Source organism: Vitis riparia, chromosome 7, assembly GCF_004353265.1.
Source record: "Vitis riparia cultivar Riparia Gloire de Montpellier isolate 1030 chromosome 7, EGFV_Vit.rip_1.0, whole genome shotgun sequence".
Taxonomy (NCBI): Eukaryota; Viridiplantae; Streptophyta; class Magnoliopsida; order Vitales; family Vitaceae; genus Vitis; species Vitis riparia.
In genome coordinates, this window is record NC_048437.1 from 26,571,581 (window position 1) to 26,712,869 (window position 141,289).

General features: G+C 32.7%; 16 protein-coding genes, 1 long non-coding RNA gene and 1 pseudogene across 27 annotated transcripts; 9 read left to right on the top strand and 9 right to left on the bottom strand.

Moving 5' to 3' along the window:
* Positions 1-503: 503 nt before the first annotated feature.
* Positions 504-7,981, bottom strand: LOC117917508 (BRCT domain-containing protein At4g02110). 2 transcript variants are annotated; one of them, XM_034833803.1, is made up of 10 exons: positions 7,676-7,981; positions 7,434-7,523; positions 7,141-7,242; positions 6,493-6,594; positions 6,214-6,298; positions 5,515-5,584; positions 5,330-5,374; positions 1,898-4,276; positions 1,438-1,654; positions 504-1,245 (listed from the first exon to the last, which is right to left on the bottom strand). In XM_034833803.1, exons 1-10 carry the CDS (start codon positions 7,760-7,762, stop codon positions 676-678), a joined length of 3,747 nt encoding a protein of 1,248 aa, XP_034689694.1. In that variant the 5' UTR covers positions 7,763-7,981; the 3' UTR covers positions 504-675. The 2 variants fall into 2 exon arrangements, with proteins under 2 accessions (XP_034689694.1, XP_034689695.1); XM_034833804.1 differs by lacking the exons at positions 7,434-7,523; positions 7,676-7,981 and having other exon boundaries at positions 7,145-7,205.
* A 9,087-nt stretch (positions 7,982-17,068) lies between these two features.
* On the top strand, positions 17,069-18,736 carry LOC117917324 (transmembrane protein 205). The gene is made up of 3 exons (XM_034833560.1): positions 17,069-17,375; positions 17,539-17,758; positions 18,283-18,736. The coding sequence occupies exons 1-3, from the start codon at positions 17,170-17,172 to the stop codon at positions 18,496-18,498; spliced, it is 642 nt and encodes a 213-aa protein (XP_034689451.1). The 5' UTR covers positions 17,069-17,169; the 3' UTR covers positions 18,499-18,736.
* A 5,991-nt stretch (positions 18,737-24,727) lies between these two features.
* Positions 24,728-28,409, bottom strand: LOC117919072 (phospholipase A1 PLIP2, chloroplastic). The gene is made up of 5 exons (XM_034836115.1): positions 27,600-28,409; positions 26,440-26,949; positions 26,250-26,309; positions 25,703-26,119; positions 24,728-25,610 (listed from the first exon to the last, which is right to left on the bottom strand). The coding sequence occupies exons 1-5, from the start codon at positions 28,182-28,184 to the stop codon at positions 25,029-25,031; spliced, it is 2,154 nt and encodes a 717-aa protein (XP_034692006.1). The 5' UTR covers positions 28,185-28,409; the 3' UTR covers positions 24,728-25,028.
* Positions 28,410-35,242: 6,833 nt separating this feature from the next.
* LOC117918440 (transcription initiation factor TFIID subunit 13) lies at positions 35,243-38,773 on the top strand. Of its 3 annotated transcripts, none has more exons than XM_034835106.1 (6): positions 35,243-35,284; positions 36,341-36,468; positions 36,557-36,594; positions 38,077-38,136; positions 38,243-38,317; positions 38,445-38,773. In XM_034835106.1, exons 2-6 carry the CDS (start codon positions 36,366-36,368, stop codon positions 38,553-38,555), a joined length of 387 nt encoding a protein of 128 aa, XP_034690997.1. In that variant the 5' UTR covers positions 35,243-35,284; positions 36,341-36,365; the 3' UTR covers positions 38,556-38,773. The 3 variants fall into 3 exon arrangements, with proteins under 3 accessions (XP_034690997.1, XP_034690996.1, XP_034690995.1); XM_034835105.1 differs by having other exon boundaries at positions 35,268-35,284; positions 36,324-36,468; XM_034835104.1 differs by lacking the exon at positions 35,243-35,284 and having other exon boundaries at positions 36,246-36,468.
* A 312-nt stretch (positions 38,774-39,085) lies between these two features.
* LOC117918439 (dnaJ protein ERDJ3B) lies at positions 39,086-46,140 on the bottom strand. Its single transcript, XM_034835102.1, has 10 exons — positions 45,862-46,140; positions 45,626-45,774; positions 45,390-45,519; positions 43,157-43,268; positions 42,242-42,358; positions 41,980-42,066; positions 40,792-40,851; positions 40,633-40,710; positions 39,621-39,692; positions 39,086-39,542 (listed from the first exon to the last, which is right to left on the bottom strand). Exons 1-10 carry the CDS (start codon positions 45,933-45,935, stop codon positions 39,384-39,386), a joined length of 1,038 nt encoding a protein of 345 aa, XP_034690993.1. The 5' UTR covers positions 45,936-46,140; the 3' UTR covers positions 39,086-39,383.
* An 18,707-nt stretch (positions 46,141-64,847) lies between these two features.
* Positions 64,848-67,466, top strand: LOC117917599 (transcription factor MYB4). Its single transcript, XM_034833925.1, has 3 exons — positions 64,848-65,123; positions 65,883-66,012; positions 66,462-67,466. The coding sequence occupies exons 1-3, from the start codon at positions 64,991-64,993 to the stop codon at positions 67,285-67,287; spliced, it is 1,089 nt and encodes a 362-aa protein (XP_034689816.1). The 5' UTR covers positions 64,848-64,990; the 3' UTR covers positions 67,288-67,466.
* A 10,470-nt stretch (positions 67,467-77,936) lies between these two features.
* Positions 77,937-81,562, top strand: LOC117917687. Of its 3 annotated transcripts, none has more exons than XM_034834044.1 (7): positions 77,937-78,029; positions 78,117-78,195; positions 79,313-79,403; positions 79,554-79,647; positions 79,794-79,876; positions 79,995-80,254; positions 80,992-81,562. In XM_034834044.1, the coding sequence occupies exons 1-7, from the start codon at positions 77,942-77,944 to the stop codon at positions 81,275-81,277; spliced, it is 981 nt and encodes a 326-aa protein (XP_034689935.1). In that variant the 5' UTR covers positions 77,937-77,941; the 3' UTR covers positions 81,278-81,562. The 3 variants fall into 3 exon arrangements, with proteins under 3 accessions (XP_034689935.1, XP_034689936.1, XP_034689937.1); XM_034834045.1 differs by having other exon boundaries at positions 79,557-79,647; XM_034834046.1 differs by having other exon boundaries at positions 79,560-79,647.
* Positions 81,563-82,265: 703 nt separating this feature from the next.
* Positions 82,266-84,757, bottom strand: LOC117917374. Its single transcript, XM_034833623.1, has 3 exons — positions 84,342-84,757; positions 83,893-83,990; positions 82,266-83,353 (listed from the first exon to the last, which is right to left on the bottom strand). Exons 1-3 carry the CDS (start codon positions 84,465-84,467, stop codon positions 82,804-82,806), a joined length of 774 nt encoding a protein of 257 aa, XP_034689514.1. The 5' UTR covers positions 84,468-84,757; the 3' UTR covers positions 82,266-82,803.
* Positions 84,758-94,675: 9,918 nt separating this feature from the next.
* On the bottom strand, positions 94,676-96,274 carry LOC117917312. The gene has a single exon (XM_034833541.1). It carries the CDS (start codon positions 96,142-96,144, stop codon positions 94,933-94,935), a length of 1,212 nt encoding a protein of 403 aa, XP_034689432.1. The 5' UTR covers positions 96,145-96,274; the 3' UTR covers positions 94,676-94,932.
* A 2,882-nt stretch (positions 96,275-99,156) lies between these two features.
* Positions 99,157-105,260, top strand: LOC117918906 (phosphoribosylformylglycinamidine cyclo-ligase, chloroplastic-like). Of its 2 annotated transcripts, none has more exons than XM_034835879.1 (9): positions 99,157-99,252; positions 101,061-101,440; positions 102,820-102,914; positions 103,026-103,127; positions 103,239-103,298; positions 103,997-104,169; positions 104,294-104,396; positions 104,498-104,656; positions 104,872-105,260. In XM_034835879.1, the coding sequence occupies exons 2-9, from the start codon at positions 101,083-101,085 to the stop codon at positions 105,040-105,042; spliced, it is 1,221 nt and encodes a 406-aa protein (XP_034691770.1). In that variant the 5' UTR covers positions 99,157-99,252; positions 101,061-101,082; the 3' UTR covers positions 105,043-105,260. The 2 variants fall into 2 exon arrangements, with proteins under 2 accessions (XP_034691770.1, XP_034691771.1); XM_034835880.1 differs by lacking the exon at positions 99,157-99,252 and adding an exon at positions 99,388-99,590.
* Positions 105,261-105,357: 97 nt separating this feature from the next.
* LOC117918905 lies at positions 105,358-107,094 on the bottom strand. Its single transcript, XM_034835878.1, has 2 exons — positions 106,822-107,094; positions 105,358-106,645 (listed from the first exon to the last, which is right to left on the bottom strand). The coding sequence occupies exons 1-2, from the start codon at positions 107,025-107,027 to the stop codon at positions 105,463-105,465; spliced, it is 1,389 nt and encodes a 462-aa protein (XP_034691769.1). The 5' UTR covers positions 107,028-107,094; the 3' UTR covers positions 105,358-105,462.
* Positions 107,095-107,928: 834 nt separating this feature from the next.
* Positions 107,929-116,877, top strand: LOC117918677 (CTP synthase). Of its 2 annotated transcripts, XM_034835494.1 has the most exons (22): positions 107,934-108,261; positions 108,942-109,021; positions 109,998-110,084; positions 110,176-110,226; positions 110,323-110,440; positions 110,522-110,578; positions 111,015-111,079; positions 111,260-111,343; positions 111,969-112,019; positions 112,116-112,178; positions 112,293-112,336; positions 112,733-112,802; positions 112,886-112,948; positions 113,497-113,586; positions 113,682-113,720; positions 114,474-114,623; positions 114,748-114,825; positions 114,897-114,982; positions 115,396-115,444; positions 115,548-115,628; positions 115,860-115,953; positions 116,389-116,877. In XM_034835494.1, the coding sequence occupies exons 1-22, from the start codon at positions 108,144-108,146 to the stop codon at positions 116,451-116,453; spliced, it is 1,683 nt and encodes a 560-aa protein (XP_034691385.1). In that variant the 5' UTR covers positions 107,934-108,143; the 3' UTR covers positions 116,454-116,877. The 2 variants fall into 2 exon arrangements, 1 of the variants encoding a protein (XP_034691385.1); XR_004651918.1 differs by lacking the exons at positions 115,860-115,953; positions 116,389-116,877 and having other exon boundaries at positions 107,929-108,261; positions 115,237-115,444; positions 115,548-115,597.
* A 202-nt stretch (positions 116,878-117,079) lies between these two features.
* On the bottom strand, positions 117,080-117,846 carry LOC117918678. Its single transcript, XM_034835495.1, has one exon. It carries the CDS (start codon positions 117,748-117,750, stop codon positions 117,226-117,228), a length of 525 nt encoding a protein of 174 aa, XP_034691386.1. The 5' UTR covers positions 117,751-117,846; the 3' UTR covers positions 117,080-117,225.
* A 5,113-nt stretch (positions 117,847-122,959) lies between these two features.
* On the top strand, positions 122,960-124,112 carry LOC117918977. Its single transcript, XM_034835977.1, has one exon. The coding sequence runs from the start codon at positions 123,055-123,057 to the stop codon at positions 123,553-123,555; it is 501 nt and encodes a 166-aa protein (XP_034691868.1). The 5' UTR covers positions 122,960-123,054; the 3' UTR covers positions 123,556-124,112.
* Positions 124,113-124,719: 607 nt separating this feature from the next.
* LOC117918213 lies at positions 124,720-125,043 on the bottom strand. Its single transcript, XM_034834720.1, has one exon. It carries the CDS (start codon positions 125,041-125,043, stop codon positions 124,720-124,722), a length of 324 nt encoding a protein of 107 aa, XP_034690611.1.
* Positions 125,044-132,862: 7,819 nt separating this feature from the next.
* LOC117918634 (protein FAR1-RELATED SEQUENCE 11-like) lies at positions 132,863-137,620 on the top strand. Of its 3 annotated transcripts, none has more exons than XM_034835423.1 (5): positions 132,864-133,326; positions 133,515-133,654; positions 134,420-135,427; positions 136,027-136,470; positions 136,553-137,620. In XM_034835423.1, exons 3-5 carry the CDS (start codon positions 134,459-134,461, stop codon positions 137,414-137,416), a joined length of 2,277 nt encoding a protein of 758 aa, XP_034691314.1. In that variant the 5' UTR covers positions 132,864-133,326; positions 133,515-133,654; positions 134,420-134,458; the 3' UTR covers positions 137,417-137,620. The 3 variants fall into 3 exon arrangements, with proteins under 3 accessions (XP_034691316.1, XP_034691314.1, XP_034691315.1); XM_034835424.1 differs by having other exon boundaries at positions 133,530-133,654; XM_034835425.1 differs by lacking the exon at positions 133,515-133,654 and having other exon boundaries at positions 132,863-133,326.
* Positions 137,621-138,458: 838 nt separating this feature from the next.
* LOC117918635 lies at positions 138,459-139,402 on the top strand. 2 transcript variants are annotated; one of them, XR_004651902.1, is made up of 3 exons: positions 138,459-138,578; positions 138,778-138,956; positions 139,093-139,402. It is a non-coding gene; the product is annotated as an uncharacterized LOC117918635 (long non-coding RNA). The 2 variants fall into 2 exon arrangements; XR_004651901.1 differs by having other exon boundaries at positions 138,459-138,956.
* A 1,405-nt stretch (positions 139,403-140,807) lies between these two features.
* LOC117917815 overlaps positions 140,808-141,289 on the bottom strand; it is a 3,664-nt pseudogene continuing 3,182 nt past the window's right edge.

Sequence of the window (141,289 nt, forward strand, 5' to 3'; positions counted from 1 at the left end):
TTATATGATATGGAATATCATATTTTTACTAAAAACATTGACGGTGTATTCTATACAGGGATCAAGGCAAGGACATATTCGGGCCTAGGAAATAGGAAGTAGCTCCCTCCATGTCACTACATCAAGCAATCTCCATCATTGCTGGTGAAACTTGATTTTCAGCCCTGTGCGTCATCACCTTTCTAGTTTCTACTACTGCACAAGCGCGAGTGCCTTTCAATGTGCATGTTACAGTATGAACTGCATTTCAATCAGAGCATACAAATTTACAGTTCGGGGAGTAAAGCTAGAATAACTTATTGGGTACGTTGGCTTCCTGATCGTCAGCTTAGAACTAGACTCAAAACACTAGTGAATATCTGGTTTAACTTCAGCCAAGGTTCTAAGCCCATTAGGAATAGTGTCTCGTGTATCCTGACTGTAGAAAAACTGGAAAATGAACTCTGGGATGTAGAAATGATGTGTACCAAAGCTTAGTACACCCTCAAAGCTCAGCCACAGAAGATCCAAACATGTTCCATGGTTTGAAATACCACTGTTCCATTCCAATAGGGAGTTATTACACTAGTATCAAATCCAGTTCATGGTAAAACTGCTCATGTTCTGTTATAACTAGTAATTTACAAAATGAAGATACAAGGAAAAAGATAAGGATGATTACAAGGCGGCAAAAAATCACTTCCTCAAAGAGTTGCCTTTTTTGGTTCTCTTAGGTGGGTTGATTCTATTTATGCTTCCACGACATTTTGGACAGAACCAATCCTCCTCTGGAACCTCTGTCAGTGGAGGATCACAGCAATCAATGTGGGTACCAACCCCACACCCAATAGAACCGCTTTCATTACCACAAATCAGCATCACTTCTCCTCTTTCATGAGATCCACAAACTTCACAATTTAGATCATTAATGTCTTGATTATCTGGTGGTGTGAGATTAGCCAGATCCTCCACAATCTCTTCTGACCGGTTTATCAGGTTAGCAAATGATTTTTCTGCCCAAGCATGAGTATTGTATTGCACATGTCTCTCAAGAGAGTATCCAGGTTTGCACACATATTCGACCAAATAATCAGGAACGACACAGGGTATCTCATGTCTCAGGAACTCCTGCACCCACAAATCAACACGTGGCATTCCAGGGCTGACAATGGCAAAATCAACTCCTGATTTTAGGAATCGAGTGTAAGGTGGAGAAGTAGCTAATATGGTCCCATCTCCTGCCTTCACAACACGCTTCAGAGTGTCCTGGTTGATGACAACAGAAACCAGGTAAATATATTGGACTCTAGAACAGTACAAGGGGTTAAGGCTTGCTGCACCGAGTTTTATAGCAGTTCTATGTAACAAAACAAGGAACTAAATTAAAGATTATTCTTATGCTTACAGAATTGAGCATATGGATAAACTTTTGGACTAACAAAAAGAAAAGGTAGATACCAAAGGGGGTGCAATGCATTCTCCATAAATTATAATGCGCATTCCATAGAAGGCACCATGACCTGTCCGCTCCCTTAAGAGGCGCCACTTCCTAGGAGCCTCTAAATTGATTGCACCATCTTCACTAAGGCCATTTTTGTGCCATTCGTAAGGCTCCTCCGCCAGGAATTTTCCTGCCTGACTGCTAGCAGTTAAATAATCTGTCTTAAGGATCCACCTGTATTCAAGATAGAACCAATCAACTGTCATTTAGGAATGAAGAGTCTAGAATAGGCAAATACACCAAAGTCATTCCAACATCCAGACTTCTAAGAACACGAGAAGTTTTACATATAGTACATGCCAACTCAGCTAGAGAATACACCCTAATGCAATTTTGAAGAAGAATTTAGCTGCAAACTGAGTAGGCATTGGTATGAAAATCTATGAAGAAATGACAGTGATGCTGATGGTAATATACCTCCCAGCAGCTGCAGCAGCAAAGAACTTCTCTGTCCTGCGGATTGGATCTGGAACAATGAAGTGTGTTGCCTGGTATGACCAGTGATGAGAGTCTCTGCAAGATCTTCCTTTTAAACGTTTAATAACTTGCTGAAACTCCTTTCTTTGTAGTTTATGGCCACTCAGAATAAACCATGCAGGCTCAGTTTTCAATATGTTGGAAGCCTTTCCTACTGGCGTCAAGTCAGCATCAATCTTAGCAAAATTCTTAGTAGTCGTTACTGGTGCCCTATTCAACGCAATAGCTGATTTCCCAGTTTGCTGTTTTCTCTGACTTGTATTTTTATCTCCATCACCTATTGGCTTGTTCTCCTTTTCGATTTCAATGGAGTTTTTCAACTTCATCACAGGTTTAGTATTGGCACTAGTTTTACCAGCAGAATCTGGCACTCTGTTCTCCTTCTCTGCCTTCTTAACATTCTTTTCAGTTTGAGCCTCTCCCCCATCCACATCTTTCTCAGATTCCATAGTCTCCAAAACGGCAGGAACAGTTTTTCTCTTGGTTCTACCTAAAGTAGATTTGTTCCCTTTAGCCATTTTCTCTTTTGCCCCATCTGATTTGATAGTTGATTCACCTGGATTGCCACAAACAGCCTTTTCAGTCTCAGGTTCATTTTTGTCTTCATGTGATCCCATTCCATCATCCTGCGGGTTCAAGATGTTTGCCTTGGTATTATTTGTCCTGTGCTGCACCTGTTCTGATCTTTCTTTCATCACTTTACCTGCTTTATTTGTCAGCTCAACCACCTCAGACTTCTCATTAACTGCTCTCACAAACTCATTTTCATCATCTGGAGCCTCAGTTTCATCCTCCACGGATTCATTCTTATTCTCAACTTTATCTGCAGATGTCAGAACATTTTCTGTCACCAATTGTCTGGCTGCTTCTACATTAACAGTTTGAGATACCAGCTCAACTCTACTGGCACTCGAAAACTTAGGACCACTTGTTGTCTCAATTGCAGCAGCATCTTCAGCAACAGTTTTATTGGAAAAAATGGAACCCTTCTGATTAACAGTCTTATTAGCACTTAACCTAGGTCTGGAACCCAAGCTCTTCTTGGCAAGCATCTTTGTTCTAACTGGTTTTGAATGTGAGTTATCATTGTCCCCTTTGATTAATCCTAAGCCAGGACTATGGGATTTCTCAATGTTGGTGCTTTTGCTACTTGGAGATGAAACCTTACCACCTTGCTCCTGATTCTGTGGCTCCTTTGTTTCTCCGATCACTTGTGGTGTTCCATGAATATTAGTAGAGTCTCCAGTCTCAGGTTTAGTGGCCAAGTTGGGCTTCCCCAATCTCCCAAAAGATGTTTGGGCTACCTTCTCCCCAACATTTCTATCTTGCCCACTCTCCGATGTCACAGTTTTGGAGATAAGCATATCTAGAGTCAATGATTTTGTTGAAGAGTGAGGAGCTGAGTTCCCTCCAGAATTCAGAACAGCAGTAGGGCTGCCATTATTGGTGAACAGAGAACAATTATTTATCTGAATGGGACCATTTATCAAAGATGAAGACTCCAATCCTGGAGTCCTATTACCTGCCAATGGACTCCCTGAGATGCCCAATTCTGAATCTTGCCTCCTCTTTTGTGATTTAGAGATAGCACAAGAAACATCAGTCTTTCTCTTCTGGGGCAAAACTTCACTTAGGATTTCCTCATGAGGTTGCTTAGTTCCTTTTGAAGGAGTTTTAACAGAGTCAGAATCAGCACCATTCTTGGCTTCTTCAACTCTAGAGGGAGAGATATTAAAACTGCCATTGACTTTGAGTGTAACTATATCTAATTTTGGAGAGCCAGTTGCATTGCTTGAGTTTTCTCCCAAGCATGTTGGAAGTGAATTTCTCCTTGGGGTTTTCCTTGAATAACTTAAAAGATTTAATTTTTCTTCAGAATGAGGAGACTTTTTAGCACTCATAGAAGGAAGTGCCAAGCCATTCCTCAAGTTCGCAGAAACTGGAGTTCTATCACAATTTTCAGATAGCTCACCACAGGCAGTATCCTTAGTAGCTCCAATTTCCTGACAAGCAATCCCCTCAGGATGCTTGATATTAACCTTATTCATGCTTGAGGCTTGATTGGATCTTGCATCTCTTCCAGTAGCTGATAACATACCATCAACATTGATAACATTTAACAGACCCTTAGGTCTAGTTGAATCTTGTGGTGTTTTTGGCACTTCCCCTGCCGATATGGGCAATTCATGGACCTTTGGTGTTCCAATCTGTAATTTATAAGGACTTTTATTCATGATTCTCCCATCAGATTGCTTCATTGGTGCGCCTTCTTCTTCAGAATCTTTAGCTTCAGCCTCCAACATTTCCAACTCATAGCCACTGTCAACAGAGAATAGATTTGTAGAGTCTCATACTCAATTAACTCATATAAGCTTGCAGTCTAAAAATAATATTATCATAACCATCCATAGATTCAAAAGAACAGAATAGTAAGAAATAGCATTCTTTTCTATTAATCCAGTAGTGAACCATGTCAATCACAGAATTTGAACTTTCTCAGAAACAGGTAAAATCCAATTTTTCTCCCCAAAAAAGAAAAATGGAAATAGCTTTGGTACACCATTCACGCCCATATAAAAAACTTTCTGAAAAAGCTGGATACAGCATTTGAAATGCCTGCAACAAGAAGATTTTGGGTTTCCACATTTTATTTCTAGCAAACTTCAAATGTGTAAAGCAGTCATTTTACTCACAGTGCTGACAATAGCAATAAAAAGAATGATGAAGTCAATTGAGAGCATGCTGCATCCAAAACAATCTCACTGATAGCAATTAGACCATGAATGTTGATTACCATTTATTTTATTTCATCTGCAAACAATGTTGTATTCCCTATATGAGGATTAACTCATGTAACATGTAGCATCATTTGTTTTTGTCCCTACCCAAACCAAGAAGCAATGTGGTAATTGGCAATATCTATATAGCACAAAATCTATCAAATTCATTGATTTAGACTCTTTCCAAATAACCTAGTTTTTTTCATTGGGCATTAGGCAAAATATTTTGTGACCATATCTTATTTTTCCACTGTAACTAACAGGGTTTAGGTCATTATCTGCAGAGAGAAAAATGGTTATGGAAAGTGGTACCAAGTAAATATCTGTCATTCTCATTTTGCATTCACCATCATTCTTCCCTCTCCTTCCTATAAACAGCAATCGCTTCCCAACCTCAAAATATACTACTTTCATGCCTTGTATAAACTCTTGCCTTAGAAACCTTGGTACCTAATTTTCCATTGAAGTGCTAGGTGGGTATCAAACTTACATTCTTCACCACTTCTCATCACAGACAGAAAAATTGTATGTGTGGAGGTGCACCTGCCTTAGCAAAAGCACAAAACAAAAGAAACAATTTCAAATAGCTCACCTCATGGCATAGTTATCTTCAGGAAGAATTTTCCAGGCCTTTAAACTGCAAACGAAACAAATCTCATTATTTAAAGTTGAATTGGTAAATGAAGAATGCAATCTATGATATTGACTTACTCTAAAAATATCTTACTGCATTAATATAGAGTAAAGCATATGTAAGGGAACAAAACTAAGACATACCAATCCTCCAACCAGCGATGATTGACAAGTTTTATTGTCTTCATTTTTTTGGCAAGTTCATACTTTTCCCCTGCATAAAAAAGGAAAGTTGAATCAAAATTTCATGCTGCTCATGTAGTCTTTATAAACAACATATGATCTAAAGTGTTGGACAAGCATGTATGACAGATTGACAACATTTCAGGTTGAGAATTAGCTTATACTTGGCCTTAAATGCTAAATGAAAGTCACCAAAACAATCTATTGACAAATGTTTTCCTCTTCTTTTTCTTTCTAAAATTCTGATTCAAGATACTGTGTGAATGAACCTACCATGGACTCTAATGAGCTATTTCAGAAATTTTTCATTTTTTAAAAATTTCAAAGAATCAAAACCCAAATAAGTGTAAAATGGCAATTCTTCCATTAACTGCAAGGAAAAGTATGCCTTGAAAATGTAGGGGGGGATTTGGCAAGAGTTTGAAGAAACATATGGTTCAAGTTCAAACAGATCATAATTTATCAGGTAAAACTTTAATTTGCCTTAATTTAGATTATCAAATGAAACATTCACCAGATAATATACAGACCAAACAAGGGAACAACCTAAAAACCAACCAAGAAACAAAGCATAACAGAAACAAAAGAAGGCAGATGTAAAGAAACACCATCTGCAGTTTGTTTTATATGCCTTTCATTCATGAGGACAAGGAACCACACCTTCGAATTTGTAGCATACAAGATGAGTAACTTTGCTTGCTACCAATGGCTTAGAAAACTGTGCACCCATCAGGCCAACCATTGTCTGAGAAGAAAACAGATCCAAATTGTCATACAACATACTTTAGTAAAACAAAACCCATTACAGGAGAACAGACACACAGGAAATCTCTCTCTCACTCATGAGGCAACTATTCCAGGGTCATTCTTGGCAATCATAAATGCAAGGACATAGAACGAATGGCAAGTAAATGATAAAATAAAGCAGGAGATGCATACCATAACATCATCTCTGTCTTGCCCATGGTATCCAGTCAAGCAAGCAACTAGAGATTCAGCACCCGGAATTCCATTCAAACCTTTTAGAGGTCTGTACATGATCTGTAAGAGAACAAATATAAATGTCTTATAGCAACAATATAAGAACAAAAAACAAGAGAATTCCAACAAGAGAAGAATCAAATAATCATGATTGCATCTAATATTATTCATGTACCAGTAGAACTTCTGAACTAATTAATTAATAGAATATCAACCAAATAATTAAATTATTTGGATAGAAACCCAGCTGATGCAATAGAAAAAGATAGTAATAATAATAATAATAATTGTTTATAACTTCATTAAGGAAACTAACAATCAAAACTGTGAATCCAAGCTAGAAGGCAGCTTGATCACATACTGCTATAAAAAGCAAAAGGGCATGTCAAGGACACATATAATAGTTTTGAGCTCAATGTATCATAGTGCTGAATATTGTTTATTTTGTATAAGAAAGTCCATATCATAGACACTGAACTTGTTTGCAAAATTTCTTCCCTACTAATTTTTTAAAGTTCAATACAGTGTCCGTAAAGCTTAAGTTTGTTTCCTCCATCAAGAGAACCAAAAATTAAAGGCAAAGAGCAAATGAGAAGAGAAACCCACTGACTCAGGGACAGGCATTCCCGTATCAAAACTGTGATCAACCCACAAGCTAGTCACAAGCATCTTTCCATCATTTCGAGCAGCAACACATACAGGATCGTCCTACACAACACAAACACTGAATCAATTGAAATTCTAACCAAATTTCAACGCTACTGACAATATAAGATGAAGAAAAAGATTGATTTCCTAGTTGAACCAAAAGCGAGGGCAAAAAAGAACAAAATACCTAGGAAATTAAGATAAACATTTAAAAAAAAAAAAAAAAAAGGAGAGAGAAAGAAAAACCTCACATAAACAAGCTTATCCACGACAACGTGAGTACAATTCTGACCGTACCGACCAACATCAACTCCACCGCCATTAACAAGCTTAGATCGAACCTGCACCTCAACCAAATAAATAAATAAACAATCAAATGCAGCAGCACTGCATTGCCTCACTGATTCAATCCAGCGGACTCCACTTCAACCCAAAATAAAAACAAAATACAGGAAAAAATCGAAATAAATTGAAAAGAAAAAAACCGAGAGACCTCGCGCTCGTGGACGGGATCGAATCCGAAGAGGACAAAGTGGACGCCGAGGAATGCATTGAAAGAATTTTCAAAATTCTCCATCATTTGGTTGGCAAAATGAAATCCGGGAAAATATTTTGGGACAAGACTGAGAAGAGACTATAACGGTGTTAACTGTTAACCCTAGAAAATGAGAGAAAATGAAACGATATTTGAGAGAAACGGAGAGGGTTTGGTTATGGAGTATATGAAAATGAAAAGAGCAGTTTTGACTTGTGAGGAGTCTGGGAAGTGACTCTGGATTCTGATTGTGAGACTTCTCTGGGAAGAATGGGAACAGTGAGTGATGTATTATTGGAGGGATTTCTTTTTGTTTTGTGTTTTAATTTTTGGTGTACTGGCGGGAGAGGCGAAAATGTCATACGTCCAAGTTTGCACGTGTACTTGTTTAAACCGGCCACGTGGGATAGTGGGATCTTCCTTCATGCGACGTCGTTTTATTCACCGGCAGAGTTCATAATTTTTCCTACCCGGTGGATGCCGGTCACATTAATCCGCCGTCTAGCGTAAACAGTAATTCAAAGTTCAGTTAGTACAGTATAAATACGATGAGCAACAAGAAAAATATGCTAATTGATATATATAATATTTTTTATTCATACATTATAAATATTTTAATAATAAATATTATTAATAAAAAATAAAAATCGTGATTCCTAAATAGTCCCTTTAAAATAAAAATCTTAAACTAGATTTGATTGTAAAATAATTCCTAATAGCATGTTTTCGACATATAAACATATACATCATAAAACCATAATTGATGATTATGGTTTTGATTTTTTTTTTTTAAATAGTCCGAATCCGAATCATCGATTATGATTTTAAATTTAAGTTTAAAATTGTAGTTGGTTGGTGACGGTTGGTGCACGGATGATATGAGCAAGTTCTCACTAACTTTCAAGGCGACTACAACTATTTATCTTGCACAAATGAATGTTCAGATGGGTTTTCGGTCACACCCCTTCGAAGATTAAGCTAAAGAGGGTTGACTTGAGCAATAAAATGTCATGTTGGAAAAATTGCAGCATACTTTTCTGTGGATATAGGTGGCTATTTATTTTTTATCACATGTAATGTCTCTACATACATTTTAATGGCGCCTTAGCTGCAATTGATTATGTGTTACTATGACAATGATTAATGACCTATAATGATTGTCTTATCTTAATAAGTCTTAAGTATTTACGTTTTATCCTTATAACGACTGCATTGATCATAACTATTGCCTAGCACACAATTAATGTCCGGGGGCAAACTATCTACTCGACCTTAAGTTTCGTCGTTACCGACAGGATAGGGAATGACAGTGAAGGGCCCACAATAACCATGGTTTGAAGTTAACTTGATTTATATATATATATATATATATATATATATATATATATATATATATATATATATGTTTCAAATTATTTTTGTTTATTTTTCAAAATAAATTTAACATCATAAATTTATTATATTATTTTTATTTTCTATTTATCAATATGTAAGTAGTTAATAATTTATACAGTTTTTTTAAAATAAAACCCACAAATATATTTTTATATCAAATTAAAAATATTAATTATTTAATTTTATAAATCATTTTTGAAAAAAATAATCACATAAGTTTAATAAATGGAAAATAAAAATAATACAATAAATTAATGATAATAAACTTATTTTTAAAAATAAACTAAAATATTTTAAATGAAACAATATATGTATAAAAATGATTTGAAGTTAAGTTCAAAACTAAGGTTAAATTTAAACTATGATTACAGTTTTGAGCATTTAAAAAAAAATAAAAAATTCATCATCAACTACAATTCTACAATATGGATGCTAATACAACGGAAACGATCCCAACGTAGACTCCTACTTTTGGTCAAAACTTTGTCAACTTTATATATCAATGAGACCCAACTGTACTCTCACCAGTGTCTTCAGTTTTGCAACTGTCTTATTTCATAGGAAGATTACGTCTCACTTTTTTAAAGGATCACAATAGAAAAAAAAAATCTCTAAAGACGAAAAGCCCTATGTTCGCATGCAAAATTGTTTCCTCGGGAACACGGAAAGGTCATAACACTACAATCCACTTCAGTAATAGTCAAGAAAGAAGAAAGAGTCCACTAGGTGTTGCTCTTTTAAACGTACCTACTCCTTCAACGTTGGCATATCGGGACTAGATTTAGTTAGTCACTCCGTCAGAGATGGGTTGTATTAGAACTAAGAGAATAAATTGAGAAAGGACCCAGGATAAATTTGGAAGAAGTTCTTATTAAATCCTCTGTTATTTTATTTACAGAGCAAACCTCAATATTTATATCACAGTTATAAAATAAGTTGTTAGTTCGCTATAACAGGTTATTACTGCTTACACGTGTACAATACTAGCAGTATGTTATAGCAAACTAACAACTTAACAGCTTATTCTATAATCCTAACATCCCCCCTCAAACTCAGAGGACTTAAATCAAGAGCTCTGAGTTTGCTTATAAGCAAAAGAAATCTAGAACTGGGTATAACTTTGGTAAAAATATCTACTGTTTGGTCACTTGAAGGAACATGTCTCACATCAATAAGCTTTTGAATAACTTTCTCACGCACAAAATACAAATCAAGCTCAATATGCTTGGTTTTAGCATGTAAAATTGGATTTGCATATAACAATAGTGTGCTTAAATTATCACACCATATTGTTGGAGTTTTTGGTAATGTGATATTCAATTCACTTAGTAAGACAGTTAACCATGTGACCTCAATAGTTAGTCTAGGTAAGCTTTTGTATTATGCCTTTGTAGATGATCTAGAGACAATATGTTATTTATTTGAGCACCAAGAAACTAGTTTGTTTCCAAGATAGACACAATAGCCAAATGTAGATTTTCTATCATCCAGACTTGATGCCCAATTAGCATCACAAAATCCCACCAAATTTAAAGTATTTGAATAGGTCAAATGAAGTTCATATTGAATAGTGTTTTGCAAGTATCTAAGTGTCCTCTTTACTGCTTGCCGGTGTTCTTCTTGTGGATCCTTCATATATTGACAAACTCGATTGAAACAAAAAAAAAAAAAAAAAAAATTTGGCCTGGTGATAGTGACATATTGAAGTGCACCTACAACACTCCTATAGAGTTGAATATCTTTCACAGTACCACTTCCAGATGTTGTAAGTTGTTGATCATTAATCATGGGAGTATTAATGTCATTTGCATTGTTCATTTTGGCTTTGCATAAGAGATCATGCACATACTTAGTCTGAGCCAAGTGTAGACCTTCGGTAGTATGTTTCACCTGTATGCCCAATAAATAGTCTATCTCACCAGGATCTTTAAGATAAAAACTCTTGTTTAACTGTGAAATTAATTGTTGAATTACACGAGGATTTTTGCCAATAACTAGTATATCATCAACATATACTAGGAGAAAGGTAGTGTGATCCATAATGAACCTTGTGAATAAAGACCGATCAGATTTAGCATATGTAAAACCAAGACCTACAAGTGCTTCGTAAAGTTTCTCAAACCAGGTACATGGTGCCTATTTGAGACCATATAGAGATTTGTGGAGCTTGCATACCAAATGAGAAGTGGACTTTTCAATAAAGCCTCTAGGTTGTTCTATATAAACTTCTTCTTGTAGATCTCCATTCAAAAAGGCATTATTGATATCAAGTTATTGAATTTTCTAGTTCCTTGATAATGCTAAAGTGAGAACCACCCTAATTGTAGTAGGCTTCACAACAAGGCTAAATGTTTCTGTATAATCAAAGCCAGTTGTTTGGTGAAACCCCTTTGCAAAAAGTCTAGCTTTATATTTGTTAATGGAACCATCTGGATTTTCTTTAACTCTAGAAACCTACTTGCATTCTATTACTTTTCTACTAGTTGGAAGGTCAACCAAAGACCACGTATTGTTTCTCAAGAAAGCAGAATATTCATCTATCATGGCTATTTTCTAGTTCTCATTTTGCAAGGCTTCATCAGTAGACTGGGGCTCTTTGGTGACATTGTATACTTTTGGTTTAAAGATGTCCTTCTTAGATCTGGTGATCATAGAGTGTGTATTTCCAATAGTATTTGGGATAGATGATGATACAATGGGAGCATTAGAGTCTTGACAATTTTCCAAGTGACTGGCTATGTTGACAGGAGGAATGAGAGCAATGGGAGTTGGTGATGAGACTATAGAAATGGAAAAGACAGGTTGTACAAAAGAAAGAATTGTTGGTGATTGACTAAAGGAGAGAGGTTGAGAAGTGGGAAAATGTTGAAGTTGAGAGGAAAGAGATTCTGAAAATGGAAATAGATGTTCATAAAAAATAACATCTCTAGATATGAAAATTCTACTGGAAAGATCTAAACACTTGTAGCCTTAATGAGTGAGGCAATAACCTATAAATGTACATTATACAGACCGAAAGACAAGTTTATGGTTGTTTCATGGTCTAGTGTTAGGATAATAAGCACAACCAAATATTCTAAAACCCTTGTAATCAGGAACATGATTAAAAAGAAGTTGTAAAGGAGACTTACCCTCTGAAACTGGAGAAAGCAACCTATTATGCATGAACACGGCTGTTCTGAATTATTCATCCCAATATTTGAAAGGCATTGAGGCTTTAGCAAGTAAGGTAAGACCATTCTCAACAATATGTCCATGCTTCCTTTTAGCTACATCATTTTGTTGGTGAGTGTGAGGACAAGAAATTCTATGAATAATGTCATTTATAGTAAGGTAATCAGTAAAGGCATGAAATTCACCCCCCTCTCCTCCCCCCCAATCAGATTGTAGGCATTTAATTTTGAACCCTAACTGTAATTCATCTTGAGCCTTGAAATTCTGAAAAGTTTGAAACGAATCTGATTTGTTTCTTAAGAGATAGATCCAAGTATACCTAGAAAAGGCATCCACAAAACAGATATAGTATTTATAGCCATTGGATGATTGAACAAGTGATGGTCCCCATAAATGTGAGTACACTAGTTATAGAGGTTCTTGATATTCAAATATAGAAGTAGGAAATGGGAGCATATGTATTTTTCCAATATAGCAAGCTTTACACATAGAATCAGGTAGAATTTTATTGAATTTGGAAAGTTTACAAAGACTCATAACAATTTGTACAATCTTGAAAGATAGATGACCAAGTTTGTCATGCCAAAGACTAACTGTAGAGCTACAATTCTAAGGTTTGAGATTTGAAACATATATGGACACTTGACAATTTACACTAGGACCGGATTGACGGGAAGTGACACTTTGTGAAAGAGAAGCTTGAGATGGAGCAGATTTTTTAAGCTAAATTTGTGATGAATCAAATGCATACATGCCACCGTTAAGTTTACCCTCTAGAACCGCAATTTTGGAAACCTGATCTTTGACAAGACAAAAATTATGATGGAATTCAAAGAATACATTGTTGTTTCTAGCAAATTTAGATACACTAAACAAATTCTTTGTGATTTCAAGAACATGAAGAAGATGATTTAAAGACAAAAGCTGAGAAGTGAAAGGAGAGGAAAACTGTGAAAGACCAATATGTTTAATAGAGAGTTCCATACCATTGGCAACATGAACTTGCTCATTGCCATGATATAGTGTGTGTTCAACCAAATTATTGGCATTTGCAGTCACATGGTTCGAGGCACCAGAGTTTGGATACCAATTGGTATCACAAATGTTTTCTGGTGTAGCCATCAGGACTTGAATGTTAGGCTTGTTGCCACCCTGAACATGTGTTTGAGGTGACCTTTGAAAACTAAGAGTGAAACCATGAGTACAATGACCTTGAAAACTAGGATCATATCTGTAGTAACACCTATCTGCAGAATGACCAAACTTCATGTAAACTTGACATACCAACTTTTCAGCATTAGTAGTAGCATTATTATTCCAAGTATTCCAGGATCTCCGACCACCATTGTTAAAACCACCTCTACCTTGAAAACCATCCATTCATCTGGGAAAAAAATTGCATCTGCCAAAATCAAGGCTAAATTGATTGTTATCAGTAAAACCTTTACCATGAGAAAAAATGTCTCTACAAAAGTTACCCGGAACTTGTGTAATATTAACAAAAGCAGTTTCAGAGTCTAAACTCTTACTATGTTTCTCAATCCTAGCCTCTTGTGCTAATAAAAGAGACTCAATTTCTTCTACTGAATAATCCTCAATTCAAGAATTAATTGTGAGAAAGAATGTGTTGTATTCACTAGGCAGTCCATCTATGATAGTATCAATGTGATATTTTATAGAGAGATTCGCACCAATAAGAGCAAGTAAATCAACAAAACAACGAATTTTAAGCAAATATTCATTCATACTTAGAGATTCTTTTTTGGTGTTCTGAAGCAAGGTTTTATACTGTGAGATTTTAGCACGTGTTTGAGAAGCAAAACATACATCCAATGTCTTCCAAATTTGAAAAGCAAATTCACAATTTATACACCTTGAAAGAACTTCTTCGAACATTGATGAAAGAAGCCAAGAAACCAAGAGTTGATTTTGTTTTTCCCAATCAAGAAAATCTTGATTCACTATTCCTCGAGATCGATCTTCTGAACTTCGAAATTTTAAGACGGATCACGAGCTCCAATGACAAAATGTTGAAGATTGTGACCACGAATTGCTGAAAAAATCTGTTTTGTCCAAATCAAAAAATTATGATTTTTGACCTTAATTAAGATAGAATGATTGAACGAAATAAGGACAAAATGACTAGAGGAAGAAGATTCTAAGGTTTGTTGAGATTTCTCCATTGATGAAGTTGAGCGCTCTGATACGTAATATAACTGAGAGAATAAAGAGAGAAATAATCGAGAAATCTAGAAAAAGTTCTTAGTAAATCCTATGTTCTTTTCTTTATAGAGCAAACCTCGATATTTATACCACAATTGTTTCTACCCACTAACAAACTTGCTTACATGTGTACAACACTAACAGCATATTAGAGCAAACTAACAGCATAACAAACTAACAATTTAACAGCTTATTTTATAATCCTAACAGGTTGGCTAACTCGGTTTCTCGGCGCCCTCACTTTCTTGGCAATCGGAGTTATATTATCGCCGGAGACATTCGGATCCGAATCGGACGGTACCCATTCGTCAAAGCTAACCGCTGCCCTCAAACTCTTTCACCTCCTCTGCTTCGCCACCGCTTGGGGCGCATCTCTCTGGGTCACCTTCATCGGCGTCATCATAATGTTCAAGTAATAATTCTTTATGACCCGATTTTGCCTGTTGTGCTCGGTTTGGTCGCTGAGAAAATGTAGGTTATTTTTTCCCAAATTTTATCGGCGACCAAAAGGAGGTACTGGATAGTTACTGTAAATATTTTTAATTGCAATGATTGAGAAGAATAATGATGACTCAGGAATCTTCCGAGGCATTCGGTAATTTGTAAAGCAAGATGTTTCCTGCTTATTTCTCGTTGGTTGGCGTGTGTTGTGCGGTTTCAACGGCGTCGTTTGGTTATCTACATCCATGGAAGTCGTCTTCTACTGCCGAGAAGTACCAGCTAGGATTTCTTCTCTCGGCCTTTGCTTTCAATCTCACCAATTTTCTCGTCTTTACACCAATGACAATTGAGGTATTTTCCTCTCAAATTTCTAGCTACATTGGGCATTTCGGTGATTAGTTTTACTTACATGTTTCTGAATTTTGTTGTTTTCCACCATTTTCCCGTAAAGTGTTCATTGTTGCCATTTTTTTTTTTTTTTTTTTGCCTATGTTTGGTTGCTGAGAAAAATGTAGGAAAAAACATGGAACTTCGCACAGCATAAGTACCAATTTTGGGCCTTGACAAGTATTTGGTATAGTTGCCCTGAAATTTTCCTTCTTTTGGGGCGAAAAGGACCACGAACACTGGGCACTAGAATTTACTTCCTTATACCTTCACATGTTTTCTCAATGACTAACCTTGCCATAAGATAAAATGGACCTATAATTTGATCTCCATTCCCCTGGATGAGGGAAGGACATTTCCGCCATAGATTTATGTCGACCTTCCTTTATTGCATGAACAGTCCTGATTACTTTGTGGCCAAGTTATGCAATATTTGCGATGTATTAAGAAAAAAATACTTGTTTGTAGACACATTTGGAATAAAATTTCATAAAGTTGCACGGGATTTCTTTTTGTTTTGTGTTTTAATTTTCGGTGCACTGGCGGGCGAGGCGAAAATGTCATATGTCAAGCTTACACGTGTGCTTGTATAAACGACCACGTGGGATAGAGGGATCTTCCTTCGTGCGACGTTGTCTTATTCACCGGCAGAGTTCTAAATTTTACCGATGAATGCCGGTCACATTAATCCACCATCCAACGAAATCAGGAAGGTCATGTTTGGTTGTTGAATTAATCCGCCATCTAGAGTAAACAGTAATTCAAACCTCAGTTAGTATAGTATATATATATTCTTTATTTTATCTTTTACTTTTCTATTTTATTCATTTTATAAATCAATAAATTTTAGACAAAAAATTTAATTTATAATAAAAAATAATAAAATGTATTATTTAGTATATGCAAATTGTTTTATATATTTTAAGAATATAATATAATATTTTTTATTTATACATTTTAAATATTTTAATAAAAAATATTATTAGTAAAAAATAAAAATTATAGTGATTGAATTCTTTTTTAATACTATTGAACATGTGAAAGATTCTTTTTTTTTTTAATAACAAATATTAAAGTGTAGTGTAATTTTTATTTCAAATAAATATTTATTTATTTTAAAAATTAAATATAAATATGATATCGATTCTCTAATATATAAAAAATTTCAAGTTATTTTTTTTTCTAAGGTTGATTTTTTGCTTGTATCCTCTATAAATATGAGATTATCAATATTTTTCAAATAGATATGTATCATATCCGTCTCTTTCGATACGATATATCTCGATATTTTCGTTCTTATATATCATTAAATTTATTTGATTCAATTAATCATTTTTACAAATTTAATAAAAGGTTACATGTTTATTTCACTAATTGTATTTAAAAAAAATGTTTTTCTCAAAAGAAAAAAAAAATGAAAATATTAGTTTTTGGAAAAATAATATGTTAGCTTATAAAAATGTTATTTAATAAAACTCTTATAAACTAATTACCGTTTAAAATCCGTGGCTTTGATTTGAGCTTTAACTTGAACTTAAAGCTAAAAATGGGAAAATGAAAAGGAGGCAGTATTCCATCCACAACCATCTTTTTCCTTTTTCGTTTACATACGTGGCAGTTTTAAATAATGCCACGTCAACATTCTATTCAATCATAACGTGTACCCCGAAAACAAGAAGGGTGTTTTTGGGAACTTAATAATTTATATATCAACGACACCCACTAGTCAAGGAAAAAGAAAAAGTCGACCAGGTGTTGCTCTCTTAATCGTACCTGCTCCTTCAACGTTGCCATATCGGGACTAGATTCAGTGAGTCACTCCGTCGTCAGAAATGGGTTGGCTGACTCGGTTTCTCGGCGCCGTCACTTTCTTGGCCGTCGGAGTTATTTTCTCGCCGGAGACATTCGGATCCAAATCAGACGGTAGCCATTCGTCAAAGCTAACCGCTGCCCTCAAACTCGCTCACCTGCTCTGCTTCGCCACCGCTTGGGGCGCCGCTCTCTGGGTCACCTTCATCGGCGGCATCATAATGTTCAAGTAATAATTCTTTTCGACCCAATTTTGCCTGTTGTGCTCGGTTTGTTTGCCGAGAAAATCTAGGTCATTTTTTCCCAAATTTTATCGGCGACCAAAGGGAGGTACTGGATAGTTCCTCTAAATTTTTTAATTGTTATGATTGAGAAGTATAATGATGACTCAGGAATCTTCCGAGGCATACGTTCGGTAATTTGCAAAGCAAGATGTTTCCTGCTTATTTCTCGATGGTTGGTGTGTGTTGTGCGGTTTCAACGGCGTCGTTTGGTTATCTACATCCATGGAAGTCTTCTTCTACCGCCGAGAAGTACCAGCTAGGATTTCTTCTCTCCGCCTTTGCTTTCAATCTCACAAATTTGCTCGTCTTTACACCAATGACAATTGAGGTATCGATTTTCTAGCTATATTGGGCATTTAGGTGACTAGTTTGACTTACATGTTTCTGAATTTTGTTGTTTTCCACCATTTTCCCATAAAGTGTTCATTGTTGCCTCCATTTTTTTTGTTTTTATTTTGCCTATGTTTGGTTGCTGAGAAAAATGTAGGAAAAAGCATAGAACTTCGCACAGCATAAGTGCCAATTTTGGGCCCTGACAAGTATTTGGTATAGTTGCCTTGAAAAGTTCCTTCTTTTGGAACGAAAAGGACCGTAAGCACTGGGCACTAGAATTTGCTTCTCTATTCTTTCACATGTTTGCTCAGCGACTAACCTTGCCATATGGTAAGTATATTCATCAAATATCTAATATTAATTGCAGGCAGTAATTTTTGGGTAGAAGATGATTCCCAAAGAAATGCAGTGCTCTTTTTTTTTTTTTTTTTTGTTGATACCTAGAATGGGAGTGCTATGTTCTGGTGCTAAAATGATTTTGTTGCTGATGTAAATTTTTTGGGGCCCCTTTTTGGACAGATGATGAAGCAAAGGCACAAGGTGGAGAGAGAGCAAAACATTGGTGAGGAAATTGGGCGGTCAAAGAACAAGGAGGTTGCCAAGGTGAATCCAAAGCTTGCAGCCATGAACAAAAAATTCGGTATGATTCATGGACTATCATCCCTTGCCAATATCATGTCCTTTGGCAGCCTTGCAATGCATTCATGGTACCTAGCTGGTAAACTGGACCTGTAATTTGATCTCCATTCCCCTGTATTGGGGAAGGACATGTCTGGCATAGATTTATGTTGAGGACTTATCCCCTTCCTTTCTTGGATGAACAGTGCTGACTACTTTGTGGCCAAGTTATGTAATACTTGTGATGGATTGAGAAAAAATACTTCTTTGTGGACACATTTGGAACAAAATTTCATAAAGTTACATGGGATGCCTTACAGATATTTTTGTTTATGGGAACGAAATCATTCTGTTCTGTTTGTGTAGCCTTTGAAGCCAGCCCATTTTGTTGGTAATCAGGTCATTGGTATTCATTTTATCATTTATAATGTTCTTTTGAAGATTTATGATGTTGAAATTCTGTGTTTGCTTGACCTTGACATCTTCCATCTGCAAAATGAGTCTGTGGATGGATGTAATTAAGAAAAAATTGACTCATTTGAATGCTAGTTTTCTTCTAGGAAAAAACTACTAAAAAGTGATGGTTCAATTCATTGTAGAACTTAAATCCTAGATCAAATATCTGATTAGCATCCAAATATTTGCATACCTCCTTTATTTGTGTATTTAGTTTTCCAGTATGTTATGCATGGAAATATGATCCCATCAGGTCAATCATTCAAATATCATCTAAGAAGTCCATATTTTTGTGCCTGAATTACTGGATTTCATGACACTATCGAGCATCTGAATTTTGATTCCCAACAACTTGCATATCAAATAACCAAGATTTAAAATTTGGATAATATACCACACTTGACATGGGCAATGCATATAGATATTTTGAATTCTTGTTAAGAGAATTAAAGTGCTAAATGGGGCTCATTTGAAGACCCATGTGAAACTTAATGAATTTAGTCGATCTCCATGAACGCCCAAATGCTTGTATATGTAATTGTCTGCTTATTGCAGCCTGACAACCACCCCACCCTTCTAAATATGTAGTGTTGAAATGGAAAAAGAAAACTTCTCTGGTAAAAGTAGTGTGGAACCCATGGGTGCTAACAAAAGTAGGATTCTTTGCTTGGGAAGCAGCTTGGGGGCAGAGTTTGACTCTAGATCACCTAAAACAAAGGGGATGGACTTTGGTGAATGATGTAATCTTCCTTGAAGAGAAATCAACTGACCATGTCCTTCATTACGCTAAAATGAGAATTTTATGGCCCTTATCATTCTCATTGTTTAAAGTTGAGTAGGTGTTGCCTTCTACAATTAGAAGAACATTATCAAGTTGACAAGGGACCTTTAGGGGAAAGAAGCATATGAAGGTGTGGAGGGCTGCCTCTTCATGCTTATTCTAGACCATTTATTAGGAGAAGAATCATAGAGCTTTTGTCAATGAAGAACAAATAGATCAAGCTTTTAAAAACCATTTTTGTGCTCTTGTCTGGCTTCAGACTAGAAAGTCTTAGATGAGCTTATATGTCTACTTTAGATTTTGTTGATTGGTTGGACCATTTTTTATTGGGGGAAGGTGTTTTTTTGTTAATCTCTCCATCTTAATGTCATTTTGGGATCTTTGTATATTTCTTGTGTATTTTGGTGTTGTTTATAATATTTGTCTATACCCTTGAGGGTCTCGCTCAAGTGATTAAGGGATGGGGAGGGTTTGTGGGAGGTTCCAGATGGGACAAAGGTTTACCTATCAAAAAAAAAAAAAAAATTCTAATTTGCCTATAAAAAAACACTTTGATGTTATGAACAATGGAATCAGTCCTTAATATTAAAAAGGGAAATGGTTGATAAGCAGTCGCTACTTGTTTCAAGTAGGATGGGTAGGAAAGCTGGTAGTTTTGCAAACTTAAATTGGAGCTTATGGTTCTCTCTCAACCAAGGAAAAGTGATTTATGTCTCTCCTTCAGGCCCAGTAAAGATTGACAATGTAGGTTCTTCTATAGGAATGATTACTAATAATAATAATAATAAAAAATCTTTATTCACATTGCAAATAATTCCAATTCAAAAAGAAAAGTTAGAAGCTTCTGAATGAGGATCAACAGAGTCTTCAAGAAAGATTTTTATCAATTTTGAAGATAGGTCATATCAATTATTTTCTCAAAAAATATTATATAATTTTAAAATACATATACATTAATTAAAAAATAAAAATAAAAATTTTATTATAGAACTAGATATCTTTTTTTCAAAATAATTTTTATAAGATTAAAAAAAATATGTTTTAATAATTTTAAATTTTTATTATATCAATAATTTGTATAAGATTAAAAAATAATAATGTTTCAATAATTTTTAAATTTTATCTTAAAAATTAATTAAAACATTTTAATTTTCCTTTTAAAAAAAATATTTACAAATCAATTGGTGGATAAAAAATTAAATTTTAATTCAAATAAAGTTTTTCCTTCCATTTTTAAATTTGTCTTAAAAAAAAATCTATTTTTATATTTATTGATTTTTAATTTTTTTTTTTAAATTCGGAAACAATTTTATCACTTTTTTTATTTATATTTATTAAAAAATATAAATATAAATATATTTTTTAATGAATGAAAATATTTTTTTTCATTTATTAATTATGGTAAAAAAATAATGTTGCAGAAGTTTTGCAGAAGATGATTTTTAAGATGTGATCTAGGAAGATATCATATTAATTCCTTCCTAAATTAAATTACATTGTAATTTTCTTAAAAAGCTTTAAAATTTTAAAATCATTATAGATTTTATTTTATTTAAGCTTTTAGGATGATTTTATTTTATTTAAAATCATTATTTTATTGTATTCCAGCCTCTCAAAAATCAACCCATCTATACTGGGCTTCCAATCACCAAGATCTGCCAACAGACCTTGGAAAGCTTTGCTCACTTCCTCTTTGATTTCACTTTCCTCAGTTAATCACCTCCCATTCACTTTTTCTCTAGACAGCTGATTCCTTCTTCTATGAGCATTAGCCATCTGATGAAAAAACCTTGGGTTTCTATCGCCCTCCTTTAGCCAAATTTCCCTAGACTTCTGCCTCCACGACACTTCTTCTAAAAGAACCCACTTCTTATACATCCATCTTGCCTCCTTCCTAGCCTCTTCTTCTTCCAACGACAAAGAGCAAACCCTCTCTTCCTTATCCCAATAATCCATTAAATTCCACGAATGCTTCTTAGAATCAATCTGACCAAAAACCTCTTTATTCCAAATTCTCAATCGGTTTTAAAGCCTTCAATTTTTCAGTCAAAATGAAGATGGCTGACCAACTAACTTGAATCCCCTCCCACCACTTTCTCAACACCTCTTTAAAGCCCTCCTCCTTCAACCATATATTCTCAAATTTAAAGGGTGTGGGACCTCTCCTCATCCCTCCCCCATCAATATTTCTTTTAGGAAGATATCATATTAATTCCTTCCTAAATTAAATTACATTGTAATTTTCTTAAAAAGCTTTAAAATTTTAAAATCATTATAGATTTTATTTTATTTAAGTGTATTAAATATTTTTTATTCAAAAAATATATCTTAAAATATATATTTTTTTATTCAAATTTTGAAAACCATTTATTGTGGAAAGAAAAAAGCATATGGAAAAATAATTAAATTTTATTTTTAATTAGTTAATATTAATTATTTTCAAGATAAAATTAATGATTTAGAAAAATAATTATTTAATTTCTTATTCGATTTAATATTATATCATATTTATTTTTATATTCAAAGTGTTCATTTCTTAATTATAAATGGTGAAAAATATAATTTGAAAAAAAAAATGATGTGATATCTTCAAAGCCATAAATCTGAAAATTAATTAGGTATTGTCATATTTTAAGGAAAATAAGATATCAAAATATTTTCCTAGGTCATATCAATTATTTTCTCAAAAAATTATTTAAATTTAATCTATAAATAAGCAATAAAAAGTTAAAATTTTCTATAACAATAGATATTATTTTAATAATAATTTGAATAAGGTTAAAAAGGAAATTATGTAATTTGTATTACCATTTATTTTAAAAATGAATTAAAATATGTTAATTTATTTATTTATTTTTAAAAATATTTACCAGTGGATATATAAAAATAACTTCTTTTAACTGTGTTCAATTATCAAAAATCCCTTAAGCAAAAGAGTATTTGGGTTGTGTTGGGAGACAAGCAGGAGACCATTGAGTGAGAACTGAGAACATGAGTGCAAGAGTGTAGAGGTATGAGAGAGGTGCATATAAGCTGGGAAATGAATAGAGGGATCCCATGAACATAAGAATTAAGTGGGAAAATAATAAATATTAGCAAAATTCTTTTTAATTTTTTTGTCAAATAACAGAACGGCAACAAATACTTCTAACTCAACCCGTGTTATTTATTTATATTTATTTTCATTCCTATCTCAAAAATAAATTTTAAATAAGATATGATCAGTAAAAATTATATTCAAACTCATTTGAACCGTTTTAAAAACTTTTCAAACCTTAGAACTTATTTTTATCTCAAACTCTTTTTATTAAAGATAGATATCTATAAAAACTTGTTTCAATGATATCCCTAACTTAGGAATCTAAAAAAACTTTTTGAATGCATTTAAAAAAGATAAAAATATTATTGTAGCAAATCTACTCGTTATCCTTCTCGATATCTAAAAAATTTGTTCTATTGTCATCCCTAACTTAGAAATTGAAGACAAATTTTTAAATGCATTTAAATAAATATATAAATATTGTTCTAGTAAATCTAGCCATTCCAAACTGGTCTTCAGAGTTTAGGCCCTCAAGACAACCGAATATGTAATCTCAACAGCACTATATATATATATATGTATATATATAGAGAGAGAGAGAGAGAGAGAGAGAGAGAGCAATATTGTCACTTATCTTGAGCAGCCTTCTCTACTTAGCAATTGCACGTTCCTAAAAAAGGAGCGGTTAGATGGTTTTTGGGCATGCTCCTCCAATGGCTAAATTAGCTCTGAGGAGAACTCCATAGCAAGTCGAAAAGAATTTTTTGGGTGTACCAGGTTTTAGGCGTCCTTTTATAACGGAAGGTCTATAACGGTTTTTTGTGCCTTTATGAGTGGCATTTATTACAACTTTAGGTGCACATTAATATGTGATGAGAATCATTGTTTATCATAAACGGTTGGTTGGTAATTAATGTGATGAATATTAACCTTAAATGATGGGTAACCGCCGTATTTATATTCCAACTGCCCCGGAAGGGAATTATGTTCCATGGCCGGGCTTTTATCTATGCGAGTGACCCTGCCTGCCTGCCCCGGACGGCCTTATGGGCCTACATCTATGCCCTCCCTCCCATTTCATATTTGCCCAGAAATTCATGGAATAAATTCACATATTTGACTTATATTAAGAGTGAAGATGGGTTAATATTTTATATGGTTGACCCATATTTCCACTTCTTCATCCAGTCGCACTGGTGGCGCACGTGAGTGGCTGGTCTTTGACCCTGCATATGTCCCATGAGCAGCTAATGGTCTCTGCTTTACCCTTTTTCTTCCCCTTTTAAGCACATGTTAGGTTCTCTTGCTATGTCACTTTCCTGTCTTGGCATCTACTGCAAATGCTCAAATTCCCTACTTCCAGCCTCCTCCCCACCTAAAATTGCGCCAACCGAAGAAGAAAATGCGAGTTGGAAAAATCCTCACTTGCAAAAACTTCAAAAATAGAGATATATCCGGAGATAAAACTGAGAAGAAGACATGAAAGCCATCAAATCCTACACCTAAAGGCAGTTACACCATGGGTATGGGTTAGTGGGGACTGGGGAGTAGGAAGGTCCGTATCTATCAGTAAACAGGTTGCACCCTGCCTTGTTGGATGGATAGGCATCAAGAGGAAGAGTTCAACCATTTTGGGCTGCAGACGCCTATTTTGTCTTCAATTCGAGCTTTTGGATATAACTCCAAAAACTAGTCCCAGCGATAATCTGTGTGGCTTTTACGTGTCATGTATATCGATTTATGCCAGGAAATGGTCCCGGATGCAGCTTGTAGCTTGTAATTTCTCTGGTTTTGGCTTTACTTTCCCAACCTTTCTTGTTCATTTTGAACTTGGAAGAAATTGCTCGAAGGGACACTTGGAACAGAGCAATCCATTCAGACGATGTTAAAATGGCGCTTGATTATTTTTGGTTGAGAATTTGAGATAGACCGGTGATTATTAAGAGGGTGTGCCACATACTGCCAATATAATGCCCAAATATCGTGTTTGTTGAGCCAACTGCTGAATATCACTTTCAGCTTCTTTGTATGGTTTGGATGTTTTCATGCTTGAAAGCTACAGAAAATGGTAACGTGAAACACACTACTATCAGTCATTTTGATTGTGCCAAAGCATGTATCTAAAAGAATTTGTTTCTGTTTTCGTTGATAATCTAATGTTGTGGGATCTCTACATATCAATTTGATATTCTCCATCTAAAAAAAAAACAGAGAAGATGAATCAAACATGAATCATTTTTTTTTCCTTTTTGCTTTTGAACCCAAATGAATAAAGAATCTTCTAACCAATCCTGCCAGCCATCAGCCATGTGCCTCTCCAACTGTACGATGACCCGACGACAGGAAGAAAACATCATATGGCCGACCCCATTAACGAGTCAATGAATTGATCATGCTATCTGTCAAGAGAAACAATCGGGTAGGGAATAAAAGTACCACTAGCAAATGCATGTGCTGAGATGCAACAAGCCTACTGAACCGTTTCAAGGACTCTCGCCCGGTCTGAAGGATGCCTGAGAAATTGAATTGGTCCTGTCCCATGTTGTTAGATACCATTGGGCTGCCCACAATCACACCAGCATGAATGCCACCGGGTGCTACGATGGGCCACCAGACCTTGCGGCGTTGCTCTCTTTTGGTTTTCCTAATGCTGTTCTGCTCCTGACGGATCACACTCCTGACTGATCTCAAGTAGGATTTCATGTCGTGATCTCTCTGAATGGTTCCATCTGAACCATATGCAGAGCTGTCACTTAGGATCTCCAGTGGGTGGGGTGAGTTCAGGAAGACCAATTTTGCTGCCAAGAGCTGCCTCTCTGCATCGTTGGCATCTGAGACAGGACGGCTGAGAAGATATAGACCACTGCCTGAAGGCAGGAGATGATGATGCGGAGAGTGCTTCTCTTCAGGCTGGAGGATCAGAAACTCACCCATGGGAGAATACAAAACCTTCTGTAGTACAAAAATCCACATTGGCAATGTCAGTTTAATATTTCATATTTTCGGAACCCATATACAAGTCCTTAGAGTAATGGAGATAGTACCTGGTTATTCAGACAAGGATGATTCCGAAAATTCCCATTAACAGCCTTGAGTAGCTCTGCTACATGTCTAGGATAATTGCAAGAGAATGCCCGAGGCACAATGTCTCGGTGCATTGTGACAGCCTGAACATGACTCCTAGGCAGTCCAAGCTCATGAAGCAGATGGTCACCTCCGCACATTATAGATGGTGCCCCAAACGTAATGACCGGAAGCAAGGAAGAAGGTGGCACTACACCCCTTATTAGCAACATGAGATTTACAAGCAGGGACAAGCTTCCCCCTAGAGAATGCCCTGTGAAACGGAATGTGGCACGTTCTCCTCGAGCTTGCAGGTGGGCAAGGACTTCTGGCAACATCTGCTCATAGATCCCTTTTGCTGCCTCATATATACCTCTATGCACAGGCACATCCAGTCCCTATAGCAAAAACATTTACCACATTCCTCTATAAGACAACCTTAGATTTGGATTTTTTACATTCATCTTCATGCTCCGAAACCAACTCAAAACTCACCAAACAGTAGAAACTAGTGAAAGGGAATATTACCTCAAAACTAATAGGCTCAAACAGTAGATTTGCTTGCCATGATGCTAGTGACTCAGACCCCTGCACATTAAAATATGACACCAAAAGTTTTTGAGTAAAATCAGAGAGGAAAATGCCAAAGATTCACAAAACATGAACAAATCAATCAAATAAATATGAAATGAAGAAAGAGTTTTGGGTTTTCTTCAACCTGAATGACGAAGAATCTTGTTCCAGTCTGGTCATCGTCACATATGAACCACTCACAGGGTGTTGTAAGCACTGAGTTCAAATCATCGGCAACAGCCTGCTTCACTTCCTCCTTTGCAGCGACAACAGCAGTCACAGAATCGGTGGTTGCCATGAAAGAAGCAACCTCTGAATTTATTATACCAACACTGTCATTGCTTCTGTTGCTTCCTTCATCCAAATCTTTATGGATCTCGGCTTTTGAGGATTTGAATGGAAGTATGCTCCTGGTACGAGAATGCAAATAGGTAGCAGCAGAGGCAGCAATCTGATAAGCAGCAGATGCACTTAGCTGATGCCCATCATTCTTCTGCTCCCCCTTCTCCTCCTCTGCCTCTGCCTCCTTTGGATCTGCTTCTGCTTCTCGAACTTCATCTGACCCCTGCTCTTTCTCAGCTTTCGTCGTCATTTCTCTCTTCTCCACTGATGAAGTCACAAATCGCAGCCCATGATTCTTCAAGAGAATTCCTGTCTGAATCAATGGAAAATGAAAATAAATCTCCACTCACATAATTATAAACTCAATATAATGTAGCCTTCACACGATGCAGATTATCAATCCCCAACCGGGAAAATTTTCAGATAAATTTCTAATAATTGATTCAATTGAAGCATGGAAAACAGAGCATCGACCCCAAATCAAAATGAAAATCACACAAATCAAAAACAAACAGAAAGATTCAGTGAGGGCTATTCCCAAATATAATATTTTTTAGCAATTCTTTGATACACAAAGAAGTCATCAGATTCAAGAACAGAGCCAACGGGCATTTAAATAAAGCTTCATAAACATCACAGACTCCGGGGAAGATTCATCCCAATAGTTTCCTCCAAGAACGACTCCAGGAAAAATTCACAATTTTGAATTTTCTGACCCTATATTATTTATTTATGCAAAGACCTTGAAATCCTAAATTTCCGTTTAAGGCAAATATCACAGAGAAACTAATTCAGATTAGAAGATCCTCCAGATGAAAAATCCAAGAACAGAAGTTTAGAATTTCAACCCACGATTCAAACAGAAAAAACCATCCTTTATCGATTGATTTGCACAGAGATGGAAAAGATTTTGATTGGGTTGAAAAAATAAGAAAGAGGGGAAAGTTGTTTTGATTGGGTTACCTTGATTCTGGGTATGGTATAAGCCAAGTTCCCAAGGTACGACATTTGCGCATACAGTTTGGCTTCAGGCAATGACACTCTCCGTAGGAGCCTTGAAAATGAGTCTCTATCGAATTGAACCTCCTTTTTTGTTTCTTCGTCATCGACTCTGCAACCATCACAACACTTCTCTTCCTCTTCCTCGTCATCACCGTCATCTTCATGATCATCATCACATTCGCTTTTCTGATCAACCTCAACACTCGCCTCTTGCTCTCTCCACCGAGACCTCACGTGAAGAATCTTCATAACCCAACTCTCGCTCCGCCCCTCCGACGCCGCTGTTCCACTCACCCCCTCCTCAACCGCATCACCGCCCTTCTCCCCGTTGTCCACCAAAACGGCGTCGTCAATGCCAATGGCGTAGTACCCTTTTCCGCCGGGCCACAGAGATTTCAAAGAGTACTTGAAAGAGAACCCCGACGACGTTGTTTTCTGCTCCACCGTGGACCTCCCCACTGCGCTAACCTGAGTTGGATTCGCTCTGACGTCGACGGAGATCGAAGGCGAGATCCCATGAATCCCAGGCAAACACAGACTATCCATTCCCAATTCTTCCTTCTTAGATTCGCATATAACTTCCAGGCTCCTATATAGTCTTAGTATTTTTCTAGGGAAAATCAGTTCGAGAAAGATGCAATCATTCAACCCAGAACCTTTAGCTTATAACGTGCACCCACAATCTTTGAATTCCGACTCGTGATCTGTCAATTTTTTCTCATATATAATGAAAGAGAGAGAGAGGCGTTTGGGAGGGAGAAGGAGTTTAGATCCGTTCCGTGTTGGTAACCAAACTTCGGATTTATCCTCCCTATAAAACGGCGTCGTTCTGCCACTGCAGGTGACCAACCATTCAATTTTCCTAACCATTTTTAACCCAAAACAATTCAATCCCCTCTTTCTTCTCCTACTCTCTCTCTCTAAATCATCTTGTAAAAACAACCTCTAAATTATCTTAATTGTTTATCGAAAAAATTATAGAAAAAAAAAAGTTAAAAACAATGATTTTTTTTAAAGCATTATTCTGATTTTTGTATTTATTTATTTAAAATTTTATAAACTTTTCAAAAATTAATTATATAAAATAAATAAATAATTAACAAAATTACCTCTATTTAACGACAAAATAATGAATAAAGCTTTGGATTTTTCTTGGAACGACGTCGTTTCGACCTGTATCCTCTGACTCACACGTGGCTAAATGCCTTGTGTCGGGGTGCTGAAGCTTTTTAAGTAAGAAAGCGCGTGTTTGGCTGGCACATCATGCCACCTCAGTCACTTCGACAAGGTTTTGGGGATACGTTTAGGTTGCCACGTCATCATATACACCGAGTACATGACGTGTTCCTAACTTTCGGTACGCAATTCTCAGACACTCGCGATCTTTTGCGTGTACAATTTGAAGACTCACACGCTTTCCTTGCCCGACACCTGTTGTTTCTATGGAAAGCCTGAATTTTGAAATGGGCAAGGAAAGGGTAAAAGGTAAAAAAGTTAAAAGAATGTAAGGGCTTACAGCTTGACCTTTTCGGAGGTGTTAATCTACGGTAAAATTATGGGATATTTGATTAAAAGGAATCACCCCAATTTTTGTAAACAAACCCTACACATATATAAATAATTGAAATATTGAAGGGTGTTTATGTCATTTTACACTTCAAATTTATAAAAGAAATAGATTAATTTTATAATCTTTTCCTCCCTTTTTAATCAATTAATTTTAAAATTATTAGTTATTAATTATTCTATTAAAAAGATATACAATCAAAGCCTTCTATATTGATTTAGGAAATTGGCTAAAAACTTTCATTATTTTCTTATCAAAAATAAATATTTGAAAATTTGTTAAAAATTATATTTAATATTTATTTTCGAATTTTTATATCTACCCAAAATTTTGAATTCCTGAATATTTTTTAAAAACTATTCCATTCATGATAAAAGTTAAAAGTGTGGAGTTTTGCTTGATTTAAAATTTATTTATCAAATGAGAAAAATTTAGAAAGTACAATTGTGTGCAAAGGAAAATAATAAAGTCGTGACTTATTTTATGATTTATATATACACATTAATTGCTCGGTTATGAGACTTCGTTTATTAATAATGTCAATTTTTTGAATTCGAAAGTTTAAAAAAAAAAATTATTCGATTCATTACTAAATTTAAAAGTATCGATAATCTCACTTGATTTGTAATTTATTTACCTGATAACAAAAATTTGGGAAGTATAATTATGTATAAAAGAGAAACATAAAATCACGATCCATGACATTTCCATTTTTGTTTATTGTTTTCTTGTAGTGATGAAATCTATTTTTAATTTTAAAATTAGTTTTAAAAATTATTAAACATATAAATAAATTTGATATATCAAGTCTCATTTTATTTTATTTGAAATTTATTTGTATTAATGAGAAACAATAGAATCAGTAGTCCATGAAGCAGTAGTAATTATTTTATTATTTTTTGAGTTCTATGTTATTTTTAAAAATTAATATACTTATTAACGAATTTAATGTATTAACAATCCATTTAGTAGTAAATTTTTTTAAAGCATTTTTAGTTATTTTAATACTTAAAAATTTTTATCTTTTAAATATTAGAAAGGTTATAAATACTTTCTAAAATCATCCATAAACAAATTTTAAAAGCGTGTTTGATAATAATTTTAAAAAGTGCTTTTAGTTTTTATAATACTTGAAAATAAGAATTTTCAATTATTATAAAGGTTAAAAACATTTCATAAAATCATTAACAAATGTTCTATAAGTCTATTTGTACAGAAGAAAAAAAAAACTATATACAATTACAAAAAAAGAAAAATCAATTTTTATTTATGAATTTATGATATTAATTGGATCATTATTTGAGTTTCAAAACATCTTTGAAATTTGTTAATGATTCAAATGCATTAAGTCGGGCTTAATTTGAAATTTATCTCTATAGTGAAAAAAAAATGTGTAAAATATTATGATCATGTATAAAGAAACAACAAAGCCATTCATAAAGAATTTTGATGAATTTTTAAAGTTAATTAGATCGGTTTTGGGTTATGTGATTTTTTAATACTAATTGCATCGATTTTTTTAGTCTTAAGTAATTTTTTAAATTTGAAATTTGATAAATCATATGTATCAAGTCTAGTTTGATTTCAAATTTGTTTTCTTAGTGAAAAATATTGACAAAAAAAAAGAAAAAAACATTTTATCAAAAAAAATTTGTAATGGATAATTTTCAATATTGATGGGTGGAGAGACAATGAAATTACAAAAAAAAAAATTGTATTATTCTTTATTTCCATTTTATGATTTTTTTAACTTTTTTTTTTTTTTCTCTAAACCAAAATTCTCCATGAAATCTAAACAAAATTGGAAAAAGAAAAAAAAAACCATATCCCAATAATTAAAAAAAAAAATCAAAGAATAAACTTAAGAGTGGTTAAAATAAAACTACCCAAAATATATAATAAAATGAAATTAAAATTATAAAATAATAAACTCCACGAAATTATCTTAGGAAGATTAAAATATAATCTAAAATAAATTATTTTATTTTTATTTTTTTATAAAATAAATGGGCAAACATACTAAAAATATGAGTAGGTATACATACGTGAGTAAAAAAAAAAAAGTGTTTTACATATGAAAATTGTGATTAAAGTACTAAAATATAAGAATTATGCCCTAAATGCAAAATGAAATTAAAATATAAAATCGTACGGACAATGTGATAGTGTAGACATATACAATTATGATTATAAGATACAAAAATTGTGACTAAAGTATGAAAAAACATAGTTAAGGTATAAAAACATAACAAAAGTATTTAGAATATAACCGATGTACAAAAAATGTTATGAGGGTTCAAACAATTTGAGTAAAGTACAAAAAGATACGAGTAAAGTATAAAAAACGTGATTAAGGTATCAAGGTATAGAGAATGTGATTAATATATAAATGATGTGACCAATATACAAAGAAAGTAACTTTGATACCGAATAATGTGATTAAGGTACAAAAGATGTGAATTGAGTACTATTGGGATATGAAAAATATATGACAAAAATATAAAGTTATAAAAATTGTATATGAGCAAAAATAATATGAATTTAACATGAAAAATATGACTATAATAGAAATCGAGGAAGAATGTATATAAAATATAAATAAATAAATAAATGCAAACATTTTTTTTTATGTTGTATAAAATAAATAAGTCAGAACATATTAAATTTCAGTTGATATTAAGATAAATTATATTTTATTAATTTTTTATTTTTTATCTTATTTTTCAATTTACCAAATTATATTAATAAAATATTTTTAAAATGACATATGACCAATAAAAAAATTGTACAAATTGTAATTCAATTTATAGAATCTTACTTATACTCATATTTTTTTTTAGAAACATAAAATAAAAGCTTTTTTTTTTTTTTTTTTTTACAAAAATGCTCTCTATCAAATTATATTTGTATTTTTTAATAAATGAAAATTATCTAGGTGATATTATACATCATCGCTCAATTATACAATTTTAACTCTTTATTGAGCATATACTTACCTCCTACTACTATTATTATTCTTAAAAAAAAATGAAATGATATATTATTATTATTATTTTTACTTACCTACTAAAAATTTTGAAAGATATAATTATTATTATTATTATTATTATTACTACCTTACTACTACTAGACTATTATTTGTCGTCTATCATTACTACTATAACGCCCAAATTTTTTTTTAGGGATAAGTTAGGAAAATATTAATAATAATAAAATTAATTAATAAATAATAAAATATAAATAAAATAAATAAAGGGAAACTAATTAATTAAATTGTTATTGGTTAAGAAGTTGGAAAATAATTTTGTGATAATAGTATTTTTTTTGTTATGTTAGGGGGGAGTTAGATTCTTGGGCCTAAACTCTTCAAGGTTTCTAAGTGCTTTTTAAGGTAAGGGAAATTAATGCAATTGTTTTTTTTTATAAACAAATTTTTATATACATAATTTGGAAACGTTTTGAGTTATTATTTATTTTATGCATTGATCAAATATGTTTTGCATGAAAAGTATGTTAGAACCTTATATTTTGTTTACAACAGAGAAATGTGGAGATATTATGTTTTGCAAATTTGAATAATTGAAATAAGTGTTGACTCTGATTTGTTTGACCCTTGTCAACGGGATATAATAATTGGCCTTTACATTTCTTGGTGGGGAATGTAATTGATTTGGACACTAACCTCTAGAGGTTTGGTTAGAGGTTACTAGTACTGGTAGTGTTTGGTTTCGTCCACCTTAAATGAACAATTTGAGGCTAGTCACCTATTTGAAAAGTCTCACATAACTGAACACTATTTGATGTTTGATAACCAAAGTAAATAAATGATTTAAATGTTTTGACTAAATTTGATATGAAAATGTTTGAATCAAAAATGAAAGTGTACAGTTAAAAGTTTTGAATGTATTGACAAAACTGACTAAAAGGTTTATAAAAATAATTAGTTATAATATCTCTTATTTTGCAAGTGAACTTGAAATATTTGATCCATGGACTACATTAATGTTCCTTATTGGGCTTTGAGCTCATTCCTATTTGTTAATTACTTTTCAGGTACTCTTAGTTCTGGCGAGAAGTGATGGCTAGGTCGGGGAATGGTCATCATTAGGATTTTGCTTAGGATGTTATTTTTGGACCTTGTTAGCTTATAGGTTTATGTTCATTTGGATTATTTGGTTTTTGAAAGCTATTTAGATATTGAACTTTTAATTTTTTTAATGATAGTTTGAAGTTGAGATTTTGGAGATTATGAAATTTTTGTTAACACTTGAATTATTTGAGTTTGCAATGTATTTGGATAATGGATTTTGGTTGATGAATGTTTAGTTTTAAAGTTAAGTTTTGAAGATTTTAGAATTTTGTTCAGCTACTCTGAATAGGTATTTGGTAATTGGTAACTTTTAGTTACAAGCTTTAAGCCTTTGAATTTGAAGTGTGAAATGACTGTCACACCCTTGGAGTGGGTGTTAGGGAGTGACAACTACTACTATTATTTGTCGTCATCATCTACTACTACTACTACTGCTACTATTATTTGTCATTTACTACCACTATTACTATTATTTATCTACTATTACTACTACTTCTATTATTTATTTGCTACTACTACTATTATTTATCTATTACTACTACTATTTGACTTTTAAAGTCCAGATACAAGATATTTTTCATTTTCAAGTCGTCCCCTATTACTATTATTTGTTTATTAAAGTCAAGATGGAAGATATTTTTCATTTTCAAGTCGTCTACTACTACTAGTATTATTTGTCTCTTAAGATATTTTTCATTTTCAAGTCGTTTATTACTATTACTATTATTTGTTAAAGCCAAGATATAAGATACCACTACTACTATTATTATTTGTCTGAGATATTATTCATTTTCAAGTTGGCAATAAATTACATTTACTATAACTACTACTATTATTATTTGTCTGAGATATTTTTCATTTTCAAGTTGGCAATGAATAACATTTAAGTGAAGATGGGACCATACTAAAAATTGAGGATCTTCCTTTTAGGTTGGAAAGGTGTAGACCTTTAACTTGTGAGTTTAATATAGTGTATAAAGTTGGTGGGAATTGAATTCACCAACGCAATTGGGCTTTTGTTTGGGCCCTAAAATTTAGGCCTTGGGCCCCACAAATGTGATGGGTCTCACTGATTTATGTACTATCATATCGTCATATCCCATAATGTCGTTGGAAATTATGGGTCTAGTTTGGAGGGCCCCCAGTTGATAATATCGAAATTAATACAACATCTTAATGAATGTAATCTCCACTCAATTATTACTACCTTTTTTATTTTAATAATTTTTCAAGTGAAAAAATAGTTGAAATTAGAGAAAAAGAAAAACCTCTTTTTCACAAATCCAAACATGTATGAAGCTAAATAGACTTATATGAGTCATGTCTTCATTGTTAAACAACTTAAACCACTAATAAATTCATAGGAATAAATTGATCTTTTAGATTATATTCGATTTGGGATAAATTTGAGACAAGAGAAAATAAAAGGGAAAAATAAAAATAATAAATTATTTTTATGTATTATTTTTAATTTATTTTAACCCACTTTTATATATATATATATATATATAAAATAATATAAATTTGAAAAAATATAAGTTTTTAAGTAATTTTAATTATATTAAATTATTTTTCGTATGCTTATGTGGTAAAATCAAGTTTAAAAAAAGATAATTTTTTGACTTTTTTTTAGTACTTTTTTAGAACCAAATATAGCATTAGGGTCTGAAATTTATTTTCAGTTTGAATTCGATTAGAGTCAATTAAAAATTATAAGCTTCAAGTCCATTTTTTCTTTTTATAAAGTTGAATAAAAGAGATTTCAGATATTCAACCATGAGAAAATTACAATGGCCCAGGCCCCAGGGTGCGCATGAGCTAAAATTGGGCTTTAGATTTTCTCTTTTTTAAAGGTGAGATTAGGCCCATTCGGAACTATGTCCCAGTTCGGTCCATAACGGGTGAAGGCCGAAGCCCCTTTAATAAAATATTTCTTAAATATGTAACGACTGGAGTCCCTTGTTGATCCCACCTCTGGCGACAATTCAGGTAACCATCTTCTTGTCTCTCGATTTTCGATTTCGAAACCCTAACCCTAGCTGTTACTATTTATTTATTTATTTATTTATTTTTGTTGAATTTGAGAGTTGGAGGTATGTTAATTGAAGTTCTTTTTTTTTTTTTTTCTTTTCCGTGACTGTGGAACTGGATTGTCGGTCGAAAGTGGGAAGATAATCTTTGATTATTTGAATTTTGTTGAATTTAGGGCTTATGTGGATCTGCGATTGCTTATGGTTTTTTAATAAGGGTAGGATTTTGTTTAAATTTTCTTAAAATTTAGTTTACGGAGTAACTCTAGGTTTTGCAAATACAAAGACAATTTCTCTGTCCAATGGGTTTGTTGGTATGGCCGTAGGAGTGGGTTCTATGAAATGTGGGAGCGGATGGTATGTGCAGGGTGTTTGATGAAATGAGTGTGAGAATTTGGATTTAATTTTATAGGGTATGTGAGTTGATGCACTTGTGTATGGTTTTGAGTTGGGCCACAGTTCATTGTGAACCGTTCTGGCAAAGTATTTGGGGGATGCAAAGGATTGAAACAGAAACTTACGAGTATAATTGCTAAAGGAAAAGAAGGTGAATAATTCATAGCAATTTTTTTAAAGAAGAATGATTGAGTCATACATGATGATTTTTGTTTCCATATTTAGAAAAAGAACTCCCCTAAAAAAAGTGTGAATAAACTCTCTATCATTGTGGTCTAAGAGCATAATAGGAATGCAAGAGTGCAAAATGGGAATGCAAGAAGTTTCCAGCATGCAATTAAACTCTGGATTTATATTCTTATGAACTCTATCATTATAGTTTTCATCGATGTATTAGGCAGGTCTCGACATACAAGGAGTACTATTTTTTTTTTTCACTTTTATGTTCTCCCATTTTGGTTGTTGGTTGCTAAATATATACTTCTTGCATACTTGGGTTGTTCCCCCATTGTTTAGCACTTATTAATGTGAACTCTTATTTTTATGTAACAAATAGATAAATCTTTGGGAACTTATCTTTTATTTAATTTGCAATTGACTAGTTCTTGTCATAGATCAGAAGGGGAAGTTATTGTGAATAGAAGATGAACAGCTCTTCTGCAGGACCCTCCTCAAAACCTAGAGCTGGGTCATCTCAACCATCAGATTCTTCTTTTAAACGCAAGAGAGGAGTCTTTCAAAAAGACTGTAAGTAAAGACTTTTCTTATGCGGATTTTCTTAGAAGCTTGATGTTTACATCCTTTTCTAATTTGTTTATTTTTTTTGTTGCCACAGTACAACATATGATGTATGGTTTTGGAGATGATGCCAATGTAAGTGGCACTCTCTCTATATAATTTCTTTTTTCTTTTTTTTCCTTTCCTGAAAAATCTTATTCTTTTAGGCTATCCCTGGTTCCTGAAAAGTTTTGAGGAAAGGAAAATGCAAAGGAAAATTAGAAAAAAAGAAATAGGTAAGAAAAATAATAAATTTTTTCTCTTCTTTGGTCGTTCATGAAAAAGTTAAGAGTTGAAAATGAACTTTGCCAAATCTTTCCCATATCATTTTATGGAAAATGAGGAGGAAGCTTTTTTAGAATTTTTCCTCATATTTTCCTTAGTTTTTTTTTTTTTTCTCCTTATCTTTTCTGATGGTATCCATACATAAGAAATTTAACCTTTTCTTAATACTCTCCGAAACCAAATATACGCTTAATGAAACAAGTTTCTTGGTTTTAAACATTAATAAACACAATTATTTGGTTTGTTGTATTCTGTAATCATTAGAAGTGTTTTCTTGTAAGTTTTCAATGGTTTATTTATTTATTTAATCAATTCCCTATTCCTAATTTGATGATAATGAGTCAGAATTCAAATTTGAATTACCAACTATTAATATTTAGTGGGATCATTATCATGGCTGGTTTTATCATTTCTTTTCAAATTTAATTTATCATCATTTTGGAGATACAATTTTTGTTGTGCTGAACTGATTTACTTTTTCACGAGTTAACATGGTTTTCTTGTTGCATGATCGTGCTTCTAAGTTCCTCCACAGGCATTTAAATAAACTATGATCTAAAAAATTATATAACAAAGTATTATCATCAGTATGGTCTCTTTGTTTCAAGTGTACACGCTATTGGGAAAGGCCCCCCACCAGCACAAGCCACCACCCTACTCCAAGCTGGCTTCTTGTCCCAGTTTCCTTTGATGCTCAAATACACTAGCATTGTGGACAATTTGTGATGCATTTATTTTAGGTTTACCAAAGAGGAAAACCTTGCTGATTCTGTGAATTCCACCTTTTTAGTTTGGGAAGTGGGCACACCAGAGTTAACATATTGATCCATGTAGCATTCTTGCTAGAATTACTGTTATTTATTCTCCAATATGGACCTCTAGGAATTGATGCAGCATATTTGGAAGGATGGACCCCAAAACAAGGGCTGATGATCTTAGTTTTTCTTGGAAGTAGTCCCCCCCACTCCATTACACACACAAGAACAAAAGCAACTACACTGGATATACATGACACTCGTCTCAGTATTTATGTGTTTTCATGAATGCCTTTTCAGACGTCATGGACTGCTCTTTTATCTGCCGGTTTTCTGTCAAAACAAAGTTCACATGTATTCCCAATTATATTTCCAGTGCCCCTCATTGCTTAATGACTGTTTACATTAATTAGCTAATTAAGGTGATTGATATGTTGCTGTTTATGTTGTTTAGTTGATCTCTTAAGGTTTATTTTCGAATTCCTTGTGTTTAGTTAAGTCTAATTTTATTTGTAAATTCCTTATGTTACATTATCAGCCACTTCCAGAAACTGTGGCACTGTTGGAGGACATTGTTGTGGAGTATGTTACGGATTTGGTGAGCCAAACATTTCTTTATTTTTCTTGTGTGGCTCTGTACATGCATCTGCCATGAAGGGGAGAAGAATACTATTCATAACCATATATGTAATCTTCTTACACAGGTGCATAAGGCCCAGGAGACTGCATCAAAGAGGGGAAAGCTCTTAACTGAGGACTTCTTATTTTTAATGAGAAAGGTACCTTAGCCAGGGATGTTCTTTGAGAGTTTTACCTTTTCGAGAAATGACATTCATGATGTTGGTAATTGCTTCTGGTTCTAACTTCTCAATAGACCGATAACCCTCCCATTCATTGGCCATGCAGGACTTGCCAAAACTCAATCGATGTACAGAGCTGTTGTCTATGAATGAGGAGTTGAAACAAGCTAGGAAGGCTTTCGACGTAGATGAAGAGAAGTTGGCAACAATGGAGTAGAATCGGAGAAGATTAAGAACAGACATTTTATTTTGGCCTTGAAATCCTGTGGTTTGATGTCTGAGACATACATATTCCAAACCAGTGGCTGTAAAATTCCTTTTAATATTGTAAAAGCCATTTTTAAAGAGAGACCCGCGCCTATCTGAAAAGAATTAAGATTTGCATGAACTTCCTCAAATCCAGCAGGAATAAAATAAGGTGTAACTACCACTGGATAATTGCCTGACCGTGATGAATACTATTGTGTTCAGTGGGACATTAATGTTAATACTAGAAATTCCTAGCTGCCCATGGAAGATTGAAGTCATGACACAACCTCTGAATAAAGATGGACCAGTCTTGAGTTTGTGTGGACGAATGATGATCGTGGTTATGCTGGGGGTGTAATCAGTCGAGGTAAACATGAGGTGAATACAACTGGAGTTCTTTGAAAAAATAGGAACAAAATACAACTAAATATTGGCTCTCAAATACGCATAAAAATTTAATGGACTAGTTCAATAATTGGTTTATAGATATATATGATATGACCCAGAAGCACGTAAAGGCTTACAATTTGCTATATAATTAATTGGTAGAACTTGGTAAGGAAACAAATGAGTAACTATACCTCACATGGGTCAAAAATAGTATGCAAAAAGCGCCTACACACAGCAGGATTACAGCGTAGACTTCCCTAAGTAGAACGTGCTACTTCTTTCAAAATAAAAAAGGGTGGAAACTACTTGAAAAAGAAAGGAAAAATCGAAGAGAAAAGAAAAAGCCGCAAGGCAGCCTGAAGGTTTGTATAACCTCATCATGTTACAAGGGGGAAACCTATGTCCACTAACCAAGAATTTCCTGGATTTTTGTCTTCTGTTCTTCTGTCAGTGATGAAGGGAATAGAACCTCAAATGTGACATAGAGATCCCCTTTCTTTGTGCTAAAATGCAATGGCATCCCTTCCCCTTTAAACTTCCTCACTTCCTTAGGCTTAGTGATTCCCTGATCAATGAATAGTCTGGTTAGCACATAATAATTTCATGTCATGAGAAGGCTGTTTGAAAATTTGTTCATGCTCACCTTTGACCCAATGTTTACGAGATGTTCATCAAGGTGTTTAATCGTTTTCTCAAAGCCAACAAGAGCCTGAACCTGAAAGAAAAAACACAAAGATCCAGAAATCAGCTCTAAAACAAATACACTTAAAGTAAGGGGAAGACAAGAGGGTTGGAGAGGTGTAAAGAAACATGTCCATATGGTGTTCCATCATACTAGCTATAATCTGTTCATAATTAGTAGATACATTGGACCAGATATGCAAATAAACTGCACGAAAAAACCAACAATTTGTTTAATGGAAGGACAAACAAAAGATGTCGTAACAAAAATCTCAAGGCATGTTGTTAATCACACTAGCCACAAGCCTACAACTACTAAAACAAAAATAACCCCTCCTTTCCTTTCTTCTTTTTGGCCAAATCACTAATACACTTCAAGTAAAATCCTTGAAGTCAACACCTTGGGGTTGGCTACATCCCTACTTCCCCACCATTCAGCCACAGATAAAAGAGGTTTAAAAGCAAAAGTTTAGATCTCTGTGGTAGGCAAATAGGCCTAGGCCAAAAAACTGCAGAATATGTTCCAGCATATGGTACTCAGTGAGAAAATGTTACTTTTAGAGGATGTAACAAAGACTTGGATATGAGTGTTGGTTCATGCCTAACATTGCAACCCAAAAGTAAAATTAGTTGTCTGCTCAAAAAAAATAAATAAAGCTGTAAGAATAGGTGTCTTCAGCACAATATAGTGAAAAAACCTATATATAGTAGCTCAATTATGAACAACTATATATAGCTGTAATAAAAGATGTATTCAACAAGTGCAGAGTATGAATGTTGTCTGCCATTATGAAAAGATACACATTGAGCTCAATCTAGTGAAAGAAAAGTTCAGCAACCTAACTTGAAGGAATTTGGAGTAAACATGCTGGTCTTGGATACATCACAAATATTGAGTGGCTGTCTAGCAGTGTGAACTCGGGACTACAGTAAACAATGTGCAGAGTATGAAAGTAAATTTAAATGATAGTTACCAGTGTTATAGTAACGGTTGTATGCAAGTCATTGCCTTCCCTTCTGAACTGATCATGGGGGGCTGTCCGAATACGGAACTGCACCAAATGTGGTAGTTGCTGTCAGTGCACAGTTCAAATTAGTAAGCATGGTTACAAAGCCAAAGTTGAAGATCAAACCTTCAGGTCTCCAGGTTCTCCATCTACTATAGGTTCACCATCATCATAGAAAACCACCTCCTGTAAAACGCATGGAAAATCTGATCTAAAAATCCCAAAACTTAAAAGAATAATATACTGGAGAACAACAAACAAGTAGAGAAAACACTCTGCTTTCTAACGACTTAGAGATTATTATTTAAATACTGTCCAAGAGAAGGAAAAAAGTTAACCAATCATTTCTAGTGTTCAAGAAACACAGAATACCATTATATTTTGTGGGCCAAAGCCATCAATATACCATCTTTAGGCAACATGCCAAATTTGCTTTATTGCAAAATGTGATAACAATCTACAGTTTTCCTTGGTCCTCTGAAGCTTGACTAGTGAGTTTCTGTGTCATTAAAAAAATGCATTTCCCCCTGAATGTTTGGCAGAATAAAAGAACTGCTCTAGGTACAATTTTCAAGTTCCCAAAACCTTTACACTCTGCTGGCAAAGGAGTGACATATGTTAAGAGTAAAAAAACATCTAGTAGCTCTACATAAAAGTATTGAGTATGACATGAGAAACAGAACTGGGGAGGTGAAATGGGGAATTAGTTTAGAGATTGCTAAAAGCTTGGTAGGAGCTTTGTCAGAAGAGAAAAGTCTTGGAAATGTATAGCAAACCTCAATGGATCACTTTATTGGTAAGGAAACACTGGATTCAGAAGAAGGCCACCTAAAATTTCAAAGATCTGTCTCCCAATTTAAGCTGAATACACAAGTAGTATTCCCATTTATGCAACCATACAAAATAAGCTTTCAGTGTTGAAATGCAAGATAAAAATTAAGACAGAAATGAAATCATTTTGCACCAATATAGTATTGGAGCTTTATAAATCAGAGGATGAGGAGAATCTACATTTTAACTATTCTCCATCTTGAAAACATATCAAAAGCAGAATTCATTAGCCATCACAATCCAAAACTCACAGGCATGTGGAATATGGTCTTTTGTGCAATTTTTTAATGGCACACAAATGAAACAATGGCAAATAACAATGGAATTCATTAACAATCACAGTCCAAAACTCACAGGCATGTAGAATATGATCTTTAGTGCAATTCTGTAATGGCACACAAATGAAACAATGGCAAATAACAATATTGCTACACATGCAGGAAGTTGGACATTGCAATTAAGAATAGAAGGCATAAAGCTTACTTGCCCATCCTGCATCCCTTTCTCAATATCGACAGTGATGAAATACCCCTCCCTTTCATACTTCACATTTGGACATTGCTCACAGACCTGAATGATAATAGTAAAGGATGCAATAGAGTGAGTGCCACAAATATGTACAGTATTGAATAATAATGAGGATGGAAAGGAGGAGCCAAAAAAAGGGCTGCACAATGTTTAATCCTTTTAAAAATAAATAACTCATAAGAATTTCTGTTACAGAACTGCTTGAGAGATGGAATACCTGCTCTGTCATCTGCTGGAACATCCCTGGACCAATTTGCTTGTGATAGACTTCATTCCGACAGTTACAGCGTCTCTTACCTGGGGCTGGCTTTAAAACATTTTTCTCCCTCCAAACCTAATGAATTAACATAAAAGATCACACAAATGAAGAAATCATAAAATCAATTTCTCTCATGCGAAGATAACAAAAAAACAAGAAGAAACACTGGCCCTGATTAATGTGACTCATAATAGTGTGATTCTATAATCTGCAAGTAGACTTAACAAAGATAAGACGGTAATAAAATATGCAACAAGAAAACATAACCCAACAAGGTTATTTATAGGCTTCAAGTAGATTCCTAAAAATTAATTATTATGATGCAAGTAGTGACTAATACTTGTGAGCTCTTCCAATCCATGCCAAGCTATAGGCCTTAGCAGCAATATAAGCTCACATTTACAAATAATAAGGCCTTGTTTGGTAACTATTCTTGAAACTGAAAAATTGTTTTTGACAACAGTTTTTGAAAACTGTTCTTTAATGTTTTATAGAAAAAATGTCTGTTTAGGAATCTAAAATATTTTAAACCTGTCTTTTATGTTTTTAAATATGTTTTAAAAATGAATTTTATATGTAGTGTTTTATTTTTAATCATTATTCATATTTGTATGGTTATTTTTTGAAATAACCTTTAGAAAACAAGTAAAAACTGAAAACAACTAAAATATGTTCTTTAAAAATACTTTGTTTTCTGTTTTAAGAACAAAAAACTGTTGTTTTCTACTTGTCAAACATGTTTTTTTAATTTTTTTTATTCTATAAAATAGAAAACTGTTTTTAAAAACAGTTACCAACCATGACCTAAATAGTACCTTTTCCTTAGGGAGTTGGTAGAAATTTATAAATTCTAAGTCAAGACATGACTTTTACCTTTAAGGAACCCCCCATGTACAAATCTTCTAGTGTTGCATCCAATTCAACAATTACATCATCACCTCTTACAATTCTCTCTTCCTCCTCGGCTGGACCTCCACCAAAGAAACTAGAAAAACCTTCAGCTTGTTAGCAGCATCCAAGATTATTAAACTAAACTTCACAAGAAGTTGAAACATGTTATCACAACTGTATAAGAAAGTGAGACTGCCAACTAAAATGTTATGGCAGTCAAATAGATATGTGCCTAAAAGCAGAGCTGGACTCATCAATTTCACCACAAAGAAAAAGGGCTAAAAGCAAAAATAAAGCAGGTTTTGATAGGAAAATAGGGTAGGAAAATATAGGGAAAAAGTAAAGTGATAATAGAGCAAAATAGAGATATTAAAATAAATGCAAAAAGATAAATAAATAAAATATATATACACACATACACATGGTAAAAGAGAAAGAATAAGATAAAATTATTGAAGACATAAATATGCAAGTTTTAGTAAAAATGTCTTATAAAATGTTGAAACTTCCAAAAAATAAAAGGTGACCAATAAAACCTATAAAAAAATAAAAAATGACCCATAAAGACAATTTTTTATCACATTCCCTTCTGCTTTAGAATAATATACTTTGTCTTAGTAATATGGATGCAACGGAGAATAAAGTAGATATAAATTTAAACAAACCATCTCGATCCTTAATTATATAAATATTTTTCTTTTTTAGTCCAAGCATCAGTACCCACTATTGAGACCTTCTAAGTGGAGTCTCCATGGCATAAAAATCTGGTAATTCAAAAGATCCAATGCCTAGACACATACCTATTCCCAACATCCGACATATACACCTAAGCCCATGTCGTATAGGCACCCAGTTACAATAACTATCATTACTGATATAATAGCCACATCAATGGTTTGGAAAAATCCCATGCTGGGACTAGGAATAAGATAATGTTTCTGCAATACAATTAACTTTCTTACATCCATAACCATAGCTACCCAAATCTTTTTTGATAATAACAATTATAGAACAGGAGAAACTGTCCAGTGCTTTTCATGATATCATTTCTATAATATGGTACCATCATCCATTCACGTTGTGTCAGCTTATGATAGGCAGGTTGATTATCAAGACAAGGAAAAAAAATTTAAGTTATTTTATTATAGAAAAATGCTTAATTTTGTTTCCACAACAAAGAGTAAAAATCTCATTAATATTCAAAGCCACTCCACTCTTTCCTCTATTGCCTACAACAAATCTCCTACAATGAGTTATCTCTTTCTCCCTTTTTGGAGAATCCCCGACAATGTGTGCCTTAATTTCAAGAAACATAAATTAAGCATTTCAAATATTCAATGAGAACTAGTTGTATTAGTTCTTTTTTTTCCTTTCTCCAATAATAGGTGTTAAAAGTCATCAAAATAATTAGATGTGGTGGGTAGAGAAACAAATGAACTAGGAAGATTACTCTCACTAGATAGGTGCATCAAACAACTATTGCCTACAATGAGAGCTCTTTTTCTCCCTTTTTGGAGAAACTCCAACAATGTGCACCTTAATTTCAAGAAACATAAATTAAACATTTCAAATGAGCAATGAGAACTAGTTGTATTAGTTTTTTTTTTCCTATCTACAATAATAGGTTTTAAGAGTCATTCAAATAATTTGATGCAGTGGATAGAGAAACAAATGAACTAGGAAGATTACTCTCACTAAATAGATGTTGCTAATGACAATTTGCAGGTCATTTTAGATAGAAAAAGGGAAGCTGCTTGGGTTTGAGAATCATCACATAAAAGGGAATCTTAAAGTTTTATTATAATTTGAATTCAACTGATAATGTGGCACATCGTGAGTCAACCATGTGACAGTTATGGAGGCATTAGATACTTTCTCAAGAGGATAGATGATGAATTCCCAAAATTACTTTGACAAGACAAATAACCTGGTTAAACGGATATTTGTAATGCTTTGCAGGAAACTGTTGAAGGAAATACAGACTATTAGAACCAAATATAATCCCATCTTATTAATTTGAAGACCACCTAGGAATTCCCTAATCCTTTGTTTCATTCTTTTAGAAAGGAAACCATCCTCAAGCTTCTTCCTTTTCCTTCCCTCATTCCTTCCAATAACCAAACAAGGCCCTAAGTTTGCCTTTTCACTTCCAAAGAATAACTATTCATCATAATTAAGGTTTCAATAAGCACAAATAGGAGGGACCACCACTTACGAGCTAAATATGTCTTGAATGTTCATTCCACCGCCACCTCTGCCACCACTTGCGGCATGCTGTTTAAGCCCCTCTTCACCGTATCTATCGTAAATATTCCTCTTCTCGTTGTCCGAAAGCACCTCATAAGCTATCAATCAACCAGCCGTATTAAATTAATTCAAACCTCCAAAAAATACAGTCAAATAAACCATCAAACAACCAAGGACTCCAACAAAAAATAAAATAAAATTCACCATTGTTAATCTCGGCAAATTTCTTATTAGCCTCCTCATTTCCCTGATTCTTATCGGGATGGTACTTCAACGCCAGCTTCCTGTACGCCCTCTTGATCTGTTCATCCGAAGCACCTTTTGGAACTTGCAAAACATCATAATAGCTCTTTCTGCGACATTTCAAAATCAGCTCATTCAATCATGAATCACACACCAAAATTCATCACAGAAAAGAAAGAGAACCTGTGTTATCTCACCCTGCAATGGAGGTGATGGCAGACGCTAAACCACACAACAGGAAGAGTAGAATCGCTATTCTTCGATTCGCCATGAAGTGGATCAAAAGACGGTGAGAGAGCGAGTCTCTCAATGTAGAAATCTTAGGGTTCGTGATCAGATCTAGGGTATATGTGGAGTCTCTGCGGTTCTCTTAGGGTTAGGGTTGTATCTGTCTCTCTCTCCTCGCTTCTCCGTCTTTCTTCTTCTTCTCCCTCTCCAAACGGTTCGCAACGAGAGCGGTGAAACCAGGCAATAGAGGAGTGAGGCTTAATACGTCATCAACGACTCGGAGTCTAATTCTTTGCTACGTGGTCATCTTAAAACTGACCAATCAGAGGAGGTTTTCTCGTTGTCCTCTCCAATGGTTATGTCCCACGTGTCCTCAGCGTGTAGTCGAGGCAATTGATATTGCCAAGGGAATCTTTGCTATGTGCAAGGCAAAAGCAAAAAAGGTGGAGTCATGGGTCTGGGCTTAGAAATGGGCCGTTTTACCAATTGTTGTGTTTGGGCTGCTGAAGTGCAACGGTTTGGTCCATGGTTGGCGATTAGAAATCCTATCCTTTCCTACGTATGAATGCTTCATCATAGACTAAAAAATATTATTCAAATATTAGAAAATTGTCTTTTTATTCAAGAAATTTGGTGTATCTTAAGTGAATTATATAGTGCATTTTTTGATATATTTTCTTTTATTTTTTTACTTTTAAAACTAAAAGTTTTATACAAAATATAGGAATTTGTATATAAAAAGTATGTACTACCTTTATGAACTTGAAAACATATTTTAAAATTTAAGAAAGTAAAAAAAATTCATTTTCATAATTTTTAAAAAATTTGAAAAGAATTTTTAAAAAATATAAAATAAGGTCATGTTTGGTAACTATTTTTTAAAACGATTTTGAAAAATAGTTTTTAAAAACTATTATTTTATGTTTTGTAAAATAAAAGTTTGTTTGAGAACCTGAAATGTTTTTAACTCATTTTAACATTTTTAAATATGTTTTAAAAATAATTTTTATATCTAGAGTTTTATTTTTAGTCATTATGTTTGTATGATTATTTAAAAGAAATCCTGAGAACATAAAATATAAAACAATTTTCTGAATATCAAAGGTGTTTTTCATTTTTTTTTGTTTTAAAAGATAGAAAACAGTTCTCAAAAATAGTTGTTAAATAAAACCTAATTTTTTATTTTTTATTTTTTTGTAAAAGAATTCTTATATTTTGTATAAAAAAATTATTTTAAAAATAAACAACATAATATCCAAGAAGCTGGACTTAATCTTAGCTGTGTTTTAAAGCCAAAATTACTTGAAAGTTACTTGGTTAGACTATGTGGTGGACTGACCGGCCGGTTCTGGTCTGGGTTGGCAGGGGCAAGCCCACTGCATTGGGCTGCTTGAAGCAATACAAGATATGATGGATTAGAGCTTGAACCTGAGGCCGTCAAATGGACGATCGAGGAAAACACCATCAGACAACTAATGCTATATTCTTAATATCTGCAGAATAATAAATAAAATAATATAATTCATTTAAAATATATATAATAATAAATATATAGAAATATAATAGCATTTCTCTTTCATTTTCAATATATATTTTCAGATTTAAATGTCATACTTATTTTATTTAATGGAATTTAAAATATTAATGCATTTTTATTTATCTATAATTTAATTTGATAATTTTAAAATAAAAAAATAAATATTATATATATATATATATTAATTATTTTTAATCTTAATAATATAAAAATAATATATTTATACGTTACCACTCTATATTTTAACCAACCAAACCATTGTTTAACCATCAAATCTTAACCGTTGATTGATAATTTTTTCGATTCAACCATTGGTTTAGCTTTTAAAATATTATAAAATTCTATAAATATTATTTGTGTCCAAATCAATCTCGGTACATCGAATCGGAACTTTACAATCTTTATTCTCAAATTCAACAACTTCAATTTATATATATTTTCTTTAGAGAAAGTTTGTTGTTCTATTCTTCAATCATATTTGTATGAAAATCCTATGCGAACCTTGGGGTGGATTTAAAATTGTTAAACCACATTTTTTTTTCCTTGTCTCTTTTATTTTATCACACTAGGCATTATTAATTTGCTTTCTTTATTTAAATTTCAAATGTTACTTAATAATTTGGAAAAAATATCAAATAGGGAGGGTAATGTATCACTTATATCCCAACCTTGTCTCGTTTATTTATATCTATTCAATTCCTATTCAAAAGGAAAAAATAAATCTGATGGGATGGGCTTGAGTATAGGAAATTTCTTTATTTAAATTTCAAATGTTACTTAATAATCTGAAAAAATTATCAAATAGGGAGGGTAATGTATCACTTACATCCCAACCTTGTTTCGTTTATTTATATATTTTTTAATTCCTGTTCAAAAGAAAAAATAAATCGGATGGGATGGGCTTGAGTATAGGAAATTTTCATAGCCATCTCATCCCTTATTTAAAATTTTGGAACTTTTTTTTTATTTTTAAAATTTTAAAATTTATTAAAAATAAATATTTTATTTATGTTTAAAAAGTTGAAAATAGAAAAAAAAAATTTACTGAAAATAATATATAATCTTGGTAGTGTGTGACGGGACCAACTAAAGTTAACGACTTGGTAAATCCTCTAGTGGACCTGAGGGGACTCAAACTGGTGAAGCATACCCAAGGTCGGACCAACTAAGCTACCCCTCAAGGTTAGGGGACAAAGTTGTACTTGAATCCATCCCAAATTTTTAAAAACCTTTCGAAAACATGGGATTTTGTAGGAGTAGTAGTTTTTTTTTTTTTTTAATGATTCCTATGACACTTATATTTCCTTGCAAATCAATTTATATACAAAAAAACCAAACCACGATAATTATTCAAATCTTTAAGTTAGCTTACCGATCGGTGAATCGGACGAAGGTTCTATTCAATAGTTGATTTAGCACAATCTTGTCTTAAGCCCTTCTTTCAATTACACGCTATGTGATATTTTCTCTTATCATTACTTTCATGGTCTTCTATTTGACATTCTTATTATATTAGAAAGCTTCGGCATCCAGTCTCCTATTTTGGATCACATCTCGCAAAATCAAATCTATTGGCAAAATCTCTCATTCCTCTTGGACTTTTTTTCTTGGTCAAACAAACCACTTTAAGCAAACAACTTGGGAAGACTTCTTAGCATCGGTCTCTCTTTCTCTATATATTTCTTCAAGGCGGGGAAGATAACCTGCTGTTAATGATTTCAGTGCCGGTGGTCTTTTTTAGTAAATCTAACTATTTATATTTGGATTATGGTTCCAATTCAACTACCTAATAGTTAAGCGAGGTAGTCCTAAGCGAATGGAGACAAAGAGAAAAGCAAGTGCATCTTAGATGAAAAAGAAAATAACTGATTCAATTTCACTAGCACTGTGTTATTGAAAACTTTCCTAATCTTGACCAATGGATACGAGATCAGTGGATATTCCAACTGGTTAAGTTGATATGTGTAATTATAAATCATCGACTAAAGGTACCTAATCTACTGATTTACTCTTACTATTTCTTCTGTCCAATCTCTCATGTCAAAAGGACCAATGACAATGAAGGAGGAGAATGAGGAGGAGTAGATGCTAGCTTTCATTGAAGTAGGGGCAAAATCGAATGATTATGAGATAGACAATTATCAAGTATATCTTACTTTTAAGTTAAATATATTCTTACTTTGCCTTTTCTCTATATATTTATTTATTTATTTATTTATTATTATTATTATAAATTACCTGTCAAGATAAGAATAATATTAATACTAATACATATAAATAATATAATAATTATTTTTAAAAACAATTGTTTCATTAATTATTATTTTAAAATATATATAAATAATTTATCTAATAATATGTAACAATTTTATAAACTATTGTCTCATTCTTGTAATTGAAAAATAAAATTATTATATTTTTTATTATATAGATTTCATAAATTTTGAATTGTATAACTTTACAATATAACTATTAAGAAAATATTATAATAAAAAAATTTTGTTTTTATAAGAATTAAAAAACAAAATTAAAACATGTCATAATGTATCGTAATTTTAATGCACTTATGTTGAAAAATATGGATGAATTAAGAACTTAAAAAAGTGGTTTCATAGGGAGTATATTTTGAAAAAAATAATCCTCAAATCATGTACTAAAATAGTAACTTTCCAAAAATACTCTACAACTAGTTGAAAGTGATAATATAGATAACATAATGTACCACCCTATTTATCACTCACTACCACTTTAACCTCTACATCAAATATATTACCGGAAATAATAACATTATTTTTACCTAAAACTAAAAGTAATAACGTGAGTAACTAAAAGTACCACTATTAATAACATAATGTATTAACCTATTTAGTTTTTTATTGTCATTGTTATGGTTTTGATTGTGATTATTAAGTAATATGTCAAAAAATGCACATAATGTAATTTACAAAAAACATTATTTATTAAAAAAAATAATGATTTAAATTTTTAATTAAAGCAAAATGTGTTTTTTTTTTACATATTTAATAAAAAATTAGGTTTTTTATTTATTTAAATATCAATATAATGCGATGAGAATTGTGATTTTATATTAAAAAATTTAATGCAAGCACTTTTAAAATTTTAATTTTAACTACATTCAAATATTGTTTTTAAAATTAAATACTCTTAAAGAATGATCATTACTAATTTTTTGTAGAATGAAATTAAAGGTAAGTTAATATTTTTTATATTAATTTTATATTATTATTATTATTATTTAAAAACTAGTTTCAACACATGTAAATAGTGTTTTTTTTTTTAATTTAGTTTTTAAATTCTAGAAATTTTTAAAAAGAAAAATATAAAAAATGAGATCCAAAATATTAAAATTATAAATATTATAAATATTATAAATATCAAAATATTATGAATAAGAAACAAAATAAAATATCATCTATATATATATTTCAAATCAATATTATTTAAAATATTGGTATTTATTTATTCATTAGATTATTAATTATTATAGGTGAATATATTTTTATATTAAAAACTAATTTATTTTAATGCATTGATTACACATGATGTTAAAATAAAATTTAATAAAGGATATGAAAAAGTAATGAATAAATGAATTGCACTTTTTAAAAATAAATTTTGCTTTTATTAATTTAGCAAATTTTCAAAAATAGGGAAAATATGAGAATTATTTTCAAAAAAATAATCAAAATTTAAACACTGTTTTAGTAAAGAAAGTGGAATGGAGAGGGTTGACTTATAAAAGAAAAAAAAAAAAAAAAAAAAAAACGAAGGCAAAGATACTTGAATGATAAAGAGTATTGCTTTATTACGAGTACCTTTATGATTGAACGGTAGTCTTGGAAGAATACTCAAAGTTACTATTTTAGTGCATGATTTAAGAGTTATTTTTCCCAAGATGTACTCTATGTGATTTTCTCATTTTTAAGTTCTCAATTCATCAATATTTTTCAAATAGTATACCTTTATACACGTAGCATGATAAATAGGAAAACAAAAGAAAATAAAAAATAAAAAGAACGAAGGTCACGTGGCATGATAAATAGTTTTGCTTTATTAAGTGAACCTTTATGTGTAACCCTACACGACTTTAAAACACGTCTACTTGGTTAAGATGAGGTTAAGATGAGCCTCTATATATATAGCACCGGGATCTTTCTCCTATATCCGATGTGGGACATTACAAATACCCCTCATGCAAACACAATGTCCTCGTTGTGTCCCATGGGATTGTAGGGCCAAATAGACGAACACCCCTACGGGGCCAAACAAACCTCACACCGAGGTCGGGAATCGACTCTGATACTATTTGTAACGACCCACTCCCAACCGTATAAATATTGTTCGCTTTGGGCCCAAAGGGGCCCTTACGGCTTTAAAACGCGTCTACTTGGTTAAGAAGACCCTCTACATATATAACACCAGGATCTTTCTCCTCTATCCGATGTGAGACATCACATTATGACTAAACGGTAGTCTTGAAATAATACTCAAAGTTACTATTTTAGCACATAATTTAGGGGTTATATTTATCAAAATGTACTCTCCATAATTTCCTCATTTTTAGGTTTTCAAGTCATCCATATTTTTCAAATAGTACACCTTTACACACACAACATAATAAATAGTTTTGTTTTATTAGGTGGCAGCTCAAAAGAATACCCAAAACTACTATTCTAGCGTCCGATTGAAGGGTTATTTTTTCCAAAATGTATTTTCCGTAACTTTCTCATTTTTAGATTCTCAGTTCATCCCTTCCCCTTAAAAATTCATTTTTATAAAACAGGTGAAGGTGCAATCAATAGAGCTAAGAAATAAGAATGCCAACAAAATCAACTTTATTTTTGAGCCATCCAAAAAAATTGAGACAGTTTAAGCCTATAACACCTTCTCCATATCTGTCAAGCATATTTTGAAAATTACTTTTAAAGATAAGTTTAATCAAATCATATATAACTTACAACTTTTCAAAATTATTATATAGTTGGCAAAAAAATAATATATTTTGATTTTATCATTTTTTTCTATTTAATCAAAAATTTAAAAAATAATTAATAAGTAAAAAAAAAACTTAAAATCTAAAAACAAAGTACTTTTAGCAAAAAATAAAAATAAAAATAAAAAAACAAAAGAACGAAGGTCACGTGGCATGATAAATAGTTTTGCTTTATTAGGTGAACCTTTTTTACTAAACGGTAGTCTTGGAATAATACCCAAAGTTACTATTTTAGCACATAATTTAGGGGTTATATTTATCAAAATGTACTCTCCATAATTTCCTCGTTTTTAGGTTCTCAAGTCATCTATATTTTTTAAATAATACACCTTTACACACATAGCATAATAAATAGTTTTGTTTTATTAGGTGACAGCTCAAAAGAATACCCAAAACTACTATTCTAGCGTCCGATTGAAGGGTCATTTTTTCCAAAATGTACTTTCCGTAACTTTCTCATTTTTAGGTTCTCAGTTCATCCCTTCCCCTTAAAAATTCATTTTTATAAAACAAGTGAAGGTGCAATCAATAGAGCTAAGAAATAAGAATGCCAGCAAAATCAACTTTATTTTTTAGCCATCCAAAAAAATTGAGACAGATTAAGCCTATAACACCTTCTCCATATCCGGCATGTATATTTTGAAAATTACTTTTAAAGATAAGTTTAATCAAATCGTATACAACTTATAGCTTTTCAAAATTATTATATAGTTGGCAAAAAATAATATATTTTGATTTTATCATTTTTTTTTTCTATTTAATCAAAAATTTTAAAAATAAGTAATAAGTAAAAAAAAAAAAACTTAAAATCTAAAAAACAAAGTACTTTTAGCAAAAAATAAAAATAAAAATAAAAAAACAAAAGAACGAAGGTCACGTGACATGATAAATAGTTTTGCTTTATTAGGTGAACCTTTTTTACTAAACGGTAGTCTTGGAATAATACCCAAAGTTACTATTTTAACATATAATTTAGGGGTTATATTTATCAAAATGTACTCTCCATAATTTCCTCGTTTTTAGGTTCTCAAGTCATTCATATTTTTTAAATAGTACACCTTTACACATATAGCATAATAAATAGTTTTGTTTTATTAGGTGGCAGCTCAAAAGAATACCCAAAACTACTATTCTAGGGTCTGATTGAAGGGTTATTTTTTCCAAAATGTACTTTGCGTAACTTTCTCATTTTTAGGTTCTCAATTCATCACTTTCCCTTAAAAATTCATTTTTATAAAATAGGTGAAGGTGCAATCAATAGAGCTAAGAAATAAGAATACCAACAAAATCAACTTTATTTTTGAGCCATCCAAAAAAATTGAGACAGATTAAGCCTATAACACCTTCTCCATATCTGGCAGGTATATTTTGAAAATTACTTTGAAAGATAAGTTTAATCAAATCGTATACAACTTACAGCTTTTCAAAATTATTATATAGTTGGCAAAAAAATAATATATTTTGATTTTATCATTTTTTTCTATTTAATTAAAAATTTTAAAAATAAGTAATAAGTAAAAAAAAAACTTAAAATCTAAAAAACAAAGTACTTTTAGCAAAAAATAAAAATAAAAATAAAAATAAACAAAAGAACGAAGGTCACGTGGCATGATAAATAGTTTTGCTTTATTAGGTGAACCTTTTTTACTAAACGGTAGTCTTAGAATAATACCCAAAGTTACTATTTTAGCACATAATTTAGGGATTATATTTATCAAAATGTACTCTCCATAATTTCCTCATTTTTAGGTTCTCAAGTCATCTATATTTTTTAAATAATACACCTTTACACACATAGCATAATAAATAGTTTTGTTTTATTAGGTGGCAACTCAAAAGAATACCCAAAACTACTATTCTAGTGTCCGATTGAAGGGTTATTTTTTTCAAAATGTACTTTCCGTAACTTTCTCATTTTTAGGTTCTCAGTTCATCCCTTCCCCTTAAAAATTCATTTTTATAAGACAGGTGAAGGTGCAATCAATAGAACTAAAAAATAAGAATGCCAGCAAAATCAACTTTATTTTTGAGCCATCCAAAAAAATTGAGACAGATTAAGCCTATAACACCTTCTCCATATCTGGCAAGTATATTTTGAAAATTACTTTTAAAGATAAATTTAATCAAATCGTATACAACTTACAACTTTTCAAAATTATTATATAGTTGAAAAAAAATAATATATTTTGATTTTATCATTTTTTTTCTATTTAATCAAAAATTTAAAAAATAAGCAATAAGTAAAAAAAAAAAAAAAAAAAGCTTAAAATCTAAAAAACAAAGTACTCTTAGCAAAAAATAAAAATAAAAATAAAAAAACAAAAGAACGAAGGTCACGTGGCATGATAAATAGTTTTGCTTTATTAGGTGAACCTTTATGACTAAAAGGTAGTCTTGGAATAATACCCAAAGTTACTATTTTAGCACATAATTTAGGGGTTATATTTATCAAAATGTACTCTCCATAATTTCCTCATTTTTAGGTTCTCAAGTCATCTATATTTTTCAAATAGTACACCTTTACACACATAGCATAATAAATAGTTTTGTTTTATTAGGTGGTAGTTCATAAGAATACCCAAAACTACTATTCTAGTGTCCGAAGGGTTATTTTTTCCAAAATGCACTTTTCGTAACTTTCTCATTTTAGGTTCTCGGTTCATCCCTTCCCCTTAAAAATTCATTTTTATAAAACAGGTGAAGGTGAAATCAATAGAGCTAAGAAATAAAAATGCCAGCAAAATCAACTTTATTTTTGAGTCATCCAAAAAAGTTGAGACAGTTTAAGCCTATAACACCTTCTCCATATCTGGTAGGTATATTTTGAAAATTACTTTTAAAGATAAGTTTAATCAAATCGTAAATAACTTATAGCTTTTCAAAATTATTATATAATTGAAAAAAAGATTTTAAACTTAGGTGTTGTTTGTTTGTTTTTTTTTTTTTTTTTTTTTATATTAAGTATTAAATTTTTTATTAAATAGAAAAAAATGATAAAATCAAAATGTATTATTTTTTTTCAAATACTAAAACTAATTTATTGTTTTTTATATTTTTTTAATACTTAATAAAAATAAAATATTTAAAAAATTATTAAACATTATTTAGTTTTAAATTGTATTTAAAATTAAGTAAAAATAAATAAATGCCACCTTGCTCTTTACTTTAAATAGTTTGCTTCAAACGGTTACTTGCAAAGGCATTAAATACTAAAATTGAGAAAAAAAAAATAGTTATTGTGTGAAAAAATTAAATAAAAGATTCATTAACTCAATTTATGACTCCGTCGACGAGAATTTATTTTGAGCCATAAAGCATCATTTAGTGCAATTACTCTGCACTTGCATGCCTTTTAATTATCATTGAAACTAACTACTTTTCTACTTGTAATAATTGAAACTAACTATTTTTCAACTTGTAATCTTGGATGAAATTAATTTTTGTGTCCCCTTCAACAATCATTTTAATTGAGGTCATTTGCTCATTAGTGTATTGGTTGTTTGCCGATAAATCACTTCTAAATGGAAAAAAGTTAGGTGATGTTTGTTTTTTAGTTGAATAAAAAAAATCAAAATATTTAACTTTTTTTTTTTAATTTAATTAAATTAATTTGTTGATTTTAAGTAACATAACTAAACTGAATCTATTGAAAACAAATTTACTTTAGTTATATTAATTGATATTAATACGTTACTTTTAATCAAACAAAAAATGTTAAATATTTTGATTTTTTTTCTATTCAACTAAAAAAACAAATATTACCTTTGATTCAAAATGTCAAACTAATTGACTTTTGGGTAAAATTTAATATTTATTATTTAATGACTTAAGTTAACACTAAATTAAATTATTTTTATTGTTAACTTAAAACTTATTACTTATTGATAAAATTAACTTAAAATCTATTTTAAGTTATTAAATTGATATATTCATTTTTATTAGTTGTAATTAATATTAATCATTATTAATTTTTAATTAATATTTAATTTAATTAATTTTAAGAAATAAATTTGTTTATTAAATATTCATATTTATAATATTTTACATATAAAAGGTAACATTAAAATATTATTATAAAAAACGAGTCATGCACGGGGAGTTATGGTTATTAAATATATTATCCATAGATATGGGTAAGTAATATAAAAAAGATTTAAAATTAAAAATAAATTAACCATTTTGACTGTAATTGAAATCATTTTAAATATTAAATTATAATAATAAGTTTTTTTACCAAATATGTTAAATCTACTTAATAACTTACAAACACCCTCAAAGTAATATTAGTACTGCAAGATTTCTTGAAATTATTTTTATTTGTGGTGTCATTTCCTCTAGCTTTTTAAAAAGGAAAAAAAAAAAAAAAAAGAATATACCATAAGAATCAAATTTATGAAGTGAGGATCTGGTGTGGGGTCTCCCAAGATGGCAACATTATAATTTACACATGCATCCAAAAATGAAAGCGAATTGTCACAATTATTTTACAAAAACCTTTTTCCCGTGCCTATAAACCTTCTATTATTATCCACTCATCCGTACGATTTCGATTGACAGGACACCGGGCAAGCTAGCTAGCCTCCAACTGTAATTTCATCCAAAAATCTTAAATGAATAAGCCTGCATACTGAAGAGGATAAAAAGTTTCTACTGAAGATAAGATATATATGATGGCACATGGAAGACAAGCCACATCAATCAGATAAATCAAGCTTTGCCAAACAACTGTTCTTACTTCTTAAATCCAATTGAAATTTGATTCCTTGGAAAAAAATTTCTACTTTCCGGTGGGACCAAGATGTCGATGTGTCAGGAATCAGGATATCCTATTTGCCTGTGTTCTAGTGGAAGATTAGCCAATTAGATGCAAAGATTTTAGACACATGTATATGTGCATCCGAATGGTCATTTTCGGTTCGACATTGACTAGTATATTTTTGTCAAATATCGATTATTATTTAGGAAAAAAATTATTTGAGATGAAATTTTTATATTATGTTTGGTTTTGTGAAAATTTTGAATAAAAAGATAAAAAGAAAAGAAAATTAAAAAAAAATTAAAACTCGATAAAATATTTTTTACTTTCTATTTTAGATTAATTTTATTTATTTTAATTCATCGATAAAATATTAAATAATTTTAAAGTATATAAGTTTTTAATTAGTTTTAATTATATTTGATTTTTAAATTTTTTTTTTTATAGAAGAATCAAGGAAAAATTAGTTTTTTAAATATTTTTTTAATTTTAGTATTTTTCGAGAATAAAAAATGACATTAAATTAATAATATTATTTACTCACAGTAGGATTCTTCTGTCTAGTATAAATTTTTATCCATCTAAAAAATTGGACGGAGGAGTACTATCTGCGTACCATTTATCGCTATCTGACAGACTTTAAATACCGAAACATCATTAATGAATGAAAATAAAGACGTGTAAAATTTAAAATCTTTTTATAATTATTATAAAGTTGAAAAAGGGGTTTTAAATTTAGTTAAGCAAACGAGATTGGATTGAGTTGCACAAGGATATCAAAATTTTGACTTTTGGAGAAGTCCAATACAGGTGGTTGACCAAACGATTGAACTGTTCAGTGTTATTAGGGTCGTCCAAGTCTTCACTTTAGGTAGTGGCTAACGGGTGTGGGATTAGTTGATATGACAATCATTGATTTGTCGATTTTACCTACAATGGTAATCAGTAGAAATCATTAAATACTAAGATTGAGTAGAAAATTATGTTCATCGACTACATTTTGCAAGACACTCAGATGAAACATTCTTCTGCTCAATTTATGACTTACCTACCCTGTTTAAATCATATGTGAGAACTTATTTCGAGCATTCAAACCTCTTTTGGTGAGATTGCACCTCACTAGCTATTTTTGTTTTTTGTAGTCATTCACAAATTGTTCTAAAAATATGCCCTGAAAAATTCAATAATACAAGAAGTACAATGTTGTGATTATCAAATTTAAGGAACGGGAGAGATCTCTTAAGGATGGCAACATTACAAATCCATCCAAGACTGAGAGTGAAGTGTCACAATTATTTTACAAAACATTTTCTCATGCATATCAGCATATGGGCCTTGAATTAATATCCTCATCCTTACAGTTTAAACGGACAAGACACATGAGTGGAGCTGGCTAGCTAGCGACCATCCAACTCTGATTTCACCAGAAATCTTCAATGCAGGAGGCCCTTCATGCTGAAGAGAATCAACAACTTGTGGAGAGGACCAGATAGATGTGATAGTGCATCAGAGGACAAGCCACACCTACCAAAATACTCGAGCTTGACCATGATGAAATGGAGGCAAACAAATATTCTTAAGATCTGTTCAATTTGTTCAAGTGATAGATTAGTGAATGATGCAAGGATTTTGAACATATGTGCATCTAAATGGTCATTCTCAGTTTGAGCTTGGTACATATAATTTTGTTGACTATTAATTATCGTTTCGGAAAACAAAAAACGAATTTTAACAATGAGTTGCTTATTGATTTTAAAAAGTATTTCTAATCTTTTTAACACTTTAAAATTTTTATCTTTAAATAATTTTTTTAGAATTATGGTAACCTGAATCGTATTGTTTAGAAATTTATAGTCTATTTGAATATACCAAGAAAATTTAACTACAAAAATATTACTCTTATGTGATATTTGTGTAGGAAATTCATAGTTTTAATGAATTTGTTCCCACTTGATTCAAAAAATAATTTGATAAATTCCTCTAATCAAACATTATTTAGTAAGAAGAATAATCATTGATCAGTAAGACGGAAATACGACTCTTCGAGAATGTATATATCATTTTGGGAATTTTAACAATTTGTTTAATCAAATGCAAATTGTAATCTTGATCTCACAAATATTTCGATTGCAACGAATAATGTAGTTAAAGCTTCAATTTGAATAATTCTTAATAAATTAGTATTGCTATTTGTGGACTTAAAGAATAAATTTTTTAGTTTTATTTATTACTTAAAGTTATTTTTTACTTTAAATTATACCATTAAATTATTTTATCAAATATGTTTAATTTACTTAATAACTTAAATTAAATTATTAAGTCACTCTAAATTATTAAGTTAATTTTCCAAATACCCAATAAGATAAAATTAAATAAATAATTTAATGAATAATCTAGATATATCATAATTTTTATACTATTTTATCTAATTTAGCCATGATTATGAAAATCAGCACTCAAAATGATCACATAGGTTCCATTTTTTTTTTCCTTTGATAATGATCTCGATTCTTGATACATATATGCAAGTCTTACTTTTGGAAATCAAAATTCTTTTGATCACACAAATCAATGACTCAATTTTTATTTTTTTAAAGTGTGGTAATTCAAATCGGTCAATCTTATTTGTATCATGTCAAAACTTAAATATTTAATTGAATAGGTCATTCCAAATATGACAGGAATAATAATCATATTAAAAAAATAGACTCAAATATGATTTAATTATTAATTAAATAATATATTGTGTCACTCACTTAATAATTAAATTATATTTAATAATTGAGTTGAGTTAAATTTTATTTGAATCAATATAATTAACCTTTCAACTTAACATGTTTATGATTCCATTTACATCTATGTTCAAAATCGAATTTTAAATGAGGCAAATCCCTATTATGAATGTTGAAAAAAAAACCTATCTATTAAACGAATTATAAATGTCAATATAAATTTAATTTAAATATAATTATATTTAATTCGAAACATTAAAAAATGTGTCATGTTCAAGTCATGTAAATGAATCATATTAAGCTTCGTCATCCCTAAAAAAAATTTATGAAAATATAACCTAAGAAAGTTTTGAATTAATTTCATAGTCATACTCAACAATCGACACCTAATTTGATCATCACTAACATGATTATATTATACAAAAACCAGAATTATATATAATATAGAAAACTTCGAATAATCAAATTTACTATTTTTTTAAAAGAAGGGACAAAAATATTTTGAAGTCTATTACATGAATCTTCAAACTCAAAGTCTTATAATATATATATATATATGTATTGTACCGAACCTAATAAGATAGTGATTACAACCCATAAAGTAATAGACGCTTGGGCATGGACTTGGAAACCCACTATTTCCTAATGGAAATGTTGGTTAACTTCCACAACATATATATTGGATTTAGTGTGTTGAGGGAACATAATGGAACATTTTGAATTGTCCTCTCACATAGGAATAAAACTTTAAAAGAAATTATTTTGATTCAATCATCTCTTTTTCAACTTATATACTTGAATAGTCTATTTTGAATATCAACTAATCATATAATATCCTCTTTTTTTTTTTTTTTTATCTCTTTTTGAGATTCTAAACTTTAATGATTCCATTTCCATAATTCTATGGACTACCCAAAGTTATTATTTATTTTATTATTAATCAAAGATTTCTTATATAACTAGAACGACACTCTTTATTTTATCTTTTTATCTTATTTACTCTAATTACTTTCACGATTTTTTTTATTACTCCACGACCTTAACTATCATTTGACATTTTTTGTCTTGATTATAATTTATGATGATAAATATATCAATTTGATGATTTAAAATATGTTTTAAATTAATTTTATCAAACAACCTTAATACTTAAAATAAAATTAAGTGATAAGTTTTAATTAACAATTTAAATATAATTTAACTTAAAATCAACTTAAATAATTAAATAATAATTATTAAATTTTATCAAATACCCCTATTATTGTTATCATTAACTTAATGACAAAAGACAAAAGGTAATTTGCTCTATGTGGCAACTAAAATAATATTTTATTTTAAATCTTATCAATTTGAAATTGTTATTTTTTTTTATCATTTCTAAATTTTATTATTATTGATTCATGAAACCACCTAGTTGATGGGTGAATAGCTAGTAGCCACAAATTTTAAGACTAAATAAAATATCTTAAATTAATAACTTTTAGATATATTTTAAATTGAATAAATTAAATCCATTATCTTCTTTACATTGCCCAAATTTAATTATATCATTTAGATTAGTCATACAAGAATTTATATAAATTCTTGATAATTCAAAATAAATTCAATAAAAAAAATCACCTATAAAAATTGCTTGAACCTATGTAGGTGCAAAATCACCTACAAGTTTTTTGAAATTTTAGTAATTGAGATTTTGATTTTGAGGATTTTGAGATTAATGATTTAATAATGACAAAAAAAATACTTTTTTTGGCCCCCTTGTGTGGTCCTTACTAGGATTATAAAAGGGGAGAATTAACCATTAAGGTGCGCTGCCCCAAAAAAATGAGGGCCACAAGTCAATAAATTTGATAAGTCCTTGAAGGGTAGGTTAAAATAAAAAATGTGATAAGAAATTTGATAAGTACTTTGAAGGGTAGATTAAAAATATGATAATTCCTTCCTAGACTTTATTTTTTTTGGTAAAAAAACTAAAAATGTCAAGATGATCTTTAAGAAGCCAAAAGCAACAAGTAAAAACAAAAATAAAAACAACTATGGATGACTAGATGAGATTTAATATGTAGTCTAGGACACAGACACCGACAATAAAGATAACTTGACAATGATGCGAAAGGGAAGTCTTTGATGAAAAGGGTAATATTCGGTGAAAATGGTAAAATGGTAAAATCATAATAATTTATTCCCCCATTTTTAAAATTTTTGTTTTTTAATTTTTTTTTTTATAATTTTAAAATTTAATGAAATGATAAATTGGTCTTATAAAAAAATTGGACCTTTAGAGAAATTATTATATTGACTAACCATTCCATGTAATTTTCTTAAAAAATTGTAATTTAAAATTTTAATAAAATGGTAAATTGGTCTCATAAATAAATTGGGCCTTCAGAAAAATCATCATATTGAGTGACCCTTCCGGTAATTCCCACCCCAACCCACCTTAATGGGTAATTCTCCCTTATAAAAAAATAGTTTCATAAGCAAAAAAATTAGAATAAAATTAGAATAGGGGTTTAAATAACCCTGGAAAATGGAATCCAATAAAGAAATAATATTTTAAATTTTTTTTTCTAATTTTTTAGATTTTCCTATATTAAATTCTAACTTTATCATTTATTAACCAAATCCAAATTTTTACGTGAAAATATTAAATTCAATTTTATGGTTGTTTTAGCCCCATAAATTGTTTCTTTTGCTCAAACATGTCTATTAAGATTTAGAGATAATAAAATAGTCTTTAACAATGATGAAAAAATTGGTAAAAATTCATAAAGTTATCATAGAAAACTTAAAAATAATAATAAAAAAATATACACGTATTAAAGTGTTTTTTTTTATTAAAAACAATATATATATATATATATATATATATATATATATATATATATATGACATAATTTATGATGTTTAATATTGAACTTAAAAAAAACATTTTGTATTGCTATATCTAATTTAGATATATTTTTTAAAAATAATTTAAAATTTAAAATATTATATTTTTATATTGAATTAATACATAAAAAATAAAAATAAAGTTTTGGATAAGTACACATAATCCCTATTAATTTGAAATTTTAGCCAATATCTTTTTTTTTTTTATTTACATTCAATCTCGCTCAAAATTTCAAATCCACGAAAGGAAGATATGTTTAACCAAAATTTGAAAGGTTGTAAGTGAAATTAATAGTTTAAATTATTAAATAAAATAATTAAAATTAATTAATTTATTAAAAAAATTATATTATTATGCTTGAATTTAAAACAAGCACAGCATGACCCACTTCAAGTGGAAGTTGCAGGTCATGGGACTAAACCCACCGCAACCACATTTTTTACTTTTTAAAGACAGGCCATGTTGGGTGGTCAAAGCCTCATTTTAATTTTTAAAAAAGAAAAAACACAAATTTCATGGAGATATTTGTTAGGAAGTGTACCAAATTCCTAATTAGTATAGATTCATTTTTGTAAAAAATATTATATAAAATATTTATAGGTTGATATATTATTATAATATTAGACTTCCTTGTAAAATAAAGAAGGTTGTTGTAAATATCTCTATAAATATTCTAGGTCACGAGGGGAAAAAGTTATGAGATGGAGATGGACTTGTAGAGACTATACGAGGTGGATAGAGATGTGAGGAAGAACGGGAGGTACCCGGTGGAGCGAGAGGGCTCGTAGTAAGGTATGGATACAAAGAGTGGGGAAACATGGGATGTTTCGGGAACCCAATAATTGTATCTGGTTCTGTCCTCTGTAATATTTTCTATTGTATAGTGGAATCATTCTTTCATCCATGGACGTAGGCATGATTGACCGAACCACGTTAAAACCTCGTATATCGTATGTGTAATTGTTTTATCTTTGTGTTCTTAAACTAACATTGTTACCATCAAAGCTTTCGCTGGCACAACAACTGGTATCAGAACTTGGGTTGAAGATTTCTGAAAGAGTAAAAGATCACAAAGCACACAAAATGAAAACAAAAGGAATTTTCACTAAAGGTAGAGTCGATTGCTCTTTCGTGGTGATATGATACAAAAAGGTTTATATCATGGAGAGATTGAAGATTAACTTTATGGAATTTGGTCCAAGGTGTTTTGTCAAAAAATAAATTAATAAACCAATAATTTAATTTTAATTTTTTTTTATATATTAATGTTATTATTTTATATTAAAAGTACGTGAAATATTAACAATTAGCATTTAAAAAACATGTTAAAAATTATAGGATTTCAAACGTTACCAATTTTTTTTTTAAACGAGACATCTTAATCTTATAATATATTCATCCAAACAAACACAATATTTAATATAAAGAAAATTCAAACGTACACAACATTCAAATATAAGGAAATTAATAAAGGCGATCAACCTCCAATCACCCACAGAAATTAAACGTCTAAATAAAGGTTCTAGTTAAGAAAAAAATTTCTAAATTGAGCTAAACCAAAGCCGAATTCTACTGGTTCCTTAACCCCATCATTGCGGCCAAGAAAGTAGCTAATGGACAGAGTCAAGTATCTTACGGGAGGGTGGCCAAGATCTTTGAAAATAGAAAAACGACAAACAGAGGTAGATCAACCAATAAATGCTGAGGTGAACTGGGTTTCTAATACTCGCCTGAAATATTGGAAAAAAAATGAAAAAAATAGAGCGAGAAAAGAGGAAAAACCTAAACGAAAGTTTTAGTACCCAAAGAGAGCATCAACGTGGTAGCTGCGAGTCCCACCCCATGGTACTCGTCAGAGGAGTAGCCACGACACCGTCGGAGAAACGTGGGAGTCGTGGCGGTAACAATCACCGCAAATTCTCGCACATGACTGCCCAGGCCCACTACACTGCTGTCACGGGCCCTTCATTTCTCTATAAAGGGAGAGCTTCGAATTCACTTCCACCTCACCTAGGCACGTATGCATGGGTATACGTGTTGGAAGCTTGCTTGAGAGGGGTTCGAGTGAGTGACAAAAAGCTTTGACTTGTTGGTGGGCGGCTGACGAGGTGGTGGTGAGGGTTTTTCTTTGTCTAGATTGGCTTCCGGTGTCTGCTGGGTTTGGAAATGGGGAGAGCGCCGTGTTGTGAGAAAGTGGGGTTGAAGAAGGGTAGGTGGACGGCTGAGGAGGATGAGGTCTTGGTGAAGTACATTCAGGCTAACGGAGAAGGCTCCTGGAGGTCCTTACCCAAGAATGCAGGTGAGAAATGTGCCTACTGCTAAAAAAAGGGAAAAAAAGAAAAAGAAAAAAAGGAGAGTGGTTTTGTTCATTTTCAATCATTTGGGTGGTCATGTATGGATTTTGTTTAATTTCAGTTATGAGTCTCATTTGAAATACCAAACCCTGAAACTCTATTAGACTTCCCTCAAATCTGGTTTAAGTGACCTATTTTTGGGTGAAGAGTGACATTCTTACATCTCAATAATCCTTACTCCAAAATAAGATTTTATTGAGCCAAATTCATGACCAATAACTTTGATATTGGTTATGTTTGGACCATGTCATTGAAAATCAATTAATATAAAGCGGAAGTAGACCAAATCTTTTATGATATTGGATGGTCCTTTCTCGGGTTTAACAAGGGCATTGTTCTATCCCCATAAAATGGTAAAAAATAGATACAGAAATTTAGTCACATATAATCAATCACCTCTTAATACAAATCATAACAATAAGACACAGGAAAAGAGTACAATTTTTTTTTTTTTCAAGCAAGAATTCTCATCTTTTCAAACAAATTTTAGAAGTACTAGAAATCTAATCAAATAAGCTCTCACTTGATAAACCCATTTTACATTTTAGAAAGTCACAAGGCAGCTGGTTGTGTCTTGGGAAAAAGCAATTCAAATTCACGTTCAATTACAAGATTATCGAGTTAGTTTTTTTTTGTCTCTTTTTTTTTTTGGAGGGGCATGATCTTGATATTGGTTTTTATGGGTCTGTGTTTTGTTGGTGAAGGGTTACTGAGGTGCGGGAAGAGTTGCAGACTGAGATGGATTAACTACTTGAGAGCAGATTTGAAGAGAGGGAACTTCTCAGAAGAAGAAGAAGAGATCATCATAAAGCTACATGCTTCTCTTGGAAATAGGTATGTACTTCCTACGCATTTCTTCTCAATTTTCTCCTTGAAAATGGCACTTGCTTCACACAGATGAAATGAAATTACATCCCAAAATGCCTCAAAATGATACCTAGTCTCGTAAAAAAAGGTAACTGTTGTTTTCAGAAATAATGGGAGTACTTGAAGTCTCTCTCTCCCTCTCTCTCTCTCTCTCTCTCTCTCTCTCTCTCCCTGTTATTGCATGAGGGTTCCGGAAATGTAATGAAAAAAAAGGGGTCCACGTGAAAGTATTCATTGTTACATTACTCTCAATGGGCCACAGTGTCGTAGTTCAATCACATTTCTAGAATAGGTTTTTGTCATAATATCATAGGTAAAGTTTTAATTTATAAATAAGGCAATAAAAGAGATAGAAGAATAATGATTCTATCAAAATTACATATGTAATTTTTTTTTGCTGTGGTTGTTACTTACAGGTGGTCTATGATAGCTGGGCAGTTACCAGGAAGAACAGACAACGAGATAAAGAATTACTGGAACTCTCACTTGAGTAGGAAAGTTCACAGCTTCAGGAGGCTTACTAATGAAGGTCCACCAATGGTTATTGATCTAGCAAAGGTAACCACAGCCCACAAGCGCAAGGTTGGCAGAACAAGCAGATGGGCCATGAAGAAGAACAGAAGCGACAAGAGTATCCGAGAAGATGTTAACAAGAGCTCCCTAGAAAAACCCAAAGGCGATGATGATGGGAATGGAGTAATAGCAGAGAAAGAGACCCGGTCTGAAACTATGACTGGGGACCTGTACGCCCAAGTCAATGAGGAGGAAAACCCAGAACTTATGGCGAGTCATCTTCAGGGATGTGGAGGGAGAATGTTTGGTGAAGGATCTGAGACTTTTGGACCATTTCGGGGGCCGGAGGTTGAGGGGTTGTGCTTCAGTGAGAACATGGAGAGTGGAGTACTGGTGGATAGAGGTGGGGTTGTGAGTAGTGGCACTGAGGAGAGGGCAAGTGGGGCCACGACACCGTTTTGTGAGGATGTGGAGGGGAGAAACTTGAGCTCAGATAATGGAGATCAGACTGTTGACCAGTGGCCCTCCTGCTCTTCCCCAACTTCATATTTTGATGACTGGAATTGGGAAAGCAGTGCTGTGAATGGGCAAGAGCTGTGGGATGAGAAGGAGGAGATGCTGTCTTGGTTATGGGAGGACAGCGATGGTGGAGAAGTGGAGTGTAAAACCTTTGGAGGAGACCTGGACTGTGAAAAACAAAATGCTATGGTCGCTTGGCTTCTTTCTTGATTTTCTTCTGCTCATGCTTTGTCCATTTTCTTAGGATTGTTGTCCAAACGCCAGAGTGTTTTTCTTCTCTTGTTTGGTTTAGAGTGTGATCTTTCCAAATTTTTGTAGCCCCGTTGTGATTATTTGTGCTATGTGAGAAGTAAATTAGGAGAATTAATTTCTTAGTTTTATGTCATTAATCTTCTTCTAAATTCATTCTCACAATCACTTTATTACTTTATGTAGACCACTTTTATATATATATATAATAAGAGGAAGTAGTGACATTATCTTTGGTTCCCCAAATAAAAACTTTCTTATATTTGGTTGATTACGGAAAATATCCGAGAAAAACAAATATCATTAAAATTTATTTATAAATTTATAGATTTTAAATTTATTTAAATTTTTATATAATAGAGAAAAATAAGTGAAATAAATTTAAAGACAAATTTTAAATAATTTATTAATTTTAAATCTATTTTTTATTTTTCTTTTCTATTTTCTTTCAAGTTTTCTAAGAATCGAACATATCCTAAATATTTTCTTTAACTTGAAGGCTTATTAAATTGTTTTCTTATTTGAAATCTTAAGGTTACGTTTGGTTTTCAAAAAATATTAAGAAAAATAATTTTCTTATATTTGGTTATACCAAAGGTAAATATAATTAAAATCAGTAAAAAATTTATATATTTTAAAATGATTTAATGTTTATATATATGAGTTAAATAGGTAAAGTAAGTTTAAAATAATATATAAAAATAATTTATTGACTTTAAATTTTATTTTTACTTTTTTTTCTCTATTTTTTTTTTAATTTTCTTTCCCTTATATTTTTCTTCAAACTTTTCGAAGACTAGATGTAACCTAAAGGTTTTAAATTTTTCTTCAATCTAAATAAAAATAAATGTAAAAGTATCATTTCAACTAACACACGTTCAAAGGTTTTAGATTTTGTATTCAAATAAAATACATAAAAATAAAACTTATATATATATATATATATATATAAAGTAATGCAAAAACATTTCAAGATCTAGTTTAAAAAACCTTCTAATTTTTTGTATTTAGTTGAAATTAAAATTAAATCATATTTTTTAAATGGTAATATTAAAATTATAAATATGTCATTATGAAATAAATAAATAAAATGAATTTAATTAGAAGGGTTTAACTTTTTCAAAAGTGAATTCAGACATGAGGCTATTTCGGATGAAAAACAAAATAAGACCTAACAGTCTAGAAAGATTCTTGACGTAGCCTCAAAATCTTTTGATGTTGGAAAAGTAGTTGGTTGGTGCGAATCTAACTTAAATTTATGTCTTTTGTTTTTTCGTCTGCAACTTAGTGCCAGCTCATATGGGTCCAACGTTTGAAAGTAACTGCCACGAATATTATTTTAGGTTTTGTCATCAAATCATCAATCTTTATTTGATTATTTATATATATATATATATATATATATATATATATATATATATATTTTTTTTTTTTTTTTTTTTTTTTTTTTTTATTTCCATGACATACTATGCCTTTATTTGTCTCATATGTATCCTAAACTATTCGTAGATATTTGTGTGCGTACGTATGAGATTGAGATGTTCCATCTTAATTAAAGGTTTTAAAAATGAAATATATTTTTCAATCTCAATTTCATTTTGATAAACAATCAAACATTAATTATGAATATGGTTACCAATATCATTAAAAATTAATATTTTATTATATTTACATCCTTATTTTGACTTTTTCTACCAATTAAAAAACAAACATCATCTTAGTTTGTTATTTACGATAAGTTTAGTTATATTTTTTTATTATTAAAAATAAAAAATATATATATAATATAAAAACTTTTAAAAGCTTGTCAAAATCTAAAAATTTGAGATATTGAAAAATTTTATATTACCACCTATCAGGATGGTTCAATTGATTAGGATGGATACAAGTGTGATTTCAATAAGTGGCACATGATTATAGATTTGAATTCTATTATTGATAATACTTTGAATTTACCTAATACTGATTGTTGCGGGACAATCAATATTTTGATCGAGTTCTCAAATTTTCAAATTTATTAAGTAAATAAATTTTGAAAAAATAAAAAAGTTAAAATTTAGAACATGTTATATTATGACACCCTTTATTAAAATCATATGATTGGTTGAAAGGATAAAAGATTGACATTTCATCACACAAACTCGTGAGTTCTTTTTGTAACCATGGTTGAACATTTGATTATTAAAAAATATCAAAATTGTCTTTTTTGGGTTTTTCTATCATTTCATCATTATTTTTTTTTTTTTGTAATTTTCTATTTATCTCTTTTCTTTTCTCCTATTTTATTATTTTAATTATAATTATTTACTTCACTATTTATAATTTTAATATAAATATTATTTGAATTGTTTTTAATAATAGACAATTACGTAGAATAATACATCAAATAATAAACAATATTATTGTCATTTGAAGTGAAAAAAATTCTTAAAATTAAGAAAAATGAAAATTTTTTAGGGTATAAAGAATGTGACACATTCTTCATACCCTATTTAATTTGGAGGTTTTTTGTTTTTTATTTTTTACTTTTTATCTTTTATTTCATAATTTTCATCCATTCTAAGTGTCATTGTATGAAAAAACAATATTATTGCTTTTTGAAGTGAAAAATATTCTTAAAATTAAGAAACAAAAATTGAAGGGCATGAAAAATATAGAAATGATACCCATAATGTAAGGATTCATCAATTCCAGGTGTAAATGATATGAAAAAACAATATTATTGGTTTTGGAAGTGGAAAAAAATTCTAAAAAATGTAAACTTTAAACTATTTTATTGGTATTTAGAATCAATAAAAAAATAAAAAATAAAAAACATTAACAAAATGAAGGGGAAGATATAAGTGAAAAGTATTTTGTTCAATATCTCTATCAAATATAAGTGAAAATGTTATTATGAATGGGATTCTATATTTCTCACTTTATGGTATATTAGTGAAAATTGTACTATGAAACTATTTTATTGTCATTTCAAGTAAAAAAATAAGTCTTAAATATTTTATAAAAAAAATGGAGGGTTCCAAAAATATGGGAAGGGTATATTCTTCATACCCTACTCACATATTTTTTGTATCATGTTTCAATTTTAATATTTTTTTAATCCCTAATTTTTAAAATAATTCTATCAATAATAATTAAAAATAGTTTTATTAGACTATTTTAAAGTAAAAAAATAATTAAATTTTTTTAAAAAATGTAAAAAAACGGAGAGTTCGAAAAATATGGATACCCTGCTCACTTTTTTTTTTTACCCTCTTTTCATTTTTTATTTTTTTAATTCCTATTTTTTTTTTTAATAATTCTATCAATAATAACATAAAATAGTATTATTAAACTATATTGTCATTTCAAGTAAAAAAAAAAGTCTTAAAATTAATATATATATATATATATATATATATATATATATATATATATATATATATATAAAAGTTCGAAAAATATGAGGAGAGTATATTCTACATACACCACTCACTTTTTTTTGTATCATCTTTCAATATTTAATTTTTCAATTCCTAATTTTTTAAATAATTTTATCAATAATAACTTAAAATAGTATTATTAAACTATTTTCTTATCATCTCAAGTTAAAAAGTAAATTTAAAAAATTAAAAAATGTAAATAATTTAGGATTAGAAAAATGTAAGTATAATACGAAAAATGTGATAAAGATCTGAAGAATATGAGGAATACATCATTAGTACCTTTGTCACATTTTTTGTTCCAACTTTCAACTTTTCATTTTTTGAAATTAAAAATTTATTTTTGGAAATACTAACTCAAAATAGTTTTAGTGATTTATTTTATTGCAATTTAAATTCAAAAAAATGTAAAACTTGGAAAATCCAAAAAAAAATACAAGGACAGTCCAATTACCCAATGCCTTTGCTTTATATATGATCCAAATATTAAAATATTAGAATTTCAATACAAATACTCATTTCATATTAAAATATTACCATATTTATTTTTATCTTAAATTTAAATATTTAATAATTTGTTAAAAATAAAGCAATGTAACTATTATATGTGATGAATTTTATTTTATTTTTTTCCTTAACAAATATTTTTTACAAATTTCAGATCAATTTCATTTTTATTTTTATCCAATTATATTTTCTATCTCAATATTTATCTCTTATTTAGTTCATATAAACCCAAAATTGTTGAGGGAGAAGAATGGAGGAAGAAAAGGCAGAAGAAGAGAGAGAGAGTGGATAGTGAGAACCGGTTCCTCCCTTGACCGGATAAGTTGGTTTTTATTTTTCCAAATTTAAAATGGATGGCCAAGATGTAATCTTGCACATCCAACGGTTCAGAAAAGCTTCAGTAGAGTACCTCCCGTGTAACTTTCCAAAAACTGTCCACATCAAAGCTGGAGTTGCCAGCCGTGAAGGCTCAATTTGGAATCCCGAAGTTTCCTTCAACGACAAATAAAATGGTTGAAGTAATAAATAAGGAAATAAATTTCATAGATAATAGAATCCACTTGCCTCGCCAGTCACCCTCAATTTGGCCCCAAAGGCAAATTTTTGCCCCTTACTGACAAGCAAAAATATTTCTAAATCTATTATACTTTTTGTCGCTTTCAAGCTGTCTCTTAAAAAAAACATCTTTCATCATTTTATATTAATGATACATATTCAAAAAAAATTGAATTTGCATTAAAAATATATCTTCAAGAAACACCTTCTGTAATTTTTATATTAATAACATATATTAAAAAAATTTAAATTTACATTAAAAATATCTCTTTAAGAAACACCTTTCACGATTTTCATATCAATTGCATAGTAAAAAAAAATTGAATTTATACTAAACATGTCTTCTTAAGACACTTTCTACAATTTCATAAAATTAAATTTATATTAAAAGTATCTCTTCAAGAGACATTTTCAATAATTTTTGTATCAGTCATTCATTGAAATAATTAAATTTATACTAAAAATGTATTTTCAAAAGACACCTTTCACAATTTTATAAAATTAAATTTATATTAAAAGATTTTTTTTTCAAGAGACGCTTTTAGTATAAATTTTTTAATAGGTGACTAATATAAAAATTATGGAAAGTGTTTCTTCAAAATAGACATTTAGTATAGATTTAATTTTATGAAATTATAGAAACGTCTTTAATATAAATTTATTTATTTTTTCACTGTGTGACTGATATGAAAATTATCGAAAATATTTCTTCGAGTGACATTTTAGTATAAATTTGATTTATGGTATCGGGGTCCAGAGCCTTCACCGTCTCTTCCTTCACCCACTTTTCAATGAAGTTGACACACCACTTACTGCACTTGTAAGGACCAGTTTCTCTCCGGTGCCCTGCTCTGTCCTCCTCTATGTCCTCTTTAAGTCCTACACTTCATTTTTTATTTTATTTATTTTATTATTTTTTATGAAACATTTTATTAAAAAAAAGAAAAAGTTAATTTCACTCACCACCTGATAGTCTGATACACTCCTTCCCACTTTGTAACATGGGTTAGAAAAACACTGTTTATTAGAAGTTTGTCAAAGTGTTTTCTAAGTTACTATTTTTTTTTTGTTTTAAAAAACAAAAAATTGTTTTAAAAAAAAGTTTTCGAACAAAGCTAAGATTCTGTTTGATAAGGTTTTTTTTTTTTTTTTTTTGAAAAACAACTCTCAAAAAATAATTTCTAAGAATTATTCTTAAAAATAGTTCAATATTAATAATACCATCTATTATTTCAAATATGTTTCATCTTCCACTTACAAATTTAATTCAATTATTTTTTGAAACGAAATTCTGCTTCAAAAATCAAGTATAAAAAATTATTTTTTTTCCCACATTCTTTGTGAACATGCTTATATACCATATAAAAGTTGTATTTCTCTTTTTTTTTTTGCTTTTTTTTTTCTTTTTTTTTTGTTATCATTATTTAGAGCACTCTATAAAAAAAATTAAAAAAAAATTTCATATTTTTTTTTTTAAATAATCGATTTTTTTTAGAATAAATTCTAATTTTTTTAATAAAAAAAATCGTTAAATGTGCTTTTTTTCCATTCTATCCCTATTTTTCTCATCTCCTTTTTTCTCTTGAGATATTTTACTCTATGGTCTATTAATGGTGATGTATATCTTTCTTTTGTCTTGTATCCAAGCAAACCGTCCACATTTATTACATAGTTGCAGCTACAATTGGTCATCGTGATTGTTACTTTGGGGAGGTCATGGTCCATGCTAATGTCCTTCCTTGTTTTATTTAATTTTTTAGGTAGGTTAAGTGATAGGAATAAATATCAACAAGGGAAAATGAGTTAGGGGAGAAAAATAATGTAAGAATCAAATATTAGGTTTTATAGTGAGATTGAAAAAAAAATTAAAAAATGCCATTTGAGTATTTTGTATGCATTTGTTTTGAACAATAACAAAAATAAAACTAATAAAAAGGTGGGTTTATTAGGAGAAAATTAGGCCTAAATAGAAATTCTATATTTAGGTGGTGTTTATTTTTTGTTGAATAAAAAAATTTATTGAAAGTAACATGTTAATATCGGTCAATGTAACTAAACTGAATCTATTAATGACAAGTTTAGTTATTTTGGTTGATATCGAAAGTTACATTTAATTGAATAAAAAAAAATTAAATATTTTGATTTTTTCTATACAACTAAAAACCAAACACCACCTTACCTCCGTACTAAATCTTATGTATATGCATATAAGATTTCTACTAGTCCTAGATCATTTTATAACTTCATTAATGGATTGATGGAGGACTCTTCAAAGTTCAAATATTTGATCATTAGGTGAGCTGGTTGGTTGGGTGCATAAATTTTGCTTGTGATTGATTTCAACTTGTTTTTCAGTATTTAATGTCAATTTTTCTTTTTAATTAATATCTATGATGGTTGTTGTAAAACATCATGAGATATGTCCTTAAGATGTCAAGTTTGGTCCCCTCCATGTTTTGATTTATCAGGGAAAGAAAATGAAAGGGGAAAAGTCTAAGGAAAGAAAAAAATAAAAAATAGATTTAATATCAATAAAATATTTTTATATGTTTTCTCAAATTCTAACATATTTTTCTTTATTATATAAAGATTAAATAATTTTAAAATGTATCAATTTTTAATTATATTTTAATTTATTTTATATTTTTATAGTAAAATCAAATATAAAAAATTATTTTTTAAAATATTTTTTTCTTCCCTCAATACTTTTTAGGAACTAAACAAAGCCTTAGGCGCTTAGTATTTGGTTGACCAACTTTGTTTCGTTAATTTATTACTATAAGAAATATTTCTTACAAAATATATGAATAAATAAATAATAGCAATAGAGAGAGGATGACAACACTCAAAAAATAAGAGGTTTTCGTTTTTGCAACAATGCTCGTGAGAGGAAAATGAAGCACTTTATTTATAAACTTAATTGGATAGAGTTCCCTATCAAATAACTTTATGACAAATGATGAGAGCTCTCATTAGATAGCCTCTCACAAGAGTGGCTCCATTTGATAATTTTCTTAGCGAAGGGCTACCTAGGTCTACACTTTGGATGACTCTCATCAAAGAATAAAATTCATCATCTTTCACTCATAGTATGTAAAACAATAAATGTGTAGCCTCACTTATCAATCTCTCCATCATCTTGGTCTATATCAGCGGATAAATCATGTAACCATTGTGCACATGAAAGAAAATCGAAAGTATTATACTAAATCTCACATAGACTAACATAGTTCATCCTAATATGTCTTGATATGCCTTAGATCCATTGAGTCATATCGAATTAAGTATCTCTAATCCATCTCAAAAAGATTTCATAATCATGCTTTGAATCAAACATGCGATATAAGTTGTCTACAATGGCTATAAGACAAGAATGTAACACTAAATAGTCATACCCTCACCCTCATGACATTCAACTTTGGCTTCATTGTTTTCCTAGTAATGTTCTTTTATGTCACATCTAATCATGACCATAGATATGGATAACATACTAGAGTAGCATATACTAAATCTCTACGTCATGATATAATCAAGGGTTTCATAGTGCATAAAAGTGATCGTAAAAATGTATAAGAATAACTCACATGATAAGGAAGTAGAAATTCAAGTCATGTACAATGCAAGTGATATAAATGTATATATTCAAATAACCAATTAATGCAAATGAAATATAAAAAGAAACTTAATACATAAATAAATAAATTTATTAATGAATCAACTGTTTGTTACATTATGTCATACTCCAAGGTTCTATCCCAAAGTTGCCCCCTTTCTTGATAAGAGTATTAATGGGTTTGCGTCTTTGATTGTTAGAATCATCTCTTTGTCATTTCCAATTAATAGGAAGTCATAAATATTCAAATATAAGATTAGTATCTATCCTTGGACCATTTAACATACATATAGTGGTTTTCTTTTACCATTATAAACCCATTAGTGATACTGGTTAAATCAAATCTAATATACCACAGTCTAGATGATTGTTTTAGACCATAAATGAACTTTTGGAGTTTGTAAACTTTACACCACAAAACCAATCAATCGATTCCTATAGATCTCTCAATTTCTTTCTCTATTGAGAAATATAAATTTAACACCATTTAGTACAATTCCAAATTCAAGCATTTGACAATGCCATAATATATAGAATAAGATGAAATAAGGTAAATGTCACTATTGATAAGAAGTTCCTCATAGTCTATACCCCCTACCGCATCCTCCATCTGGGTGCATTCTTTTACCGTAAGTCAAGCCTTATACATTTTTATTGAACCATCTATTTTGCTTGTATCTTTAAAAACTTATTCATTCACAATCGTCTTATCCTCTAGTGATATTCTAGCTAAATGAGGCAAACCCCGTTAACGATAGAAGGTTTTATCATAGTTTACACTCTTCCTCTAGGTGTATCCTTTTGCTACAAATCAAACCTCACACCTCTCTATTAAATCATCTATCTTGCTTTTGACATTTAAAAACCTACTTATTCCCAATGGTTTTTTCCCTTGGTGAAAGATCAATTAACTCCTAAGTGAAGTTCTTTCTCATCAGCTTCATCACCTTTTATCACTGTAACTCTCTATTTTCCATAAGTAGAAGATGAGAAAGCATCTTTATTCCTTTTAGTCTTACCATTTTATGGAGCACACATGAAAGCCCCCCCTCCACCTCCCAAATTTCAAAACAACGATGAAGAATAGTTCCACGTTTACTTCTACACACTAGTGGATCATGTGGATCATCATCTAATATACTCCCATTAGGTGGTATGTCACAAGCTAAACACAAGCTTCTATTAGTTAAGTCACTCTCAACATTAATAAGTGATCGATTTTTTTGGATTTGTTCCTTTTTTTATTATAGGCACCAGATTTTTAACATGCCCTCTCAAACATAATGAACATGCATGACTAAAACATCGACATCAATGTGACATATGTACTCCACCCTTTGTTTAGAAGAAATTTAAAACGACTTTTTTTTTTTTTATCCTTTTTACATCTTCTTTTGCTTTTGTTTGTATTCTATCTTTAATTACATTAGTCTTTTACTCAAGTTTATGATATAGACAATTGAAATTTATTTCTCCCTTCTTCTTCTTCTTCTTCTTCTTCTTCTTCTTCTTCTTCTTCTTCTTCTTCTTCTTCTTCTTCTTCTTCTTCTTCTTCTTCTTATTCTTTTTTTTTTTGGTGTGTGATGTTTTAGATGATTTGGATGATTAAAAAAAAACTTACTCTTATTTTTTAAACTTAGAGAGTAGATTGCATGTGGAAAACAAAGAAAATGCAAGATATAATGGATAATTATGTTTATTTTAGTATATATATATATATAATCAACAAACTAATATAAAAAAAATTAATTTTATTTTTTCATTTTTATGTATACTTAAAATAAAAATTAAAAATTAATATTTATCAAATGCGAATACAAATAATATAAAATTAATATTTATCAAATATATAAAAATTGAGAAATTAACTTTTCCTAATATAAATTCTCACTTCTATTCTAAGAGAATATATATATATATATTTAGTAACTAAAAATGTAAATATTATGAGGTAACAATTAAATACTACTTTAATTGAAATAAAGATAAAGTTAGGTGTTGAAAAAAATAAATTTAGGAAAAAATTTTCGTTTTTTTAATAGAAAATAATTCAAAATTTTATATTAAATAAAAAATTATACAAAAATATTTAGGTTTTTAATCTTAACCTTTGGCATTAAAATTAGATTTTATCTATTTTATTTTTAATATTAAATATTTAGTAATTAGGGTTCTTCAATAATTCTCAAAAAAATTTCCAAAGCCTTTACAATTTTTATTAGTTTTAGTCATCTTATAATTTTCAAGTTAAGTCCAATTTAATACTACTAATTGAATTTCTCAAAAAGAATATTTAAAATATTAATTATTTCCATAAACTAAAATGAACATTTTTTTCTAAAGCCTTTTCATTAGGACGTGGGACAGGAAGCCCTTAGGCTATATTTGTTTTTCATAAATTATTTTTTAGAAAATTAAATTTACATAAAAATTTACTTTATTATCAAACCGTTGATGTGAAATCTTGAACCCCTTGAGTCTAAACGACGTCGTTTAGATCTTCTCTATGCATTTCCGAATGCCCAGGGCGCCCACCTCTGACGCTATTGGAGTAGTGACTATGCTGAGGGTGAGAGTTTTAGCTTCAAGCTCCACGCTTTTCACAGGTTAAAAATCACCATACAAACCCTAAACCTAACTTTTTTTTTTTTTTTTTTTAAGGTTTTGATTCTGAGGTGTGGTTATTTTCACAGGTGAACACAAAGTCATTTCTACATCCATTTCTGTGAAACCAGAGCTTGCTTTGTTTAATGGAAATGGCCATACTAGTAGGTCAGTCTCAGAGCCAATTTCTACAAGTTTCGTTTATTTACTTGATATTTATTTCAAAAAAAAATTTGGGGTTTATTTTATGTTTTCGTTGTATTGCTAAACCCGGGGATCAAGATTAGGGTTTTGATTTTCTTTTTTGGCACAATGTCCAGGAGTTTTATGATGTTTTCCCCCCTTGTAGTTGATGGAATGGAAATTGGGTTGAGGGGGAAAAGGGAATTCTTATGGCAGATATGATTTCCATCTATATTTTTTTTGTTTAAAAAAAAAATTCTTGACAATTTTGATTCAAAATTTAAATTTATTTGCAGACTTTTTCAAGGTTCTGAACCCCTTTTTTGGCCCAAATTGATGTTGAGAACTTTGATTTGAGGTGTCTGTCTGAATTCGAGTTGTGTTGATCAGTCATAACTAGTTTGTGGAAGATGGTAATTATGATGGCTAATTGATAGTAAGTATCAAACGTGTAGTTCGGATTTTTTATCATTAGTCCCAATGGCCTGGGAACTTACTACTACCGAAGATTGCTATGAGGTCAACATTTCTTGTATGGGAATGGTGACTAGAATCCAGAATTCAAATTAAAAAAAACCTTAAAGAAGAAGGCTCATTTGAAACTTAAAGAATGAAAACCATAAAAAGGGAAGGAAAAAGAAGGAAAAAAAAACACACACACAAAGGAAAAGAGTTTGAAACTAGGTTAGCATAGAAGCATGGTTTTCTGAATGGGATATTTTCAGAAAAATTTGAGGATGCATTTTTGCTTTTCCACAGTTGGATTTGTCTGATGATTTCACCATCACTTCTCTATTCTGCACTTCCAATTCTGTTGCAAGATAAATCTTAACATATGGGCACAATTGTTTTTTTTTTGTTTTATGATACCTCATTAGTATCACTTAGTGACTTCATTTCAAGTATCCGGTTTTGGAAAAAACCAGTCCTTTTACAGTTCCTTGAAAGTTCATTATGCTAAATGTTATTGGGGTATGCCTGTAAATCTTGGTGTTATGTGACTATGACCACATTTTCTGTTTGAAGTATTCCAAGTACTTTCGGCAATAAAATAATTCTGGTTGAAATGTTAGAAAAATAATAGTCCTATGATGGATGACAGATGGAATGCTGGAACCACTCATTTTATCAACTCATTCTCTAAGACGAGTATAGTTGTGAAGTTAATGACAGAAAAGCTGGAACCCTTCATGGTATTCATACTGTGTGCCAACTTGACTCCTTTTTTCCCTCTCCAAACTCAGTTTCATACTTCCCATGTTATCCTTTCATTTGTTTCTTTGAACAGTCATAACAAAATATATTAAATGGATATAATGATATTGAGCTTAAATCTATACTAGAAGCAGAAAAATGATCCTGCTAGAAAGGCTTCATCTGGCACATGTTTGCCTGCAGAAAGCAGCCCCTACTTGAAGAGCAATCGTCTAAAACAGGGTAAACCTTCCCTAGCTCTTGGTCTGAAACTTGAAAACTCATGTGGTGCTTCAAAATTCAATATTAACAATGAGAATGTTTCTAATTGCAAAAGTTTGAGCTCTATTGAGAATATACTTTCCATAATCACCTTTCCTGGTTGACAGAGGGAATTTCAGCGTCTGGAAAGATCTCAAATGCATTTGTAAAGAATGTACCAACCCAACTTGAATCCTGTGATGTATTAGAGGTAGATAACAGTTTATTTGGGGTCCTACTTTATTTATTTATTCATTTATCTTTGTAACTTTCTCTATGACATTCTTACATGTGGATTCCTAATAAATATGCTATGTGAATGCCACAAGAGCCCAGAATCAAGTACGACAGCAACTTCAGTTGGTGGGACCATGGTAACAGGAATTCATCTTCCAATCCGTTCTATGCATGCTTCAGAGACTGTAACCATTAGAATTAGCAACATAAGCACAAAGACAGCAGATGCCATGATACACTCAATATGCAAGTCAGTTGGTCCTTTGGAGGGGTTGCTGAGGAAAAAAGAGAGTGAAGTTGAAGCTTTTTTTATTGTGAAGAACAACTTAGACCCACAAAGCATACTTGAACAGTAAGAAACACATGCCATCTTGTACATTTAATCATATCTTGTTGCATTCATGGTTATTTTTCCATCCAGACATGTTCTGTGTTCTGTTGTAGTTGTTGATTCCGCATATCTTACTATTCTTTCTCATATTAAAAAATCATGCCGATGGCAAAATGAAGATAATGAAAGATAAAGAGTGAAAGGTGACCCGGCAAAGGCTGCCTGGAATTATTATTGTTATTACCTTGCTTGTTGGCCAGGAACAGTTGGTGAGCTTTTCATGTCATTTCACTGCCGCATTTGCCAATGCCTTGGTTATCTGCAAGGGATGGAGTTTTCTGCCATTTATACTTTCCTAACTCAAAAAGGAATGTATGCTTATCAAACGAACATTGTAGGGGATTCTTGGTTAAATAGGTAGATGGTAAAAGAATATTAGTCTTATTTAGGAATTCCCTAAATAGGGCTGGATCTTATCCTACTCCATGCTTGCTAGTTTTGGAATTCCTTTGGGTTGTTTTTTTTTCCTTGGTTATTCCTAGAAAATTGGTGTAGAAAGTCTTTTGAGTGTTGTTGCAGTAGATGTTCTTCACATGTTAGTGGATCCATTTTTCAATATAGACTCTTTTATCATGTTTTACATATAAATCAATGACACTCATCATTTTCATGCTGTTTTGCATACACTTCTGCTGCATTAATGAATTATTTTGTTAAAAACCACTAATTAAACTGAACAATCTCTCCTATATTGTTAGATTGGACTGCAAGATTGTTGATAAATGCCAATGGTCAGCTTGTGTCTCAACTGAGGACTCCGGCTCTGCTCCGATGACCACCAAGGACAACAGTCAATGCAAACTGGACGACAGGCAATGCAAACTGGGGGACCAGATGAGCAGCAGTATTGCTGATGTGAAGAGGCAAATCTTAAGGGAATTTCTTACGAAGAAATTATACCTCGAAGACTTGGAGAATCTGCATGTGTCCTTAGTACACCTTGAAAATTACCCAAACAAATTTGGTAAGTCATCCAAAAATTGACCGAGTTGGGTATTGCAGAGGAGGAAAAAGTTAAAGAGTGAAGTGTAAACATGCCTGCTTCTCGGGTTACTATTCAATTAGCTCTGATTTTAATGGTCATTATAGGGAGATTTTACTTGACAAATGGATGCTGAAATCCAGGATGTATTGTAGAATAGAGGAGCATATTGCTTAGGTTGTGTCCGGATCAGATTTCAAATGAATCAACTGATCACTTCTAGTAAAAAAAAACCAATGCAGATATGGCCCAAAACAGAAGAGTTTCCCATGAGCCAGTTTATTTCAGGCAGGAGAACAAAAATGTGTTTGCAGCTTACCAGTTGATTCTCAGCCCATAAATGAAATGCTTGTTTTTGGTTGACAAGCTGAAGGTGGTTTAGTTTACAGGTTCAAGTTGGTGTCAGTGCGGTAGCAAGAATTTTACAAAATTTAAGAGTCTACTTGGGAACAATTTCAAAATTTCAAAAACTATTCTTAAAAAAATGATTTTTAATAACAATTTTGAGATGATATATGCAATTGGATATATTATATTATACTTATATTTAGTTTATAAAATAAAAATTATAATATAATTGAACCCTACATCATTACGATCCATTTTTCTCATCAATCTCTGTGTTGCCCTGCTTTTCAGGTATGTGAAAGGGTTTTGAGCCAAAATAATATGTTCGAAAAATAATCCACACAATAAACCATCTCCCATAATAATTTTCAAACTAATACATCTTACCCGCTTTGACAATTACATGAACTGAGATTTTTATTTTTTTAATCACAAAATCATAATTAGTAACTATGATTTTAATTTTTTTAAAAAAAATATAAAATCGTAGTGAGTGACTACGACTTTAAATCTGAGTTTAAAACCGATGGTTTTAAGCATGACATTATTTCAATAATTAAAATCTAGGCTAGTATTTGAGCATCAAGTTAGGATGCTTGGGTGCATAAATTGTCCTGAAAAACATCAAGTTCGTTACGAATCTAAATGAATGATCAGTGATCAGTAGCTTCTATAACCGTTCATTGGCTGCCATCATTCGAGGCCGAATGTGGCTTCGAGTTCTGCCGAAGAAACAATTACTCACACAATAAAAATCTAGTAACTGAGTCAATGAATCTTATTGCGTTTGTTCAAGACTCAAAAGTTCAGTAAGACAAAATCTCAGCAATTCTGTTTCCTCAACCTCTCCTGGAACCTTAAGACAAAGAAGCTACGGCTCGTGTTAGTTTTCTTTTTCTATTGAAAGCAAAGACTCCGAGCGATGAAATATAACTCAAAACCAGTTAGAGAGCTGTAATATGGTTTTGTTTTGTAGCGTCTCTTGTCTTCAAACAAAGATTCTCATATGGAATGGCTTGAGTCAGATCTCAGATGTATCGGAAAAACACCAGAGGATTACAACAAAGGTGTCAATCATCAAAATCACACACATAATCCTTCAGAAAATTTTGGCTGTCAAGGTAAGCCACTGGTCTTTCCTTCACATAGCCAACAAACTCTTCCCAACCCATTTCCTTCCTCAATCCCCAGGCTCCTCACCTTTCAAATTCATATTCAAGACCCTGCATGACTTTTCTCGGTTAAATTCATGCTCTGAGATACCCATTGAAGAACACTCTTCAATATGATAGTCCCTCTCATCCACTAAGCAAGGCCGCTCCTCGGTTTCCATGTTCCGCACGGCCTCTTGCCCTGCACTAAATGGCAATTCAAAGACTGAAGGGCCCGGAGGCTGCGCCCTCATCTGCACGGACCTCAACAATGCGGCCCTCCTCAAGTCAGCTGAGTGGCATATATCACTAGGCGATGATGGGAACCGGCCCTCAGAATCTGACCCACGTTGCCGAGGCTGTGCACATGCTACAGTAGCAAGGGTACATCCATGTGAAGGGCATGCTGTGGTTCCAGATGAAGATAGGGCACTAAATGGTCTTTGATACCTGTGAGGAGAAACTGGACTAGTGGGCAGACTGTCTGTTTGTGACGAGGAAATGTTTATTGGAATTTCACAGTATCTGTTGTCATCTGAATCTTCAGACATTGGTGAATATTGTAAGGACATATCATCCCTGAAAGCACAGAGGAAACACTAAGAAAAAAAATTAGGCCCCCAAAACAATTTTCCACTAGAAAATATTCCAAAAAATCTATGAAGATTCACGTTGTAGCCGGGAATCCAAAGCAGAAGAGAAGGTTAGAAAACCCAGAATGGGACTTCATGCTCTTGCTCCAAATCCAAATCTAGGAAGCCAACATACTTGCTTGAAATTTACTTAAAAATATTTTCTTGGTTTCATGCACTGGGTACGCCAACTCTTTCTTAGCAAATTCCAACGACTAATCCTTCATACAACCAAAATTAAATCTGCAGCAGGGTCTGATCTCCACAGACCTGGAGTTTTGGGGTTTTTTTCTTATAAAAAAAAAAAAAAAAAACATGGAACTTAGATCTAATTTCTTGAGAAAATTTTGGCCATGGGGGAGCATTAACTAACTATTTGAACTAAATCCATACTTGATTAGTCAAAATAACCATGAATTGTTTAATGAGAAGTATATTCAATTGCAACCAAAAAATGAAGAAAACAAATTTAAAAGCAAAATTCACCTGAGATAAAACATGGTTTCAGACCTGGCTGGAGATTCCATGAGATTTTCATGGAGTGGGTCTCCTACTGTTAATCCATTCAAGCTAGAAGCCATTATCTGCACCACAAGCAAAACTTCATGAAACCCAAGTCCCTAAATGCAAAAATACTGAAATTGAAAACCACCCAGAAAAATTATTCATCGAATTTCCCCCCAAAAAAGAGGGAGGGGGGGGGGGGGGGGGGGGAGAAATGAAAAAGGCACGAGAATCCAGAAGAGAGAGAACCCTAAGACCATTAATGGCAGAAAGTGAAAAGGAAGCTTGTTCTTGAAGCAAGTTAATTGGAAACCCATTACCCCCAATCATTGAAGAAACACAAAATTTAATGACAGAATCCAGAAATGAAGACATAACCAGAAAAATACTGGAAAAAATGAAGGAAAAATGTCAAAAATGAGAAAGAGAACCTCGCTGAGATAACGCTTGTGAGAGTGGAGATTATCAAGATAAACCTCATCTTCTGGATCTCTGCTTCTCTTCCCACTCGGCGACGACGACGACGAGGGCGAGGGCGAGTTCGATTCCGAACCCATGTGATGATAATTAGATTTTTCAAAATTAAAAGAATTGCCCAGAAATTAAAATTAAAATAAATAAAACCCAAAGAAGCCTCTTTAAAAAAAAAACAATTCTTCCCTTTTTTTTTTAATTTTCTGAAGAAATCAATGATGTAACAACTCACAGGAAAAGAAGCAAGCTGCCTGGTTGGGGTTTGGGAACGGCGCAGATGAGCATTGCTACCGAAAGCGACGGTGCACAGTACGATCGTAGCGGGCGCACTTGTTACCGTGGGACAGGGACGGGTTCGAACCGGGCAAGAATGGGCCCGCACGAGAGTGGGTTTTGTTATTTCTGTGGCCAAAGAAGGCCCATCTGAGACGGCGAGTATGGCTTCTCTTTTGTACTTCAGCGAGTGGGGTGGATTCTGCAGGGAGCTGTTCCGTGCTTCTGTGAGCGCAGGTCTATGGGCCTAGGAACGACGTCGTTTAACTGCATTATTTGATGGGTTCGCTTTTCGACACTTTTTTTTTTCAGCCTAATTTTTATCCCCTCTAAGCTTAGGTAATTACTAATATACCTAAAATCTTTGTATTCTTAATAACCCTTAGAAAAGGGGACTTTTGGGAAGAATGATTATAAGATAAAGAGGTATATTTTTTTGGGATAACGGATTAAAAGGGACAAAAATACCCCATCAGCTATCTTTTCAGCCTATTTTCCTTTCAATTCCAATTTTCCCTTGTGTTGTGTCTCTTCCTTACCCTACAAACCCATTTGTTTCATCAGTTAACCTGCAAGAAATAAATCATGAAGGATTTTTCTATTTATTACAAAAGAATAAAAAGGCAACACAACACAAAGAAAAAACAGAAAGTAAGTTTCATTGTTTCATTCTTTGATTTTAGTTTTTCGAACTGTACATATGAATTTTCATCCATGAAATGAGAAGAAACCCTAAGTGTCTTATTTTGGTTCATTTTTTTTTTTTTCAATCAAACCCTATTTTTCATCTTTCTGATATTGTGTGTTGATTCAGTTCATGAAAATGGAGGAAGAAAAAAATTCGATGATGAAAAATACGAAACAGAAGAGGTATAAAATTTTGGGAAAAAAAAAGAAGTGAAAGAAAGCCAGGTTTGAAACCTCGTCATCGTCATTAGAAAATGAGAAGAAATCAACCGATTCAGTAAGCATTAATTTTCTACTTGAAATTTTGATTTTTTTTTTTAATTTTATCATTTTTAATCGATTATCCTTTTTTTTATGAATTTATTTTTCATGAATTGATAATCTAATTGTTGAATTTTTTTTTTCAGTGAGGTTATAGTCCAAGGTTTAAAGCAATATTTGAATGATTAGAAAAAACTAAACTTAACTACTATCAAGTTTACCATCAAAAGGTTTTGAAATTTTGTGTAATGAAGTTATTTGTTATGAATTTATAACGTATTTGAATATAATTTTTATGAAATTATTTTATCCAAATATTTAGAATTTTGATTTAAATATATATGTTAAGAAAAAACTGAACTTAACTGCTATCAAGTTCATTGTCAACAGGTGGCAATTTCAAAATGGTTTGATTTTGTTTCAAATTTCAATAAACACTAGAATAATGTCTCCAATTTTTTGTAGCTGCAACTTAGTAAAATATAATAGCTTCAATTGCACTAGTAAAATAATATCTTTATAATATTAGCATTTGACATGACATCCTTAAATAATAGGAAAATAAAGTCTATGTTAAGAAGTAATACGAAATGATGATTTAACATAGTTGGATAAGTTTGGTAATATAATTTTGCTTAATTTATATTGATAGTTTTACAATTTGTTATTATTTGCAGATTGACATTCCTCCTCTCCTATCTTTTATATCTAAAATACCTAAAGAGGAGTACTTTCCTGGAAAAATTGCATGTTTGTCTCACTTGATAGCCATTGAAAATATTAAGAAGAAATTGATTGAACCACAATTGGAGATGTTTAGAAAATCATGTTTTGGTCATTTTTTACTCCTTCCCGAACTTAGATTTTTAGCCCAAATTGTTCATCAATTGTTGTTACGTCAATGTGAAACCAAAAAAGACAATGAAATATGGATTTTATTAAAGTCAAAGGGCTTAAGATTTAGTAAAGAAGAGTTTGCATTGATTACGGGCTTGAGTTTTGGTCATATTACAAAATGTGATAAAAAATCATTACGAATAAGGGACACATACTTTAAAGGACAAAACAAGGTGTGTGATGATGAGTTGGAGAAAGTTTTTCTTTCTTTAGGAGAGGAAAAGAAAAAAAAAATTGAAGATGGATTAAGCATGGCAAGAAATGGAACCAATTCAAATTACCAGAGAATGACATTCTTATTGATTATGCCAATGGTTTGTAGCCTCTTTATTCTGTCAAATGGCCTGATGTTGACATTGTGTATGTCCCCATCAATGTTCGGGCTAGTCACTAGGTATTAGGAGTTGTCCACTTTCATCGAAGGATTATATATGTATATGACTCATTAATGGGCCTCAATAATAATGCAAGATTGCAAGTTGCCATTAAACCATTAGCCAAATTGTTGCCGCATATATTGAATGCAATAGCATATTATGGGTTTCATGGTGACACAAAAGTTAACTACCAGGATGGGAAATTGAACAGTTGCAAGATATTCCTCAACAGGAAAATGAGTAAGTGATCTTCAATTTACTTTCATAACTTATACACTTAATCCTTAATAATAGCTCTAACATTGATTATCTGTGTACCATGCAGTGGTGATTGTGGCATGTTTGTTATCAAATATGTTGAATACTTAATGCACAACCATCCATTGAAGTCATTAACAAGTGCTCGAATGGACTGGTTTCGGGAAAAGATGGCAGCAGAGTTATTTTATATGAAATACTTGCCTATGTAATGAATTCATGTTGATATTTCACATTTTGATAATGTAGTTAGATGGTTTGTTATATGTAATTAGATAACTTCATATATGTAGTTAGACATTTTGATAAATGTAGTTGGACAGGTTGATATATCTACTTGGATATTTTGATGAATGTTGTTTGATAGTTATGTATACAATTGACCTTTTAAACTAAACTTGAATGTTGTCAAGTTGTTATGTGTACAAACTTGAAGGTAGTTAAGTCCACAGTCTTAATAGAACACCTGAACTTAACTACTATCAAGTTAACTGTGAACAAACTTGACAGATATTAAGTCGAAATCTATTCCAGAATAACATATTTAATCTGGACTTAACAGGTATCAAGTTGATCTTCTATAGACTCATAGGAAGTTGTGTCTACAGTTGCCATTTTAACTTGAACTTAACTATTGTCAAGTTATTTTATGAACAAACTTGAAGGTAGTTAAGTCCACAGTCTTCAGACAAAACCTGAACTTAACTATTGTCAAGTTGTTTTATGAATAAACTTGAAAATAGTTAAGTTCACAGTCTTCAGACAAAACCTGAACTTAAAAATTGTCAAGTTGTTTTATGTACAAACTTGAAGGTAGTTAAGTTCACAGTCTTTAAACAAAACCTGAACTTAACTATTGTCAAGTTGTTTTATGTATAAACTTGAAGGTAGTTAAGTCCACAGTCTTTAGACAAAACCTGAACTTAACTATTGTCAAGTTGTTTTATGTACCAACTTGAAGGCAGTTAAGTCAACGGTCTTTAGACAAAACGTGAACTTAACCATTGTCAAGTTGTTTTATGTACAAACTTGAAGGTAGTTAAGTCTACAGTCTTCAGACAAAACCTGAACTTAACTATTGTCAAGTTCCTTATCAATAAACGTGAGAACAGTTGATTCCATAGTTTGAGAATAAACATGTAATTTTCATTCATACTTTATACATAACTCATCATAACATATATGTACAAAAGTAACAAATATCTCCATTTCTATGGGTATGCAAAAAAAATGGATCATTATTACAATATTCATCTATGTGCTTATCCTATCACCTTATACAAAAAAGTAACTTACATTTCCGTTCACATGGGTACCAAAAAAAACAAAAAAGCTTACTATTACAATTTTCATTCCATGTAAGTTCATAGAGTGCCAAAGCTATCATGATATCAAGGGATTAGTCGTTTGCATGTTTTCCGATTATGCCCATATTGACCACATCGACTACAACGAGATGTGCGCTTGCCCTCTCCACCAGAAGGAATTCTTACTTTCTTTGGTCTTCCTGTTGGACGTCTCGTTTTAGGTGGTAACACAACTTTGTCACGAATATGATTAGGTACTACCCAATCTATTTCATTTCCAGTTGGATAAATACACTCTGAATATGAAGATAACAATGCTTCAGTAGTAAAATACTTGGAGCACAAAGTGTAACATGAAATGTTGTAAAATCTAAAAGCAGCAATAGCATGTGCACATGGAATATGATCAAGATCAAATTGTCGACATGTGCATGAACGAGTGTCTAAATTCACTTGAGCACTAATGCCAGCATAGTTAACATTACACTCCTTGGAGTTGATAGGTTCCACTAGATATGTTGTTGACATATTATACCTCGAATGAAGTTCTCCATCAGCCCACATGGTAAGTTCAGTTGACATTGACATTGCTTGTGTTGACGAGTCACAAACCATTTTTGAAGTAAGTTTCTCAATTCTTCAACCAATTGCAAAACCGGAAGATCTCTAGCATTTTTCAACACAACATTAAGGCTTTCAACGATCCCTATCGTCATGATATTATATCTTTTTTCGGTAGAATATGAACGTGCCCATCGATCAACACCTATATCCATCAAATATCTTGCTGCTCTTGGGTCAATCATCTCTAGTTGCCCAAATATAAAATTAAACTCTGAAACACGATAAGCATGGGCAGCATCATGGAACAACTTATGAATTGCAGGATTCTTGAACTTTGTCTTCAAATTTTGTCCAACGTGATAAGTGCAAACACCATGCCTTGCATGGGGAAATACTTTATGTACTGCTTTCTCAATGCTACCATGTCGATATGATATCACAAACAAATCATCAATGTGTCCAAGTGCATCATGCAGTTTTTGTAAAAACCACTCCCATGAGGCATCATTTTCTAAATCATCAATCCCAAAGGCTAAAGGGTATATCTGATTGTTGCCATCTTTACACGATGTAATAAATAAAGTCCCTAAGTACTTTGCTTTCAAAAATGTCTCATCAACTGCAATCACAGGCCTTATTGATGTGTGAAACCCAGCAAGAGATGCACCAATCGACATAAAAAAGTATTTGAATTGATTATCACAATCAGTAACTATATCAGTAATGGTACCAGGATTTTTTTGCTCTAAAACATAGCAATAGGATGGTAAAGTGTTATAAGACCCTCAAGTGATCCCCTAATAGAACCTAAAGCAAGTTTTTTTGGCTCTCCACACCTTATAATAACTTATTTGAACGTCATACTGCTTTCGAATGTCTGCTACAATGTCTTTTGGTCGAAATTCACAACTAACCCCTTAATATGTTTCTTTTATACTCTCACCAATCAACCAACTACTTGCATGTCGATTGTCATGAGACATCATATCTAACCGACAAGTGTGTGTTGAATAGAATTTCATTATTTGAAACATATTGGAAATCCCCAACTTGGTAGCATGAACTCGCCACTTGCATTCTTTACCAAAACATTCAACAAGCAATAACTTAGTAGTGGATTTAGTTGTTTTGAACTCAAACTTCCTTTTCAGAGCCATCATATACAACTTCTTTTGTAATTCTTTCTTACTTGAGTATATTTGGTGCTCTTCTAGATGGTCATCACTAATTCCACTAACTATAGGTTGTTGCATCATGTTTTGTCTTTCATTTGCTACATCTTCGATTATAATGGGATTGTCATGTATGAAACCATCATTTGTATCAATCATGGTCAAGATTTCTACACTCTGAGTTGAACTAGTTTTGAATGAGCCAATTTGGGTCACTTGCTTATCACTAGTAGGGTTAGTATTCATCCTATAATCCTCCTCATTAATTGCAGTCTCATTTATGTTCCAATCATGAACTTTATACCCTTTAAGTGACTCATTTTGAAATCTTGGTCCATTTTCACCATCAACAGTAAGAGTTTCAACTAAATCACAATGAATGTATCTACTTTTTTGCATCAACATTGAGTCCCCATTCAATTCTTTATCAATCTCAAAAGACATATGACATTCAAAATAAGAATTGCAAATTGATTTCTGATTGTGATTATCAATTCTCTTTTCAATTGTGATGCACAATGGAACAGGCAGCTTACCATTTGTACAATTTAAACCAATAAAGAATTTCGCATCCCCATCATCAGTTAGTTGTATAGGATTTGTGGGTATGTTGGCATTGAATACATACTTCATTGAAAGAAAACAATTTGTTAGATCTAGCTTCAGAATATGATGGACAACCCCTAATAACTCTTTATATGATATAGTTTTCGGGATCTCAATGCCTTTACCTTTACTTCCTTCAAAATAGAAAACATTTCCATCTCGTACCCATTCTCCTTCATATAAAAGCATTATTCCTACTTCATCAACCACTGAAATAACAAAATAATTCAATTAGTGGCATCAACAAACAATATTAGAATATTTTTTTGTTACATCATAGCATTAGCACCAATAAGTAGGTATTAATTTTTAAAAAACTCATTCATTATTAAATACATATTATTTCATTACACATATTTATTTTTTTAATAAACAACAAATAAATAACATTATTAATCATCTTTACTATCTCAAATAATACCAATAATGCTATAGAAATACAATGTACATAGTTATTAAATAAATTCAGACATTGTAACTCTAAACTATTTTAAACAATAAAAATATATTTATTTACTAAAAGATTGGTTATGTCGTAATTCATTTAATGTCAAGGGTAATTTGCAAATGATTCAACTCAAATTGAGTATAATTAAATAAAATAACAATAATATAATGTTACTATAAAATAACTATATACAATCTTAACTTACGTCAAGTTCAACTTAATATCCGTAAGGTTTTGATATATAACTAAAAAAGATAACTTTATATATTATATCAAAACCCTATTAACACATATTTACATCTATATAAAGAACAAATATGCAAATAATACCAAAACCATCATAAAATTTCATAAGTTTTATTACTTACCATCATTTGATTTTTCTATATAAACAATGTTTCTCCACATTATACTTTTTAAGCTAATTGTTTCCTTCTTTTAATCCATTTTTTCATGGCTGTAAATGATATTAAAAAAATTATAACAATTTCAAACTTATTTAAATATTTACTACATCTCATTAAATGTTTGAAAATATTCAATAAATAAAACATGAAAGAAAAAAATATGAAAAAATAAAAATAAACGTACAGTGTTTATCCAACCACAACTTAAAGTGCTTTAAATTGAAGAAATCTGAAGAGAAACTGTGTGAGACTTGAAGAAATGCACTGAAAAGAGAGAAACGGAATAACAGGAGAAAATGAAAAAAAGGAGAAAGTGGAAGAAATAATAAAAAAAGGTGAATGGAGGGAAATAAAATTAGAACGGGAGGAAAAAAAAAGTTGATATAGCTGAGGGGTATTTTTGTCCAGATCGGGTCATTTTGGAGGCTATTAAAAGTGGGGGGTTAGTTTTACAATATTAAGGGATTTTTGTCCCTTTTGATCAGTTTTCCCTATTTTTTTTGCAATAACAAATTATTAGAGGATAATTTTGTGAAAGCCATGTTTGAAAAGTCCACTTGAGCATCATCTTTAAGTAAAACAAATAACGTTAATAATCAACCTCTGAAGATTGATTATTTTATTTGGTATGGTGCTCAAAATAAAATAAGTACAGGGCGTGACAAAGGCATTGGTTGGAAAGCGAGAGGGAGAAATAAGTGAACCCCCAAGCGAGCAGATGAGACATGTCAACCTCAAAAGGATGCTGAGAATATTAAAGAAATTGTAAAGAGAAGATAAAAAGACCAGGACCTCATCGACTTAGCGCCTTCCAAAACAAACATTATAGAGCTGATAAAAAGGTGTTTCTGATTTGTCTTGATGGGTGTGGACGAATCCTCCAACAGTCACTTCGAAGAAAAGGGTCCTCATGCTCCATGCCCATCCATTCATCCTTTTGGTACGCCTTTCCCTATAAAAGCTTCTCCTTTACTATGCCATTTGGGATATTTGGATGCCTCTCTTTCTCATGCCTAAGCCCATTTGTGTGTTAAAAGTCCCAGGTGAGATTACAGTTGAAACTTGAAACCCATTATCTATCAACTGAGAACTTGCAGTTGAAGAATTTCTTGTGACACTACATTTTGCGAGGTAATAAGGCATCACTTCAACTTTATCTTCTTCCGGTCAAATACTTTCAACATCAAGCATAAGAATACCTTTTGACGACACTTATAAAAATACTTCTACCGGAAAAAAAAATATACTTATAAAGGAAAATAAAACTTACATCTTACAATAAAATTAATACAATTTAGAACTCGATTGGTAGTGATGAGAGCGTTTTTCATCTTTTTAATACTTAAAATTTTTTTATTATTTAAATATTAAAAAAATTAGAAACTATTCTTTAAAAAAATACAAAAAATAAAAAATAAAAATCCTTCAATTAAAAGCTATTCCACAGTCATTAACCCCAGGGTCAATACCTTACAGCCCTATGTAACTTAGTTACGTGAGTGTTTATTCTAGCTATATTTGATATAGAGCCTAGGGGGGTAAAGTTGGCCCTACACTCTATGCTACACGGCTCTGAGAGCCCATGAACAATGATGAAGAATCCCCAACCTCCACCCACTCTCTCTCCATTCCCCTCTCTTGGGCTACAAATCAAGTTGATACAAAAGCCCAAAAGAGAAGGGGACCCATGTCAGATTCCAGCAGGATTCCTCTGAGATGCCCCTAAACACACTACAAATGCTAGAAAACAGCTTTAATGATAGAGGATCTTAATGCTAAATAAAGTCTCCCAGCAATCTTACAATCTCCCAGTTCCATAGGGCACACTTATCCACCAATGCTACACACTTTCCCTTATCCATACAACCTTTCTGCCCCATGTCCACTCTGATGATGCCTTGCCATGACACTCTCCCTCCTACACGGAGATATAAAGCAAAAGGTTAAAGCCCCAGCCTTGGTCCCCAAGTTCTCCAACCTCCTACAGTATGAGGGGTCAAATAATACAAATTTAATATCTTAAAAAGTAAAAAATAAGTTGCAACAGCACGAGATCTTCTTATGGTCCCGAACTGTGATAGTGATGAATATGATGATAATCCACAAAAGAGGTCCCCAGGATCCAAGCCCCTCAATCAAATGCGAGGTAACGCACTAGTTAGGGCTGAGAAACCGAATAAAAAGGTCACACAAAATCTTGGATGAGTGGTCAGATCTACACCAAACAAGGAATTCAGGCACCCATGTGGGTCAGATCATTGGCTCTCAAATCCAACGGGACAAAGGAAATTAAATACTGGGAGACCACAGCTCACCTAACAAAACAGTCATGTGGATTCAGCAGTTCTCAAGCAAGAAACAAATTTGTGGGGCTAAGGATATGATATTATTATCACATAAATGGGTTACTTGGGTCCCATAATAAGAAACCCAAACTTCAACTCTCTTCCCAATGTAGGGGGTCCAGTTGAGTACACGGAGAGTCACATAAATATGCTGAAAAGGTTAAAATAATTGTGGGTGTTATTATTTGAGGCCCCAATCTGGGAAAATGAATGAGCAAATCATGTAACTAAATGATATCTTATCAATAATCAAACACCATCAACACCAATTACGGAAACAAGGAAGACCAAAAGGCTAATTATTGGAGATAGATCATTGGGACAGTAATTACAATGGACTATTACAAATGAAAAAATCGTGTCCTTAGGCCGTGAAATGTGTGAAAAGCTTGGTAGATTATTAGCCCAGTGGCCGCACAACTCATCAGACATTATGTCCTGTTTGCTCAATATTGAGACATGATGTCCAACGCTGTTCAGGACCAGAGAACCTAAACCCCAATTGCAAAAGTAGGATGTACTAGCCATAATTTTCTACTGAAGAATAACACGCTTTGCACATCAGCCAAGAGAAATAAAATAATAATAATTTTAACAAAATGAGAACAGTTACTCTCATGAGTTGGACTTCACTTCCAACTCCACATCACAGATTCACAGCCACACAGCGGCTGAGAAAGAATGGAAACTGAAATAAGCGCTTCACATTTGAATAAACGGAATATGCATTTAACGTAGGAAAAATTTACGAGTCAAATGCAGATCATATGCATAGAGGCCAATAATTTCATCAGTTGATGAAGCAAAACCAGCAATGGTGGTTCATACATAGCTCATCTGCTGTACAGAAATATTAAGATCTGCTAAAAATTACATAGAAGAAGATATAAATTAATGGGGAATGCAAAAGCTATACATAAATGAGCTCTCTTCTTCTCTAATCACTCTACCTGGAAGACACTGGGTTCAATGTTCTGGTGAGTCCGTTGAGTGCACCGTATCCTTTGGAACTGAACCCCAAGCACCCCAGTAGTCCCTGCCTGTACGGCAAAAACGTTCTTTTCTTCATTTCCTCCGCTTGAGCTCTATTAGTAGTGTAATGCAGCTCGTGAGGCGACGGAGGTACACGCCGTTTTGCAGCAACGCCGTTGGTTGGCTTTCCCGAACCTGATTTTTTGGTGGAAGCTTGTTTGCTTCCCTTTTGCTTCTGCTTCCCTTTCTCTTTCTCTTTTTGAGCCTCCGCCGCTGCAGACGACGCCGTTTGAGGTTTCTCGTCTGTTGAAGAAGAGAATGGAAGAGAAGTTGAAGAGAGTTTTTTTTCTTTTGAGGGCGAGAAGGAGATCGACGACCAGAACTTCTCTTTGCTATTCCCTCTCCCTTCGCTTTTGCTTCTGTATAAAAGGTCCTTCAGAAATACCCATTTCTTCGAATTCCTACCGGACGATGATGATCTCGAGGACGAAGCGGAGCCAGACGGTGTCGTTTCCGTGGACGGAGTATCAGTCTTTTCACACTCCAGCTCCTCGGAGTCTAATGCGCGCTCGTTAACCTCCTCCTGCTCTCCGCGAACAGGCTCTTCGTGCCACTCGAACGCTGCGTTTCTCAAAGGCGACATAGATCTGGCTTTTCTGTGCATAGATCTGTTGCGTAATCTCAGATCTCTCCCTCTCACCACCGACTTCTCGCGTTTCTCAAACTCTTCACCATCCTTGCTCTCCTCGTCCTCCTCTTCACCTTCAAGATCCATTAACGGCGCCAAGATCTGCGGCCTCTGTAAGTGAGACGACAGCTTCATCGGCCTGATCTGGCCATTCAAGAACAACTCATCCGCCGAACTCATCGATCCCGATGGCCCCTTCCCGTCCGACGAAAACCTCGAAGAGAATTCGAACTCGAACGATCCGGACTCAGACGAACTGACCACGAACCCCGAGTCGCACGCCGCCACCGCCTTCGACGACAGCACGAAATGCATTGGACTCGCCGGCGCACTGTAGAAGTAGCCTGTCGGCCCTCGCCCGGGGCTCGACGGCGCACTGACATACGGAGTCGAGCAGGTGCTGTCGATGTCTTCACTGAAACGATACGTTTCGTTCGTATCAACTGGTTCGCCATCATGGAGGTCAGGTTCACCATTGTTAGGGTTTTGAAGCACCATTCTGAGAGAGAATGAAGGTTGAGTTCTGACTTGGCTTGTTGGACACGCAATTATTTTACGCAGAGAGTGAGCTCTGCGAACGATGAGAGTGAGTGAATATAAGCTCAGGCAGTTTTGTCATGCTGTCATGTTTTTCCCTCCTTTTAAATCATCCAGAGTCGCCTTGTTTCATAACGTCAATAACTCGTCTATTTTTAGGCTTTGGTGATGACATTACCCATTTAACCTTGTAGGTGTCACCTTTAATGTAGTGAAATTACCGTGCTACCCTTGGAAGCAAATTCTAAGTAGATTTCGCGTAGCTATAGCCTATAGGTTATTAGTGAAAAAAAAAGGTTTAATTAATTAATTTTTGTTATAATTATCATTTATCGATGGCAATAGAGAAAAAAAGAATACAATAAGTAAAGAAATAAAATAATAATAATAATAATTTCTTAAAATATCATAATACATTGAATATGGTACCCAAAAAAATAATTGTGGATAGGAAAGTCCTACGACTCACGCCAACAAAATGACAAATGCGGAATGTTGATTGGGTTTTGTGAACAGACGGGGAAAATAGCGGAGAAGAATAAGGTTAGAAAGGGAAAAGAGTGTAAAGTGGAGGGGCATGATTGGGGAATAGTAAAAGAGGAAAGAGAGAGGATGTTGGGATTACAAAGCACGTGATGTCAGCAGTGAGGAAGGTGAGGGGAGACGTGGCGGCACGTGCCTGGTTCGTCTCCCCATACCCTGCTATTTAAATTAGTTTCCCATGCCTCTGACTTTGTCCATTATTGGTTTCTCTCCACTTCTCCTCTCCTACGCTTCTCTTCATTTAATGCAAAATGGGTCGGATCCGGTGCGAACAATTTGGGCCACGGGATCGAACAATTGGGCCGCATCTTCTGGACGGCTCCCTCCTATTCTTTGTGGGCCTGTCTTCTATTATAAAATTTTCCTGCAATTTAGAAATAACATATTTCTCAAAGTCGACAAAAATAATATTTTAAATATGGTTAATAATATGAAAAAACCTTTAATATTGAAGATGTACAACACAAAAAAAAATGTAGTATTAATTGGAGATTGAATATTTATCATTCAATTAAAAGAGAAAAATATTGGCAAAGGAAAAAACCTATGAGACTAAAATAAGGAAAAAAGTTTTGTCAAATTAATATATTTAATGCAATTTTTTATTTGTATAAATATAAAAATATTTTTAATTATGACAATAATATATTCCAGGTGGGGACAAGGTGGAGAATGGGTCCCACCATGTCTCGTATTCGAGTTTTTATAATTTTCCCCAACCCCTATTAATACCTCGTCCTCACCCTAGAAGGATTTTTTGTCATCCCTTAGACTAAGGTGCTAAGGTATAAATGTGGTTTGGGTACAAGTAACTTGATGAAAAATATAACATAAGTAGAAAAAATATAAATAAGGTACAAAGAGTTGAATTAGTAAGAAAAAAAGTAACCTATTTAGGCAAAAAGTGATTTATGTACGAGGTATAAAATAGGTGATCGATGTATGAAGAATTTGATTTATGTATTAAGATATAAAAATATAATTGTGACATCAATGTCAAAAAAACATCACCGGATATTAAGATACGAATAATATGATAGTGATACAAATAATACGATATTTATATCCAAAAAAATGTCTTAGCCATTAAAGTCAAAATAATATGACCCCGGTACGAAGAATGTATAAAAAAAGTGGTGTAGATATAAAAAACATATGCTAAGCAAAATAAAAGTAATTTACATGTTACGATATGAAAAATAATAATTCAAATGTTAAGATGCTAATAATGTGATATTGGGATAAATAATGCAATATCGGTACTATAGTACAAAAAATATGACCTAAGTAAGTACAAATAATATAAGTGTAAAAAAATGTTACAATATTATGATACAAAAAAAGTAATCTAGGTATTATTGTACAAATAGGTACAAAAAGTTTGACCTAAATATGAAGAATCTAATTTATGAAAAATATAACCAATATATGAAAAATGTTATTAAGGTTTTAATCAAAGAAAAATGTGATATAAATGCAAAAATATGACTATGGTACAAAAAAGTATCAATAAAATATGAATAAATGACTAAGTGGTATTAAGGTATGAAAAATATAATAGTATAAATAATATAATTAAAATATAAAAATATAATAAATATATGAAAAATGTTATTAGGGTATTAATAAAAGAAAAATGTGATATAAATGCGAAAAATATGACTATGGTACAAAAAAGTATTAATAAAGTATGAATAAACAAGACTAAGGTATTAAGGTATGAAAAATATAATAATATAAAGAATATAATTAAAATATAAAAATATAATAAATATATAAAAATGTGATTAAAGTATCGAGGAATAAATAATATAATTAATATAGGATTGACTTATAAAAAATATCACTAAAGAATAAAACAAATGTAACTAAGATAAGAAAAAATGGAACAATGGCATCAAGGTATGCATCATTTTGTCAATTGTATGATTAAAGTACAAATGGATAAAAAAAAATGTATAAAATAAATATATAAAAACAAATAAGTAATTCTAAATTAAATTAAAATTTATAGTATAAATATGTCGTTGCAAATATCATATTACAACTATTAATCAAAACCCCCTTCATTTAATTAAATTTTAAAATCGAAAACATAAATTTGGAGCAATGACCCCTTTTGTTTTGAATAAAAATACTTTTCAACAATTTTTTAATTTTTATTTCACATTGAGTATTTTTTAAATAAAAGTTTTAAGGGAAAAAAATAATACATTTATTATTTAGAATATTTTTCTAAATATGGGTGTAATTTTTAATATATGTAAAACATTTTTCTAAATATGGGTATTATGGCATTCTTTTAATTAAATATTTTTTATATTTTTTTATATAAAAACTATTATTAATTAATTAAAAAGTAAAAAGAAAGAGAGGGAGAAAAAAAGAAAAAACAAAAAATAAAAGGAAAGAAAGAGGGAAAAAGCCACCATTTCTTCTTTTTAACCCTCGGTCTCTACTCCTTTTCCACCGGCGCCGACGACTCCGTCCTTGTCGAGGCCAGGCTCTGCAGACCCTGCACCTAGAGTAAGTTTTCTCTTTCTTATTGCATTGAGTTTTTATGAGAACTTGTGTTTTGAGTTTTCTGGGATTTTAGTTTGGTGGCTGGGAGAGTGGGTTCTAATATCTTAAAGGGTTACTGTGCTTCACAATCATAAAAAGCTGAGCGAAAGCCCAGTCCTGGAGAAGTAGGTTGGGTGTTGGTGGAGGGTTATTGAGGCTCAGAGGAAGTCCTGCCACTTGGGACGCCCATGTTGGCTTAGAAAAGGAAGACGAGGAAGAACTAGACAAGACCTAGTGTTAACCAAGGAGATTTACAGATGGTTGTGGACATGTGAGAAGAGCAGAGATAACAAATTTATAGAGTGAGGCCTCCCACTCCCGTGCCGGGCCAACCCCATTTGATAGTTTCAGTGATGGTGAAATGCCCACTGTAGAATTCAAATTCCTGCAGTAAAAATTAATGTGTGGAGAACACCGTGGGGCTTTTGGATTGATATTGCCTTTTTCAAATTTCCATTTTTTGTTCTTCCTCTCTTTCTCGGTTTTCTTCTCCATACATGTTGGATCCTTGCTTTTGTCATATGTTTATCATATCTCGAGAGCATGAGTTTTTGAAATATGTTTAAGAAAATTGACATTCTTGGACCATTTTGGGTTTCAATGTTTGGCTCAAATATCTTATGTTTTTTTGTAATTACTCAAAGATGAAGCCGTGAATAACAGCTTTTGTATTCAGAGCCCATATAGTTTTTTGCATTGTGGATATGCTGTGTGTTAATACTGTGTTATGAAAGACTTGGTTGAGGGAATGGGTCTGAAATTTTTTATGATCTAAATAGGAATTGAATAATACCTGTTGTCCTTAGTGTGATAAGGTTTCCTCTTGAAAGCTTCAAATTTCCATTTTTCTAGGCAGTATAATTGCATTTTTTGCACATAATTTCTATCCCATTAATCGGACTTCTAGTTATGCTGTTTGGTGGTAACAGACCAATGATGGTTTCTGACTGAATTGAACCTATGTGCAAATAATTCCATTTTAAAAATGAGGTTTTCAAACTGTTGAACTAGAATTCCAAACAAAGTACAGTGTTTTTTCCTCAACTCAATACACCCTATTACATAATACTTACTTTGATAGGGCTTTGGTCTATCATGTTTGTCAAAACCTGTAGTCTAGACAGTGTGGTTCTTTTCCGAGTTGACTATTGGCTTAGAATGAGTTGTCTATCCATTTGGCTGTTGGGTTTTATGTTTGTGAATCTGGTTTGGTTCATATATTGACTCTTAAGAAAGTTCGAGCATTTGTTTTCTAGTTTGCAGGTATTTTCCAATGATATTTGTGCATGTTACATGGATTCTATTACGTAAATGATGAGTGTGAATGTTAGGCCATTTTTATGAATTTGAGTCATGTTATTGATTTTTACTTTTAGGATTGATATTTCTAGGTGATTAACATCTTAAATACCTATTTTGTTGTTTTCCTTGGGAATGCGGTCTAGTTATACATTACCTTGAATTTTAGATGCAAATTCACAAGTATTGTTAATCCAAATCAGACATATATCATAAGAAATTAGGAATTCAATCTCTTTCATGATATGTGTATACCAGATATATCACTCATTTTTCAGGATGTTTTTACCAAATGTTTTTGTGACTGCATATTTGTTAAATTAAACTATCATTCTGCATGGTAGTTGTAACATGGCCCATTTCCATAAGGTGCCAATCTAATGAAAACATTGTCTCATAACTCATCATCTGATTTCATGATATGTGATAGCTGTTTGCTTACTTCTTTTTCTGTGTTCTCTATGTCCTCCCAGTATTTTTTATTTCCTTGTCAGCATGACCTCGAGCTTGAGAGCAAACACAGAGCTATCCCAATGTTTTGCATCTTCTGTTAGGCCCTATGACCAGAAGGCCTATGTCACCCAACAGTATCCATGCAAAGGCACAAAAAATTGCTTTTCAAAGAGGTTTTCACTGCTAAGGATGGCTGCAGGAAAAGTGGCAGCAAAAAGAACAAGGAACACTAGCCTTATATTCTCGATGTCAAAGAATAATTATGGTGAAAGTGCTGACATGGCTGATAGTCTTACATATAAGGATGCTGGTGTTGACATAGATGCTGGCTCAGAACTAGTTAAAAGAATTGCAAAGATGGCTCCAGGGATTGGTGGCTTTGGAGGTCTTTTCCCTCTTGGTATGTTACTCTGTAGTTTCATTATTTTCTTCACTATGGACTAAAATTCTTGAATATTGAAAGAATTGAATTTCATCCCTACTCTGATACATTTTCTAACCACTATTGTTGAGAATAGCAATTATAAAATTCTTGGCAGCAATGGCTTTCACCTTGAAGTATATGGTGAAATACTTTTTATTTTCTTTTTGTCCTATGGATGCAGTACTTACTTATTATACTAAATAAAAGTACTTAGGATTTTTTTTGTGCCATGACTTGACATCACATTTACAGACTTAAAAAATTAGGAGTTTACAATAGAAATACCTTGAACCTAATATGACATTTCCCAATTAAATTTGACTTGCCGCTGCACGAAAACAACAGGCAGCAATGACTATGTTCTCATTGTGTTTTTTATGGTTAACTTGAATGGTGCTTCTTGAGTATCTCTTGCATGTAGTCATCACATTGGGAGTGTGAGGGTGATAATCGAAGCTAGCATGGGAGTTTTGATGGTTGAGCTATCCAGGCCCTTAAGACCTGGCTATGGTGCTAAGAAATTGGGGTGGGGATGTGAGAGGTTCTAAGCTAAATTCCCAAGAGGGACTGAAAAAAGGGGAAAAGAAAGAAAAAGAAAAAAAAAGTTATCTATGGAGGAAAAAATATTTTGATAAAAAAAAAATATTGAGCAAGGTGTGTCATGTCATGAAAGTTTGGATATGCCTTGTCCTTTTTGGATATTACCTTATATTCTTGTGTGTTTACAGTAGACCATTAGCAAAAATATTCAAGATGTTTGTATGAATTTTTTATGTTCATAAAAGGTTTCAAGGACACTACAGTTTTCACCGTCCTTAGGGTTCTTAAGTGGCCCATGTACTTTCTTTACAAATTTCGTCATTGTTGTCTTAAACCATTTTAGCACTAATGTAGTCTGTAAGACAGAAGACAAGTTTTAAGCTGTATAGTATTCCACAAATAATGTCAGCTTTAGATGTCAAGAAATTTATTGAGTAGCTGTCTATGCATGTTAGGTCGGCTCATGTTCACCCTTATAACTTTCCAAATCTCAAGTAGCCTATTGAAGATTCTCTGATATGGTATACAAACATTATTGAATTCAAATTCTTCCATGTCTTTCTAGCTCTTTTATTTTATTTTCCCTCTGAATTTAGAGTGTGTCAAATCAATCCTGTAAGTTATCCTGATTGATTTTGGCATGAGGGTACCCCTTTTTTGCACTAGGTATATGTCATAGAAACTATTGTTAATGGTGGATGATTGATGCTTATCTTGTCTTATATAACTTTCCCTTTTTTTGGGAAGCGAAATTTGTATGTTATCTAAATCTGGTTGTCTGCAAGTTTTTTATGTTCACCATATCTTATGAACAGGTGACTCATACCTTGTTGCTGGTACTGATGGTGTGGGAACTAAACTCAAGCTTGCATTTGAAACTGGAATCCATGAAACTATTGGGATTGATCTGGTAAAATTTCAAATGAAAATTTGCTATATTCATATATTTATTGTTCTCAATTGGAGTGTTTTTGTTTTCTATTAATAATTGGCTTTGGTTTCCTAATGCATTCCATTCCAGGTTGCGATGAGTGTGAATGACATAGTTACCTCTGGGGCTAAACCATTGTTTTTTCTTGATTACTTTGCCACAAGCCACCTTGATGTTGACCTTGCTGAGAAGGTAGCAGACAGTTATGCATAAATTTAGCTTTTCTTGGATTCATCATATCACAACTAACCACATATGGTGAAGCATGGTTAATTTATTCTTTTTCTTTTCATGCCTATTCAGGTTATAAAAGGAATTGTTGTTGGTTGCCAACAATCTGACTGCGTTCTTCTTGGGGGAGAGGTATTCCAAACTTTGGCCCTCATTGCTTTTCTTTTATCTTGTCTCATTGCTATCTGTATACAGCATTACATCTAAAGTGAAAGGGAAATACTAGTTTTAGCTCTTTAGTTACTGTAATTCTTACTAAGATCAAATAGTTACAAAGCTGTGAGTGGTGCAATGCAATTGGAAGGTGATGCCTACCAGCAAGCAGGGTGTCCATCATCAGTGTTGTTTAAATCGATTAAACTTATATACAAAATTCTGAATATCTAATGCATGCCATTCTTTTGAACAGTCAACTGTAAGGGGTTGGATTTCTGTGGAGGTTTGAGATTGTATTGTACTTTGCATTTAGGCTTCATGTTTTCTTTCTTATAAAAAAATCGGAAATATATCCAACATGTGATTTGTGATATACAAAATTCTGAATATCTAATGTATGCCATTCTTTTGAACAGTCAACTATAAGGGGTTGGATATCTGTGGAGGTTTGGGATTGTATTGTACTTTGCATTTAGGCTTCATGTTTTTGTTCTTATGAAAAAATCGGAAATATATCCATCTAACATGTGATTTGTGGTTAGATTGTCAATATTAGAGTCGATATAGCCAAATGGGCTTTTTTCTTTTCACTTTTATTTTGATTTAAAATTTGGTGAGCTATTTATTATGGAGGTTATAAACTTAGGTTGAGCTCACTGGACTGTATTTTTCAGACAGCAGAGATGCCAGATTTCTATGCAGACGGTGAATATGACCTCAGTGGTTTTGCGGTTGGTGTGGTAAAAAAGGATTCAGTTATTGATGGGAAAAATATTGTTCCTGGAGATGTCCTCATCGGTCTGCCATCTAGTGGAGTTCATTCCAATGGTTTTTCTCTTGTTAGAAGGTTAGTCATTGTACCCTTTATTTCATTAAATCAATGGTGAACTCTGCAGTGGGTTTATTTCAAGCCCCTCTAACATTGATGTACATCAAGATCTTTGCTGACAGATACTGGCATGTCTTTACAGGGTTCTGTCCAGAAGTGGCCTTTCTCTGAAGGACCAACTTCCTGGTGAGGCTATTACATTAGGTGAAGCTTTGATGGCCCCAACTGTCATTTATGTTAAGCAGGTCATTCATCGATGCGCTGCTTTCACATTATTATGTTCTATGTTGTCTTGTTCATTGGATAATTGATTGCAGAATGTCTCTTCTTTTTTCTGTCAAAGCAGGTGCTTGATTTTATCAGCAAGGGAGGGGTGAAGGGGATAGCGCACATCACAGGTGGCGGTTTTACTGACAACATACCTCGAGTATTTCCCAAAGGCCTTGGAGCTGTGATCTATAAGGACTCCTGGGAAGTCCCATCTGTATTCAAATGGATCCAAGAGGTAAGAAGACCATCTTCAGTTGAACTTCATGAATGCCCGATGAACCTTCTTCCATAAAACATGACAGATTTCCTTCATTTTGGCAATTATCAGTTTCAGCTTTAGAAAGATAACGCTCAAGATGAACTAGTTATTTCCTTGATCACACAGCTATTCTTTAATAATCTGTCTTTGAAAACACTTGCTGGTTTAATCCTCCTATTTATTTTTCTTAGGCTGGCCAAATAGAGGATGCTGAGATGAGGCGGACATTCAATATGGGTGTCGGGATGGTTCTGGTTGTCAGTCCAGAGGCATCTCTCAGAATACTTGGAGATGGAAATGGAGCTTATACAGCATACAAAATCGGAGAGGTTGCAGTTGGTGAAGGAGTGAGATATGGCTGAAAAAAAACTCAAAAGCAGTACACCTGCTACCCTGAGATACTTCTTTTGCATCTGTTTAATGAGATAAAATATAAAGTTGAGTTGTGGCTCATCTTTTTGCTGTTCTTCCTGTAACAATTTTGATATTTAAACTTCTCAGATGCAGTGGACTAGATTCATAAGGCCCTGCGGATTATGTTGTAATGTATATCGGCTTTGGCTCAAATGTTCTTTACTAATGGCTGAGTTTCAATGATTATCTTATGGTTCCATAGATATGGAATCGATTTCATTAATGATTTACTTCTCCATTCATCATTTTCATTGCCAGCAATGTAGGGTTCCAATTAACCATCTTTGATAAAAACAATTAGCAAAAATTAACATCAGTTTCCAGTTAGAAAACCCTAAGTCATTACATATTGCATTCGAGCAATTAGTTCATCTTCTTTTCCCATGCTGGTGGTAGCTTTCAGGTCCTGATTTCATCATTCTCTTCCTGTAGTTCCCAGCAGAATTTGCTCCCTTCTTCTTCATATTGCACTGTCCTTCTGCTCTCTCACCATCACCAGCTTCTTCCATGGAGCCACCTCCAAATCGTCCAGCGTCTCTCTGCCATTCTGTCTTGTTTTCCTTTTTCTCCAGGTACATCTCTCTTCTAGTTAACTTTACCATTCTGTTGCCTGAATTGTTATGTTGCCGTTGCTGCTGCTGCTGTCTCTGCTGTGCAGCTCCATTGGAAGGCGGGTTCATCAACCTCCTGCCAACTCCACCATTTGTTGCATGATCATCAACATATAGTGGCCTTTTCTCATGAATGAGAAGGGTTTCTCTCCTTTGCTGTGTAGCTCCATTGGAAGGCGGGTTCATCAGCCTCCTGCCAACTCCACCATTTCTTGCATGATCATCAACAGATGGTGGCCTTTTCTCATGAATGAGAAGGGCTTCTTTCCTTTCATTTGCCAGTGGCCAACACCCTGAACTATGTTTCATGAACTTCCTTCTGTTATAATCAGCGTCTGCATCTCGCCTTTCCTCACAAGCCACTGATTTTCCCAAGTTTCTCCCACAATGTAGTGCCTCCATCCATGGACGCCTCAACTCTACCCCACTGTATCTTCTTCCACCGAAATCGAACTCTCTGTATTCCCTGTCCCATCCAACAAGAGAGGTATGTGCGCCAAACTGATCATCATAGTGGTGAATGTGCCCCTCAATGCCCAGCCCGCTGGAGTTATAAAATTGCTTCGTCTGGGGTTCATGAAACATCATCTCTCTTCGCGCCTCATTGCTGTTATTGTACAGAAAATCAATGTGATTCCTATACTGAAACGTCCTCTCCTCACTATCCAATCTATTTGAGTTGTGATATGCCTCCTCTGATAAACAGGCCAAGACATTTCTAGTTTGATATCTTGGTGGGGGACCAACAAATACTCCACCCATCTGCTTCTGGGGAGTCATAAAACCCCCTGAAACTTCCCTTCTGTTAAACCCCGGATCTCTAATTTCAGATTTTGATTGCAGACTTCTGCCTGAGAAAATCTCCTGTTTTTTGTTGGCAGCCCAGGCCGAATATGCAGGGTTGTTTTCTTTAAGAGGCTTCTCCACCGGAGTCTCATATCTACAGAAGTTGCAGCGTTAGTAACAAAGCAAAATATCAAACACCATAGACACATAAGAACAAAGGTTGATTTTTTCCCCCTCTTTTCCCAACATTTTCTCAGCAACCGAACGTGCAAACAACAAAATACCATGAGAAAAGAGTTGCATTCGAATCCAAGCATGAAAAACAACTACCGTGTATTGGAGGGTTGGTGAAGATCTTGGTCGAGTTTTCGCCAATCGATCCCTTTCTCTTGGAGAACGACTTCTCTAGGCCTTGCAGAGCCAAAAGGATTTGATCTCTGCCTTTCATGGGTTCTAATTCTAGCTTCTTCCTCTTCTTTTTCAACCTCATCCGCCCAGGAAAATGCAGATTCAATCTTCGTTTCACCTCCCACCATTCTGATCTCCCTCTCTGTTCGCTTTCTCCCTCAACGGCTCTTTTCAAATTTGAAATTCAAATCTTGGGGCTTTACCAAGGAAGTTATACACCTATTACCTATACCATTTTAGTTTCCTGTGAAATAGAACTACAATTGCCAGCTGGCATAGTGAATGCGTGCCTCGTGATGAGGGTAGTTTAGTAAATTAGACTTGACAGTTGGCATTGCAGAGTGGGTCACAGTCACAATTTTGTTTCCTTTGGTTTCTCAACAACCAAACAAGTATAATTTGTGGGATTTCTCATTTATGATTGTGTCCGTTGATTCAAATTATTTTCCTCAAACCCATCTCCAAATAAAAGGACAGCCTAAGTGCCCAAAAAAATGCCATTGCCACTGCCACTGCCATTTACCAAAAAGGGAATCGTCTAATGCCCACATTGGACCCTTAAATATTCTTCCCCAATTGAAACATCAAGCATAATCACCAACCACTTAGTAGAAAAAAACGAACCCAAACAAAAAGAGAGAATAATAATTCAGTGGCGCAGCGACCAAAACCCTGAAAAAGCAAACACAAATCTTGACGCTATAGTAGTGGGTGGAGGCATATGTGGAGAATATATGCAATCCCCTTACCATTAAGAATTTGGGCACGTTAATTTGTTATCATTGATATATATACACCAATTGTGTCATGTTAAGTATACATCCTCGAGTCTTACTTATTTATATTTTTATACTTTATATTAAATTAAGAATATTCATCTTAGATATGCTTTTTTTTTTTTAAATGGTTTTTTTCATATACATTTTATATTGTTTTCCTATTAAAAAAAAGTCTTAGATAAATCACCTAAATTTTGGTTGGTGTTACAATCAATAACTAATTATAAACATGGTGGGTAGTTTGGCCTCACTATTCCGAAACAGCAGCGCCGCCTAAACTTCAAAATTATATGTTCAGCACCGCTATTTTAGTAAATCTCACGGGGCGGTTACAAAGGAAAAACAGGCAGAACTTTCGCCCCAGGCTTCTTGTCAATCCGAGTGAAACTGTTTTTCCCGCTCAGGCATTAACACAAACACCCGGTGTTCACTAGGCAGTCCTGGGTGCTGGGCGTTTGAGAGAGAATGAAGTACGTGTTGGTGACGGGAGGAGTCGTCAGTGGACTCGGCAAAGGAGTGACGGCGAGCAGTGTAGGCGTCGTTCTCAAAGCTTGTGGCCTTCGCGTTACTTCCATTAAAATAGGTTCGTTTCGTTGCTTTGCGATATTGAAGTTATTTGGCTTCTCTCTTTCTCTCTCTAAATATTTATTTTATTTATTTATTTTTTTGTATGTTGTTCATTTTTTTAAGTTAATTTTTAGATTTTGATATCTGGGTTAGTGGTATTTTGATCATATATGTGGGCTGTGTTTAACTGGGGACAATAATTTTCATTGACAAAGTTTGGCAATTTGGGATTTTGTTGAAAATATTTTGATATTCAAGTGTTCTGATCATTTGTTTTATGGGGTTCAGTTGCCTTGAGAATCTTTTCTTTTTCTAGTTTCTGATATCTTTCTTTATGGCGTCTTGTTAAATCTGGATATCTTTCCTGATTATTCGTCTTCCTATGCTTTGGGGTTGAGATTAGTGTTGGTCAGCTTGGTCTTGGATATATATAGTATGGAAAGGCTCTTTCACTTCTTTCTGGTTGCAATTGTATTTTTCTGAGATTGTGACCAGTTTTGTTTGTTTATGTTATGAATAAGTGCTTCTACATATGGATATATTTATCCATTTTAATCATCAATCACTTGTTTATCTGTCAATTGAATATTTTTTTTTTTTACCATAGTTTTCTTTAATCATTTCAAACTTTAATAATGAAGACAATTCAGATTTTTGCTCGGCTGGTGAATTTAGCAATGACTTTCTTTATTGCAGATCCTTACTTGAACAGGGATGCTGGTACAATGTCCCCGTTTGAACATGGGGAGGTTTTTGTTCTTGATGATGGTGGAGAGGTTTCCATTTCATTCGCATTTATCCTTACTTTTATTTAAATTTACATAGAAAGAAATTTTGATTACTTGAGAATAACCTCACCTCCAATCTGAATAGCCAATAATTGCATGAGCTACAGTCTATTAATCAATATAATAAAAAAGTTCTCCATGATAACAAATGTAGAAAATACTTCTCGCCAACTTCTTGTGATGTACACTCATGCATACATAAAGCACTCATCCATGCACACTCTGCCAAAGTAGTTGTATATCTACCCAAGACAATTAAAGATTGTGATTCATATTTTATCAAAATTCCATCTGGGAAAAAGTCCTATATCATTTATTCAATTTGTTTGATGGATATGCATTAGGAGTTGAATCCTTCATGTGTAACATATCAATTTGACTTGCCAAGGTTTATTTAGTGTGTATTCTTCTAAATTTCACATACGGGTTTGGATACTGCTGAATGCTGAAAATGTTTCATGTAGCCAACCACAAGGAGTTAGCATTAAATATTTGTGGAGTTGAGTTGGGTCAAGTATCAATCATCCATTTCTAGCAAAAGCATCAAGGAAGAGCAATTGCTACAATAAAGTTGAATTTGGCCTACTACCACCATCTGTTTCTGGAAGATTTATTGATTTTAAGTAGCACTGTCCTTTACCATTTGGTCAACATTGTGATTCTGTCTTTAGGTTCATTTGGTCTTACTGTCTGATAGAGTTGATAATTTAACATGTTGCTTGAGTGATAATGATTCTTTAGTAAGTTGTTTTAGGAGTGTCTTGTATATGGTCCCTAATCTTAAAGCATGAGTTTTTCAACAACGTTTTTGGTGACACATGGTGCAGAAATGATCAGATCAAATCCAAGAGTTGTTATGCTTAATAAATAAAATACCACAAGTAGTTGTTCATTGACAATTTCTTCTTCCAGTTGAGCTTCAATACCAGCATTTCATAATTTCTTCATGGTTTGCTCTTAAAAGGTTGATTTAGACTTGGGTAACTATGAGAGGTTCCTGGATGTGACTCTTACAAAAGATAACAACATTACGACAGGAAAAATATATCAGGTGCGTAATTTATTTGTTCTAGATGTCAATATATCAACTTTCTCATCTATAGTTTGTTTTGATATGATCAGTCTGTTCTGTTTTGTGTCAGTCTGTCCTTGAGAAAGAACGAAGAGGAGATTATCTTGGAAAGACTGTCCAGGTGGTGCTATATGCATAACTGTTTTGTAATTCTTATTTCACAATGTACATGGAGACTACTGCTCACTACAATGCTGCATCCTTGATTGGATTCCAGGTGGTTCCACATGTCACAGATGCCATTAAGAATTGGATTGAATCAGTCTCTGTCATTCCTGTGGATGGAAAAGAGGGCCCAGCAGATGTGTGTGTGATAGAGTTGGGAGGGACTGTTGGTAAACAAAGAGACACCTGGTGATCTGAAACACTTCTCTTAAATTTTATGTTCTTGAGTAATTTGTATTTTTTATTCTTAGGTGACATTGAATCAATGCCATTCATCGAGGCTTTGCGACAATTATTATTTTCAGTCGGTAAGGTTGCATTATTTGATATTTTTCTAAGTGATGTTAATTGCTTCATGAATTGTTTCTGTTTGTGGGATCCTGTGTTCTCATTTGCTTACTTGTCTTTGTGATGCTAACCTGTGGCGACATCCTCTGAATGAACTGAATTAATATTTTTGACTGGATATCTTATAAACATGTGTGCATCATTGAATTCATATTTTGGCCAGATATCTTAAAAAAATGATAGCATCGTTGAACTTAATTGAATTATTTATTATGTGATTGTTGCCCATGTGAGCATGAAGCTATTCTATGAGGGTCACAATATAATAAGTTAATGGAAATTCTGAACCGAGTGTGAAACTGTTTATCAGGTGTGTTTTTGCTTCCGTGCCAGAGCTATGAGTTCTCATTATGTTCTATGGTATTTGCTCATGTTACTTTTCAATTTCCTCCTCAGGACAAGATAACTTTTGCCTCATTCATGTGAGCCTTATACCTGTACTGGGTGTTGTGGGAGAGCAAGTAATTTTCCATAAATTTATACTTAATTTAAACCTGCATCCTAAATTCAAGCTTTTTTTTTTATGTTCTAGATAATAGATTGTATTGCAAAAAGCTAAGTTATTTCTGTTTCTTGAACTGGAGGTTTCTTTTGGTTGAGAATAACCCTCTCTCTCTCTCTCTCTCTTACTCCCCACCTAGAAAACAAAGCCTACACAACATAGCGTGCGGGAATTGAGAGCATTAGGCCTGACTCCTCATCTGTTGGCATGTCGTTCTGCTCAGGTATGTTATTTTCTCTGCTTTCCTTCCTGTATGCATGCAAGAGATTGTTGAGGGTGTCTTTCCTTTGGAAATTGAATTTCTCTATCACAAGTTCTAGTGATGGTCATGTAAGGTACACTAAATCTGTTTAATTTTCATGAAACAACTAACATCACTCTAAATGAATGTAGCAACTTTGGCTGAGGAGTCTTTTTAGTCAATCTGATCCAGGTCCATCAAGTTGGGTTTGATTCACCAGTCATGTTAGTATAATTTTGTATATATTAGTAGTTGGGAAAATGATCGGTGCAAGCCTAGCTGTAGTGGACATTTGATTGATGGTTATTCGGTTGAATCAGTTTCATTGTTTTCCAAGCATCTTCTAATCTTCATTCTATACCTTGCATGCACACAATTTTCATTTGTTTTTGTTGTTGCAAAATGGTAAGTGTTTCATCAATGGTGATTTTTTTACTTTCTCATTTTTCGTCCCCCTGTTTTACCAGGTTAGTAATAAGTTTGATTAGTTCTAAAACTTATTGTTGCTTAGCTTTCATCTTTTTATTTTTGCTTGCTGCTCCTCCACTACTGCTAGTTTGCTAGAATGCAAGGAATTAAATAAATGCCTTTTGGTTATGTATTGCAGCCTTTATTGGAAACTACAAAGGAGAAACTTTCACAGTTTTGCCATGTTCCAGTAAGTTATTATCATTGAAATTTGATTTGTGACCTTAGTGTTGAATTCTATTCTCACGGGGTGAGGGATTTTTCTTTCTGCTATCGTTTCTCATAGGTTGGTAACATTCTCAATATCCATGATGTTCCAAACATTTGGCACGTTCCTCTTTTGCTTCGGGTGAGTTTAACAATAATTCTCTGCTTTCTGTAATTCTTGATTGCTTCTGATCTGTTGCCTTCAACAATTTTATGTTCTTTACCTATGTTTCTGATGTGTTACTTCTGTTTCCAGAACCAAAATGCTCATAATTCCATTCTAAAACAGCTAAATCTTAGGTGAGGTTTTGTGTTAATTTCTTTTCCTTCTAACTTCGAAGGTTTAAATTTTGAGATCAGAGAAATGCTCAGGTTCAGCCAGTCCAAGTTCTTTTGAAAGTTTAATGGGACTGAGGCACTTCATTAGTTTGATTCTGGCGGTCACTGACTGTTTTGAGTTTGATAAACTTTTTTCAACCAACTATATGACTTTGGCAGTCCCTGATAAAAAAAATAAAAATAAAAAATGACTTTGGCAGTCATGGATCATATGTGATAGTGATCATGCTGGAACTACTGCATGTGGTAATTTTTTTGGCTGCCTATAAAACAGAATGCGTCAATAATCTTGAAACAAGATATTGAATACAGGGAGATTGCTTATGTTAACTGACTGGTTATTAAGTTTGGTTTCAGCAAGGCTACACCTCCTGATTTACAAGAATGGACGAAGAGGGCAGAGATTTTTGATAGTCTCACAAATTCTGTTAGTGCTTTTAGCATTTAATTCTCTATTTTGGGAAAATTTTTTCCTGTTATTGAGATATGAAGTGATGCTGCTTTTTGTAGGTGAGAATTGCAATGGTTGGGAAGTATGTTGGTCTGACAGATTCATATCTGTCTGTTGTGAAGGTCTGATGACACTTTAAATTCATGCTTAGTGTGAATAAGAGGACAATGAATATCATTTGTTGGCCTGTGATTTAAAATACCAATGGGTGACTTGATTTACAAATTAAAATTTTTTCTAACTGAAAAATTTGCTAATGAATATAAGATGCCAATATATAGATGATTTTATCTGATTTTCAGTTCCTAATTATCTGTGTATAATACAAAACCTGTTTTTGAAGTTTTTACAGAAAATTTTCTGAGTTTTTATATACACTAGGTTAATATCATACCACAATGCACTGCTCATAATTGTGTGTTTTCACTTAGGCTGGGTTATTTGGAAGGCATCAATTACATGCCATGTATACGGCGAGATCATTATGATTAACCTAACTTACAAACTGAACTTTCATTTTCTATTATGAAAAATATTTGCCTGTTGAATCAGCTTAATATAATTATTTCTTCATTCAAAACTGAAGAAGGCAAAAGTTGCTTTGGTTGCTCCGAGTATGATCTCTAACATACAAGCTATCTTGCATCATTATGCCTCATTTTGTGTGCAGGCCCTTCTGCATGCTTGCATTGCATGTTCTTTGAAGCCATCAGTGGACTGGATTGCAGCTTCTGATCTTGAAGATGATAGTGCAGTATTGGTATTGAGCTCTTACAAGTTGCATTATTGGAGAGATTTATGTTACATCTCTAGTGAAGAGTTTGTCTTATTGTAAATATTTTGTTCCTCCTACAGACACCAGAAGCTCATGCTACTGCATGGAAGACTCTAAGGGTAAGCTTTTACATTAGATATATTTTTTCTCGTCATCCATGTGTTCTTGCTCTGAACGGCCCTACCTTTTTCTAAAGAGTCTTTATGTTTTGTTCACCACCTGTGTAGCATGGTGGTGATGACATGCATAAAAAAACTGTTTGCAAAAGCCTTCTGAAGCAGAACAACTGGTTGAGCTGCCAGAACTATCGAAACTCATGTGCCTGGGTTTTGATACCATCCTGATTTGGGGTAGACCAGATTACTAGATTACCAGAAAAATATGTTCTTCAGATGATTATGGGTTTTGCATATTATTATTTTGGATAGCTATATTAGTTTCTGTTTGAATTTATGTAACAACCATTCACATAATTTTTCTTTTTGTGGACTTTCTAGTAACAAAATGTTTTGGTTGGCCTGACAGCTGAACCACTTCAGTGATTTAGCTCATACTGATTCCTGGTTAAAGATTTGTTGAATTAAATAGATTTATCAATTGCTCATCACTATTTTTATGTTTCTTTTCTAGTTTATGCTTTTCTATTCTTAGCACTTCTCTTTTCCTCTCAATTCTCAAGTGGTCGAACTGAAATTGTGTCCTCTGTTTGAACTGGTGTTCATTTCTCTTATTTAATGTACTTTGCAATTTAGGGATCAAGAAATGAAAGACAATGAAAGTTTTCCTCTTTTCTTTTTACTTTTAATGTTTTTCTTTTCAAATTAAGATGGAGATAATTGTTCAAGATGTCGCTGAAAAAGCTATATTTGCAGAATGCAGCATGTGTCCTGGTTCCAGGAGGCTTTGGTGATCGTGGTGTGAAAGGAATGATATTGGCTGCAAAGTATGCCAGAGAGAATAATGTTCCTTATCTTGGGATTTGCTTGGGCATGCAGATTTCTGTGATTGAGTTTGCTAGATCTGTAAGCAACCTTCCTTTCAAATATGTATTTCCTTTTGATATTCATCAGGCCATATATTTGTTGTAGTTTGATCACCTATCAAAAAAAAATTATATATTTGTTGTACTTTGATCACATGTTTTAGGTTTTGGGCATGGAAAGGGCCAATAGTGAAGAGTTTGACACCCAGACACCTGATCGTGTTGTAATGTTCATGCCAGAGGTATGGTCATCTTAGCATTTCTCAAATTTCTTCTGTTCCATGGTTATCATCATTTTTACATCCATGTGCAGGGTTCAACAACGCATATGGGAAGCACCATGAGACTAGGATCTCGAAGAACACTGTTCCAGACTCCTGATTGTATTACTGCAAAACTGTATGTGATTGAACTTTTCAGTCCACGTAGTCTAAAAAATATTACAAAAAACTTCCATGGACTGCAAAATACAATTACACATCAATGCTTTCTTCTTCTTTTTTTCCTTGGATATATTTACACAAACTTAGAACCTTTCCCATTCCTACCCCAATCCTTGCCCAATAAGTCAGGTTAGGGGCTGATTGCATAAATCATTTAACTGAACTGTAATGCTTATTATCTTCTTCGTGATATGTGGATGTTTGTCCAAGCATATGGAGTCCTGGATGACTAATCTCATGGACCAATCTGAGGCTGCTTATGACAGAGCTGAGTCCATTAAATCACTGCTCAAATTTTATAGAATTAAGAATATATTGATGCTGAGATTTTCATGAATGCATGCTTATATAGTTTCTGTTTAATATTAGGTACCATAATTCAGAGTACGTGGATGAGCGGCATCGACATAGATATGAGGTTAGTTATGGAATCTGGTTGAGTGAAGAAATGATGTCCTGTGGGCATATTATCTTATTGTTCAGATGGCATAATATTCTTACCCGAGACATGAGTGGTGCAGGTGAACCCACATATGGTTGGTGTTCTAGAAGAAGGTGGCCTGAAGTTTGTAGGGAAAGATGAAAGTGGACAAAGAATGGAGGTTGGTTGTCAAAATCAGCTCTGCTTAAGCTCACATGAGCTTAAGGATCTGCCGGAATCAAATTGTTTAGTTTCAAGAGTTTGCTCTTAAAAGTTTCGTTTTTCATTTTGGTTGTGGTAAATCCATATCTGATGTTTGGGCTCACTGGGCTTCACCCTCTCCAAAATGCTAATTTTCTGCTAAGGTACTAGCTGAGTTTCAAAGTTTCACTTCCTTTCTCTTCTTTTGCAGATTTTAGAGCTTCCCAGTCATCCATTCTATGTGGGCGTGCAATTTCATCCAGAATTTAAGTCACGGCCTGGGAGGCCATCAGCTCTCTTTCTAGGTATGCATTGATACAAGTGGTGAGCCTGAAATTTCTCATTAAACCAACCATTCTAAATCCAGAACCATCCATTTCCCATGATAAGGTAATGGGTGCTGTTTCTAAAGTTTTAATTGATTTTTGAGATTGAAACTGAGAGCATTGGGATTGGTGCTCTTGTTGGTCGTGTTTGAATGTCGTACTGTCAAGTTCTGTTCTGTTTTAAGGTGCTGATGTGGATGTTTTATGGAAAGTTCCAGTTTGTGAAAACATAAAAATACAATCTTATAGATGCTCTGAAAACCTTATGCAACATTTAATAGGCTGACTGAATTTCCATGCAACATCTAAAAACTTCAGAACTAAATGGTTGCCAACTTTGGGTTAGTTCTTCAAGTATTAGCCTTAATTAAATGTCTATTTATCATCTAAACACCTGTGATATTGCAATTGTAGGTTTTATATTGGCTGCAATTGGGCAGTTGGAAGCATATCTTAGCCAGCATCAGAATGGCAGTTAATACAAAATTTGCTGTCTTAATACTCCCAAAGAAGCAATTCTTAAGCGCTGGACTAGTGTTTGATGGAAAAAATTTAAGCAACTACCAAAGACAGGAGAAATTTGTCATATTGCCAGGGCTTGTGGCCCAGTTGAATCAGCACTATGCTCACCATATCTATGGATTAACAGTATCATCTTTTCCTGAACTCTATCCCTAACCTTTGGGCATACAAAAATGCTTGATACTTCATAGTGAGAATTGCAAATCGGGGCTTACAAAAGGGATCCTTAACCAGTCCCCATGTAGAGCCAAACTGCAAAATTCTGTAGGCTCCTTGTTGCACTTCTAAACTGTTGCGACTGTTTGCTCAAAGCTGACTCTGGTTATATTTTATGTCTTTGTTTACTGAAAACATTTATTTATTTTGTTCTTGGTCTCTTCACATGGGCTGATAGTCATTTTTTTCTTCTTATGGAGTTGATTACCATGCTGTCAGCAATAAGTTTTCAGGGTATGTATATTCAAAGCTTCTTGAAAGAGGGGTGTGAGATTAAACCCTGTGCTGTTTGATAGGATCAGAATGGAGCCCAAGGCGCCATCCGTTTCTGGTAGGAACTTTCTTTTGGACTGAGAATCACAAAACATCAATACAATCATTCTTTTGAATCAATAAATTCTTAGTGCTTATTTATAATATTGCAAAAAACTCAATGGAAGCTTCCGGTATTTACAAAATGCCGCAATGCCTCTTATACGAAAAAAAATATAGAACGAAACTCGAGCTTAATCCTCAGCTTGTGCCTCTGTTTAGCATCTCATTGTACTGCAAATATGAGATCTGTCTCTGCAGCTTCATTTGAGCATAGAACTTAGCTATGAACTCCTCCGCCTTCACATCAATCCCTTCTTCCTCTTCACAGCCCCCACAACCAGAGTCTTCTTCATCTCCCCCCATCAAGAAACTCTTCCTTGCGTCTTCCCCGTCCCCAACTTCACTGCCATCGTCGTCATTGAACTCGAAATCATAATCAAAATCCACCTGCGGATTTATGCATGGGATGTGAGGCATCTTGAATCTCATCGACCCTGGACGATGCATCTTCACATGGAAAATGGGGGTGTCGTCAAACGACAGTTCGCGCTCTCCGTAATGGATCGAGTCTTGCCTGGAGTTCCCCAGCTTTTTCAAGAACTTGGGCACCAGCCTCAGCTCCATCATCAAACTCCTCTTGAACACCCCTCCTTTCCGCGCCCATAACAACACTAACCGCAGAAGGTTCCATGCCCTACGACCAAGTTGGCGTTCTCTCTTCATCCTTTTCAACTAGTAATGGCAAAAGGAAACAGATTATGCTGTTTGGACAGCGAGAAAATTTTTAGTTTGATAGGTTTTCAGATATTGAGAAATGAGAGGACAAGAGGGGTATATATATTATATATGGAGAGGGGGTGTGTTTGAAAAGATTGAAGAAGTGTGCGGTGAGGCTGGTGGGGGGCAAACGGCTGTACGCGGTAGAGAGTAGCTGGGTTCGCATTATTTTCTTGCGGCTTTTCCCAAATGCACCCATGTTCTATTTCTAGATTGTGGATTTACACTAGGGCATTTTGGTCAACATGGGCAGAAATGGACCCACAGGTACATGAAATCAACAAATTTTTGTTTTGTTTGTATTATATATGTTGAGAAGCGAAAGAGAATCCTATAAACCGTGTACTGGAAGCCTGCTTATGATAAGAAGGTTCATTTTTTTTTTTTCTTATTTTTTTAAAATGATCGAATATTACATATTAAAAAATGAAAATGAGATGAGTAACAATCAAATGATCTGAGAAGACGACCCCAGAGGTCAATGGAGAGTGAAGCAATGTGGTGCATGATCTGAGTTGGATACCACTCAGATGGATTGACTGTTGGTTCGCCACCATGGGACTTGGGCTCATTCTCGGTTTAACTCATTTTTGAACTTCTCACACTCCCCCAGCCTGGTATGTGCTGGACATATCAAAATCAATGCCTCCTAGGGTGTTTGGTTTTTTTTTTTTTTTTTTTTTTAAAGCAATTTACTTTTAAATTAGATATAGTTTGTTTTTTTATTTTTTATGATTTATTATAAATTTTTTGTTGAATAAAAAAATTATATATATATATATATATATATCATTTTAAAATATTTAATAAAAATAAAATATTATAAAAATAAACAACATAGTATTTAATACTATTAAGTATTAAACTTCTATTTAAAATTAAATAAAAAAAATCAAACATCATCTTAGTAATTTGGTGAAAACAATTTATTTTAAATTTTAGGTTGTTTGTTTTTATATTTTTTCATGATTTATTATTTTAAAATTTTGAAAATTAGAATAAATTAAATATTCTGTAAATAACCTATTTTTATGACTATTTCTATTAACTCAAATATATATATAATAAAAAATTAATAATAAGTTATAAAAAAGAATATAAAAACAAGTGTGAAAGCAAATCCTTTTTTCTTTTTTTTGTTTTCTTTCAAGGGACATAGTTTTGCACATGCCATGTCCATTGCAGATGCGATGTTAGCTCAATCCAAGCTAGACAGTGGGAAACCGAAAAGTCCTGGTTCCTTTTGAATGGTGAAGTTTGCCATGAGATTTGGCAAGAGGACCAGAAGAAACCAATCATGAGTAGTAATTTATGATTGAATGAGCAAAGGTCTACTTGCTTGCCCTACAATTAATACACCAATTCTGAATAAAGCAATTCATCAAACAGTTGGAGTGAACTGGCTGCACCAACATTAGGACATGGTCCACCAATTCATGGGTCCTACCTTAACCAAATCTCACCCAAAATCAGGTAACTTGTAAAGGTGGAGTGTGAGCCCCTCCGTTTTACAGCTTGTCATATAGGCTATAGCTCATGCCAATGGTACCGTTAACTTTTGGATTGGATTGAGAAACTTCCTAAAATTCAAACTTTCATAACTTGGTTAATGGGAAATGGGCTGCCAAACACATCAAGTCAAGCAATTAGCTGGCAGCTGAGAAAAAACAAAAACAAACAAAAAAAAATGAATTTCTAATCTTAAAAATAGGAAAAAGAAAAAATAATTAAAGCTGTGTTCGGGTATACAAGGAAAAAAAATAAAAATAAAAAAATTAAATTTAAATATAATAAATTATTTTATATATTAATTTAAACTCATTTCATTAATTTTAATTCTTTTAAATATAATAAATAAATAAAAAATTTATCGCTTTGTATCTTAACTTCCCTAGGCGGAAAAATCTTGAAATTTTCAGGTCCAAATTTCTAAGTAGATGCAAGGCAATTTCTGAGAAAAACAGTTGTGGTTAATTTTTCTTTTAAGGAAATGATTTTGCGTGGAAAACGAGTAGGGATGTGTTGTGATGGCCTCAACCTCTTTTGTGGGACCCAATTTTAATCACCAATGAAACCGCGGCGGCCGAGCTCACGCTGTTTGCATGGTCTTCCTAACCCTTGACCCACCTTTATTTCGGATTTTGTTAAAAAATAAATATAAAAGAAATCATATTTTTCATTATTTATTTTATTTTTATATTGAGCCCGTATTTTCAGTATGTCAATGTTTATAGCATTAAGACATGCTGAGCCTAATTATTATCTTAATAGTAGGAGTATTTTTAAAATTTTACGCATGATTTAATTGTTTTATTTATATTATGTTTAAGGTAGTCAATTTTGAGAGTAAAAGTTTTATTCTTTTTGGGTATTGAGAGAGTTGAAAAAACATAAAAAGAAAAACTTAGATAACGAAGGTCTGGGCATTCTCTCGTACTCTCTTTTTTATCATAGTAAAACTTTGCAACGACTACAAGTAGACGTAATTCTTACATTGAAAGTAAATCATTATAAATCTCGTATATTTTTATATTTTATTTTTTGCATTGATGTATTATCACTTTTAGAAAGTATAATTAAGGTGTTTTAATCATAATATGAAGTATATAATAGTTCTAATAATTTGGTGTCACTATAAAAGATATTAGATGTATTTTTTTTTTATTGCCATCATTTTCTTGGTACATTTTTTTTCTCACTTCATTGAACAAACGTATAAATAATAATATAAATTACATTTTTCTTACCCAAAATAATGATTATTCTATTAACAAGTCATAATAAAAATTAAATTTTTCTTAAACAAAATAATAATTATTCTATCAACAAGTCATACCCTTGCCTTTTCACTGGAATGAAAAATTCCTATTAATTTGGAAAAATAAAATAAATCAGAATTTGATATTTTAAAAAAAATAAAAAAATTAATGTATTAATTTTAACGATGAAACATATATTGTAATTATAAATCTATATAATTGAAGGTACCATATGGAGACAAGTATTAATTTAAAATTTTTATAACATTTTCTCACCAACCAAACATGATTAAAAATCTTAGTTTTTAATAAATTATCAATTTTTTAACTAATTAAATATTTAATCATTATAAAATTTTATCATGACAGCAAATTTTGATATTTTGGCATATTGGAAATATGTTAAACTATTAGTTTTGGAATTAAAATAACAATAAATATAACAATTAATTTTATAAATGTTTTTAACACAAAAAAATAAATAAATAAAATTGACATTATTAAGATATTAATAAAACAAACAAATTATTACTTAACAAAATTTAGATACTAATAAAAGAATCCTTCTAAACACTTAATTACATTCATATTTATTTAAATTTAAGTCCATTTTTTTATATATATAAAAATGAAAGCATTTGAAAGTCTTGAAAGAGCCTTTGAACATCTTGAAGAGCATTCAAATGCTACCTTGGAGGACATTCAAACATCCTCCCCGATAATTGAATCCCCCCTCCCCACTTCAAGGCATTCAAACACTTGCTCATCCCGATTCATTATTTTAAACCTATTTTATGAATTTTAAACTCGTTTTTAGTATTTTCAAGTGTACTTTTACAAAATTAGATTTAATTTTTTTTTCCAAAATGATATCTTTAGTATGAATAAATATATAATTTCAATGAATTGCAGTAAGGAATAAAATCATAAAAGTGTAATCACTGTTTTATCTAAAATACTATATCTTCAACCTTTTAAGAATGCTCTAAAAAGAACTAATCGACAAAAAAAATAAAGTATTTAATCTATTAGCGATAACATAGGGTCAAAGTGTCTATTAAGGAGTATAAGGTGCTTTATCAAGAACATGAAGAAATAATGTAAATGCTAACTAGGTTAGAAAATGAGTAAATACATTGAATAAGTAAATGAATTTAACATTTTTCATAAACCTAAAAGCCTCCCCTAGTCTATATAAAGAGAGACTTTGACACTCTTTCGAAGAGGTTAGTTTCTGAATTTCTAGTGTTCAAATCATCAAAACCTTCTTTTCCTCTTTTCGTTGTGATAAAGTGAGACGCAATTCAATTCATAGTCATCGTAAGGAGTGACTGCAATGTGCTATTATTGCCACTCGAATATCGTTTTATCCTGAAAGATAAACGCTTTACATTTTTCAAGGTACCAATGAAGAAGACGGATTTGATTTTGTTATTTTTTTCATTCTCTATTTATTTATTTATTTTCTTTTTCTTATGGATTAACCAAGATATGACTTACCATAAGATCTAGAGGAATACATGCCCTCGAATAATGTGTTTGGTTTTACTTATTCTTAAAATTGATTGATGTTTAATCACTATTATTGTAACTATTGAGATAATTAAAATATCAACAAAAACTACAAATTTTGGGAATATGAGAACTTTAAAAACCAACATTGTTGAAGTTTTTTTAGATAACACATAAGTTTATTTTTAAATATTTTTATTATTTAATTTTTATCACATTCCATATGAATTAAAATTTATTCAAATTTTTGATAAAAAAACAATATGGAATAATGTAAAAATTTTATTTCTTCGTCACATTTGTCCTTTTCCACCGCACAGAATTTATTGAACTAACAAATAATTTTAATGATATTTTGTTATTTTAATAATTTATTATTTGTTTAATTTAGAGGAGGTTGACTCCCATGATTAAATGATCATTGAAAGTTGTCACAGCTCACAAAAGACCGGTTCAACGACTCATCTGTTTTCCGTTTTTTATAAAATTTCCACACATCCCGAGAAGTTTACGGAAGCAAAAGAATGGCAGCCGTCAGAATAGCTGTAAGCCTGTAACCCGAAACAGAAGCTCCGTCGCTCTCCCACCTCTTCCTTTGCCTTAAACACCGCTCCCCACGTCGTCTTACTCTCCCATACATTTAGCACTCTATTTTCTAATCTTATTACATCATTGCCACTCAATAATTTGCAAAATTGCAATTTTACCCTTATGACTATCAAACTCGTTGTCTGTAACTCAGATGGTACACATTCATCAACCTCTATCAAAGCCCAGCTATGGAGGGTAATTTAGTTATTTCAAATAATTCCGCGAAATATGATGCGCCAGCTCCCTATAAAAGGCAGAAGGTGAAAGGAATACGATACCACGAAGATCTCTCCGTGTCTCGCCCTGCTTTCTGCAGGGAGAGGCGTGAGGGGCTAATTTCAAACAACAATACACAATTGAATTGAATTGAATTCAATTTTGACTTGAAATGGAAGATCAAGCTGCCATGAAGGCCATTGTGCCCCAACCCACTAAGAAACCCACAAAGAAGCGTGGGCCAATGTCTATTTTCAAGGCAGCCTTGTTCATGGTACGACGTAATCACAGCAAAAAGAAAGCTCCGGTGGCTGTCGACGTCGCCTCCAACGCCATGAAGCTCGTCGGCTCCATGCGCCCTCTCCACCTCCAGGAGAGCAACTCCCCGCCTCAGCCCCGCATCCATGTCTCCATCTCCATGGACAACTTCCAGGACGTCTACCCGCCGCCCATCTCCCCCAGCGCCGCCTCTTCCTCCGGCAGTTCCATCGACGGCATGAGCCGCTACGCCTCCGCTCAGAACCTCCAAGAACTCGGCCGCTCCGACGACGACGATGTCTGGGGTGACGGTGGAGACGAAATGATCGACATCAAGGCCAAGGAGTTCATCGCTCAGTTCTACGCGCAGATGAGGCTTGAACGCTTGGATTCCTTCAAACGTGCCACGGGCTAATACACGTAAATTCATGCATGCATGAGCGCGCACGTACGTCGGTTTCAAGTCTATTTTTTCCTTTTTCTTTTTTTCTTTTTTTAATTCTTTCTTATTTCCAATTTTACACTTTTCAAGCCGGTGGGGTTAAGTAACTTAAGTTTCACTTGTCTGATGAGAAATGAAGAAGTACGAGGACGAAGAAATTAAGGGGGAGAAATAAAGAAGAAAAAATAAAAATAAAGCAAAAGCAGATGTCTCTGGGTTCGTGCTATTTCAGAAATAAATTATATTATTTAATTATTTATTTAAACTTTTTTGTAATTTGTAGGATTTGTTTCTTCTAATGAAAGAAAGAACATTAGGCTGGGGAAGCCGTATAATGTGAGGCTGGATTTTTCCCCTCATTTTCTTGGGCTTTATTTTTTATTTTTTATTTCCTTTCTCTGTATATTTTTCCATTTGTCTCCTCTTACTTTTTCCTGTTCTGTTCTCATGCATTTTCATGCGGACATCAGAATTGAATAAATGTTTTATGGAATTTTAGCAATCGTTGGTGATGATTGCTCAATTTACTATTACTGGTTTGGGGTGAATGGAGGTTTTTGTGTGGAGTTTGGATTGAAGAACATCAACAGAGCCTGGACGGTCGTAGGGTTAATTTCTAGATTAAATTTATACAAATTGGGAATTAATTTTTTCATTAATCAGAATTTAAGAAAAAAAAATACAACAAACTATGTAATAATATGGAATTTATAACTTCAATAAATTTAAAATCACCACTCGAGAAAATAATAAGCAAATGAATTCATAAGAAAATCATTCTTATTTAATAAAATTAAGAACAATTTTATATCCAATTTCGTCATCATCAACACAAAATAGTAATTTTTGTTTTTTTTTTCAAAATAATCTCTTGAATTTTAACCAATCCCAGTTAAAACATGGTCACAAACAATTTCCACAAAACCCAGTCATCGGCCCTAATTACATGAGTACCCCTAAATCATACCCTCTTCTTCCTATCATGACTGTCACTCGGAGGATATTTTCGTAATTTCGAATCAATCCCATCTTCTAGTTCTAGCTAATTTCCACTACGGTTCCGACCTTGCCACGTCATCTCCGGGGCCACCGGAGCGGAGTTCAGCCAACGTGGCACGACCGCACCAACTCTAATGCCTAGTAGCCATGAATAATCTCATGGCACTTGTTCTTGAACCAGCGAAGCCCTTTCCTCAGAGAAGACTTTACCTTACCTTCAACAGTATAAACCTTGTACTTCGCGATCCGCTTTCGCCTCCTCATATCCGGATCGCCGAAGTCCCAGGGCTTCGCCGCCGACGAGCCGTGGTTCACACTCTCCCCTCGCGGTGGAACCGGCCGTAGATCGGGCGAGTGAGGCCCCGCCATGTACGTCTGACCGTTGCTGAAGTTCTTCCCGCTCACAATCCCCGGCCTCCGGTCCACGCCGGAGAACCGGTGACCCGACGTGGACTGATCCATTACTCTCTGTCTCAACCTTTTTGAATCGACAGAGAGCGAACGAAGAGAGAAATTAGGGTTTTTATCATTTTATGCGAGATCTGTCGCCTGAGTTATGTTTGGGCTATTGGGCTTTTCGGTAAAATATTGAGGCCCAGAAAGAAACTTCAGTCTATTAGCTGTAATGTTTTGTGATCCGTGCTGGTGGTCTCTGCACTCGATGATATTCCCTTTAAAAAATAATAATAATAAATTAATCAATTAATTAAAATTCGGCTTTTAAGATAATAAAGATTTAAAAGTCTCCCAATTTATATTCGACAGATCTCGAGACACATTAAAAAAAGCGGTGGCATTGATTGAATATTATTGTGGTAATCCCATATGGTAAATTATAATCCACCCACCTAATCTCTCTTCCTACCTTTTTTTTTTTTTTTTTTCTAAATAAAATTAAAAATACCTAAAAAAAAGGTAAAAATATTCATACCTATCAATCCTTAGTGCTAATTTTTTTTTTCCTTTTCTTGCAGTTTTTTCTTTATTTTTTTAATGGTTTTCCAATAAAAAAAATAAGGGAGGGAAAGGAAAGAAAAGAAAAAATGGACATATTTTTATTGCATATATGATATTATTTGTAGAAAAAAAGAAGAAGAAAATATGGTAAATATAAAAAAGGTTTAAATAAGGGTAATATAGTAATTTACTCGATGTTTCATGACATTTATTCTTGACAAAATGAATTTTCATTTCCAAAAGATGAATGAATGCCCAAACTTGTTAATTGAAACATACATTGAATGCATACAAATTAAGGAGTTAAAAACAAATTGAAAAATCCTTTCTTAAGGTTCAAATTATTGAGCCTCTACATGTAATGCATGTAGAGGGAGTTGTTTGCACGTGGTGATGTCAAGGGGGTTTAATTAACTCATCGTGAGTTTCACTTTGAAACTTTCAAAACGAGTTGATAATATTTCACCTAACCCATATTTAATTAGTTGAATATAAAATGAAATAAAATAAAAGAAAATATTATATCGTATCTTATATTTGATTGATGATATAATAAGATAAATTATTTACTACTTATTATATTTTAAAATTAATTTTATATATTGAATAATATATTATCTTTTTTTTTTTATAAAATGTAAACATTTTAAGCACAAATATTCTTAAACATAAGAGAAAAATCATTTTTTAAATATAAAATATTATAATGTGATATAATTTTTTTTAAAAAATATTAAAAAATAATATATATTTTGTATTAGTTTTTTTTATTTATTTCACAAATTAGTTATAAATATAAATAATATATTCCATTGGATATACCATTTTAGGATATTATGTCAATTGGATATAATATCAAAGAGTGGTATATCTCATTGGAAATCATATTGTAAAATATATATTTCCTATTTAATGAAATATGATATTTTAGGATATATATATATATATATATATTATATCTAATCTCGTCAACTAAATGTAGCCTAAAAATAATAAACTACTAAAAATAAAATAAAAATATTGTAAAAAAAATAGTTTTAAACGTACGAAAATTATATTGTTGAAACCTACTGAAATGATTGAACATCGGTCCAAAAAGTTATACTTAAATTTTTTTGGATTTATGCTTATTTTTAATTTTGCAAAGTATTTGTTTGTTTATTATGCCCTTTTTCATTTTTGGGTCCCTAGGTATTCACCAAGTCTTTTCTTATTTGAACATTGCCCTTAAACTTAATTTAAAGCTCCATGGAATAATGGCCTTCGGGGACTATTGCCATACTTTGGCATCTTTGTGCTAACTTGTGCTCAAGTCGTAGAAGTCAATTTTCTTGTCAATTTATGGTTTTATTGTCCTGTTTTGGTTTTTTTGGTGTTGGATTTTTTATACATGCATGGATATGCATTATCTGATTCAACCTGTCACTTCACTATATGAGTTTTTCTTCTCAAAGTTGTACGTCTTTTTTTAGCTTCCTTACGTCCAAATCATTGAATATTAGAGAGGAAATTTTGCCTACTCATTGATAACCATATGTTGATAAATGTCATAATCATAAATTGATACACATTTGTAATGACCAAATAAAAATTTGGTACAATACTAGAGAGGAAATTTTGTCTACTTACTGATAACCATATGTTGATAAATGTCGAATCATAAATTGAAACATATCCTTAATGGTCAAATAAAAATTTGTTATGTACCATAAAATTGATATTACAAAACACTTATGGCAAATAAAAAGACATGACATTAACCATATGTTGATAAATGTCAAATCATAAATTGATACACATCTTTAATGGCCAAATAAAAATTTGGTACAATACTAGAGAGGAAATTTTCCCCACTTACTAATAATTGATGAATGTCTAATCATAAATTGATACATATCTTTAATGGTCAAATAAAAATTTGCCATGTACCACAAAATTGATAGTACAAGACACTTATGACAAATAAAAATATATGACATTAATTGTATGTTGATAAATGTCTAATAATAAATTGATACACATTTTTAATGGTCAAATAAAAATTTGGTACAATATTATAGATGAAATTTTGCCTACTTATGATAACATATGTTGATAAATGTTGAATCATAAATTGATACATATCTTTAATGGTCAAATAAAAATTTGTTATGTGCCACAAAATTGATAGTACAAGACACTTATGACAAATAAAAAGACATGACATTAACCATATGTTGATAAATGTCGAATCATAAATTGATACACGTATTTAATGGTCAAATAAAAATTTATTATGTACCACAAAATTAATAGTACTAGAAACTTATGACAAATAAAAAGACATGACATTAAATGTTTTAAATAATATAATAACACATGCCTAAAATCTAATCCTCTATAGATATTATTGGGTTCAAAAGAGTCCTTATAATTTTAAAACGTGTTTCAAAGATTAAGAGAAGCCTATACATATATAACATCAAAAAATTTGTCCCCTATACGATACATCATATGTTATGTCATATAATACAAACAAAGAAGGAAATGAAGAATTGTATTATGATGAAATATAATAAATAAATATTTTCTATAAATAAATATAGATGTAATTATCAAAATAATAATAATTATTATATACCTCTTGAAAATTAAGGGATAATACCAAAAGGATTTCTCAATCCTTTTGAATATAGACCACTTCAAATTTCACATTCAAGGAGATGTGGGAAGAGATTTGAAGAATTTATTTGATGATTTGAGGACTTTGATCATAGAAATATATGGTCTTATTTGAAGATTTATCCAAAATTATTTATTTTCTTATGGAAATCCCTTTTTATTCAAAATCATGCATTAAAATGCTTGAAAAGAATAACATATTAATTTTAATATCATTTTATCATTTTTTTTTTACTAAAGAAAAATTTGTGTGTACAAGCTTGAAGTTCTAACCAAGGAGAACATAGATCCTGAAAATGCATAGCTTCTATTCCAAAAAATGACTTCACTGACGGGGAATACATTAGGTATAGTAAGTAATGAAATGCTTTGGAGAGTTGGAAATAAGTTTGGATCCAAAGATTTTCAAACTCGGCAACCTTTCGAATCATTGTTGAATCCATAAAACAACTTGGCAAATGATGAAACAAAAAAGATCCAGTAAATGTAAAGAAAAAACAATGGTTGAACTCCACCTTGAAGAGCCGTGATCTAATAATTGTTCAACTTATGACAATTCTTTATCTCATTACAAGCAAGAAAAATGAAGCAAAGACATTTTTTAGAAGACATATGATGATGTTTATGTAAATCGTTATTTTGTAACTTGTCATAGTATGTTTTAAGTGTCATTTTCTATAGATATAAATGCCTAGAAAAAGCACCATTTTTTTTATCAACCTTAACGCTTGTTGAGTTTCATTATTTTTATGACATATATAGTCGATGTTAAAGCTCATGCACAAAAATAGGAGAAACATGTGAGTTGTATAGGTTGAATTGAAATAAAAGTATTTTAAAATAAAAAATATGGTATTTTTAAAGAACATCTTTTATTGTTTTCATTTATTTTTTTAAAAATATTTTATATAAATATGACGAATGATTAAAAATAAACATAAAATATAAACCTTTATTTTTAGAGCCTATTTAAAACCATAAAAAATAGGTTAAAATATTTAAAATTTTTAAACATACTTTTATTTTCCAAAACAATTTTAAAAATTTGTTCTCAAAAATTATTTTTGAAAATATTTTCTAAACAAAGCTTAAATGTTTTTAATAGATTAGAATCATCCAATATCTCAAATGAAAAGCCAAATTTTCTACGTGTATATTGATAGATATAGAGGATCCTATGAAAGGAATATTATTATTTTGGATATTCCATGAATGACTCCTTATTCCAAAAGATTCACATTAGAAGAGTGCTAGTTGATAAGAGTGATTTCTAAAACAAAAAGGGTCATTTGTGTAAGGGCTGAGAATATGTCAAAAATGACGTGGACACAGATCCGAAAGGACAGGACAGCCACGTGGAACATGGGAGGAGGGGGGCCTCCCCCAAAAGCCACTTGTCATGTTCTCGGTGCACAATATACAGTTGGCAGTTTTAATTAGAGGTAGGGATGACAACGGGGCGAGTTTTTTCGGGTCCCGCCCGCCCCGCCCCTAATGGGACGGGGTTAAAATTTATTAAACGGGTTTGGAACGGGTATGGTATTTTTTTTTTAAAACCCGGGGTGGGTTCGGGTATTGCCCCATCTCGCCCCCGCCCCGCCCCGTTTACATATAAAATTAATTTAATTTAAATTTTAATTTTACTATTTTTAATATATAGATAATAATAAATTTTTTTAATAAAATAAGTTATAAAAAATATAATAATTTTATTATTTATAAAATATATTTATTTTAATGTAATTAAAATTTTTAAAGTAATTTAAAAAAAAAAAAAAAAAAGCTAAACGGGGCGGGGCGAGGTTATTTTTTTAAATGAGACGGGGATGGGAATTGGTTTTGCTAAACGGGGCGGGGTTGGGATGGGGGCGACCCGTCCCGAACCCGTCCCGTTGCCATTCCTAATTAGAGGGTCTAAAAGGATACTTCTGTACAAGAGAGAATTCTATTCACGATTAAATGACAGTTAGTGGTTATTTAACTGTTTGTGTACCATACGACAGTTCATTACTCCAAAGAAGCACGTAGTTTTCGGGTCGGTTGGGTTGGGCAAGGCAAATGAATCCAGACAATGCTTTCATTTCCAACAGGTGATTGAAGATCTTCATTTGCCTTTATACCAAACAGACAACCGTCCAAATTAATTTGATAAGCCTCGGCCCATCCAGTTCATTCCCTAATTATAATGCTGCCCCAACACACATTCTATGGAAAAATGTCTTATTGTCTTTATTGCTTCTTATGTTGGACAAACTTACAGCTTTGCTATGTCCATTTCCATTTAGATTATGCTTCACCCACCCACCCACTCAAATCATCTTTCACTTGCGTTAAGAATCATTGTAAAGTGCTTTTGAGTAATTAAAACTTTCATTTTTCCAGAGTTATTTTAAGTATGGTTTGTTTATGCATTTTTAGTTTTTGAGTCGTAAGAAGTTAAATTTTGAAAGATTGACTTAATAACGTTAAATGTTTTAAATTGTATAAATATTCTGATTTAAAAAATACTAAGGAAAAAAAAATGCAAAGAAAAATGATTTTTTCATATTTGGTTGTCCTATAAAAAATATAAAAAAAAATTCAAATATAATTAAAACTAATTAAAAATTTATGTGTTTTTAAATTATTTAATCTTTATATTGATGAGTTAAAATAAATAAAATGAATTTGAAGTAACAAAAAAAAATAATTTATCAACTTTTAATCTATTTTTTTATTTTCCTCCACTTTTTCTTTCCTTCCACTTTTCTTTTATATTTTCTTTTCTTTGCCTTTTCCTTCAAATTTTTTGGAACCAAACATAGCCTAAGTCTATAACAATAAACTTTCTTTTCAGTTGGGGACATTGGTATGTTAGCGGTCTCTATACTGATTAGAAAATTTCACATATTTTTTTGACAAATGCCAAGGTCCATCCAACCACGATAGAATGGAGTCATATTAGTGTGACCATGAGACAAAAATCTTTTAGTTAATTGACCTATGTGAAGAGGGCATTCGAGTAACTACAATGAAGCAGACAATAGGCATTTAGTTACACAAACCACCCGTGCTTGACAGCTATACGAATCGTTCATATAAAAAATAACTAAAAAACGATTATGTATGTGAACACGGTCTTATTCCAAATCTTGAAAAATATTTTTCAGTTATACATTAAATCAATGAGAACATGATAAGTAGAAAGTTGCATAACTACATACATAAAAGAAAGTTTTAGAATAGAGCAAGCGAACACAAAACACCAATACTATGCATTGGGGTATTTTCCCGATCTTGTCATTATAACTAAAATCAACAAAAACATGGAAAATCCCACAAATATACATATCTAATGATATTCAATCATGCATGAAATAACCCTTGTATCTTGAGGTAAGATCGGAGGAAGTTACCTTGTAATTCTGAATTTTTATGACAATCCATCCATCCAAACCATAGCTTTCTAAACAGACACTCGACTTGTTTGTTAATGTGAAATGGTATAGATTGTTATTAGTTTTGCTGTCAACACCATACAACATTGGGCAAAATTACTTTCTAGGAAAGTCTAGGAACGTTAGCAGGATTGGCCCACCAGAATTCTCTTCGAAAAGTTGAAAGTAGCAAACAGTCATATGTTGGAGTTTTGTGCTTCTAAGCATGCTCACTTATGAGCACAGCTGGCCAAGTTATTTAATTCTCTTTCTATATATATATATTTAAAATTATTATTAAAAAATAATTATTTGAAAAATAAATGTAAAAGTATTATATTTTGTTTACCTTATATATTTGAAAAATAATTAATTTAAAAATAAATTAAAAGATCTAGTCAAAGAAGTTAATTAAGCAATACTACGAAACTTTTCTCAATTGTATGCTTTGAATGATCAGTGGCCTACCACCCCAGGTATCAATACTAGACTACTATCTCTCTGAAGCAAAAAGTTGCAGAAGCTTACAGAACAATAACGGTAGAAACAATATGTTACCGTCAACTTTTGGAACGGGGACATGAAAAGATAGTCATGGACCCGAGTTTTGTTGGGATGGGTCGGTAAAAATTGGAACTGGACAACCACTCAAGATTGCCAAATCTTTCAGATGGCCCTCAAGTCCTTATCTAATGAAGACAATCAAAACCTTGTTATGAGCTTTGTTCGATATAGCACTATACATATTAGAGTTCATATATAGAAACTTATGTTTCAAATTTATTCATCGAAGGTATTTCTTACCATTACTTAGTCAAAAGGATAAATATGATAAAAGCTAAAAAAAATAAAGGGATTTTTGGAAAATTGAATCTCAGCCGTTCAATTTTCGCTACCAGGTTTTATTGATATTTTTCGGGAAAAAAAAAAGGCAAAAAATAGCCTCTATCAAACTTCCTTCCTGATTTTGGTTTTGCCCCTTCCCAAAACCCAATTTTGTGGCTGATTTTCGCCAAAATTGGCCATTTTTTTTAATCGTTTGGCTAGCCTTTGCAAATTGGGAACAAAATTTGGGACAGAACCAATGTCGGTTTTAGGTACTGGGCTAATGAAGTTAGGTTGGTGGGCCTATGGCCTAGCCGAACAGGCTCCTACAAAATTTTAAGAAACTTAAGCCCAAGCTCAATTCTAAGCCCAAACCGTTTGCTGGTGGTGATCACACATCCCTGATGTAAGCAGTGCCTTATCCCATTAACGTGAGCCTCGGACCCGGCGCATTTTAACGATTTGGCGAACGCACTACCTTGGCCCGTCCGGTACCTGAAATTCGAAACATTCAGGGATTAGGGTTCGTCTGACTTACGCCACAGTGCTCACAATACACCCATCAATATGGGCCGTTGATTCCAAGTGCCCACAGCACCGCTCGAATCTGATGGCCGTGCCTTGTTGGACCAACCAAAACTCCCCGGATCAGAAGTAAGTGCATGACCACAATCGGACGGCTGATAATCGAGTATGTGCTCTCGATAACCCCGTGTCTCCTCCAGGCGCACAATAGCTCATATCCGATATAAACTCTATCCTCCTCCATGGATGCGCATTACTCACTCCTCCCCAATCTCTCCTCCTGTTCATCAAGTTTTCTATGAATTTTTTGAAATCCTAGTTGCGTTCCTCAGATTTCTCAGCTATTTCTCTCTCACCTCTGGTACTTAATTTTCTCGCTTATTTTCCTTCATTTTCTCGTCAATCGTTGATTCGGTTTCATGTTCATGACAAATTTTCTCGTTATTATGGTTAATCTCTTCGTTTTCATATGCATTATTATTTTATGTTAGGGTCAACCTTTTATTCATATTTTTGGACTGAATTAGATGACTGTTGACCTGTGATTAGATCACATTGACGCAGATTTTCGAATGATCGTTTTATTTTATGGAAAATCTTTCTCGGAAAGATCGGAATGAAGAATTGGGAGTTTTTAGGGTTTCAACTGATCTGGAGATAAAGCATTTGTACTGGACTTCGTCGCTCCAGTGAGTTTATTTGATCGATTTAGCTTTCTGTTAACTTATTGGATTCGCAGATTGTCATGTTAACCAATATATGTATCCACACAAAGCAACTATGAACACATTATCGTGAAGAGGACTGGTGATACAATTCTCGAAAATTTTGGTTATAAACACCGGTGAAAAGTGCTTGCATATGCATTATGGTGAAATGTGAACTCCAATTTTATGTTGCTAAGCTTGGGGTTTAGCTTGAAAGATACTTTCTGTGGTAGGTCTCTGTTTTTTATTTTATTAACTCCTCAAAGAGAGGGGGCCTTCATCTCTCTTACATACACGAAAAAGGAAATGGGATCCACTATCAGATGGGGTCCTTTATCACCCTAGCCACAAAAAGAGTTTCAGTTGGATCAGTTTGCCTGTACTTTTTACATGCTGTTTTTCTTCTAAACACTCACAGAAGTTCATCATATGTCAAAATAATTTGATCTAAATCATGGGAAATCAAATGCATAAAATGGATAAACAAAGCTTCTTCTTCTTCTTCTTCTTCTTTTGATATACTTGCAGTTTATTCCTATGGGATGGTTTTTTCAAATCTTTTTTTGGTGATATGAAAAATTAAATGAGGTCCAGTAAAGTGGCGAATTGTGAACAGAAGTGAAGCTGAGCTAATTGCACTTCTTATTATGGTTTGTGGAAGATGCTGGTAAATTTATCTGGCATGCTAAACTATGCACCTCATGGACATTCTGGTTTTTTTATTGAACATTTTGAAATTGTGAGCAGGTGTGGCATCTTCAGTTTCATGTCTTGAAAGTGGAAGCAATGTCTGATTTAACAAGTATAGTGAAAGAAACTTCTGAGAATGGTACAGATCTGTCTCCAGATGATATTGGCTCCATTGAGGAAATGCCTGAGGACACAATCTTGTCGCAACAAACTTCTGTGAACCTTGTCCCTTTTATTGGCCAGAGATTTGTTTCACAAGATGCTGCTTATGAATTTTATTGCAGCTTTGCAAAGCAATGTGGCTTTTCAATCAGACGCCATCGAACTCGAGGAAAAGATGGTGTAGGTAGGGGAATTACTAGAAGGGATTTTACTTGCCATCGTGGTGGCTATCCACAGCTGAAGCCATCAGATGATGGAAAGCTGCAAAGGAACCGAAAATCATCACGTTGCGGGTGTCAGGCATATATGAGAATTGTTAAAAGGGCAGATTTTGATGTCCCTGAATGGCGGATTACTGGCTTTAGCAACATCCACAACCATGAACTCTTGAAATCAAATGAGGTGCAGCTACTTCCTGCCTACTGCACCATGTCTGCTGATGACAAGAGTCGAATATGCATGTTTGCAAAAGCGGGGATGTCAGTGCGACAAATGTTAAGATTAATGGAGCTAGAGAAGGGTGTTAAGCTCGGCTGTTTACCATTCACGGAATTAGATGTGAGAAACCTGTTACAGTCCTTTAGAAATGTGGATCGAGATAATGATGCAATTGAACTTCTTAAGATGTGCAAGGATAAGAAGGATAAGGATCCCAACTTCAAATATGACTTCAAGATAGATGCCAACAATAGGTTGGAGCATATTGCCTGGTCATATGGTTCATCTATTCGATCATATGAGGCTTTTGGAGATACCATAATATTTGACACAACCCACCGTTTGGATGCATATGATATGCTTCTTGGGATTTGGATTGGAGTGGACAATCATGGAATGAACTGTTTCTTTGGTTGTGTTTTCCTACAGGATGAAAATATGCAGTCCTTTTCCTGGGCATTAAAGGTGAGTAGGTATATGAGTATTTGTAGTATGTTTGAATATTGTTGTTGTTCTTATTATTAGTAGTATTATTATTATTTATCTCTTAATATTGTCCATATGGTCCTAGTAGTAATCATTCAAGATCATTTAATTTTTTAAACCCCTAGCTTTTGTTTAAAAAGAAGATTGAGCTTTATGCCTTGTTGTGGCTTGGGGTAATACTAAATGAAAGGGGTGTGACGCTCAGAGCCACAGTGAGATTCACAAATGCTTTGCCCCAAGGCTTCCTTAAAACTAGCACCCGTTTGACTCATAAAGTAATAAAGGATAGGATTTTTGCTACAATGGGAACTCTACATCAGCTCTTTCTGCTGAAGATACAAGATTGGTCTGGATGGAAAACATATTAAGATTTATGACAGAAAAGAGTTTAATTATGGTTTCTAATTGCAATAAATTTCTTATATGCCTGAGTTTGCAGTAGAATTTATGACCTGATTTACTCGTGTAATTTCAGGGTGATGGCATGGAAGACCAAATTACCAACAATTCCTCCCAAATTATTAGTTTATGTCTCAGATTTGTTTCCTTTTTTTATTTTGTGTTTCTTTTTTTGACAGACATTTTTGGGTTTCATGAACGGAAAGTCTCCACAAACAATTTTAACTGACCAAAACATGTGGCTCAAAGAAGCACTTGCTATTGAAATGCCAAATACCAAACATGCTTTTTGCATTTGGCATATCATTGCAAGGTTCTCAGATTGGTTTTCTGCACCACTTGGGTCTCAATATGATAAATGGAAAGCTGAATTCCATCGGCTCTACGAGTTGTACTCAGTGGAGGATTTTGAAGTAGGATGGAGGAAGATGGTTGATACGTATGGACTACATGGAAATCGACACATTGTCAGTTTATATGCATTACGTTCATTTTGGGCGCTGCCATTTTTGAGAAGTTCCTTCTTTGCTGGGATGACAAGTACATTTCAATCAGAATCTGTAACTGCTTATATCCAACGGTTTTTGAGTGCACAATCTCAGATTGATAACTTTGTAGAGCAGGTAAAAAACCACCACTCTCTTTTTCTATGTGATCATGGGTTAATTTTATAAAGCTTACCTTGTTTCAACTTTCTCCTCATAGGTGGCTGCTATTGTTGATTTTAAAGATCAAACAGGGGCAAAACTAAAGATGCAGCAGAAGGTCCAGAAAGTCTCCCTCAAAACGGGTTCTCCTATTGAGTCCCATGCTGCTACTGTGCTTACACCATATGCCTTCTGTAAATTACAGGAGGAGCTTTTGTCAGCCCCAAAGTATGCATCTTTAATGTTAGATGAAAATTATTTCATTGTGAGACACCATACAGAAATGGATGGAGGGTGCAAAGTGCTTTGGGTCCCTCATGATGAGTTCATTAGCTGTAGTTGCCATGAGTTTGACTTTTCAGGCATCCTTTGTAGACATGTCCTTCGTGTTCTTTCAATAAACAACTGTTTTCATATTCCAGACCGATATCTACCTGCCCGCTGGCGTGATCTCTGCTCATCTATGACTAGGCCCTTCCAGGTGTCTACTTCAAGGGAACATGGAGGGAAGATCCAGTTATTACAGTCCATGGTTTCAACACTTATTGCAGAATCAGTGGAGACAGAGCAACGGCTTGATGTTTCTTGCGATCAAATTTCCATGGTGTTGTCTCGTATCAAGGAATTTCCTGGACCAGCACATGGTGCTAATGATATTTCATACAATAGCCCTTCTGACTCATTGATTCTTCCAGAAGTTGAAGATTCTGATAGTATGATTCACAGTTTTAATGTGGGAAATCCTCATCATTCTATAACTCTGGGAAAGCTGAAAGAGAGAAGACATAGAGATGGGGTAGATATCTACAGGAAACGGAGACGTTGCTCTGTGCCTTGCTGTGGGCAGTTTGGACATGATGCAACTGATTGTCCAATGATAGGAGGTGATGATTTGAATGGAGATGGGTTAGGATTCTTGTAGGTAAATTGCTGGAGCTTGTTAGATGTATAAAAGCAATAGCTATATTGTGGCCTATATTCATACATCATCAATATTAGAAATTTTCTGTCTTTCCTGAAGCAATCCTACTTTATTCCCGATTTTTCTCTTTTGCAGAATGATCTCTCTAACATTCTATTAACATCAATGAGATCTTCCATTAAGGAGAGTAGAACAGTTATACCACACTCTGTTAGCCTTTTAATGATATATGGACTTCAGTACTCATCAAAAAAAAAAAAAAATGATATATGGACTTCAGTAAGAAAATACTGTGGCTTGTTTTGTAAGTATGAATCAAGGAAGCCATTTCTGTAACTGAATCAAAGAACTGATTTCAATCTCATTTTAGAACAAACTAAATTTCTTGCTTAGCCAGTCTTTATCTGTGCCTCAATTACTTCTTGTGCATTTTTATAGTTGCCAAGTTTGCATTTGGTTCAGTATGAACTTGATTAGTATTCATTGCTGTCTGGCTGAATTGAGTTCATGAAGTTAATTGACCACTAGTTTGTTTATGTTACAGTACATTCTGTCGTAGGCTGGGGAGCCAGTTTTCTAACTTTACAGCAGTTGATTGTAATATCATGAGGCTAATTCATCCAATGTGTTTTCTTGGATCTTCGCAGAGAAAATGTGTTTTCTTGACCATGTTACTTTGTGATTCATTTGCACTAGATAATTATTTCACCTGAGAAATTCGTTTCTACTCCATTGTTGGGTTCAGTTATATGAGACCTTGAATTCATCGTTTTTTGGATGATGAAGTTGTAGATGTAATTATTATGTTATGCGCTTCAAGTTGCTTTGGATGAGAACCATGAAGTCACAACGAGGGCATGTATTTGTTCTGGATAAATGAACTGATTCTGATATTCCTCTAACCTAATGTCATATATAGCCTATGTTATGTCTAGTTCAATTCCACTTTTTATTGGCACATTCCTATGCAGGACAGTACTGTGAATTGATTTTTTGGCTTTGTTGTTCAGAGGCAGAGTTTTTAGTTGGAAGAAAGAAAAAAAAGATACAAACATAGGTATGCAGGAACATTGACGATAATGTTTTCACCTGTTGAGGTAATTGTCTGATTAAATTCAAGCTCGGGGAACTGCAATCCCAAACACTTTTGGATCTTATTCAGGTAGTTTGTGTTACTTTCTTATATATGTATATTGCATTCTTATGATGCCTGTTCCATTCTTAAACGGGAACCAACCCAATCTCCCCCTCCCTGCTTTTTTTGGTGGATCATGTTCGGGTATTTTGCAGTCTTATGGTGCTGAGTGATTACAGAAAACTTCTGGAATAAACTAAACATTTTCATGATTGATGTTTACTAGGTTCAGGATGGAACTGCTACTAGATCTTGCAAGTTTGCATGGCTCCATGAAGCAATATGCAGGAATGTAATTATTCTCTCACTCACTCTAATTTCTCTTGTTGTGGCTTCTTTGTTAAGGGTGCTCCTGTATTTGCTTGGGAATATAAATGCGTGCAGGGTGGTGTACTTTACTAGACGGTTATCTTCTTTTTGCCTTAATCACTTTATCCTTGTGATGAAGTTTTTGCATTAGATTTTAAATTGAACTGAATTTTCTTTTCTTCCTTCACTACGAATGGAGAAGCTAAACCCACCTTTCTTGTGACTGTTGCAGCTCATTTTGTCACACTCATACATACAGCCTAAATTGTCTATGATTCTTCAGATTGCTTGGTAGCCTTCTGATATTATTGCTTCTGACTTTCCTGGATATACTAAGGTGGAAATCTACTTCATGCTGGAAATTCCTTTTGATTCTTTGCTGGAAATTCCTACTTTCTTTGATGTTTTCCTTGTTTGGCAATCCTTCCATGGAATTGACTCGGTGACCCTGTCTTAGTAGACATAGTTTTCTTTATCAGAAAACATTTATTTTCAAATGTTGAGAAAGCGTATTGTGTGATAAACATGGATAATTTTGGTTTCATATGGTCCAAGAAAGGTAGCTTAAAGGGCATGATTCCTTTTGGGGGCACATCTGATGATAAACTTACACACTGGAAACATAAGTTGGATAAGAGTCTTGAGGTAGCAAAATGGTTTATTCCCGGAAGGGGAGTGCTTGTTGAACTATTTTAAAACTATAGAATTAACGAGCATCTTTGGTAGGAAGAAATTGAGTTTTCAAACGCCCATCATATATTCTTTTTTCTTGTCTTCTCATTAGGACAAAATAGAAAAAAAACTAATGTACTGATTACCAAACTCCTAATCTCTTTATCTTTGAAAGTGCATTAAAAAATCTAAATGTACATGTGGCATAATTTGATTGGTTACACTTGCTACAGGTGAACACTAAAACATAAGAGAATTTATTATTTAATTATCATTATTTTCGGGTAGTAGGTGTTTGCAAATTATGAGCCGTTGTTTAATGTGAGCGTGGAAAGCATTGGGAAACCTACCAGCGAAGGCCCAAGGATGGTATTGAGAGAATCCTTCAACTCCGTTTTGGGGGCCGTGGCGATGGGCCAGAGTATTTTGTCTTTACAAAACAAGATCTTGGGGGTCAGGGTTGGCTTAGGGCTCATTTAACTATGATTGGCTTTGGGACTAATTGCCTATTTTGTGTTGCCCACTCACCACCGAAAAGTCACTATGCCTTTCTTTGTTATCATCCCCACTTTTCCCACTAGTAAACTATATGAACTTTTCCCCCTCTATCTAAAATACCCTTTAGATCCATTGAGCCATGGGCTGAGTGGGGAAACATCCTTAAACCATACGGTAGATGTATGTTACTCGACTATATGAATTTACACGCATGAATCAAATCACGGGGAAGTGTAGAGGTGGACCGAAGCGTTTGTCAAGCTATTGCTCTCTTGTTCCCTCAAAGTCATGGAGTAAGACATCGATTTCTCAATAAGATGAATGCACGATGGACTACTCTAAAAAAACGTACATCTATTCACTGGAGTCGAGTAACATTGCGAGCTTTCTAAGATTTCTGACACCTAGTGCTCCTGTCCTGTTGCACATCTAGCTCTATATGTACAATGCGCATACGATATAACTCGTAGGCTGCTGCCACTTACGGGCCCAAACCCAGACCCTCAAAAAGCAAGAGCTCCGACATTTAATGTAGCTTTGGTTGTATTACATGAATTATGGCTGTCTAGAAACTGTTTTTTTTTAAAAAAATTTTGTTGTTTTAGAATGGAAAACAGGTTTTCAAGTAAAAAACGTTTTTGATAAACTTTTTACCAAAAATAGTTTTTTGATACCAACACTCTGAAGGTGGTGATGGTGATGCTCTTTCTATAACCCATCATCGTGGTACAAGAAGTAAAATGTTTTGTTCTCTACACCTATTCATCATACCTTCTCTGAACCTTAAAGAGTAAAGTTTTTATTAAACTTGGTTTGCCTGTATACTAACTCAATTTTGAAGCTACGTACAGAAAGCAAATATCCTTTTTCGTAAGCTTAAAATAGCTTGAGTCGACCTCTAGCATCCGAGAGGCCAGCAATTTTTTGTGCAGCAGCAGCCAAAGTAGCATCGCTCTTGCAGAAAGCAAATCTGATATATCTCTTCTGAGAGCTAAGATCAGCTGGGGGTCTTTTATCTGAAGGTGGCATCGCATGAAAAAAACCACATCCTGGTACAGCCACCACCCCGGCCTGTTTTATCAATTCCTCGATGAATTCTACCTGAGAAAACAAAAGGGAAAAAACTAGCATGGAACTCAGCATTTCTTCCATCAAAGTAAATAAATGGCATGAGATTTGGGAAAACTCAAACCCCAAATAGAGCATCTTCAAACAAACTCAAGAAGGATTACATCCAAATAAAAGAATCTATGCCTTAG

Excerpts from the sequence above, each read along its gene's own strand:
- LOC117917508 (XM_034833803.1), bottom strand. The coding sequence starts at position 7,762 with ATGATGGAGAATTTTGAAAATTCTTTCAATGCATTCCTCGGCGTCCAC. Across the intron at positions 6,595-7,140 it reads GAATGCCTGTCCCTGAGTCA|ATCATGTACAGACCTCTAAA; the intron begins GTGGGTTTCTCT and ends GTTCTCTTACAG. Across the intron at positions 6,299-6,492 it reads AAGACAGAGATGATGTTATG|ACAATGGTTGGCCTGATGGG; the intron begins GTATGCATCTCC and ends TTTTCTTCTCAG.
- LOC117917324 (XM_034833560.1), top strand. The coding sequence starts at position 17,170 with ATGGGTTGGCTGACTCGGTTTCTCGGCGCCGTCACTTTCTTGGCCGTC. Across the intron at positions 17,376-17,538 it reads GGCGGCATCATAATGTTCAA|GAATCTTCCGAGGCATACGT; the intron begins GTAATAATTCTT and ends ATGATGACTCAG. Across the intron at positions 17,759-18,282 it reads TTACACCAATGACAATTGAG|ATGATGAAGCAAAGGCACAA; the intron begins GTATCGATTTTC and ends CTTTTTGGACAG.
- LOC117919072 (XM_034836115.1), bottom strand. The coding sequence starts at position 28,184 with ATGGATAGTCTGTGTTTGCCTGGGATTCATGGGATCTCGCCTTCGATC. Across the intron at positions 26,950-27,599 it reads ATACCATACCCAGAATCAAG|ACAGGAATTCTCTTGAAGAA; the intron begins GTAACCCAATCA and ends CCATTGATTCAG. Across the intron at positions 26,310-26,439 it reads CAAGATTCTTCGTCATTCAG|GGGTCTGAGTCACTAGCATC; the intron begins GTTGAAGAAAAC and ends TTTAATGTGCAG.
- LOC117918440 (XM_034835106.1), top strand. The coding sequence starts at position 36,366 with ATGAACAGCTCTTCTGCAGGACCCTCCTCAAAACCTAGAGCTGGGTCA. Across the intron at positions 36,595-38,076 it reads GTTTTGGAGATGATGCCAAT|CCACTTCCAGAAACTGTGGC; the intron begins GTAAGTGGCACT and ends TTACATTATCAG. Across the intron at positions 38,137-38,242 it reads TGGAGTATGTTACGGATTTG|GTGCATAAGGCCCAGGAGAC; the intron begins GTGAGCCAAACA and ends CTTCTTACACAG.
- LOC117918439 (XM_034835102.1), bottom strand. The coding sequence starts at position 45,935 with ATGGCGAATCGAAGAATAGCGATTCTACTCTTCCTGTTGTGTGGTTTA. Across the intron at positions 42,067-42,241 it reads TCCAGCAGATGACAGAGCAG|GTCTGTGAGCAATGTCCAAA; the intron begins GTATTCCATCTC and ends ATTATCATTCAG. Across the intron at positions 40,852-41,979 it reads AAGGGATGCAGGATGGGCAA|GAGGTGGTTTTCTATGATGA; the intron begins GTAAGCTTTATG and ends TGCGTTTTACAG.
- LOC117917599 (XM_034833925.1), top strand. The coding sequence starts at position 64,991 with ATGGGGAGAGCGCCGTGTTGTGAGAAAGTGGGGTTGAAGAAGGGTAGG. Across the intron at positions 65,124-65,882 it reads GTCCTTACCCAAGAATGCAG|GGTTACTGAGGTGCGGGAAG; the intron begins GTGAGAAATGTG and ends TTGTTGGTGAAG. Across the intron at positions 66,013-66,461 it reads CATGCTTCTCTTGGAAATAG|GTGGTCTATGATAGCTGGGC; the intron begins GTATGTACTTCC and ends TGTTACTTACAG.
- LOC117917687 (XM_034834044.1), top strand. The coding sequence starts at position 77,942 with ATGCCCAGGGCGCCCACCTCTGACGCTATTGGAGTAGTGACTATGCTG. Across the intron at positions 78,030-78,116 it reads AAGCTCCACGCTTTTCACAG|GTGAACACAAAGTCATTTCT; the intron begins GTTAAAAATCAC and ends TTATTTTCACAG. Across the intron at positions 79,648-79,793 it reads GAGCAATCGTCTAAAACAGG|AGGGAATTTCAGCGTCTGGA; the intron begins GTAAACCTTCCC and ends CCTGGTTGACAG.
- LOC117917374 (XM_034833623.1), bottom strand. The coding sequence starts at position 84,467 with ATGGGTTCGGAATCGAACTCGCCCTCGCCCTCGTCGTCGTCGTCGCCG. Across the intron at positions 83,991-84,341 it reads ACAAGCGTTATCTCAGCGAG|ATAATGGCTTCTAGCTTGAA; the intron begins GTTCTCTTTCTC and ends CTTGTGGTGCAG. Across the intron at positions 83,354-83,892 it reads GAAACCATGTTTTATCTCAG|GGATGATATGTCCTTACAAT; the intron begins GTGAATTTTGCT and ends CTGTGCTTTCAG.
- LOC117917312 (XM_034833541.1), bottom strand. The coding sequence starts at position 96,144 with ATGGTGCTTCAAAACCCTAACAATGGTGAACCTGACCTCCATGATGGC.
- LOC117918906 (XM_034835879.1), top strand. The coding sequence starts at position 101,083 with ATGACCTCGAGCTTGAGAGCAAACACAGAGCTATCCCAATGTTTTGCA. Across the intron at positions 102,915-103,025 it reads AAACTATTGGGATTGATCTG|GTTGCGATGAGTGTGAATGA; the intron begins GTAAAATTTCAA and ends ATTCCATTCCAG. Across the intron at positions 104,170-104,293 it reads GGTTTTTCTCTTGTTAGAAG|GGTTCTGTCCAGAAGTGGCC; the intron begins GTTAGTCATTGT and ends ATGTCTTTACAG.
- LOC117918905 (XM_034835878.1), bottom strand. The coding sequence starts at position 107,027 with ATGGTGGGAGGTGAAACGAAGATTGAATCTGCATTTTCCTGGGCGGAT. Across the intron at positions 106,646-106,821 it reads CACCAACCCTCCAATACACG|ATATGAGACTCCGGTGGAGA; the intron begins GTAGTTGTTTTT and ends CAACTTCTGTAG.
- LOC117918677 (XM_034835494.1), top strand. The coding sequence starts at position 108,144 with ATGAAGTACGTGTTGGTGACGGGAGGAGTCGTCAGTGGACTCGGCAAA. Across the intron at positions 108,262-108,941 it reads CGTTACTTCCATTAAAATAG|ATCCTTACTTGAACAGGGAT; the intron begins GTTCGTTTCGTT and ends TCTTTATTGCAG. Across the intron at positions 112,337-112,732 it reads CTAAAACAGCTAAATCTTAG|CAAGGCTACACCTCCTGATT; the intron begins GTGAGGTTTTGT and ends GTTTGGTTTCAG.
- LOC117918678 (XM_034835495.1), bottom strand. The coding sequence starts at position 117,750 with ATGAAGAGAGAACGCCAACTTGGTCGTAGGGCATGGAACCTTCTGCGG.
- LOC117918977 (XM_034835977.1), top strand. The coding sequence starts at position 123,055 with ATGGAAGATCAAGCTGCCATGAAGGCCATTGTGCCCCAACCCACTAAG.
- LOC117918213 (XM_034834720.1), bottom strand. The coding sequence starts at position 125,043 with ATGGATCAGTCCACGTCGGGTCACCGGTTCTCCGGCGTGGACCGGAGG.
- LOC117918634 (XM_034835425.1), top strand. The coding sequence starts at position 134,459 with ATGTCTGATTTAACAAGTATAGTGAAAGAAACTTCTGAGAATGGTACA. Across the intron at positions 135,428-136,026 it reads CCTTTTCCTGGGCATTAAAG|ACATTTTTGGGTTTCATGAA; the intron begins GTGAGTAGGTAT and ends TTTTTTTGACAG. Across the intron at positions 136,471-136,552 it reads TTGATAACTTTGTAGAGCAG|GTGGCTGCTATTGTTGATTT; the intron begins GTAAAAAACCAC and ends TTCTCCTCATAG.